This window comes from Saccopteryx leptura, chromosome 3, assembly GCF_036850995.1.
Source record: "Saccopteryx leptura isolate mSacLep1 chromosome 3, mSacLep1_pri_phased_curated, whole genome shotgun sequence".
Classification (NCBI taxonomy): Eukaryota; Metazoa; Chordata; class Mammalia; order Chiroptera; family Emballonuridae; genus Saccopteryx; species Saccopteryx leptura.
The window spans coordinates 314,516,379-314,660,557 of NC_089505.1; the positions used below are offsets into that span (position 1 = coordinate 314,516,379).

At 39.0% G+C, this 144,179-nt stretch overlaps 1 protein-coding gene, 1 long non-coding RNA gene and 1 other non-coding gene across 4 annotated transcripts; 1 reads left to right on the forward strand and 2 right to left on the reverse strand.

Annotated features, from left to right (window-relative positions):
* Positions 1–4,327: 4,327 nt before the first annotated feature.
* Positions 4,328–5,886, reverse strand: LOC136401187 (uncharacterized). Its single transcript, XR_010750484.1, has 2 exons — positions 5,759–5,886; positions 4,328–4,731 (listed from the first exon to the last, which is right to left on the reverse strand). It is a non-coding gene; the product is annotated as an uncharacterized lncRNA (long non-coding RNA).
* Positions 5,887–5,971: 85 nt separating this feature from the next.
* Positions 5,972–119,868, forward strand: CA8 (carbonic anhydrase 8). Of its 2 annotated transcripts, XM_066379000.1 has the most exons (9): positions 5,973–6,385; positions 7,544–7,735; positions 21,208–21,332; positions 61,844–61,939; positions 70,760–70,822; positions 73,168–73,216; positions 74,642–74,754; positions 94,832–95,000; positions 117,387–119,868. In XM_066379000.1, the coding sequence occupies exons 1-8, from the start codon at positions 6,286–6,288 to the stop codon at positions 94,964–94,966; spliced, it is 873 nt and encodes a 290-aa protein (XP_066235097.1). In that variant the 5' UTR covers positions 5,973–6,285; the 3' UTR covers positions 94,967–95,000; positions 117,387–119,868. The 2 variants fall into 2 exon arrangements, with proteins under 2 accessions (XP_066235098.1, XP_066235097.1); XM_066379001.1 differs by lacking the exon at positions 117,387–119,868 and having other exon boundaries at positions 5,972–6,385; positions 94,832–95,654.
* On the reverse strand, positions 107,103–107,178 carry TRNAI-GAU (transfer RNA isoleucine (anticodon GAU)). The gene has a single exon. It is a non-coding gene; the product is annotated as a tRNA-Ile (tRNA).
* Positions 119,869–144,179: the final 24,311 nt, after the last annotated feature.

Consider the following 144,179-nt stretch of genomic DNA (forward strand, 5'->3'; position numbering starts at 1 on the left):
GTGATGCAGACGGAACACATTTACTGAGTCCAGTAACTTTGAAGGGAGAAGTTTGGTGGTTCAGAGCACAAGTGTGAGGGAGAAGGCAGACTTCATGTCACTCTGTGGCCAAGGGTAAGTCTGAACCTCTGGGTTCTCATCTGAAGATAGGATAATATCAATATTATTGAGGCTGTTATGAGATTTAAAGGAAACAATCTATTGGAAGTGCTCGATTACTATCTGGTACATAGTAAAAGTATGTGATAGTCATTTATGTTTTATAATAACACATTCCAAACTTCAGTGGCTTTAACAGTGAATTAAGAGTTCTCATGATTCTGTGGGTCAAGAATTCAAGCAGGACTCAGATGGGCAATTTTCTGCTCCACATACTGTCAGCTGAAATCACTTGTCTGCCTTCAGCTGGTAACTAAGCTGGGCTGTAAGGCCGCAGGGGGTCTTTCATGTGTCATCATGGAGATAGCTTGGCTTCCTCACAAGATGGTGGGATCAGGGCAGTAGGGTTTCTTACAGGATGACTGGTTTCCAAGAACTAAAGAGAAATGGGTCAGCCTCTTAAAAATAAAGCCCCAAACCGGCACAGGGTCACTATCATAGTCTATTAGACAAAGCAAGTCACAAAATCAGCCTTGATTAGTGGAGGAGAAATAGCTGCCCCCTTCATATGCCTACAGGAGGGCAGGAATTATGGCAGCCATCTTTGAAGAAATTCACAGTGCTCAAATTAATATTTTCCTGTTTATTGGCTTGTATCTTGCATAACAGGCATTCCTGCATCTCCTACAGCCAACAGCATGCTGTAGGTCAGTGGTTTTTAACCTTTTTACGCCTGGGGACTGGTGAAAATAGAAGAATTATTTTGGGGATTGCTAGGCAGAAATCATCCTTAGCATAAGCAAATTTGACTAAGATCATTGGGTCTATAGTCTTCATATAACATCAAGGTGGTTAACTCTTTGGCCCACTGGCACAAAATTTCTGGCAGTCTGGTACTGGTTCACAGACTGGTGGTTGAAAACATTCCTGTAGGTAGAGTGAGGAACCCCAGTTGCTGCGGGAACTGAAGTATATGTGTGGCCAAGGGGTCATTCTAATTTGATCACTGCATCATCTCTTAATGTCAAAAAGGGCTCAATATATTTTTGGAATTGTTCCGTCAACTGTATGTGCTCATCTAAGCATATATTTAATTTACTTTGTAATTTTTTTCATGTCATGAGATTCTTTTGACTTTTAAAAAATCTCTAAAACTAACATAGACATACTATTTAAATGTATCATTTTGCACTTTTATTTACACCATAGGAAACCTACTCACACCATAAAAAAGCAAATAATCTTGATCAAAAAGTGAACCCACAATGGTTTCTATATTTGAGTTCTTGCTGTTTGCTCTTCCTTTTCACTGCCATGCGTTCCCTCCCTTCCACCTACCTTCTGTGGGCAAAAGGGCACTTACTTATCTCGCAGGACCCAGCTTCCTTGGCGAAGCCCCTACTTACACACCTGCCACCCAGTAAAGTTTATTACTCCCCTTTTTATAGCCCCACTGCATTTCAAAAGCCTCAACCTTAGTAAGCAGAACTTTTATTGCACTTGTATTTATAAAGGCTAATCAGATGACTGTTTTATTGGGGGCATAGGGAAATGAATTTGTAAGTGAGGATTCCTCCAGTGAATCCTCCAGAGAGGAATAAGATCAATGCTTTGTTCTTGGGGAGCTATTTATTGGATAAGGTGGTTATAAAATACATAGTTAAAACACAATCTTAATTTCAGGGCTAGAGATCTGTAGAGGGTATTATAGAAGCACTTTGAGTAGGGATTTAATTTGGCAAATGCTAGGAAGGCTCCCTTGAGAAGGTAGATTTCAGTCATCAATATAGTGATCTCAAAGATCTCAACTTCGCCTGCTGTCATTTTGGTGCTGAAGTATTAGTTGCAAGGCTCCAGGCATAATTGGCGTGATTTCAGGGAAGTGAAGAGAGCTATGGCCCATGTTTACTTAGAGGAGATGGGGATTTTCTATGGGTAACAACTTTCTCACTGAGTGGTGAAGTTGTGAGGATCCTAGTTGAAGCCAGGGCCTCTAAGAAAATTTCAAGGTGTTAATAAGGGTATATTATGCTGCTGTAACAAATGACCTCCAAATCTTAGTGGCTTATGAAACAACGGTTTATTTCTGACATTACATGTTGACTTCTGGTTGTCTGTGCTCTGATCTATGGGTCTTCTTCATTCCAGAATCCAGACTGAAGGACTGGACTAGGTAATTTGGGGGCAGGGGAACAATGATGATGGTGGAATCACATAACTGCTAAAGCTTCCTTTAGGTAGTGGTGCTTGCACTTCGGCCCATATTTAATTTGTCAAAGCAGGGAGGTATAATCTCACAGCGAGGGGCTGTGACTGACAAAAACAACACAATTTGAGACAGCTACACTGAACCATAAGACTAAAAGCTGCTGATTCTGAAGACAAAAAAACCAAGAAAAGGTCAAACAAAAGTAGGCTTAAATGCACAATGTTAAGGAGGCAAAATATAGGAACAATCAGCTTGAGAAATAAATGTGAAAGGATCAGAGCTTCTTGCTTTTAAACAAAAGATTGAAATCTTTAGAAATCAAAATGTGTATAATGAGGAAAATTTTTATGTCTTTACTGACAAAACAAAAATCAGACTAACATACTAAGTAATCAGAGAAGTGTCTTACTTCAGACATGAGCCCACTGAAGCCCACATTTTTTTTTTTTGAGTAATCTGGATTGGTTTTGGAAGGTCACAGAAGGGACTTAGAGAAGAGAATTGGTTTTCAGCAAACATTGCCATTATTCGCACCACTGCTCATGCCTAGGAATGCTATTCACTCACTCACTGCCCCAAGCCCCCAAATTTATTTATCCTTTTTAGTTAGCCTCAAATGATATTCTTCCAAGAAACCTTCCTAGATTGTTTCCATGTATATGAGTTGTATCTTCCATATATGTAATAGTACTTGCATCTCCAGTTGACATATTGACTTTGTTGTTGTTAATTATTTACTTTTCCCCCAAGAGAACTGAGCAATGCTTGAGGGCAGAAAAAGAGTTTGATTAATCTTGGGACATCCCAGAGTGTCTACTGCAGAGCAGTACATATGAAGGAACACAATTCATTGTTATTGAAGTTCAGAGATCTACAATCTGGTTAGAAGTCAATTGTCATGCATGTGTTAGCTCTACCCTTGAGGTGTTCCCAGATCATTAGGTGCACACAAAAAGGTAATAATTATTTACGACTATCCTAGGGCCCAAACTCACCAACACAATAAGAAAGGTTGGTAAGATGGCATATGGTGAGAAGAGATTGGAAAGAGAGGGTTGTGTAGGTATGGGGTGCTGGATGCAATCTTACCTCTTTGTTCCTTTGACATCTAGATAGGCTTGTCCCTTTTAGGTATTTCTATTTATATTCTCTTAGCATCGAATAGTAATTAGCCATATAGGTCTTAGTTTTAATAAATTGTGCTACTGATGTTGCTTGACCTCAGTTATGCAAACACTAAAAGTCAATAATATAAAGTTAATTTAAGGAATCAATTATGGTATGAGGTTGAAATGCACTAAAATTATATAGAGGGATATGTGGAGTACTTACGTTCAAATATAGAGCATGAATATTTTTAGATGCTTTGATATTAGATTTAGGTGTGCTTGTTCTATTTTGTAAATCAAAGAATTGCCCTATATCTTTGATCTCTGTGTTTAGGTTTTATGGTGACAGATACCTTATAATAACTAGAAATAGAAATTCCATCTTTAGTGATAATATAGTACAGGCACTTGAGAAGAGAAGGTCTTAAGGTGCTATTAATTAGCAGAAATTTGAAGCACACAGTCTCAAAGCAATTAAGGCTGTTAATAGAATATTTGGATGAATGGTAGAATGGCTCATATGTTGCTGGACGGGGTACCCTAGGCTTGAGAGGAGTTACATTATACACATGACATTGAAAAATTCAGAGAGAAAAATGTGGATAAACATGTTTGTCTAGTTAACTGCATTTATGAATGGTGATTCATTGCTGGCTACATGCAAAATTATTGTTAACTGCAAAATTCAGTATTAACAATTCAGTCTTTCAGCCTATCTGCTATAAATACGGCACACCATTTACTCATGGAAAATAGAGTTTTTTGCCATGGTGATTTTGCTGTCCTTTGATTTGGTAAACATCTCTATAATTCATGTGATGTTTTAAATGCAGTTGGTGGTCACACGATGGCTACAATGTATCATCTATGTACATTTGGGGGCAGAGAGAAATGACCATTGGTGATGGGCTCAGGGTGGCAAAAAGATTTTATTATGGAACCTTCCACTGGGCTGGCATGTGTCCTCTCCCTTCCTTTAGCTGTAGCATTTGATTAATACAGGGACATATTTTTAAAAGCAAGTTTATAAAACTTTCTAGATTCTGGAAAAGTTTTCATGAAAGGAGAAAAATGAAATGTTCCTTTTAGAAGAATTTCCGAGGGAAGTGGTTGATGTTTGGGGTAGCTTTTCTTATATATATTTAACAGCTGCAGCTTTAGGACAGATGTCTACTTCTGTCCAGCTCTGGCTCACTGAGGTGCAGAAGAGAGCAACTCATCACTGAAGAACTCTCAGAAGGCGGTGAGTGAAGAACGAATTCAGTTTCTCTCAGATTGTGGCTCAGTCCTCTCAATGGTGGACTTTCTGGTGTCCTGTTAAGGAGAAAAAGAAGTTATAGTAGTTGAATTAAGTGAAACCCACAGATTGTCCTCAGAGCTTAAGTTGACCAGTAGTTTCACTGATTTTGCTAAACATGCTAGAAAATGGCAGATTGATTGGATTTCCCCTCCTTTCAGTCCCAATCCATTTTACGGAGAAATTTCTAGTACCCCGTGAAGTTTTTGTTTGTTTGTTTGTTTGTTTTTCTTTTTAAGAAAGGGGGAGGCTGAGCAGGCAGTGAACCACAGAACCCTCATACCCCCCCCACCACTGAGCATCTCTGTCCTTGTATGAGGAATTAAGCTTTTATAAAGACTGCGTGATTTAGAAATTCTCTATTCAAAATGGTAATGAACATTTTAGTGAATGCACAAAGCATATGAAAACAAATTTTACTGAAGGTCCAAATCTGAGTTTCTTATACACAGATATCTTCTAAAAATATGGTATTAACCCGGTCAGGGATTATTGGCTAAAACTTTTAAAACGCGCTGGAACTGGGGCTAAAGTCCTTAACACTGGATTGGGAGGCACGTTTAAGAGGTAACAAAGCCACCCCCTGGATCAGGAAACTTCTCATTTGTTATGCAATGTGTGCATTTCATTATTTACACGATTTCATTAGGTGATCAGGAGCTGTGTACACAGTAGCACCCTAGGGTCTGAAACTAAAAACAAATGCACTTTATTGCAATTCACTATTCTTGATTTGAAATATATTTTTTTCTTAAATGGTTTTAGGAACAAGTTTCTTGGAAGTTTTCCATACACGTTTCCACTGTGTTGCAAGAGCGAATTAAAAAGTGAATACTCAATAATAAAGATTCGGAGTGGGTCAACGATCTTCAGTTTGTTACGCAGTCTTTCAGCCCTCTCTTTTCTCCTATGCTAGGCAGTCCATCCCTCTCCTCCTCGACCCCCTTTCTTTCTTTCTGGTATTTCTTGGATGAAGATAAATTCAAGGTGAAAGGCCCTGGCCGCTGCCCACAGGGGTCCCAAGGACAGACCCAGATGACTCACGGGGCTCTGACCGCAGGCGGACGCAGCAGGGGCAGCGACCGCGGGCCGAAGAGCGGACCACTGGTTTCCGCTGTTCCTGCGCGGTAGCCCCAGGGCCTTTTCTGCGGTCCTCCCCCGGGTGCCCCGGCCACCCAGCCAAGGGGGCGGTTCCTCACATGCCAGACACGCCCCCGCCGGGTTTATAATTCGCCAACTCTGGCTCCACGAGCTGCTGTTTCTCCCGCGCTCCGCCGGGACTCAGCCAGCTCTCCCCGCGCCGGACGCCCGAGAATTCTGGGCTCCACGCTCACCCGCTAGCACGCGCGCTCACCTTACACGCACACACACACGCACCCACACTACTTTCACCACGCGCGCTCACATTAATTCACGTGCGCTCACATTCGCGCTCACACGCTCGCGTGCCACCACTCCCACGTGCTCGCACTCGCGCACTTCCACGCGCTCACACTCCCACCTCTGCCCTCTTGCCCTGCAGGGGCGCAGGCATCGCCAGCCAGAGAGCCGAGAGGACCCACGACCTCCCCATGGCTGACTTGAGCTTCATCGAAGATTCCGTCGCCTTCCCGGAGAAGGAGGATGATGAGGAGGAAGAAGAGGAGGGTGTGGAGTGGGGCTACGAAGAAGGTAACCCGCCGCATGTTGAGGTGGCCCTTGTCTTGGGACGGCGCCTCGGGGGCTGAGCGTCTCCTGTGTCCGGCCCGGTGCGAGTCTCTGCGCGCTGCTGCCCTTATGCGCTCCGGACACCTCCGCCGTGCGGCTTTCCCACGTGGGTCTCTGTCACTTCCCCATTCCTCTGCCCGGTTCGGGGCAGAAAGGCGCAGCAGAGGGAGCCGGCGGGCGTGCCACCTGCGTTCGCGTTGGGGAGCCTGACCGCCCTGTCCCGCAGCTGTTGGCACCTGCCTCCAGCCGGAGGGCAAGCTTTAAAGCTGTGGCTGTGACATTTCTTGTCTGCGGAGCAGCTAAGGGGAGCAGCGTTACCTTTTACTCAACACCTTGAGAGCACAGTGTTAATGAAACTGTTAGTTTCTTGCTTGCTATAAGGACCCTGGTGGGAGAGAAGTATTTCTGTCTCTACTCTTTTCCTGAAGGACACCTAACAAAGCTCAGCTCTCTCCAGACATGTCCTAAATGTCAGGCTGGATCAGTGGGCTTAGTGAAAAGGGAGTCAACTTTTTTAAAAGTTTAGATTCCTAAATTTCTCTCTCAAGATGTAGGACTTTTAATAGAGCCAACCACTGGTGTTCATGTTGCCTACATCTGTTGAAAAAACAAAAGTAGAATTTATCATTTTAATTATAAAAATATGGAAAGAGTATATATGTATGGTATGTGTACATGTGCATATGAACACTACAAAAAGCTACTTGCGTTTCTGATAAGAGGTGCTTATTCACTAGCATCAGGTTTGGGGTTCTTACTAAACATGCTGAGAGTCACGGTATTTCCCAAGTACTGCACATAACTGAACTGATGAGCAGAGGAAATTTTTGTGGTACTGTTTCTTTCTAATCACTTAAAGGTGACCTAGATTTCTTAGTCATAAGTTATTACATCTATGTGGAAAAATACAAACAGAATGTTCTGTTAGCTCAGGAACATGTATGTGATATTTGATAGTACTAGTTTATTAAAAATATGAATGAAAAATTTATACACATTTACCATATCTTATAGAAATGGTAGTCATAACCCTTTTAAGATTATAAACAGTGTTTAAGCACATTAAATTTTACCGTAACTCTTTTTTTAACTTGTTATAAATGCGCTTTCTTTTTTTCTTAGGTGTTGAATGGGGCTTGGTGTTTCCTGATGCTAATGGGGAATACCAGTCTCCCATTAACCTGAATTCAAGAGAAGCTAGATATGACCCTACACTGCTGGATGTCCGCCTTTCACCAAATTATGTGGTCTGCCGAGACTGTGAAGTCACCAATGATGGACATACCATTCAGGTTATCCTGAAGTCAAAATCAGGTACTTTAGGAAATGCTTTCTTTGCATGCTCTTGTAAACTCAAAGTCATCTTGGAGCTACTGAATTCTCATTTAGCTTGTATGACCTTAAAGGTAGAATTAACATAGCTCCATTGTCAGGTACCTTTATGTAATATAAAATGCATCTTTGGGAAATATTTTTTGAAACATTTTTGAAAGGATAATAGGATGAAATAATGAATATGTCAGTTTGGTTGATCTATGTTGTATGATGTTATTCTAATAATCTTAGTTGGTCACCTTGTGGAATTTGTGGGAAGCTATACACAGGTGTATCAATTTGCATTTTGTCCTAAATTGCTGATTAGCTTAAATCATTTAGATACTTATAATTCTTAACTGCATTGTAAAACTAAAGATTAGAATTTATTGAAATTATCTGCCATTCAAGATAGATGGTCAAGTTCATTTTTTCTAATATATTAATGACAAGAAGAATTTTAAATAATAGCAATCAAAAATATCCTCTAAACTCAGCAAAGGATTGAAATAGCAAACAAAGTTCTTGCTTTTATTAATTAACTAATTATTTATTTAAACTCCCCTTCTCCCCATCTGAACCTATGTAAGATGGATCTGAAATGTTTTGTGGAAAAGGTGTTGGGTAATTACCAAGGAAATTAATTTTCAGCTTAAATGTAGGGGAGTGGAAAGCAGAATTCTAAAAATTAACATTAATATTATGCTATTCATAGTGAATAGTAACTATTATTTCCCTTTTAGAAAGAATGTAAAGTGAGAATATGTTGAAATAATAGGAAGTCCTTAATAGAGACCAGCTGTACTCAAATTAATTCTGGATCAATAAGTTTAATATTTTAAAACATAAAATCTTTGGGTTAATTATTAGGTTGGGCAGGTATTGATTGCTAACTATAGATTTTAATTGATGTGAATTTTTCTGAGCTTTAATTTAGAATCCATAGGATAGTCATAGGTTCACATAGTCTTTCCTGCTGTTCTAAGGTCAAAGTATGGGCATCACCCAAAACAGATTCCAGGTTGTGTACATAGAGAGACAGCTTCAGTAAATTCAAATTTAAGTCAGAGTGTTTGGGGGTAGTTATCTATGATGGGACATATATTATTTAAAAAATATATAGTAAAGCCTGATCAGGTGGTGGCGCAGTGGATAGAGCATCGATCTGAGATGCTGAGGACCCAGTTTTGAAACCCGGAGGTTGCCAACTTGAGTGAGGGATCATAGATAGAAACCCATGGCTGCTGGCTTGAGCCCAAGAGCCCAAGGTCACCGGCTTGAGCAAAGGCTCACTGGCTCAGCTGGAGCCCCCCCAATCAGGGCACTTATGAGAAAGCAATCAATGAACTGTTATAGTGAAACCAGTGAGACTATACAGACCTTCTCCACACTGAAGTTCAAATTTAAAGGAGTCTTTTATTCAAAGCTGGCTACAACAAGGAGACTTAAGTCATTCAAATCATGCGCCCCCTCCCCTTTTAAAGACAAAATTACACACTAATTGGGGAATGGGGAGGAGGGGAAGCCTAGCAGTAGAACAAAGCAGTGAAACAAGCTCTTTTACAATGTTTATCTATAAGATTAATTCAGGGAGAAACATTCTGGGAACATCTGTAACCTTGGGGAACTATCCCAAGGCTACAATCTGGAGAACTAGCCTCAAGGCCAGGGGTAGAGAGTCTTTTAGAAAAAGTAAGTTCTGCTGAAAGTCTCTTTCTTTTAGAGCAATTAAACTCGGCTGCTTCATTTCAGAACAACTAAAGTGACACAACAAGTTGATGCATCTCATCCCTCTCCTTTCCTGTCTGTTTCTCTCTCTCTCTCTCTCTCTCTCTCTCTCTCTCTCTCTCTCTCTCTCTCTCTCTATATATATATATATATATATATATATATATATATATATATATATAATGAAATTACTGAATACTGGCTTCTGGCCTATAAAAACATTTTAATGTAATACATGTATATTGGTATTTGACATGCTTTTGTACTTCTGGGTAAAAAATATTTCTATATCTACTATATAACAAAAATGCATTTCACACCAGACACTATTGTGAGTCAGTGTTGGTTGTATACAAATGGACATGATGGTTCTTGAGGATTCATTGCTTAGTAGAAACACAATTCTTTAAAATACCAATGTTAATATGATAACGGTGCTTTACGGAAGCAGGGAGGAATGACTTGGTACCAATACGATCAATTAAGACAGCGTGTGTCCTTCCTGCTCTAAGATCAAATGTACTTGATCTAATTGAAGTTAACATTTTCTTCTGGTAACTTCTCAAACATTTTCTTTGGCCTACTGCCTCACCTCAAAAAGGAGATTATCAAGCACTGTCTTGGCCACAGGTATGTTTTTTTTCCTCATGCAGCTTTCTTTGCTGATTGATTCTTCTCCATCCTCCACCCCTGGTCACCGAGGAAGGGCTGTCTGTCTGTCTGTCTGTCTGGGCCTATTGTGGATACACATATTGCAGACCTTTATTCCTCTCTCCTCGGGGAGAAGTTGCTCCTTCAGATGCCCCATCTCCTGTCTACCAGTGTAATAATTTCTTCTTCATTGTTTCTCCAAACTTAAAAGAAACTAACAAAAAGCTCCATGTCTGGAGCAGTTTATTTGTTCTAGGATATTTAGGCTTCTCAAAGGAATAGTCTGCAAGCCCTGAACACCCCGGCATTCATTTACTTACTTCGTTTTATCTTTACCGAAATAGAATACAGAGATACTTTAAATGATTGACTAGTTCTGTCTTTCTTTTTGCCTCTGGGTCATACCCTGCTCCTCCCACCTAAAACTTTTTGTCCTGGTGACAATCACTTTCACCTCTTAGCTGTTTCTCCTGCTGTCACTGCCATACTTCTTAATAACTGGATGATACCGTCATGCTTTGATATTTAAGACACCTATGAACTTCCTATTCTGGAAGGTGGGGCTAGTTCTCTTATTACGCTGTCGCATTTTGGTTTTGCTCATATTCTTGAATTATATTTTTGGTTTAAATGAATACTCAGTGTTTTTATTATTATGATTGCATAACTATTATTTCTGGCTGAGATTATATTGAATAATATTTTATTGAATAATATGTTTTATTCCTAGAGTTAATGTATTTTTATTTAGTTTTTGAAGTATCTTTCATGATTTCATTTTCAAGCTCTCTGACAGATGGCCGATCTCCCGGGACCTATCGAGTTCTCCTTCCCGCCCTCTCTTCTGTTCAGTCCTGCCCCAGTCTCCCCCACTTGCTCTCTGGGCCTGCTGTGCGGCCATCTCCTGTGGCTGACTGGGTCTCAACCCAGCAAGTCTCTTTGCTTGTCTCCCGTGCTCAACTCTGTCTTTCCTGGATGCCGTGACATCCTCTTGTGGGGTGGTTCCCTCATTTTAGGGAGCTGTGAGGTGTATTCCTTTCTATCATTCATCTTCTAGTAAGCTCTTGAGAGGAAGGGCATGTGAGGGTACACATTGGGAAACCTTGTGTGTTTGCATGTGTCTCACCTGAGTGGAGTTTGCCTGGGTAAAGCAGCCCAGGCTGGAAGTATTTGCCCTCAGATATTTGATCTCACTACGTTACCATCTGCCCTTCAGTGCTGCAGTCATAAGATCTAGTGCCATCCTGCCTGTGAACCCTTTTATGTGTCCTTTTTCCTCTCTAGAAGCTTTTATAATTTCCTCTTATTGCTGTTGCATTGAAATTTTACAACCATATGCTTTGGTGTGGTTCTTTTTTCACTCTGTGCGCTGGGTACTAGGCGGGCCATTTTGATCAGGATTTTTCAGGAATTTTCTTATATTATTTCTATGCTTTTATTTCCTCTCTATAACTCTTATTTTTTTTTGTCTTTTTCTTTTATTTTCTCTAGCCTTCCTCAACTTACATCTTTCAGATTTTCTATTGACTTTTTCACTTCTGGTAGTTATTTTTAATTTTTTAAAAGTTGGGCTTATTCCAGGGATTGTATTAACTTTTAAGATCCAGCATCTAGCATTTATTTCATAAACGCAGTATCTGTCTTCTTTTCTGTATTGATCTTTTCTTTTCCCTCCATTTGTCTGTTTATTCTGGGTTCCTTCTTCTATTTGTTTTGCTCTCTTTCCCATTGGAGGTTTCCCTCAAGTGTCTAGTGGTCTGTGGCTCATTGTTCTTATGTAGAAATGGGTCTACAAAGTGGCTTAGCAGCTCTGTGCACTTGGGCAGGAATATAGTTGCTGGACGTCATTGTAACGTAATCAGAGGTGGATTAAGGTTGGTTGAGGCCCCAGGCACAGAAGAAAATATTGGGCCTCTTAAATAAAGAGAGAGACAGGGAAAATAAAAATACATGTTAACCATATTTTTAAATAAATAAAAAATATTTTGTACTATTTTTTTTTTTTTTGTATTTTTCTGAAGTTGGAAACGGGGAGGCAGTCAGACAGACTCCCGCATGCGCCCGACCGGGATCCACCCGGCACGCCCACCAGGGGGTGATGCTCTGCCCATCTGGGGCATTGCTCTGTTGCCACCAGAGCCATTCTAGTGCCTGAGGCAGAGGCCACAGAGCCATCCTTAGCACCCGGGCTAACTTTGCTCCAGTGGAACCTTGGCTGCAGGAGGGGAAGAGAGAGACAGAAAGGAAGAAGAGGGGGAGGGGTGGAGAAGCAGATGGGCGCTTCTCCTGTGTGCCCTGGCCGGGAATCGAACCCGGGACTCCTGCACGCCAGGCCAACACTCTACCACTGAGCCAACCAGCCAGGGCCATTATTTTGTACTATTAATGTTAAAATTGCATATATGAAACCAAACTTGGTGTCATTGGAAAAAAGTCTAAAGTTGGTGTTTTTTTTGCAGGGCCCTTCAGAAGTAGGGGCCCAGAGTGTGCACCCAGTGCGCCCACCATTAAATCTGCCTCTGAGCGTAATTCACCATGTTGTTGGAAGAGGCTGGTTACTGAGCACAGGACAGAGAGTAAGCAGGGTGGTCCATTTGTTACAGTTGGTGAGCCTGCTTTGACACTTCATCATCAGTGCACCTTAGGGCTTGCTTTGACGTTGTCCATTCTATGGGTTTGAACAGATCAGTGACATGTTTCCATCACTGTGGTGTCGTACAGTATAGTCTCACTGCCCTAAAGTCCTCTGTGCTCGGCCTGTTCCTCTCTCCCTCTCTCCAACTGCTGGCAACCACAGGTCTCTTCACTGTCTCCATAGTTTTGCCTTTTCCAGAATGTCATACAATTGGAATCATATAGTACGCAGCCTTTTCAGTTTGGCTTCTTTTGCTTAGTAATACACAACTATGTTGGGTGCTTTCCTTTATTTTTAAATAGTTTTATTCATTTATTTAAAAAAAATTTTAATTGAATTTATTGGCGTGACATTGGTTAATAAAATTATACAGGTTTCAAGTGTCCAGTTCTATAATACATTATCTGTATACTGTATTGTGTGTTCACCATCTCAAGTCAAGATTCCTTCCATCACCAGCTGTCCCCCTTCTACCTTCCTTAACCTTCCCCCACCCCTCTTTCCCTCCTGAAATCCTTATTTGCAGTGGAATTTTTAGGAATTCTCTCCTCAGGCTGGTCTCTGTTTTACATTACCTCCTGATGATTCTTCTCAATTTTGACTGCCTTTTCTCTGTCAGTTTCTTTATTCTCCATTTTCTTCAATAATGGGGTTTCTCAAAGTCTCCTCCTTGACCCTATTCTCTTGTCCAACATGCATTCTATGAGCAGTGCACTCATACAGACTACGTGCTACATGATTCAGTCCCTCTTTTCTTGTCCAACATGCATTCTATGAGCAGTGCACTCATACAGACTACATGCTACATGATTCAGTGTTCTGTTTTTCAGTAAGATAGCACATGAGTTTAGGAAAGGGGCTGAAGTCATAGATTCCCTGAGTGAATGGCCCCTGGCAGGCAGGCACCAGTCTAGCCTCCTGTCTCAGTTCTGGCAAATGGCTGGGCATTCTCAGCATTCTCAGCTCAGGAAAGGACACTTACTCTTCACTGAAGAGGCCCGTTTTGCTTTTTGAGTAACTTCAAAGATCGAAATTTCTGCTATTGTCCTCATTGTTTCTATTTTGGAATTCTGGACAAATATAATTGTATTTTCACATGACATCCTTTAAAATGTTGACTCCCTTCATCATATTATAACATTTCTGTTTCCTTTTCAGATTTATTAGTTCCTTCAATTGTTCCACATAGTCTTTTATTCATTAATTCTTATTTATTGATCATTTACTACAAGAATTACAAACATATCTCTGAGATCCAGGCAGGTACCATAAATGAAAGCAGCCAGGAGAGCAAAACTTGTAAATAGCTATTGACCCTCTGCTTCCTGTGTAGTGTTAGGAGGCAGTTGAGACTGGTGGGGACTGTGGGAAACCAACAAACTGCAGAGAGCATGTCTGGTTCACCAGATGTTTAATGTGTCCGGAAAAGCTGGAGATGAGGGCCTGTGAACCTAACACAGTCACTGGGTTCATCTGGTTTGTAAGGTGCAGTTGGCAATCTTCGGTTTACCTTATGCAAGATGTTCCATGCTTTGGTAAAAATAAATATAAATCACACCCAATTTCTGCCCTCAAGAAGGTTACAGTGGTAGGTTGTGAAAACTAGGTGTAGAGGGAAGATTATTTTGCCTGAAATTTTGAGGGAAGGGTCTGGGGAGGAAGTAACATTTGCAGTAATCCTTGAAGGGGGAATAGTATTTGGATCTGGGAGATTGGGATGTGTGGTAAGAGAAAGCAGTATGCAAAAAAGATGTGGATACAGGAAGGTCTAGAGATCATCCAGGGAAAGGCACATCCTTAAGTACATCTGGGAAAAAAGTTTCCTTCATGACAAATGAGGTTAATAGAATGTGAGAGGTGTGTTGGAGCACATTCATGAAGGACCTTGAACTTAGTCTACCGAGTATAACCGTTTTTGTTTTGTGTAGGATAAAGTCATAATCAGCATGTTGCTTTAGGAAAATTAACCTGGCGGCACTGAAAATAAGATGGAATCTGGGAGGAATTGGGAATCAGTTTGCAGGTTACTGCTGAGATTCATTTCCCAAGACTGCAGCTACTGTGTTGGCAATGTCAGCGGGAAGGAAGGGAAGACCTGAGAGAGATTTTGGAGATGTCATCTATGAACTTCAGTGATTGGTTGGTTATGTGGACTGGGGTCGGGGGAGGGTAGGGTGGAGCCCCTGTGACTGGACCACATTTTGGATCCTGTCACTGATCTTCTCCTTCAGCTCTGAGGACATTTCAGAGTGGCAGAGTGCCTCTTACGGTCGGGGTGAGCCAAAGTTCACACTGCAGGTGGGACCTGACCAGACTGCTGGTCCTGTTATCTCCCTGACTGCAGAATTTTATTAAAGCTTCTACATACACTATGTCTCTATGGGACACAGGAATCACTGCACTGCAGGAATCTTAACATTTTAGTATACACAGATAGATTAAGATGGAACATACTTATTGGGATATAAAAAGTAGCTTACGTGTAAAAGTATAACTATTGTACATTTCTTGCCTGAGTGGTTATAGATACTTAAGTTATAAAAAAGTATGAGACTGCCCAAACTTGTGCAATAGAATGTCATTTCATCTGACGACATGCAGTGTGTTAAGGGTAATGACATTTTTAAAGGGCCATTGGTATGGGAGAAATTGCTAATCAAGGTAGGTCACTTGTGCCCTTCACTGTCACTTATTATAGAAACCTTAATTAGAGAATTTTACTTCTGGGCCTTTTAAAATTATCCATATTAATTTTAAGCTAGATTATTATTTTTATTATTAATTATACTTTTTAAAAATAGCAACTATTTATAGTGCTTCTTAATAACTTTGTGTTTTAAAGATGAGGTGTCAAAAATATCTTAAAACTATTTTCACTTAAGAAGAGACTGTGTTGTTTATACAACATGTCAGGGTTCAATTTCTTTATGATGATATTTATGGTTAGCCTGCTAACTTTGGGGGATTGGAATGATCTGAACAGTTGTGTTAACCTGCTTCATTTTGCTCATGAAGAGCCAGAGTAACAGACCTCCTCTCACTATTGTTGATGTTACCTCTTCCTTTAAGAGCTGATGATATGGCCCTGGCCGATTGGCTCAGTGGTAGAGCGTCGGCCTGGCGTAAGGAGTCCCAGGTTCGATTCCCGGCCAGGGCACACAGGAGAGGCGCCCATCTGCTTCTCCACCTACCCCCCTCTCCTTCTTCTCTGTCTCTCTCTTCCCCTCCTGCAGCTGAGGCTCTATTGGAGGAAAAGATGGCCCGGGCACTGGGGATGGCTCCTTGGCCTCTGCCCCAGGCGCTAGAGTGGCTCTGGTCGTGACAGAGCGATGCCCCGGATGGGCAGAGCATCACCCTCTGGTGGGCGTGCCAGGTGGATCCCGGTCGGGCGGGTGTGGGAGTCTGTCTGACTGCCTCCCCGTTTTCAGCTTCAGGAAAAAAAAAAAAAAAAAAGAGCTGATGATATTTCTTCTTTAATATGATATGAAGCTGTAAGTTAAAATACAATAAACATATTGATTTTTGCTCTTAAGACTTTAAATGTTAAACAAATTAATTAGTACTATTTTTGGGAATGTCTTCTGAAAACATTTGGGATTCCTTAAAAGTTAAACTGAGGCTATGAAATCTTTAGACCTACTGAGAATGAACTGTTTGGGCCTTTGGATCTTTCAGGGGACACGTCAGGGACCATGAATGTTGGCGTCCCTCCTTGCTGGACACGTGGCTATGGCAGGCTCTGTCTCCTGGCCGCACCATCTTTGCCTGGCTCCATCAGCAGCTTTCTAACTAGTTAGGCTTGTCCTACGCTGGTTCCCCACCCATGCAGACATGGAGTGATATTTTAAAATGTAAAAATATTAGTCTCCTGCTTAAAATTCATTGATGATTTCCTCCATGCTAAACTCCAGCCCCTGAGCATGGGCTGCAGGTCCCCTCCTGATGTTCACATCCTGAGTCCTGACTTGGGCCATTGGTAACCTCTAACTTTATTCTCTGGGAACACATTCAAGCTGTCTCATATCTTTGAGCCTTCCTCAGCCTCTTCTCTCTGCTGGAATGCACGTTCTCACTTCTCTTAGCCTCTTCTTCCAGGCTTTGTTCAGCTATCATCTCCCGTGGAAAGTTCCCTGACTTTCTGGTGCCGCTTGGTTTTGGCTTGGCCCTTGCTGGGTATCCTCCTGGTGCCTTGTGCACTTTCCCTTACTCTTCTGATGCAATGTATTAAACTATTAAGTCCAGTTCCTTAAGCATTGAAAATGTCTTGCCAGCACCATGACAATGTTATTCTTTTTATTAACTTACTGCTCAGGGCATGGAGTCCATTTTAAAATGTGTGTGTTGAACTTAACTGAAATAAGGAAAACAGATATTCCTTAATTAACATCATCCTTTGACCTATCTGGCAAAGGATATAGAAACTTAGATAAATTTAGGTAAATGTATATGTATCATGTCTTTATGGGGTTCTCAAATTTTGGAGGAGCTCTTTGTATATCTCATAAGCATATGGTCATGACTATTGAAGAGAATTAAAGAAAATGGATATAGTAGAATGATATCGGTGTATTTTATATTTTCTCACAAGTTTGTTATCCTAAGGAAGTACAGCATGTCATCACTATGGGTTTCATTGTAAAGAAATTTATTGAGCTTAATGACATCACAAGTAATAAACCTGCTATATGGTGACAAAATATCACTCAGCAAAATTTGGTAATCAAAAATATAGGAGAAGTGTATATCCTTTGGTATGACTGGTTTCCTTATTTAAAGAAAAGCTATAAAAAGGCAGAAATATTCCTGACCTGTGGTGGTGCAGTAGATAAAGTGTCGACCTGGAACGCTGAGGTCGCTGGTTTGAAATTCTGGGCTTGCTCTGTCATGACACATGGGAGTTGAAGCTTCCTGCTCCTCCCCCCTCTCCTCTCTGTCTCTGTCTCTCTCTCCTCACTCTCTAAAATGAATAAATAAAAGAAAAAAAAAGCCTTAAGAAGATTTTTCTTAGTGAGTAAAACAGAGCTACTATTTATTTTTAGTCTTTCTTTAGTCATTCTTAGAGAATGAACAGGTGATACCTACCTGGCACTTTATAAAATTCTGAATTCAGTATTTTGTCATTTTTTATGGCTTTGTATAGTCACATGATTTTCATGTGATTTAACTTTGGATTGTTCATCTGCAGCAAAAGTGAAAGGTCCCCAGCGCCTGATTCCTGGCTGGAAGCTGCTTCTTTGTCACCTCTCCCTGGTGGCCAGGCCTGGGCAAAATACTTCCCTTCTTTGTGCTCATTGTCATCCAGTAGAATGTAAGATCCACGAGACCATGGGATTTTGTCTGAATCAGTGTCCCTTAAACACTTAATACCATGTCTGGTGCAATGTAGGTGATCAGTGGACCCCTGTGGCCCTTGAACTTCTCTTTGTCGAAATCTGTGGAATTTAAATTTCCAGGGTGTTTAAAATATAAATTCTCTCCCCTACTTTTAAGCTAAAGGCTTCATTCTTGTTAAAGATATATTAGGCATTGATCAGGAGGGATGTATGCGCATATATATATATACATACACACAAAATATGTATTGTATTTTTTGCTCCATAAGACTTACTTCCCTCCCCCCCCCCCAAAGTGGATGGGAAAATGCCCATGAGCCTTATGGAGTGAAAAATACGGTATTTTAATTAAATATTTTAACACACCATTTGGTTCAGAATACTTTTTTTCTTATTCTCTTCCTTAAAACCCTAGGTGTGTCTTACGGTCAGGTGCGTCTTATGGAGCGAAAAATACAGTATATACATATATTTAATCTCCTGTAATCACTGTCAACATCAGTTATAAAATTCATTTTTACAAGAAGGTACCAGCAGCTGCTCTGTAGCAACTTCACAGACATGTGTGTTGTGTGTGTGTGTATGCATGTATGCACATGCGTGCGTGCTGAGTGCATGGAATAAAGAGGTTTTGGGGAAAATTTTTTAATTCTCTTTCCCATTTCACATTAACTTTATTTCACAGTGCCACTCTTTATTTTTGCTTAGCAATGTGGAGCTAAGCCTTTCTCAAGACAGTTGTTGACTTTCTTTTAAAAGTCGAGTGTTACAGGCCCAGCCCTGCAAAGCCGCTTGCCCACGGGGAGGGCCGTGTTCTCCAGTGCGGACGGTGAGGCTGGGGATGGCGACAGAATTCCAGGCCTTGCCCTCTTTCTGTTTTGGGTGGTGGGGTACGCTCTGGGTAGACTCCGGGCCTCTTTCCTGGCTTTTCTTTAGACCAAGTTTGGGCAGCCATGGGAAAAGAGGAGTGAGTTTTAAGATTATTCAGAAACCGGCACTCTGGTTGAAATGTTCTGTTCATACTGTTTTTCGTCCACAGCTTGGAAGGTTATTGAAGGTACTCAGTGAGCCCGCATTGCAGTTCTGGACATCTGTGACCCTCTGTGATCTGTGTGTTCACTCTTCTTTTTTTGATTGTCTTGAGAAATAGGACTGCAGTTTAGGAGTCTGGAGAACTTGTTTTTCAGTTCATGCTTGCAGTTACTGTAATTTGGTTTTCCCTATTCGTGTCTCATCCTGGGATGTGGGTCAGAAGATTTGAGTTCCGGGCTCCTGGAGTTTGCTAGCTGGGTGACTGGGGCAGGGCACACCTAGTCCCTTTCAGCCATAATTTTCTGTCCTGCCCACGGGGATGATAACGCTGGCCCCTCAGACTTGTGAGACCTAAGTAAGATCAGGTATGAGGAAGAGCACTAAAACTGGGCAAGAGACTATCCTAAAGATATGCATTTCACCCGCTCCCACACTTGGATGTGAGGTTTATGCACTCAGGACATTAAAATTGCTGTTTGCTGCTGCAGCTCTTTTTTTTCTTTTAGCTAGTAGAAAGTTTAGAAGCAAATTTGTCAGACACTTTTAACAAGGTCTTTGTGACATTCATTTATGTGATAGCCTCATTCTTTCATCCGTCTTCTGCCTCTGTCTTTATTTGACCTTTGCTCTTCTTTCAAATTTATGCTTTCTGGCTGTATTATATGTACCTTGATATATAAGCAGCTTTAAATGATCTTTGGCACAAGAAGAACCAGCCAAATAAGTAAATATTGTTTCACCAATTTGCTTTATTCTCCTTTGGGTTTTAGAGTAAGGATGACAACTAAGCTGTCCCTGAGGAGAGCAGTTTAGACACTCACTTTGTCCAGAGTACACTCCAAGTGTCAACACTAATCTGAGACAGACCACTTCTGGGGGAACGGGGTGAATTTCATCAGCTCCTTGATTGAGAGATGACCTATAATTCTTAGCTAATACCATTTAGGAATGAACAGTTTTTACAAGAAAAGTGCAAACAACCTTTATTTGTATTGAAATTGGCCATTTGTAATACACTTTATTTCAAGTGTTTCCATAGGTTAATCAGGGAGTGTTTAACTAAAGAAAGTATTTTATCACTTCAAGACAGGTTTGTGTACAAATTTATTTTTCATTATCTTTTAGAGTGCCCTTATTTAAGACAAAGTCCTAGGTTATATCCAGAAATGAGAAATAGAGACAGGGCCTTAATGAACTAATGTTCATATTTTAAGTATTGTTAATATTTTATCACAGTATTGTTTGGTATGCATTATATGTTGACATTGAATGGTCAATTGTTTTTTAAGTGTAATTTCATTGTTGAAAATAAGATTGGCTTAATAAGAATTCTTTTCATAGATAATTTTATTAGCTTAAACCTATTCTCTAAATTGAAAATCTCCTGCTACAAATGGATGATCTGTAAACAAGGTTTAATTTATTGATATTTATAACAAATTTTTGGTCAGTCTGAGATTCAAGCCATTTATTTATCACATGATCAGTGCTAAATTTATATCTTAGGGAGTATAGCTACTGCATTTGCTTTCTTTGTCTAAAGTTAGCAAAGTTAAAATGAAATCATATACGTATCATTACCAAGTATTTCAGAGTTTTTGAACCGCAGTATCTGAATCGCCATTGTAAGAATTTCAGCCAGACCCATATAATGTAAGTTCATCTCACAATTGTGAAGTATTTCTTATTTTGGCTATGTGAATTTAATCTATAGCAGTGATTTTCAATGGTTGTACTGCAAGAAATTTTAAAACATTGCAATACCTGACTAATTTTGTTAGGGGCATTGCCATCTTTTTCCTTAGATTGTCAAGTAAAAAAAAAAAAAAAGACAATAGTTAACACAACAACAGCCATCAGGTGTGAATGAATCAAAATTATGCCTATTTTTTTGTCATATCAAGAAAAAATATAATACATTTTTTGGTGTGCCACAAGAATTTAGTAATTAATGTACATGTGCCATGAGATAAAATGGTTGAAAACAGCTCATCTGTAGAGCTCGTGAGAGATTTGTGGCAGAACATGTCCCCAATGTTATTATTACTGTGATGTTTGAGATGTAATTAAATAGAGCTTGTTTCTTTTTCCAGTTCTGTCAGGAGGTCCATTGCCTCAAGGGCATGAATTTGAACTGTACGAAGTTAGGTTTCATTGGGGAAGAGAAAACCAGCGCGGTTCTGAGCACACAGTTAACTTCAAAGCTTTTCCCATGGAGGTAAGAATAACATGTCATCTTGTAAAACTCTTATTGTTCATGGAAAGTATTCAGTGATTTCCTGCAAATGGTTTAGTTTTAAAAGTAGACACATAGCTTTTGAATTTTTACCAATTTACATTAAAATTAAAAAGTGTGCAATAAAATGTAAACTTGGGGTAGCAGCTGAAGCTCGCAGGCACTTTATTGGGCTTGAAAAATACACTTGGGCTATTGGCCATAACAGTCCTTTATTAAGTAGAGCTATTAAGTTTTATTCTATTATGATTACCTTTGTAAAAGCTTTGCTGCCTCTGCAAATTTAGTAGATCACTTTTGTAGAGGCTCTGAATCAATGATAAGCTGAAAACAAATAACTTTTGGAGAAGCCTCCGCAATAATTAAAAGTCTAGTTTAGCGCTGATTAAAATTGGTAGGGCGGTTCTAGTCACCCCAAGCAATTAGAAAGATTTTTTTGTTTGTTTGAAGATTTCCTTTTCTCATTATCTTTTTAGTCAATCCCTGCTCTTTTTTCAACATCTAGTTGAAGTATTAGTTTTTCTTTGGGACTTGACTTTCTTCCCTAAGCAGAATTAATTTTTCCCTGTTCTCTGCTCCCAGTGTACTTGGTAGATTGCTACTGTGGCACTGACCTCATGGATTGTAACCCTTAGTGTCTCCAGTGCCCAACTTACTGACTGTGGCCTCTGTATGGACTGAATATTTATGTCCCTCGCAAATTTATATGTTGAAACTTACTCCACCCCAACGTTATGCTATTAGGAGGTAGGGCCTTTGGGAGGTGATTAGGGTTAAATGAGGACATGATGGTGGAGCCTTCATGAATGGAATTAGTGCCTTTGTAAGAGTCCCAAGAGCTTGCTTCTCTACTCTCTGAGTTGTAGGGACAGGATGAGAGGACAGCCATATCTACAAGCCAGAAAGTGGGTCCTCACCAGACACCAGATCTGCCGGCACATTGATCTTGGACTTCCCAGCCTTCATAACTGAGAAAGAAAAGTCTGTTCGTTACACAGCCTGAGTGAAGACAGCTCCTGCAGAAAAATCTCCTCGCATCCTTTGGTCTAGAGCTAGGAACACCAGAGACAGTCTACACTTGTGAAATGGAGGAGGTGTCTCTGTTGGTTCTGGCCTTGTTTCTATTTCTTTCATAAAGACCTGCAGTTCTGTCCAAGATGTAGCCCTTTAGTGGTGGGTAACAGTGTGTTTTGGGGGTGCTGGAATGCCAGGCTTCCTTCTCTGTTGTTCTTAACTGAACATATACTTGAGTTGGTACAGCACTGCTCATGGTCAGACACGTCCAGTTCTGCCTCAGTGACTAGAAATCACTACTGTATAATTTATATAGAAGAATATGCACCTCAAAGAATTAAGTTAGAGGAAGTATTTCTCAACATTACTTTAGTTATAATTTTAAAAACCTCCCTTTAGAAACTCAAGATATTCCTTTCATTAAAAAAGACTCAAATCCGAAAGAGAGATATTCAATGTTTTGAGGATGGAAGGGAAGAAACAATTGTAGTATGTTGAAGAGAATATGTGATATTTATACACTTGTGATAGTGAGGACAATAACAGCTTCTTGAAGGCCCTGATGGAGAAGATTGGATCTTCAAGTGTCACCTTTTTATGGGCTTTTTGTCTCAAAGCCTACAGACATCTTCTCACTTCTTTCATGGTCTTGAAACAGTTCTGCCCTGTCTCTGTGTTACCTTTGGCTACTGCTGTGTCCTCACACCAAAATGCACCAAAGAAGAAAGAGGACACAGCATTCTAAAACAATGAAACCCACTGGGTAGTTCTGGGAGAAGTGCTGGGTAGAAAAAGCCCTGGACTCCAGGGCCCAGCCTCACCCTTTTCTTTGACTGAAAAACCATTTCATCATTTAGTCTCCACATGTCCCCAAAGACATACTCTAATAATGAAAACTTGAGGGAGAGAGGAGAATGATTGGGTAGGCACCAACTTCTGCATGGGAATTCAGTGGCTTTGCTGGTGACACACTCTGTTTATGGTCTTGGGAAAGTTTAATTAGATGAGGTGAGTCAGTAGTGTGTCCTCTTTGCTCGGCAGTTAGAGTTTCCGGACCAAGTGTTCAGACTGGTTCTGCTTCTTGGTGGTGGTGTAGCTGCTTCAATCCATTAACCACAGGTAATGGTTTGTTTGGAGTGAAAATTAAGTTCTGGTAGTGAGGCTTTATTTCTGCAGAAATATTTATATTTAGCATCATGGAATTACTGACTGTAATTTTTCCAAGATAGGTTATGAATAATATTTATATTCTTTGTTATCCCAGATTATTCCTGATCCAATCTAAGAGAAAATACTGGTCTCAGTCATCTGATGTTTGTTTAGCGCTAGATCCGATTGAGTGTGTAAATGCCGTGGTGTGCAGAGTTGGAAGGGGATAGCTCTAAGCCAGGTGGGATTTTTGTTTGTTTTGTTTTGTTTTAATGGAGGCTGTGAGTACTGAGCTGGGGTTTAAGGAGGAGAGGGCTCACAGATGTGCTGAAGGAGAGGAGAGAGGGACTCCATAGAATAGTCCAAGAGGGAATGAGATGGCTAATGTGGTGAGGGGTAGATAACTTGCCACTTGTGTCCTGGTCCTGAACTGCCATCAGGGGCTACATTGAACACAAAGGTGTAGCCAACAGAACAGCTGTGTGTGGGGACCAAGGACCCTTTTAGGTACATGATTAAAAAGAATTTCTAGGACATTTTACATATTTCATTTACATTTTAGGACTAACTTTAATCCTAAATGACATATCAACATATATTTCCTTTTTGTTGATTTTACTTAAACTTAAATGGATTGTTTATTAAACACTGTAAACATATACTATGTCTGTTATATGTAACAGAGGAATGGCTTTTAACAGAAATTCACCAACCTCCCTTTTTGGTTTTTAAAAATGATAAATACAGATTTAAAAACAATCCTGATATATTTGGATACTACCAGAATCCAGCACCCACATCGCTTCAAAAAGTAACACAGTTTGTGACTTTAAACAATTTAAACTCAAGCTCTGAAAGCAAGATGGATAAAGCATGCTCTTTTTGTTTTTTCTCCTTAAGATTTTTAGTTTTTAGAAACATATATTTCTCACCATTCTTTCGTCTTGTAAACCTGACTCTACTATCAGTACTCCTGGTTTATGCTTAATGGTGGTGTCTTAACGAGAAAAAAAAAATTGTGCTGCATTTTTCTTCCTGTTATCTGAAAACAAAATTTTACTTAATGTTGTGGATATTTTGCATTGTCTTAAATACCAGGACAGCCACATGAGTAGAAAAAAGGTTGTTGATTTAAGACAAGTTTGAGATCCTATCAAATTAATTTCTTTATGTTTGTCCTGGTGCTGTGGAAGCTTCATATTTTCTTTGACGTCATTATATGTCTTTGCTCCTGAAGTCCACCTGTCCATCCTGTATGAGTAGGAACTTAACTCTTCTGCTAACACTGGTGTGCTCTGTGCAGCTACTGTACCACTAGAATTAGTCCATTTATATTGACTTTTGTTACCAATCTAACTGAAGGAAGAACTTCTGGGTAGTTAGACTCACATTCAACTTCCAGGTTATATATGTTGTTTCCATCATTTGTCTTTGGAGACTCTCATGTTCTCTGCTACTTCAAGGTAGCGTATCTCTGTGGTCTGTGTAACTCTTGCTAAATTACGATTAATCTTTGTACATGAACAGTGACTCTCATATTTCTGTGGGAGAGTACTTCCCAGGCATTTAAATATTATGCTGGATCAATAAATTTTTTTATTTTTATTTTTCAATTACAGTTGACATTCAATATTATTTTGTATTAGTTCCAGGTGTACATATAGTGGTTAGACATTTATATAACTTACAAAGTGATCCCACTCTCTATAAGTCTTGTACCCGCCTGGCACCATACATAGTTATTACACTATTATTGACGATATTCCCTATGCTGTACTTTGCATCCCTTTGACTGTTTTGTAAATACCAATCTGTAGTTTTGTATCTCTTCACCTTTTTTACCCAGGCTCAGATCAGTGAAAAAAAAATTATAAGATTGGGAGATCAACAGCATGGCCAAGTGTTATTTTTCTAAATAAAAACATTACTCTCCGCTCTCCCCTTCACTCTATAAAGAGAGGATCGTTAATTTAATACTAAATGTAGGAAGGTTGTAGTCTGAGAATAATAAACATGGACCTATGAATTTGAATTACCTTTAGCTTTTAAAAAATACTCTGCATTATTTCTGTTTGTCTCATTTCACTACAGATGAATGATAGTTTTGTCAGGATGGGCACTGATCCCACAGAACAGCAGGAGATCATGTATGGTGGGTCTGACTTTCTTGCCCTTTGGACCTAATAAAAGTTTTATTATTTTAGAGTACGTTACCAAGAAAGAGGTACAGCATATTGTAGGTCAAACGCTTATCTTAATTTATATTGTATTGAAAGAACAGCTATTGCTTTGTGTTCTCTGAAAGCGCTGTGATAATTGAGCCAGCCACATACCAGCTGTTTATGGAAAGTTGAGTGCAGCAGGAAATAGAAAGGAAAAAGTGAGTTTCATTTTGGAGAGCAGGATTCTTGAATTGTGAATTGTCCAGGTCTGGGTTGCAAAATAGGCCAACAAACGTTATAAAGAATACGTCTCATAATATAGTGCCAGTCCTGAATATTACAGCCCTGTCTCTGTGTTCCCAGTCTACAGATATCTTATATTTCTCCTTTTCTTTTCAGGCAAATATAGTGTCTACCATTTAAGTGTTATTTTAGTGAAAATAACCTGGCATTTTGGATTGCTGCCTCCCAAGTCATTTGTGCATTCACATTTATTTTACTGCTCAGAGAAGAAATCAGGGAGTTTGCTTGTTTAATAGTGAAGTGATGGTCCTTTCAAGCTGTTCCACTTCCATGGATATCTCAAACAGAGCTTCATGTTTGTGAATCTCCTCCAAAGTACAGACTTACATTGACTTTGCCAGTAAATGTACGAGGATGATTTTAGTGAGATGAAACATGGGATGATTAGACATCTAAGTTATATAATTAAAATTTTTATTTTTTTTTAAAAAAACCTTAGGATCACCTGGTCTGGTAAGATAGGAGACACCTGTGGCTACAAATGGTAATTAGTCACAAGGCAGCTTAGAGGAAACCATAATGTTTGGTCTTTTCTGTAACGGCTTAGATGGAAGTAGACAGCACAACAGTCTTCATCCCTGTGAGAAGCTTTATGTCTGCAGCACCCCCATTCAGGGGCCAGTGTACTTAGCCTTGCATAGGACCATTGCAGTGAGGCTGTGCATCATGCCTTGGCTTTCTAGGTTGTGGAGACAAAAGCAGAGTGGTTCTGTGAAGGTACAGAAGTCTGGTATTGAGAAGGTGGAACCCTTGCAGCCCCCCAAGAACTGGGATGGGTTTAATGGATCACCTAGTCTCACCCACTTTGCTGAGTGCTCATCTGAGGTCAGAGAGGAAGGTGACTGAGTCGCACACCTAAGAAAATGGGGGGGGGGCATGTCAACTCTGTGAACTGACTTCTGCTCCAAGGAGTGCTTTCTCTCACCTTCCAAAGCTGATTTTTACTAGGAAGATCCCCTCTAACTTGAACTTTTATTGGCAACGATTGTGAATACTTTGGGTTGAGGTTGCCATGAAGAGGAGTTAAGACTGATACTGAAGAAAAACAATTTGAAATTTGAATGTTCATCGACTCTGGGGAGTTTTATTATTTTGACCAGAAAAAAGGAACATCTTGTCTCTAAATATAATGACGATTATGATTATTATTACTTGCTATTTTGGAATCTTCCACAGAGCTAGCAGACTGAATTTCATGGATAAACAGATGCAGGAATTAGAGCCTGGTGCTGTGGTTCATCAGTGGTCATAATTGCGAAACTCCTTCTCACATCTCAGTAAAAAAAATAAAAACAAATTTTATGTTTCCGGAGTTGTGATGAACACTTGTATTTTTACTCCATAAAAATCACAGTTCCTGCTTTGATTTAGCATGTTAATTTTCTTCATTTATTAAAATGCATCTAGTGCAGAAACCTCACAGTTTACTGAATGGAAAATAAATTATAATGTTGAGCAAACAGAAATGTTCTTTTAGCTGTACCACGTGATGTGGCAGTCTGCCGCTCACACTTAGGAAAAGAAGTGTATACGGTCAACTTGACCTTTGAGTCATCACTTTGCACCTACCTTTGATTTCATATCTGCATTTCTTTTAGATTATTCTTTGTCATTGTTTGAAGTTGTGTAAAAGGTTTCTTAGCAAAGTAAATTTGATAGAAGCATTTATATTGTAGCTGAATTTATGTTGTAAGACAAATTTGTAGAAAATGACAAATTAGTTCCTATAAATGAATATGCTGTATAATTAATTTATAGGTAGTTATGGTTGCTGCAAGTAAAAAATATTACATTGGGTTCTAACAGATCTAAGTTTTACAGTAAAATACATCTCAATGTGCCTTCAGATAAAAAAAATGCTCTTATTTAAATATATGGTCTGAAACCAAGTAGCCAACTTTAAAATAACTAATTTCCATTAATTTATCCATTGTGTATTCATTCACCCATCCATCCTTCCATCCATCCATCCGTCCGTGCATCCATGTGTCTGTTCATCCATCTGCCCATCCATCTATCTGATCAACAGGTATTTCTTGGTAACCTACTGTTCAGGGCCTGGGCTAAGTGATAGGGACACAGCAGCAAGTACAATAGACAGCTCCTGGGTGTTCATTACATTGGAGGAGTTCAAATGCAGTGCATATAATTTGTCTACTCCCACTTTCTCTTAACCCAATGAGTGCTTAGAAGATATAATTGAGTGTATCTGCTGTTATTTAAAAGGCCTCATCCCCTCTCCTCTCACAGTGTAGTATGCAAAGTCCAGCCATTAGAAACTAGTTAGAGGAAGATTTTTTTTGAAGACACTTATTAGAAAGCAAATAAGTTATTTGAGATGTAAACTATTGTCAGCCAAACAAATATTTATCAACTAGTGTGTGAAAGGCTCTGTGCTAGGTATAACCTTGTTGTAAATAGTTGTAGGCTAGATTAACTACCATAACTTTACAAAATTTGAATTGATGAGACACATGGTAGAAAAGGTCTGATGGTGGTGGGGAAAGTTAAGAGTTGTCTCAGTTCTGGAAACCTGCAAGAGAACATGGCACCAGAGCTGCTGCCCTGATTACCAGTGCAGTCATGCGGGAGGGACTCAGAATGATGGCCTTGGTAAGAATTTAGGCTTGGAAGTCAGAAAAACCAGGATTTAAATCTAACTCTGCAACCTTGGGCAAGCCAGTAAACCTCTTCCAGCCTTGATGTTCCTACCTATGTAAAGGACTGGAAGCTAGGTCAGAAGTTGACAAAGAGTAAACCCTTCAGTGTGTATTTTACATTATTAGGAAGAGATGGGGGAAAGCAAAGGAGTGATTGTAGTAGTGATGACAAAAGTCCAGTGAAATATTCTGAGGGGGAAACCACAAGCTTTTTTATTATTGCAAATTAAAAATGCAGAGACTAGGATGGAGAAGAAAGTTTGAAGTGTTTATTTTTTCCTAGAGAGAGAGAGACAGACAAACAGACAGACAGGGAGGGAGATGAAAAGCATCAACTCATAGTTGCAGCACCTTAGCTGTTCATGGATTACTTTCTCATATGTTCCTTGACCAGGTGCACTCCAGCTGAGCCAGTGACCCCTTGCTCAAGCCAGCGACCATGGGGTCATGTCTATGATTCCATGCTTAAGCTGGTGTTCCCACACTCAAGCTGGTGAGCCTGTGCTCAAGCCAGATGATCCCACACTCAAGCAGGTTATATCGGGATTTCGAACCTGGGTTCTCAGTGTCCCAGGCTGACGCTCAATCCACTGCACCACTGCCTGGTCAAGCTGAAGTCTTTTTTTATTCTTTGAAATCCCTACTCTCTACTTTAGTTGGGTATAATTTTCTATAAGTCTAGTCAGTATGACGTTTTCTGGTCATTTTCTCTGATGCATCTTTTTATGATTCTTATGTGGGCATGTGCAGTAGAATTTATATTATCAGCTTATTCTGTAGCAAAAAATCAAGTAAATATTTTCTGTGTAAGATAGTTGGGTAACTGAATGATAAAACTTCTGATTGAATGGTAAGATATTAAAAAATTTTTAACTCCAAAAGACCTTAATTAGTATAAAAACTATATTTATTTATTTATTTTGGTGGGTGTCTGTGAATGGTAGCTTAAAATGGCACAGTGATGTCAGTAAGATAATTATGCTCTGGTTACTGCTTTGCTGTGCTTGCATACATTTTTCCTTTTATTTTCTTAGGGGTACACACAACAAAAACTCTGTGGAATCTTAGAACATCATACCACGAATCCTAGGGAAACCGGACTTTCCCATGTCCAAGTTCCCTAGGAGGTAGCCTGTGCTGGTGATGTAAATGACCAGTCAGGGAGAGCTACACTTTGAGTCTGGTCCACTGTGATGTTTGCTATCGGACTTCTGTGTAGCTGTTTAACCTCAATTCCTTCACTGGAACAAAAAGATAATACAACCGTACCTACCCGTAGGAGACTTAGGGAGAGGCTGTAAAAATTAATGATGTATTGGAGGCACCATACATCGAATATCTCATTGAGTGGCAGGAAATATTGTTATTGAACATAATCTGATATTCACTTAAAGTGCTTCCTAAAAGCAGTTTAAAGGTATAATTAACTGTATTGGATGTAAATGTTGTAATTTAGGACAAGATAGCTATTTTTTTTAGAAGCTGTGAAATTAGTAGGCAAAAATAAATGCAGATTTTAATATGTTGAATATACACATTAAGTACAGAAAGAAAGCATTTCTGCTTATAACACCTGACAAATGAAAGATGGGCCTTTTTTCATCACTTAATGCTTTCACTCGGGGACCCTAAGGCAAGTACATTCTCTGAACCCAGCTTAATAAATAACTTAGATCTCTGAATGAGAGAGTTTATTCAGTGGAACCAGTTTATTTGGTTTCAGAGTTAATGTGTTTTCCTGAATATTCCTTGGTGATTTCTATAAATTGTTAAGTTCTCTGCGGAGCTCCCGTAAAGAGACCCCGTCTTCTTAGAGTTCTGAACAAATTAGGGAATAAGGCATTATTAGGGTCATCAGATGAATAACAAAATACCACCTCTACTGCATTATGAATAGAACTACGTTGGAGACATAGCTTAATATGAGAGGATAGAAGGGGTCTGCCCACTAGGTCATAGGAAGGGTTTATTAGTCTGCTTTGTAAATGTAGCTCAGATTTCAAGAGGAAAAAATAAATAGGGTGAGTGAGTTGAAGGAGTGGAGTGGAAGGTCAGCCTTGTTTAGGAAAAATCTCTCTTTATAGGGACGAAGAATAGGGAAGAGGCATTTCCTGCTGGTTAGTAAGACCAACTTTTCCAAATTCTCCCACTTTAAAATTCTATGACACTAGACACTAGCAAGAGTCCAGCCACATCTGGGAATCAGTGAAGGAAGTCCCATGTCCTTTGATTGCAGGTTTGTTCATTTTAACCAGGGGTCCCCAAATTATGGCCCACGGGCCATTTATCCGGCCCCCGCCACACTTCCGGAAGGGGCACCTCTTTCATTGGTGGTCAGTGAGAGGAGCACATTGACCATCTCATTAGCCAAAAGCAGGCCCATAGTTTCCATTGAAATACTGGTCAGTTTGTTGATTTAAATTTACTGTTCTTTATTTTAAATATTGTATTTGTTCCCGTTTTGTTTTTTTATTTTAAAATAAGATATGTGCAGTGTGCATAGGGATTTGTTCATAGTATTTTTATAGTCTGGCCCTCCAATGGTCTGAGGGACAATGAACTGGCCCCCTGTGTAAAAAGTTTGGGGACCCCTGATTTTAAGTATCTGGGACCATGCCTCTTTTTGCTTTTTCCATGTTACCTAGCATAGCCATACAGTTCCCTACATTCTAAAACATGTTTGGGGGTAGAGTGAGCAAGGATTTTGAAGTATGGGTAAAATTTAATTATTTTTTCTTCATAATTTACTTGGTTGGGTTCATGGCCAATTTACCATCACAGCTTGGACCAATCATTGTTTAAACCGAGACACAACTAAGGGTGATTAATGGATGTTTCATTTTTTAAAAATTGTGACCCGAATTCAGGGCTTAAGTCATCAATCTTATTTCAAATTTGTGTTGTATGGTACTGGAAATATTTTGCAATAATATTTAAAAACAAATGTTACTTATCCACCTTGTTATGGAGAACAAATATTACAGATTTTTATCAGCAGGCATTGTTTCTAATGAACTTATCAGCCCTGACATGCTTTAACTCTGTTCTTAATCTTGCTGGTTTCTGGCTGATCTAGAGCTTGGCTATATTAAAGGGCTTGACTGTGTTCATCAGCAGCTTGGGTCATAGTGGAAGAAAGTCCACGCCACCAGGAATTGGGCTTCCTTTTCCTCAGTTGAGCTCCAGTGGGCTCCTGCTTCCAATATAGCTCCTTCTCCTCTACATGCCATTTTCCCCAGAAACAAGTAAACATAAAGATACTATTGAGCTGTTTCCAGCTCTTCGCTATTGTGAACAATGCTGCCATAAACATGAGAGTGCATTTCTCCTTTTGGAACAGTTCTACGGTATTCTTAGGATATATTCCTAAAAGTGGGATAGCTGGGTCAAAAAGCAGTTCGATTTTTAATTTTTTGAGGAATCTCCATACTGTTTTCCACAGTGGCTGCACCAGTCTGCATTCCCACCAGCAGTGTAGGAGGGTTCCCTTTTCTCCACATCCTCGCCAGCACTTATTCTGTGTTGTTTTGTTGATGAGTGCCATTCTGACTGGTATGCGGTGATATCTCATTGTGGTTTTAATTTGCATTTTTCAAATGATTAGTGATGTTGAGCATTTTTTCATATGCCTATTGGCCATCTGTATGTCCTCTTTGGAGAAGTATCTATTCATTTCTTTTGCCCAAGTGTCCGTCAGAGGACGAGTGGATTAAAAAGCTTTGGTACATATATACTATGGAATACTACTCAGCCATAAGAAATGATGACATCGAATCATTTACAATAACATGGATGGACCTTGATAACATTATGCTGAGTGAAATAAGTAAATCAGAAAAAAACTAAGAACTATATGAATCCATACATAGGTGGGACATAAAAATGAGACTCAGAGACATGGACAAGAATGTGATGGTAACAGGGGGGTAGGAGGGGAAGAAGGAGAGAGAGGGGGTGGGGGGAGGGGAGGGGCACAAAGAAAACCAGATAGAAAGTGACGGAATACAATTTGACTTTGGGTGAGGGGTATGCAACACAATCAAATGTCAAAATAATCTGGAGATGTTTTCTCTGAACATATGTACCCTGATTTATCAATGTCACTGCATTAAAATTAATAAATTTAAAATTTTTTTAAAAAAGATACTATTAAATTTTGAGTCTGTTAAGAAGGCAAGATGGCAAAGTGGTCCAGTTAACAAACATTTGTTACATGTCTGTGTTTAAAGGCAAACTCTAAGAGAAATATAAAATATAGAAAATAAATCATATAAACCTAGTATTTGTTTTTAATGGTTCTTTTGTCCAGCAGAGATGGAATTAAGATAGAAACATGGGAAAAGATAGCAGCTGAATGGTGAAATGTCCATGTTAAACAATTTAAAATACACTTAGGAAGCAGCTGCTGTGTATTTGCTGCTATGGTTGGTGCAGATATATGGCAATAAATGAGAAATACTGAAGGTGAGGAAGTTGACATTCCCAACAGGGTGACAGATGTATTTAAAAGAGCTATTTTATGTGAAAAAAGCTGTAGGGGGTGAAATATAATAGGAAACATACATCATGGAATTTCTGCCAGGCTCAGAGAAAGTCGTGAAAGGAATGAATGTTAGAGCTGGGCCATAACGATTGAGTAGGAGTTTGCTGGAGAAAAATGACACGGGTAGAAAAAGGAGAGAAGGATGTGAGAGATGGAGTGGAGGGCATGTGGATAGGGCTTAATGAGTGATTAGAAAAGGCCAGTGGGATGCTGGGAAATGGAACTTGGGTAATTGGAATAGTGACGGGACAGTAATAGTAAAAAGGAGTCAGAAACTGGCACAGAGAAGCTGAGGAGGTTGAGTTAATAAATGATATCATTTTAACAAAAATCACTTTATCCTGTTAAGGTCAATATTGTTTTTAAACCCAGAATATTCTCAAATTAGATTAAGAACAACAGTAATCCGTGTCACAGTTCCTTGAAAAGTTGTAAATTGTCCTTAGCATAGGTAGGATAAAGAGATAAAAATGTGTGAAGCTACACCAATCCCGTTATTTGAGTTGTAATTGGACCTAATCCTTCTCCACACAGCAGGAAAATGAATTAAAACACAGATTACTAGATTTGAGTTTTTATTTATTGTTAATTGGTGTTGATTTGTGTTCCTAAGGGGACATTTTTCCATTGGAATTTTCATTCCCTTTTTAAAACCTAATGGTCTTCATTTATTGCTCTTCACAGGATAATGTGTATTTCTGCCTGGGTTACCAAGGAAATGCCCAGCAGAACCTCTCCTTTTGGGTGTTTTTTGAGGGGCTTTTTCTTGATACCTTTGCTACAGCTTGTTATTGTCAGTTGCTGTTCCCTGAGTCTCTCTCTCTCTCTCATATCCTTCTTACGGCCTGCGTTATTATTTAATATAGATGTCCACATTCAGTCAGTGCTTCTGATGGCTCCCATACATTTCTGTGTTTTAAAAATAAAGAAAGTGGCAGTAATAAAAAAAAATATTGACTGTGAAAGGAATAAATGAAGATGCATCAAATGACATAGATATTTACATTTACATATGTGTAAATTTTAATAGAACTTTGTTTTGAATTTGTTGTGAAACCATATTTTTGCAAGTAACAGAATTTTATTTTAGATTATTAGAATTTGTGTATTGGCATACTGCACTAGGTGAGCTAATAGAATCTGGAGAACTACTTTCTGCTTCTTGATTCTAGTTAATTTTAGTGCTCTACATAGGAAGAATTATCCTTGGTTGAGGAAGAGAAGAGAGAGAGAGAGAGAAGCATCAACTCATTGTTCCACTTCATTGTGCCATTGATTGTTTCCCAGGTGTGCCCTGACTGGGGCTCGAACCAGTGACCTTGGGGGTTGAACCGGTGTTCTCAGGGGTCCAGCCAGTACTCTTGGGATGAATTAGTGACCCAGAGATCGGGGACCCCAGGATTGAACTAGCAACATCATTGCTCTGGGATGACGATCTATCCACTGCGCCACTGACCAGGGTGAAATTTTTATGTAATTAAATGGAAAGAAAAATTCTAGGAAATTTTACATTTGAAAGTTTGGTTTGATTTCTAGTAGAATTTAAGTTACTGGCATATAATGGGCTTTTAGTAAACATAAACAAGCGGGTAAAAAAAATAGATGGGAAAGTTTTAGGCATAATATCAGGTGATGAGGATGTAAATAGGACAGAAATGTCCTTCCTCCACCTAGGGGACTTAGCCTTTGCTATCTCCTCTCTCTGGAATATTCTTCCTTCAGATAGCCACATGGCTTGTTCCTTCAGCACCTTTGGGTCTTTATTCAAATGTCACATATTCAGTGAAATTAAATTAAATTTTCTTTAACCTGCTTGCAGTCCATGTGCCCCTTCTCCAATTTGTTTTTCTCCATAGCATTTTGTAGTAATTTAATAATATATAAATATGTAGGTATTTATATTTACATACTATATATATTTATAAATACATGAATATAGCTATCTTATGGTAATCTCGCTAGAATTTTATGGTAAGCTAGTGGAACTGTAAATTAAGTAGCTAGGGATAAATTTAGAATGGCAAGTTGGGGACAAATCACAGAAGCTCTTGAATGTCAGTTTCCACAAGAAAGATCTTCTTTGGTTAGATGTACTATGTATATGTGGTATTTTACAAAGAGCAGTGAGATCATTGTTCTGCATTTCACGGTTTTGAATTTTTAACTCATTCACCAAGTAGCCATTGACATTTCCTATGTATGTTTAGGTACTGGCAACACACCAGTGACAAAGTAAACAAAAATTATTTCCCTTGTAAAACTTTCCCTCTACTGAAATGTCATCAACTTCATTGATCAGAAGAGTGATGCCTTTTAGGAAGTCATTTACAAAGCAGGCAGGATGTTCAATGGTGTCAACTGGGATGGTAGTCTTGACAAGGAAAAGAAGGGAGTGTTAGAAATGGTGGGGAGGGAACATTCAGAGCTTACTGAGGGCTTTGATAATTTGGAGATCAGGGGAAGAGAGGAAGGTGATACCTCTAAGATTTGACCCTCAGAAACTGGAAGAATGGTGGAGCTCTTAAGGAATGCCAGGAAGGCAGATTATTTTGGTGAAAAATTGTGGTGTATACTTTGATATGTTTTGGATTTGATAGTTGCCATTCATCTAATTGGAGATGCCCAAGAAATGGATGGAAATGCAGGTCTGTTACTCAGAAGTGATAACCCAGACCAGGATTTATTGCAGCAGCTAATATTTACTAATGTACCATTTAAATCTAGTTCTAGATAAATGAGTTAATGAGAGTACACGGTATATTTTCTTTATTCAGTATCATGGGATATCAGTTGCAATTTTTCCTATCACCACTGCTATCAGTCACAGGAATATATAATGTTCCTGAGTAAGTCTAATCATGTGGTACTTTACCAAGGGGAAACTGTATTCCTGAGCATAGGTAATGGCTATTGATAATTTACACACTAGGATTGTAGCTCTAATAGTAGCATATGTTGTCTTTATCTACATCAAATAATTAATTCATTCTTGAAACTTACTACGCAACTCACTCAATAATAAACCATTAATATATATAATCTACTGTTTATTATCAAGAAATATCAATTTAAAAAATTTATTTATTGTGTTTACATAGATTCTAGTGTCTCCCTGAATGCATCCCCCCTCCCCCATATTCCCTTCAACCTCTCCCTAGCCCCTCTCCCAACAGCTCCCTCCCCTCTTCCCTTCAGGTTTAATTCCGTTCCTCAGTTCACATTGTTCATTGGATTCCTCAAATGAGTGAGGTTATATGATATTTTCCTTTCTCTGCCTGGCTTATTTCACTTAACATAGTAGTTTCCAGGTCCATCCATGTTGTTGCAAAAGTTAATATTTCCTTCTTTTTCATGGCCCCATAGTATTCCATTGTATATATATAAACCACTGCTTTTTAATCCACTCGTCCACTGACGGACACTTGGGCTGTTTCCAGATCTTTGCTATTGTGAACAATGCTGCCATAAACATGGGGGTGCATTTCTTTTAATGAATCAGTGATATGGTGTTCTTGGGATATATTCCTAAAAGTGGGATGGCTGGGTCAAAAGGCAGTTCCATTTTTAATTTTTTGAGGAATCTCCATACTGTTTTCCACAGTGGCTGCACCAGTCTGCATTCCTATCAGCAGTGCAGGAGGGTTCCCTTTTCTCCACATCCTTGCCAGCAGTTACTCTGTGTTGTTTTGTTAATGAGTACCATTCTGACTGGTGTGAGGTGGTATCTCATTGTGGTTTTAATTTGCATTTCTCTAATGATTAGTGATGTTGAACATTTTTTCATCTGTCTATTGGCCATCTGTATGTCTTCTTTGGAAAAGTGTCTATTCATTTCTTTTGCCCATTTTTGATTGGATTGTTTGTTTTTCTGGTGTTGAGTTTTACAAGTTCTTTATAAATTTTCATTATTAACCCCTTTTCAGATGTATTGTTGATTATGTTCTCCCATTGTGTGGTTTGTCTTTTTACTCTGTTCATCTTGTCTTTAGCTGTGCAAAAGCTTTTTAGTTTGATATAGTCCCATTTGTTTATCAATGTAAGCATAAGAGATTTAGGATTAGATTTATAGTCCTAAAATTGCCTTAGCTGATGATACCTTCTATGCTAATTGATTTACCTTCTTCATGTCTTTACTTTTTAGGATATAATTAAATTACCGTATAATATAAAAAATGCCACATAGACTATTTTGGCAAAAAGTTTTATATCAAAGCAAAAAGGCTCAATCTAATTTGTCTACTCTTAGATATAACTTTATTTTTAAGAAATGCTATGTTTTGTCTATCAGAGCCAAAATCTGGATTGTAATAAAATTTTTATTTTATCAGGTTATTTATGCTATACATACATCTAAATTATTTTTTAATTTGTCATTTTTTTATTCTTAAATTATAGTTGACATACACTATTATATTAGTCTTAGGTGTACACCCCAGTGATTAGATATTCTATAACCTACTAAGTGATCATCTTGATAATCTTGCACCTATCTGACACTATACATAGCTATTAGAATATTATTGACTGTATTCCTTATGCTGTACTTTACATCCCCATGACTATTCTATAACAACCAATTTGTACTTCTTAATCCTTTTACCTTTTTTACCCATCTCCCCAACCCTTCCTATCTGGCAACTGTCAAAATGTTCTCTGAATCTACAAGTCTGTTCTACTTGTTCATTTATTTTGTTTTTAGATTCAACTTTTGATAGATATGTATTTATTGCCATTTTAATGTTCATATTTTAAAATCTATTTTCCTCCTCCCCTTTCACCCCTCCTCCTTCTTCTTCTCCTCCTGCTCCTCTTTTTTCTTCTTATGAGAGGAGGGGAGATAGTGAGACAGACTCCCACATGTGCCCCAACTGGATCCACCTGGCAACCCTTGCCTAGGGCAGATGCTCAGACCAGCTGAGCTATCTTCAGCACCCAGGGCCACTTGAACCAATCGAGTCACTGACTCCAAGAAGGGAAGAGGGAGAGAAGGGGGAGAGGGAGGGGAGAGAAGCAGATGGTTGCTTCTCCTGTGTGCCCTGACCAGGAATCAAACCTGGGACATCCATACACCTGGCCAATGCTGTATGCACTGAGCCAACCAGTCAGGGTTAAAGAAGACCCTTCAATATTTCATATAATACTGGTTTCACGGGGATGACTCTTTATCAGTCCTTTGATTCTAAATGACAGCTTTTCTGGGTAATCTTGGTTTTAGGTCCTTGTTTGTCATCACTTTGAATATTTCTTGCCAATTCCTTCTGGCCTGCAAAGTTTCTGTACATCTGAAATATTTGATGTAAATAATTAATGCACTGCTTTTGCTTAGCATCCTACATATCTTTTATAGGAGTGCTTTGGTTTTGGGCAAGTAATGGAAGATGCAACTAAAATAATAAGGAAGTTTTGCTTTCACATTACAAGAAGTCCCAAATGGCAGTTCCAGGGTTGATTAAGTCAGCTTCTCAGCCATATATCCAAAGGCTGGTTTTTTGTTTTTTTGTGGTTTGTTTTTCTATAAGCCATTTCAACATTTTGGCTTTTTATTTTAATTTTTATTATTTTATTATTTTTTTTTGTTTTTTTCTGAAATGAGAAGTGGGGAGGCAGAGAGACAGACTCCTGCATGCACCCAGCCTGGATCCAACCGGGAAGCCCACTAGGGGTTGATGCTCTGCCCGTCTGGTGTGTTACTCTGTTGCAACCAGAGACATTCTAGCACCTGAGGCATAGGCCATGGAGCCATCCTCAGCACCTGGGCCAACTTTGCTCCAGTGGAGCCTTGGCTGCAGGAAGGGAAGAGAGAGATAGAGAGAAAGGAGAGGAGGAAGGGTGAAGAAGCAGATGGGTGCTTCTCCCGTGTGCCCTGGCCAGGAATCGAACCTGGGACTTCCACATGCCAGGCATCATGATGCTCTACCACTGAGCCTAACATCCATGGCTTGGCTTTTTCTTTTGGATTTTTTTCGCTCAGAGTTATAAGATGACTGTATCACCTATAAGCATCAAATTCTCACAAATTTAATGGTTAAAGGTTGTAAGAGGAGAAACTTTATTATCTTTTATTAAAATAGATTTATTGAGATAATTTACATACCATAAAATTCACTTATTTAAAGTATATAAATCAATGGCTTTAGTAGATTTAAGGCATTTTGTAACCATCACTATATTTTAATTTTAGAACACTTTGTTACCCCAAAACAGAAGTCACACCCTACATCCTATCCCCCCAGCTTTAGACAACCACTCATCTGCTTTCTGTCTCTATGGATTTTTCTATTCTAGACATTTAATATAAAAGGAATCATGCAATATGTGGTGTGTTCTGATAGCCTTCCCTTAGTTTGTATAAAGTTTTTAATCTGTATCAGTACTTCATTACTCTTCATTGCTGGAGAGTGTTCCGTGTTGTGGATATGCCACATTTTGTTTATCCATTCATCAGTTAGTGGTTATTTGGTTTGTTTTTACTTTTTGGCAATTATGAATAATGTGACTATGAACAACTTTTATTTCTCTTGGTTATATCCCTAGATGTGGAAATGCTGAGTAATTTGGTAATCCTTTGTTTAAACATTTTAGGAATTGTTCATTTTTTCCCCTAAGTGGCTGCACCATTTTATAATCCCATCAGCAGTTTCAGTTTTTCCACATTCTGGACAATTCTTGTTATTGCCTGCCTTTTTGATTATAGCCATTCTAGTAGGTATGAAGTGGTGTCTCATTGTGGTTGTGACTTGCATTTCTCTAGTGAGTAATCATACTAAGCATCTTTTTATATGCTTATTGGCCATTCATATGTCTTTCTAGTCAATCCTTTGCTCATTTAAAAAACTGGATTATTTGTCTTATTAAGTGGTATGAGCTCTTTATTATAGACACAAGTACTTTGTCAGATATATGATTTGTAAATATTTTCTTTTATTCTGTCAGTTGTCTTTTTACTTTCTTGATGATGTTACTTGACATCCAAAAGATTTTGATTTGAGTGAAGTCTTATCAAAAAAAATTTTTTTTTTTTACTGGTTGTGCTTTTGCTGCCATTACCATCTCTGTTTTTTTTTTAAGTAAAATTTTTACATAAATAACATAATACAGAAAAGTGCTCAAATCACAAGTGTATAATTCATTGCATTTTTATAATGTGAAAATACCTATGAGGCCAGAATTCATTTTAATAAACAAACTATAACCGATATCCCACAAGCTTTTCTTCATGCCTCCTCCAAGGTTAACTGTTATCTTGACCTCTAATACCATAGACAAGTGTTGCCTGTTTTGGGATTTTTATATGCATTGAATCATACAGTATGTGCTATTTTGTGTCCAGCTATTTTTTATTCAGCGTTATGTTTACGAACTCGTGTACATTATGGCGTATACTTTTCATTGACTCATTTTCATCTGTAGTATTTCATTTCATTATGTGGATTTTCTACAGTATATATATTTTCTGTCATTAGGCATTTGGCTCACATTTAGATCTGGTCTGTAAGCATAGAGCTCCTGTGAATATTCTAGCCTTTGGGCGAATATACAGTATACTTAGAAGTGTAGCTTGAGTTACAGGATAGACAGTTCAATTCTAGTGGATACTGCTAAGTAGTAATCAAAGTGGCTGCACTAATTCATGCTGTTATCAGTTTCTGAATATTTTTAGAGAACTAGGGAACATTTTTCCAGAAGTCTTCCTCACTCCTACCCTCCAGAATTACCCTCATGTATTATTGGGTAGAATTTCTGTACATGTAGATTTCTGAAACAGTCATTTCAAAAGAAATGACAAGGATATAACTGTCTTAGCTTAATCAGTATTCATCCTGTTGGGCTGAGGAGGGGGTCTAGCTTTCTTATAAGCTCTTGGCCTTTGAAGATTGGATAAAGATGTGATACATATATACAATGGAATACTACTCAGCCGTAAGAAATGATGACATACAGCCATTTATGACAACATGGATGGATCTTGAGAACATTATACTAAGTGAAATAAATAAATTAAAAACCCCCAACAACTATATGATTTTACGCATAGGTGGGATATAAAACTAATACTCAGGGAGTGGTTACTAGAGGGAGTGGCCTGGGGAATGGGAGTAAAGAGAAACAAATCTATCGTGATGGAAAGTGATTTGACTGGGTGATGGGCACACAACGTAATCAACAGTTCAAATGTAGAGATGTTCACCTGAAACCTATGTACTCTTATTGGTCACTCCATTAAATTTAATTTCTAAATAAAATATTCAACTGGGGTTCTGTTTTCATGAAAGAAAGGGGAGGGGAATGTGTGGTGAGTGGAAGTTAACTGTGTCTGCTGAAAAAAGGAACAGCTGATTAAATCAATTAGGTACCTATCTGAAAAAGTGACTTTTGCTCCACTAGATATCTCTTCTGTAATTAGTTTGAAAATCTACCAACCCTTTCAATTTCAGGATAGCTTAATATAGAATGTGCTCAGTAAATATTTTCTAATAGTGATTATGTTACCTCATTTATAATGCATTTTTGTAACATTATTTTTTCATTGGGTCTGCCTTTAGAGACTAAATGCCCACCTTTTTACAGTGTAGTTAGTCTTCACTGTTAACCTTGTTACAATGCCTATTGAAAATGTGCTGTGAAGTGTTCATTTATACCGTAGTTACCATTTTCCCACAGAAATATATTTTTATTAAATTTTCATTCCTGTTACAGGTTTAACTGCAAATTAATTAAAATATCTAATAATGTATTATATAAAAGCAAAGACAAAATAGTTATACATCTCTGCAATATTAGACAAGCAAAATTGTCTTCTGAGTTATGTTATTTTAGAGCAAGGAAGGCTCTTGCTTTTCTAAGGGGCCCATCCCAGTGAGTACATATACACATACAAATACAGTTTTGTTTATTGATATATTTCATTTGTCTAAAAACAAATAGGCTACTATAATAAAACTTTTAGAAAACAGTAATTTTCTTTCTATTACTTGAAATTACTTACATTTTTGAAGAATGGTTTGGATGGCTAAAATAATAAAGGTATGAGTAGTGCAGTAAATGTACTTAGACAGTCGTGACTGTGAGAACCAGATGAAAGAGAAGGACTGTAACGCAGAGACTCGGAGCTGGAGAGGCAGACGCCGCGGTGGGCGAGATTGGGTGTAAAAGAAGTCCTTATATCTTAATTGGTGTTTCCATATCTGCCTTCTGAACATTTAAAGCACTTTAATCATTGGTGATTGTACATTTTGGATTATGTACAAAACGTAATCATCTAGTTTAAGAAATGTCTTTCCCCTTATGTCATTATGAGCTGTACAGAATTGAAGTGCATTGTCATGCCCTCGTAGGTTAAGTTTCCTATCTGAATTGTACTTTTTCTGGTTCACACCCATTGATGCCTTTCCTGTTTCTAGTTGACCTTTTTTAACCCAAGCCGTATTGGTACAAGTTACACCTTAATCAACAAAAGTGATCCTTTACCTTGTCACAGCATAAAAAAACAACAACTTGGACTCTGTTTTAGGTCCATCGTAGGTTAAAATCCAGTTTTCTAAAATGTCCTTTCAAATAATTTGGGTCATATTTGATTCCCTTTAGCACTGCTCCTATGTTAATAGGAAAGTCTGAAACAAATCTCAGGGAAGCATGGTCCTTTTTAATTAGCACTAGAAATGATGTGGTTTGTGGTAAGTTTGTTAAAGAATCGTTCTTTGTACAACTCTCTTGAGCAACAAGTGAGTTGAATTAGTTTGCTATCATTTTCACATACATTACAAAACTTATAAATAAGGAAGTACTTTGTGGGAAAAACATAGGTGCGGATATTTACAGAGCTTTCTGTTTGTAAGATTAGGACAGCTTTCCTATGTAGTCATTTAATTGTAGATGGTGGAAAATTCCTCCATTCCATGGGAAATATTTTTGGTGAAATTTGGTTACATATATATGTTTCTATCTATACATTTATTTATTTAGCCTTCAAAGTTCACTCTTACAATATTTTGAAGGTAAAATACTTATATTGTTGAAAAGTATTCTGTGTCTTGCATTATCTCATGGCCGGGGGGTTAATGCAAGATTTATTTCAGTGCAATCCTCAGGGACTTGTGGGAATGGAGTTAACACTTATGAAGACTGTCTACATGCCAGGCACATGCTATATCTTATTTAATCACTAAAATAGCCTTTAGAGGTAGATGTTTTGTCTATTTCCTCAGCTGAATAATCAAATCAAGAGGTGTTAAATAAGTTGCCTATGTTGGCATGGGTAATGGCTGAGATTTGGACCAGCCTCCCTCTTCCCTCTGTGTGCCTGCTCATATTTCTGATGAAATCTTTCTGATTTTTACTCTAGATAATTGTAAAAAAAACAAAAACAAAGTAAAAGCCTGTGAGTATTCTGTGCTATCAGTGAGGATTAATTAAAATGATTTTCTTTAACATTTTCAGGTAAGTGCATTTTATTATAAATTGTAACATTATGAATATTAGAATTGAATTTTTAAAATTTTGTTCCTGAAAATTAGGTTGTTAAGCAATGTATTTGGTGTATAAAGTTGGGAATATGAAAACTGACAGTAGTGCTTCACAGAGAAATGAAATAATGATGAATTTTAAATTCTTATTACCAAAAAGAGCTTATCACTATAATTATTACCACCAACTTACCTGATACTGTTAATACATAATAAACCCAATCTGTCACACTTTTAAATATTATAGAAATACTTTTATTTTTTAATGCTTTGCTTACTGAGGAGTTTGGACTAGACCCTATTGACAGTAAGAAACCTCGACAGGTGACAGGATCAAATTTGCACTGTTATAACTGTTCGATGGAGAATAAATTTGAAAAGCTAATTTTGGAGGCATGGTGATGAGTTAAGAGACCTGGACTGTAATTCTAGTAATAGATTATTGTATCTAAACTAAAGAATTGCTCATGGGAATAAGCCAAGCAGGTGATTTGGGAGATTTTAAGGAAGTGGAAAAAGGCATGACATAGGCCTTGGTTTTTTGTATGGGGAGAGGCTGAAGGAAGAGATTTCTGACTTGAGTCTATTAACAGAGCTAGGAGCAAAGAAGGACACAGGTCTCATGGCTGGCAGAGAGCTTCAATTATAAAAAGTTAACTTTAAAATATTCAGTAAGCAGTTAGTAAAGACTAACTGACTCTAGACTCAGGACAATGATTTTGATTAAAGATGTTGATTTTGGAATTATAATTATCTAGATGACAATTGAAGATGTGGGAGTAGATAAGATCACCCCAAAAGAATATGAATATGCTGACGGAGAAGAGGTGGGGGGATGGAGCCCTGACAGCCACTGTATGGGAGCTGTCGGAGGTAGGGGGGGGGGCCGGGAGAGGAGCCCGAGGTGAAACGGTGAGTGAGGAGGACAGGCCTGGGGAGTGCGCTGCCAGGGGACCCATGGAAGCGGGGGTTCCAGAACAGGCAGGGGTCCCAGGTGCTGCAGAGCTGCCAAGAAAGCCAAGAGGTGTGATTTAGCAGAAGAGGGTTCCTGGTGAACTTGGAGAGAGAGGTTTCACCGAAGTGATGGGGATGAGAGATGGATTTAAGTGGACTGTGAAGCAAAGGGCAGGGAAGAACTGGTAATGGGGCATGCAGCTAAGTTTTAGGACAAGTCAGCTGCCAAGAGAAAGTACTGGGAGGGTATGTGAGGTCAAGGCAGTGATTTCTTTTTTTTTTTGGAATAACAAACGGCTTTATTGAGTACAGAGCGCATATCCCGCCCGGCAAGGTTCCCTGGCCCCGAGGAAAGAAAGATGGAGGAGAGAAGGAGGTCAGGGAAGTTGCAAAGATTAAACCGCGTGGGAGATATTTAAAGGGTCCCTCTAGGGAAGTGGAGCTACTATGACGTGGTAAAATTTCACTGGCTGGCAGACGATCGCTTCTTTCCAAATGGTTCCTGGGAAGCTTCCTTTGGCGGGCTTGATTGTGAGCGGTTCCAGCCAAAGTGGGCGGGTCTGAGTTACCCAAATGACCATCCCTCTATCCACCAACCTTACATTCTGACCTTTTGTGTTAAATAGAAAAAGGGGCACCGTTTATTCACCTGGCTACTTCCTGCTGAATAGGGGCGTTGTGGGGAGGGGGAGATCGGAAGGTGGTGGTTTTGAGGGGTGTCAGGAGGAACATCTGTGTGGTCTTGAGTTGAGAAACTTCGTGGATGCGGTCCTGTAAGGATTTTAAAAAAGAGGAGTAATAGGGGAATTTGCAGGGTCCAGCCTTTTGGTGAGCTGGAGATGGATGGAGTCCAGTGGTTCTGACTGCCAGTGGTCCTAAAGGAGGCAAGCTTGAGGCAAAACTGCATGTCAGGAGTGGTGTAAAAAGGGGAAAGCAAGAGGGTCCCATCCATTCCCATAACCGAGACCTGTGAGGGGACTAGAGGTCCAGAGTATGAAGGCAAAAACAGAGAAGACAGCCCCCACGTCCACAAGAAATGAGATGGACTTACCCACTTGCTGCAGAACCCTGGGTTCTCCGAGTCCAGGCTGTGTCCTAGGAGTTTGAGTGATGTACCCACCTGGCTGGATTGGCCTTCCATTTGGGCGGCTTGTCCTCCACGTAGAGGTGCTGAGGAAAAAACCTGTTGCCCAAAGGGGCAATCACTCTGCCAGTGACCGGGCTGCTTGCAGTCAGGGCAGGGCTCAGTGGGCAGCCACGGGCAGGGGCCCTGCCGGGACCAGTGGTCCTGCTTGCCACACTTAAAGCAAGGTGCTGGTGGCTCTGCGGGTCACAGGGTTGCCACAAGAGTTGGGGTTTGGAGCATTACTTTCTGCTGCATGGGGGCCTGGCGAACAGCCTTGGCCTGCTTCTACTAATTAGGACCGTTAAAAACTTTAAATGCCGTGTTCACAGGTTCCGGATAGGGGTTTGGGGGTTTGGGAATAAGAGGAGGAGGGCTCATGCGGCGTCTGGCATCCAGATCTTGCAGGAAAAACGCTGGAGCCAAAGAAAGGACAGGGCAGGAATTTCCTGAAAGAAAATTGGGGTTGGATGTCCTGAAAACCGGTGTAAGAGCCAATGCCAGGCTGAGAAAGGCCTGACGGAAGTGGGACTAGAGAACACAGTGAAGGGAGGGGCCCCTGGCCAGCAGAGGAGGAGAAAGAGAAGGTAGTAGATGGCGAATAAGAAACAGGTTTTTGAGAAGGGAGGGGAGGGAGAGTTTGGAGTCCGCGGAGAAGGAAAGATTAGGAATAGAGGTTTTAGGTGAGGTTTCTCTGGCCAGAAAAATGCCTGCGTGGTGGAACAGGCAGCACAGAGATTAAGGACAGGTGCGCAAATAATTAGAAGCCGTGTATGTAAGAGATCTCCAATCAGTTCCCAGCTTTTTTGGCGATAGTTAAATTGGTGAGGGTGTTAACACCGCAAGTCCCTTCAGGAGGCTAATTGAGTGGGTTCTGTGGCCTGGCCACAGCGGAGAAGAAGAACAGTTTCTTCTTTCTTAGGGAGGGAGATTCCTGTGCCCTCACAGCCGCACTCAGTTCTCGGAGTGGTCAGACTTGAGCATTAGCGTCCTAAAAACTCAAGATCCAGCCACGGATGAAAGTGGATGTGCTTGGGGAGGTCTCCACAAGCACACGCTCACTCGGACGGAAAAGACTTCCCTGACGTAGCTACGGTTTCAGACAGGGAGTCTCGGAGGAAAGAACTGAGAGGAATGCTGGAGGCAGGGGACTTACCGCACCATGCGCCGAAGTGGGTGTAAGTTCGGAGATCCTGGTTCTTTCTCGGAGGGGAGGAGAAAGGAGCGGTCCTTGCAGACTTCTAACTCCTTCCGGGTTTTCGGCACTAAAATGTAAGGTATTTTTCCCCACCGAGAAGGAAGGAAGAGGGCCGGAGCTGCAAAGTGTGGAATAATAAACGGCTTTATTGAGTACAGAGCGCATATCCAGCCCGGCAAGGTTCCCTGGCCCCGAGGAAAGAAAGATGGAGGAGAGATGGAGGTCAGGGAAGTTGCTGTGATTTCTTTTTTAAAGCTGAGAAAAATTTGCCCAGATTGATAAAATGATGAGGAGCTAATAGAGAGGGAGACTTCAGGTCAAAGGCTCAGGAGAGTACAGAATGGACGGACCAAAGACCCTCAAGTGGTCAGGAGAAGAATGGAGTGGAGCAGAGGCAGAGGTTGACTCCTGGACCAGAAGGTTGACAACTTGACCTTAGGTCTGGAAGAGGGAGGAAAGCGCCACAGGATGTCCTGGTCCTGGCAAGAAGCAGAGGTAGTTCGGATGGTTTCAGGGTCTCTTTCAGGCAGGAGATCTTGGTGTTAGAATATTAATGATGTACCTTTAGAATATTAATGAGGTTGCAAACTTGTGGCCTTTGGGTTGGCTTTAGGGAAGGGTTCAGCTAGCATTCTATTTTTTAAATTTTGGAATTTAAACAGCTTCAGGCAGGGCGCCGATTTTCCGGTTTTCCCAGCTCTCCTCTCCCTGCCTCGTAACCTTCTTCCCCTCATTTATCAGCCTAGTTCCTAGATGCACTGGAATTTGTGACTCTGATGGAAGTGGTCTGGCTTTCTAGAGTGGAAAGCATTGTTAGTTATCTTTAAACCTTAGGAAAATAATTAGTTGAGTTCAGACAGCGTAACAAGAACAGAACCAAATGGAATGGAGATGAGCATTTTATTTTCATTAATTTTTAAAAACTTAAACTGACAAACAATATTATATTAGTTTCAGGTGTACCACATAGTGATTCAACATTTATATACCTTATAAAATGATCACAGTAAGTCTCATAACCACTTATTATCATATATAGTTATGATATTTTTGACTATATTTCCTAACATCCCCATGATTTATTTTTACAACTGGAAGTTTGTATTTCTTAATTCCCTTCCTGTTCTCTGTCTGTCTCTCTGTTTCATTTTGTTTTTTCATTTGTTTTTTCGGTTCCACATACAAGTGAAATCATATGGTGTTGTCTTTCTCTGCCCAACTTACCTCACGTAAGACCTTGGACTTTAAATACCATACAGCCATGCCCATCTTCCCATTGCATCTGTCTCCTCCTCTTCCTCCCCACTCTAATTGGCTTTAGTCAGCATTTACTTTATATTTACCAGGAGCTTTTCCTTGGAATAGCCTTACACAGGTACAGATGGTGTGATCTCTCGTTTCCAGCTGAGACTCTGGGAGCTCAGGTAGTTTCCCCAGAGGTTGTAGTGAGTGTTGGCTCACACCAGGTGTGTAGCTCGACACCGTGTGCTGTGGGTGTTGGGCACAGCCTGACTGGATTACTAGTCATTTCTTGGGTTGCACACTCTCCATTTCTTTCTCCTTGTTTTTTTTTGTCTCTGTAAGAACAATGTGTGTCATTCCTCCATGTATTGGGTGAACATTCACACTGTGAATTCTTCCCTAATCAGTGTTCTACCTTCCCTTTTTGGAGAAGAGAACTGGCACAGAGCTGGTAGAGCTACACCACTTGGTCTCAGTGCAACATAAGGCAGGCTACTTCACCTCTGTGTCTCCGTTTTCTTCTTGTTAAGATGGGGTGTTGGTGGCAGTCATTGCAGCAACCATTATAAACGTGATAGGATTGAGTGAAGTAATGTTTGCAAAGAGCTGCCTGGTGGAGAATGTAATATCAGAGCTCAGTAAATAGATACAAATACCCAAACATCTTCTATCATTTATATTGCACACTAACCCTTTTTCACTCATCTTTTCTTGTGTTGAACTATCAATTTTATATTTTTGTTTATTTACTCCCTGGATTCTTTTATAAAAAGATTTGAGCTCTTTGTATTTACAGTGTTGAAAGCAGTGAACACTATAAACTTTGATATTATCTGGACTCAATAAATGTTTTGATGGATGCTGACATTATTTCAGAACTCATTTGTCAGCTATAGTTCTTATTTGGGGGCAGAGAGGGAAGAGAAACAGGCATGACTCACTGATTCACTGTACAGAGTGAACAGATGCAATCTATATGTGACTTACATTCTGTAACATCAAGATACTTTGACAATCTCTCTATTTTATGGAACAACAAATGAAATATAGAGAATTCCAGTCACAGAAATTTAGTTGCACTCATAACCCACAATTCAGGGATTTGTGTTTGTTTGTGTCTTAAAGAAAGAGAGGGTATTTTTTGAAAATCCTGAAACCAATGTCTAAGAATCAGTTTTAACTGCTTCCGATCTTACATTAAACAAAATACTTCAAAATGATGCATTTTTTCTTTTATTCATATGACTACTCCAACAACCCTTTTCCAACCTTTCAAAGTGAATTTCTTTTATAAAGGAAACTTCACTTTTTGTGAGAATAGCCGTAACAGTATTACGATACTCTATTCCTAACAGGAAAATAATTTCAAAGTAAACAAGGAAATTAGCATTCAGAGAGATAATCATTTTGCTTTGAAAAACAACCTTTTTGTAAATTACATAGAATCCTTAGAATGAGAATTCTGAGTCCTAAGAACACTATATTACTATTCAGCCAAAAAAAAGGAAGAAAATCTTGCCATTTTCTGCAACATGGGTGGACCCTGAGGGCACTGTGCTAGATGAAATGAATTAGACAAAGACAAGTACTGTATGATCTCACTTATAAGTGGAACCTAAAACACAAACAAACTAAAAAACAGGAATTCATAGATGCAGAGAACAGATTGGTGGTCGCCAGAAGTGGGGGTCTGGGTGGGGTGGGTGGGATAAAATAGGTGAAGATGGTCAAAAGTGCAGACTTTCATTTATAAGATAAATAATCCCTGCCTGACCAGTGGTGGAACTGTGGATAAAGCATTGACCTGGGATGCTGAAGTCCCCAGTTTGAAATCTCAAGGTTGCTGGCTTGAGCCCAAAGGTCTGCTTGCTTGGCTTGAGCCCCAATCAAGGCACATATGAGAAGCAGTCGGTGAACAAATAAAGTGAAGCAACTACGAGTTGATGTTTCTCACTCTATATCTTCTTGCTCCTCTCTCTCTTCATTCTTCTCTTAAAAAAAAAAGATAAATAATTCCTGGGATGTAATGTACAGCATTGTATGGTCAGTAGACACAGCCACCATTACAGCCGCCTGGTCCATGCAGGTTCACATTTGATTTGGACAGACGGTAATGAAACAACGGAGCCAAGAACTGGTGGGCCATTACCTTTAATCCTAGCTTGCACCCGGTGGGCAAGAAATACACACAGTGGGAAAAAACTTCACTTTCCATTCAGGGCTTCCAAAGCTACCGACTCATCCGAGTTTCCTAGAATCAAAGGTTTCTACCTCACCAGCCTCATTCACCTCTGTTCCCCATCTCCTTCTCTCTGCACAAACTCTGCACAAACTGGCTTCTCCTTCAGCACTCTGCCATTTTGACTGCCTCTCCTATGTAGTGCTAATTTCAGGAACCAAGAGTGAGCCCCGGGTCTGTCCCCATTTTATAGTATAGAAATCCAAACTTTTAAGCCAATGTACAAATAAGGAAGTCTCTGATACAAAGTCCACTTATCTGAGGCATAAATGGGATTCCTCATAAGAGTGCACCACCCCACATCATGCAACAGTCAAGGGTGTGAGGAAAAGCTTAGTGTTGAGAAGATTTTAGAATTAAAAGGGTGGGAAAGGCTTAGTCTTAAAACCAAGCCTTAGGCTATAAGAACCCTGCCTGCTTACAGCCTGTCTCCCACACCCAATGCAAACTATAACGAGCAAACATATACATCATATTTGCAAACTTATTTGACCCACAAGCATGGTGACTGTAAGTAACAACACTGTATTGTATATTTGAAAGTTGCTGGCCCTGGCCGGTGGCTCAGTGGATAGAATGTCGGCCTGGTGTATGATGTCCCAGGTTCAATTCCTGGTCAGGGCACACAGGAAAAATGACCATCTGCTTCTCTCTTCCTCCCTCTTCCCCTTTTCTCCCTCTTCCCCTCCTGCAGCCAGTGGCTTGATTGGTTTTAGCATGGCCCCAGGCATTGAGGATAGCTCTGTTGGTCAGAGCACATCAGCCTAAGGTGCTAAAAATAGGTCGATACTTGAGCATCAGCCCTACTGGAGTTGCCAGGAATCTGTTTGTCTCACTATCTCCTCTCCTCACTTAAAAAAAGAAAAAAGAATAAAGAAAATTGCTAATAGAGTAGATCTTAAGAGTTACAGTTCTCATCACAAGAAAAAATACTGTACCTAATTGTAGTGATGGGTGTTTAAACTTATTGTGCTGATAGTTTAGTAATGTATACATATAGCAGATCATTATGCTGTACACACTAAAACTAATACAATGTCATTTGTCAATTATATTTCAATAAAGAAAGGTAATAGGGAAAAAAGAACACTATAAATACCTTTTGATATTAATATACAAATGGGTGAAGGTGCTCTGAGATGCTTCAGCACCTCCTCCTATGTCTCTTTTACCCATGTAAAAAGATGCATAATTAAATTTAGGCAAACAGAACAAGGAAGCGACAGAGATAGAATTTCAAATAATTTATTTTCCATTCCATGCTGTACAGCGCTTTGTCACTATTATATCTGTCTACAACTTGAATGTCCTTCTCTGAATAATAGCTGCATAATATATTGACAATGACACTTTAAAGTGCAGGAGCACCTGAAAGTAATATACACTAAATCTCAATTTATCTGCAGAGGAATGGCTGCTTCACAGAAGTAATTAAGTGCGGTCTGGAGAGAGGCGCTTACCCTGCTGCTTTTCAGTTATTTAGTGCTCCCCTTTTGTTACTCAAACATTTCACCAGTTTCCTTTTCTTTTCAAAAACATTTCAGTGCTTAATACCTTCTTTCTTTCAACTCCTAGGGTCACGGGCATAGTGGAGACATTGACTTTTCTTTCCTTTTTCTTATTTGATAGCTCTTGCTGGGGGCTCTGAGAATGGATATTTTATTTTAGGCATGACAGAACATGGGTGAGGTGAGGTGCTTGGCTTCTAAAACTCAAAATCTAGCTGGATTTTAAAAAACGATCAGGCAAAGTCAGGACACAGAGACTAGTCTGTGCTCTCCATGACGCCTTTTCCTCTTGCGAATCTTGACTGTGGAGTGAGTGGCCCAGCTCAGAGGGAAGATCTCGCTGACTGTGGTTTGGCAGAAAAATGTTTTTCAGGATCAATTACATCTGTGTTCCTAAGTGCATTGAGTACTTCTGACATAAACATTTATAGCAGCTGGTGATTTTTTTCAGGTTTTACTTTAAAGGATTAAAGAATACTAAAAGTGAAAGGTGAATTTTGCTCCGACACAGGCATACTGATTCTCCCCATTAAAAAGAGATCACTTAGCACTCACTGCAGCTGCCTTGTGATGTCTGTTGTCTGATCCTGCCCACCTTGCCCCTCATTTTATCCCCAGGTCTTTACATTCTGCTGTGTTCCTTTTGTTGTATTGCAACTGTTTTCTCAATAATCTTAAAAAATAGATCCAAAATCTCTTTTTGTCTTCATCTTCTTTTGTTTCTTTGTAGCTATTTTAGCCTTGACACCCGGGACCACCATTTCCTCTAGAAAGTCGGTTCTCTCTTGTACAGCAGGACTTGGGAATCTTCTGAGTTTCCTTCTGCATATTTGATATTCTTCTCCTCATGTCACTATCCCCCAAAGCTGAAGCCCTTGCCCTTCTGACAGACCCTTTGTGACTTGGTCCATGGCCGTGTTAATCCAGATTCGGAGGGACCCGAAATATGGAAGACAGGAACAAGGTCCATCGTTTACACATCAAAGCTTTATTGTCTAGCTTGGCCAAAGGACGGGAACTCCGACAGAAATCTGACGGAGAGTGCGCCGGCCCTTTGTTCTACTTAGTTTTTATAGTTTTGTAAGTGGGAAGTACAGAAGCAAAAATTGCAATTAGAAGCCCCTTACCACTATTGTTTATAGTCATATGTCCTTTAACATGATAGGACCATGTTCAATTTGCAAACCATACATCATTTTGGAGAAAACAAAATTTACAAGCCAACACAATGGTAGAAAGATGTCTCTTTACATATTAAAGGCATTCCTATATTATCTAGTGTTTATCTGCTATCTCTCTGTCCAGAGTCACACACGCATTTACATAGGAGAGGTAGTTTCCGTGGGGACAAATGCCCACAAATGACTCATTGCTATAAGAAAAGGTTTATTTTGGCTTTTCTCTTCCTGCACCTGGCTAGCCATTTACACCTTTCCCCACAGGTGTGGTGGAATGTCTGGGAATCCATGTTTTCCTCCCCTTGCATTTACAATACAATGCCAAGGGCCATCCTGGTTATGCCAGTCACACAGTACAGAGACTATTCTCACAATTTCTCTGCACACCTTAACCCAAATTAATAAAATGTTCTCCAAGCCTCCTAAAATATTAATATTAATTCTGTAGCCTTTGGTACTTTACAACACCTGCGGGTGAAATGGCTCAGTGGCTCCTCATTCGACCTGACTCTGTGAGGCTGTCTGTAGTTATCTGGGTGTTGGGCAAATGAATTTGTAAAATTTGTATTTTTTTGAGTTTGCTCACTTTTATTGTTACAAAATGGCGCTGGGCAGCATCAGGTATATGTGGTCTTTGAAATTGCAGATTACCTTCCTGCTTGGGAAGGGCCATTGTTTTGTTAATGTTTGCTGGAAGAGAGGTTTTCATGCCAGAAAGTTTTAAAAAGAGAGAGCGGAGGGAGAAGGAGTAAAGAGGCCACGTTTGCACAGAGGAGCAGAAGAAGCAGAGAGTTTTGCAGAGTGCTGAGAAAGAAGCCACGTTTGCCGAGTGAGAGAGAATAGAATGCAGAGTGCAGAAGGAGAAGCCGTGTTGTCAGGGAAGGAGAAGGTGTGCAGATGGGGAACCAGAGGTGAGGGGCTTTGGGAGCTCTGCTGAGACTGCTGAGGCCTTTGTTTGATTCCAGGAGAAACCGGAGAAGATTCTCCTGTTTGTGGAACCAGAGAATGTGTCAGTGGCTTTGTGAACCCTGAATGCCCTGTGTGTTTGCTCATCAGCTGGTGCGAGACTTTAATAAAGGAATGGCCCACCAATTTTTGACTACACTGTTCCTTTACTGTCTGCTCAAATTCAGTGGGAACCTGCATGTGCATGACCATGGCGGCCGTGACTACTGGCCATGCGCTGTGAACTCCTGCACTCTGTGCCGCCAGCCCCTCCTCCTCAGGGCAGTCTGGTTCTGCAGCTCTCACTTCTGGGAGACCAGTCTGACTGTCCTGATGTCACTTTCAGCTCATCTAAAACTGAGCTCATCTTACTCTTGGTAAGTGGTGTAGGGCAGAAACCTTGGTTAACCCTTTTCCTGTGTATCAGTTGGTTCAAGTCTCTATCTCCAATCTACCTCTCAGTGCCTGTCGAGGCCTAGGAGGAGAGATGGAATTTGGAGAAGTGGGGAACAGCATTTTAAGAGAGTGGAATGTAAGTGGAATGAGAGTGTTGTGTGGGGTCAGGAGATGCACTTGATTTGAGTATTTTAGGGATAGTTAAAATGAGGTTAGAGAAATTTAAGCCTGATATGGGTAAAATAAGAAAACTAGACATTTTTGAGCAGAGAAAATGTGGTGAGAACTGTTTTAAAGAGAGATTAGTTGGTCACCTATAAAGTGAGGATAAGAGTATCCCAACCTTCTAGGATCCTTATGAGGTTTAAGTTAATATTTGTAAAATGCTTGGAATTGTACCTGGCATATAGTAAGAACAATGTAATTGTTTGTTAAAGAAATGCACTTGTTTGAATTTAAAAGAAAAAAAAAAAAGAAAGTGATTAGTTAGTTGGGCTTTGTAATGTAAACAATTAGGGGCCAGGAAAGGCCTTTGTGAATTGGAGATGAAGGGTGAATTTCAGTATCTCAAGCCAGGGAGGTTGGGGGCTCCATCAAGAAACTGAGAGGGTGTCATTTTTATTTTTTCGAAGAAAATTGATGTCAGTTCTAGAAATGCTCAGCTTCAGGTGACATGAAGCCATTCGAAAAGAAATGTCCATTAAGCATTTGAAGATGGGAGAGTTCACAGAACTTGTGTAAGTGCACGGGGCTGGGGAAAGACATTTGTGAGTCATAATTGCCTTTGCAGTTTTTGCTGCTTTTCACATTTCTCATGATTCATTCTTTTGTTCTTTAATGCTGCCATGTTATTTATGTTAATAATAAACCTCATTTATCTTGAAGATAGCTTTCTGTTAGGCTGCCATGAAATCTTCAAACTTATTTTTCTCAGTGACAAATAAATGATTATAAGGCTACGGCTTGTCACAGTTTCATAACTTTGGACAAATTTATTGCTGTGAGTTAAGTACATTAAGATGAATATTTCACAGGTACTAATGGCATAGCAGGATAATCGATTGCAGGCAGTTTGAATTTGTGAGCCCCATGGCAAAAGCTCGGTCAGAGATTTTCTCTAAAGCCATAAAACGATGTTTACTGTTGTTAGCCCACGGTCAGATTTTTTTCATAGGAAGGAATGATGCTAGTAGAGTAATAACGTGTCTTGGCTTTGTTATTTCTTTGTAATACATACATTGTTAGCACACCTGTGGCCGCAGACATTGAGGCCTCTGGGGTTAGGGAGTGTTGGGAATGGAGGTAGGGAGAACAGAAGAAGTGAGGACTTTGTTTTAATTGTTGTAGAAAACCACTTTCTGGCTCTGGCCAGTTGGCTCAGTGGTAGAGTATCGGCCTGGCGTGTGGATGTCCCTGGTTTGATTCCTGGTCAGGGCACACAGGAGAAGTGACTATCTGTTTCTCCACCCTTCTCACTCTTCTCTCTCTTTCTCTCTCTTCCCCTCCCACAGCCATGGCTTGGTCGGAGCAAGTTGTCCCAGGGCACTGAGGATGGCTCCATGGCCTCACCTCAGGCACTAAAACAGCTCGGTTGCTGAGCAACAGAGCGGCAGCCTCAGATGGGGGCTTTCCAGGTGGATCCTGGTCAGGGCGCATGTGGGAGTCTGTCTGTCTGCCTCTCCGCCTCTCACTTAAGAAAAAAAGAAAAGAAAACCACTTTTCTTTACTTTGGTATACCTGAGTTGGGAGAAAGCCAAACCTTTTGTCTTTTGGGAGAAAATCAGTGTAGGTAGAATGGAGAATGACCTATTGTTTCAGCTTAGGAAGAATTCTTGTTCCCCTTTTTTTTTTAAAACTACTGTTGTTAACTATAGTTGGAGTTTGGGTTCAAATGGCAAGAAGCAGCCCCTGTGCCACCTGCTGTACTGTGTGTTTACAAGGCTCTAGAGGCCTTGGAGAGGCTGAGTCCTGCGTGGCATCATCTTTAGTCCAATAAACACTGAGGGAGTGAAGTGACCCAGGAGAATGGGACTGACCGAGTCTAGGCGGCAGATGTAGTAATAATACAGTTTAACTCTTATACTCTTTAGAAATGGTAAGGGACATTTATATACTTGTCTTCACTACAAATTAGTAAGCTGCTCTCCATTCTCAAAATTCATCATCCCGCTCCTGTGCCTTTGTTGGTTACATATAACTAATGCTAATGACAGCAAAATGTGATAAGAATATAGAGAGTGTACTGTGGGAGGTCAGAGAAAGCTGTGAAGAAACCAAGCTTTTAAGATGTAGCACTCTTTATGTTAGACTGATGCTCAAAGAAGTTAATGCCTGTGAAGTTCACAGAGCTGAAGAGTTGTGGAACTGAAACAAGACTCTAAGGCTTGTGATTTCTAGCTCCAGGGTCTTTTATGTGAGCAGCTGCCTCTAAGAATTGATCTGTAGAATTGCAGAAGTGTGCTGTGTTTCTACCTCTGCATTCTGTACTCTGCTGCGGACCAGATATACCCCAGAGCCTGTTCACTGTGAGGCTTTGAAGTTCATCTTCTAACGCCCCTGCCCTGATACTACTAGCTGTCTGTGTAGACCTCTCCTAAGCCTCCCTTAGACTCAGTGGACCACTTCTTCATTTTCTAAACCATATTCTTAGTATCATATGCCTTTCCATTCAAAACCATTTGTTTATAAAAGAAATTTGAAGCACATCCTAATATGTCCATAGTTATTAATGGATTACATTCATGTACTAATGTGTATTTTCTATCTTTCTATCTATCTGTCTATCTATCTATCTATCTATCTATTGACAAATTAAGGTTTATTTTAAGGAACTGGCTCATATGGTTGTCAAAACTGGCATGTCTAAAATCTTCAGGGCAGGCTAAAGACTGGAAACTCAGATGTAATTTATATGCCATTATTTGGAGGTAGAATTGCTTCTCCTTTAGGGGACCTCAGTCTTTGCTTGTAAGACCTTCAACTAATTGAATGAGGCCCACCCACATTATGGAGGGTAATCTGTTTTACTCAAAGTCTTCTGATTTGAAGGTTGTCATATCTAAAAAAAATGCCTTTAGAGCAACATTGAGACTGGAGTTTGACCAAACAGCCAATTACCATAGCCTTGCCGTGTTGGCTCATAATAGTAACCATCCCACACCGCTGTCATCATTTTTCAGCTGGAACTTCAGTGGTAGCACCCCGGCCTATCCCTTAGCTTCTCATGTCTGACACTTGCAATTTACCTTCATACTGTCAAAAGGACTTTTTAAGGGAAGATACTGATATGGGGGAGTTTGCTGTGTCTAAGCAGCATAAGTAATAATAATATTCACTGCAATATTGCTTTAGTGATTTTCAAAACACAGTTATGATGAAATTTAAAGCTCTGTGCAATCTGAGTCCCTCTAGCTTTCCAGCCTCATCTTTCCTGTCATTGCCAGACTTATGTGCCCTTTAGTTACCACCAGGTACTCTTAGTTCTTCTCCTGCACTGATACTTTTCCTGTGTCTGGATGGCTTTGCTTTAGGGAACAGAGCAACACTATTATAAGGCAGAATTCAAGAAGCTAGGGTTAAAGAAGGAACTGTGGGAGAACAGAAATGGATTTGAATACCGCATTGCCCCATGTATAAGACGCACCTTAATTTTGGGGCCTGAAATTTGTTTTTTGTTTTTTTTTATAAATAAATTTTTATTTTAATGGGGTGACATCAATAAATCAGGGTACATATATTTACATATATTCAAAGAAAACATGTCCAGGTTATCTTGTCATTCAATTCTGTTGCATACCCATCACCCAAAGTCAGATTGTCCTCTGTCACCTTCTATCTAGTTTTCTTTGTGCCCCTCCCCCACCCCTCCCCCCTCTCCCTCCTTCCCTCCCTCCACCCCCCGTAACCACCACACTCTTGTCCATGTCTCTTAGTCTTGTTTTTATTTCCCACCAATGTATGGAATCCTGCAGTTCTTGTTTTTTTCTGATTTACTTATTTCACTCTGTATAATGTTATCAAGATCCCACCATTAGGCCCTGGCCAGTTGGCTCAGTGGTAGAACGTCGGCCTGGCGTGCAGAAGTCCCGGGTTTGATTCCCGGCCAGGGCACACAGGAGAGGCGCCCATCTGCTTCTCCACCCCTCCCCCTCTCTTTCCTCTCTGTCTCTCTCTTCCCCTCCCGCAGCCGAGGCTCCATTGGAGCAAAGATGGCCCGGGCGCTGGGGATGGCTCTGTGGCCTCTGCCTCAGGCGCTAGAATGGCTCTGGTCGCAACATAGTGACGCCCAGGATGGGCAGAGAATCGCCCCCTGGTGGGCAGAGCATCGCCCCTGGTGGGCGTGCCGGGTGGATCCCGGTCAGGCGCATGCGGGAGTCTGTCTGACTGTCTCTCTCCGTTTCCAGCTTCAGAAAAATACAAAAAAAAAAAAAAAAAAGAAGATCCCACCATTTTGTTGTAGGTGATCCGATGTCATCATTTCTTATGGCTGAATAGTATACCATGGTGTATATGTGCCACATCTTCTTTATCTAGTCTTCTATTTTTTTTTTTTTACAGTGATTAAAGCCTTTAAGCAAAGTCTTGGCCAATACAGCAAGAATCCATAAAAGAGTAGTGTCCTTAACAGGGGCCTGAAATTTGGAGAAAAAGATGTATCACATAAAGTTATTGAACTCAAGTTTTATTCATCATAAAATTATATAACTCATTACTGTCAAAACTCCCATCCATTAGCTTGTCCTCATCTGTGTCTGATGATGAATCAGTGTCTTCATATATTGCCTCGTCCTCAGTTCCGTCTATGGCAGCGGTTCTCAATCTGTGGGTCGCGACCCCGGTGGAGGTCGACGACCAAAACACAGGGGTCGCCTAAAGCCATCGGAAATACATATTTTATTTAAAAATGTATTGTATAATATATATGTATTTTCACAGGTTGAGAACCGCTGGCCTATGGCATTTGAAGTGCCTCACTTCTACAACCACTGTATAAGATGCAACCAGTTTTTAGACTCCAATTTTTCAAAAAAGGGTGCATGTTATACATGGGGAAATAAGGTAATTCAAGCTTTTGAGCATAGTAAAAACTTCATTAAGGTGTGGAAAGGGTGGGCTAGATGGTGTTATGGACTAATTTGTGTCTCTCCCCATTTGTATGTTGAAATCTTAACTCTTAGTACATCAGAATGTGACCATATTTGGAGATAGGATCCTAGCCGAGGTAATTAGGCTAAAATAAGATTGTTAGAGCAGGCCCTAATCCAGGATGGTTGGTGTCCGTATAAGAAGAGGAATTTTTGTACAGACCCGCCCAGGGAAAGATGATATGAGGACACAGGGAGAAGGCAGCCCTCTACAAGCCTTCTACAAGGAAAGAGGCCTCAGAAGAAAACAAACCTGCTGACACCTTGATCTTGGACTCTGGCCTCCAGGACTGTGAAAAAATATGTATTTGTTGTTTGTACTACCCAAACTATGGTACTCTGTCATGGTAGCCCTAGCAGACGAATACAGGTGGAATGAAGAAGGGGTCGGAGAACACGGAGTGAGCTAAAGCTGACGGGAAATAAACTGTGGAGTGCTTTTGTGGGTCGTGCATCTGAGTGACCACTACATAAAATTAAATACATACTAGGTTACAACTGATTTCCAGAATGTGCTGGAAATTTGCTTGGTACTTGAATTAACCATCTGTACTATCAGTGTGACTGGTAACTGTTGATGCTGACCTTGATCACCCGGCTCAGGGACTATTTGTCAGATTTATCCAGTGTCAAGTCAGTCACTCTTTTGCATGACGCCTTTGACAATGAAGTCACCATGTGCAGCACACATTAAAAGAGTCTGTACCTTTAATGTGTTAAACACAAAAAAATGTGAAGCGTATTTTGAAGAGCCAGTGTGAATGATGATGTTCTAAATGTGTGAAGGCTGGCAAAAAGAAAAAACAAATCATGCTTTTTTGGTTTGCTTTGTATCAGAAAAATTATTCCATAATGTGACTATGAGGAGTAAGAAAAATGTTGATTTGAACTTTGTAATTTGTCAAATAAAGTTAGATTTCAACCTGAGGCCTTCTTTTTTGATTTTGTTAAAGTACCTAGTTCCTATCTGCACCTCTGTGCACTTACCTATGCCACTGGGACCCTATGCTATTGTAGCCGGAAAAGCAAAAGACTAAAATCGGTCGATCTTCCATTATTAACTGAAAGGTTATAAAACATTGTTTTCTTAAAGGCAGTGCTTTGCCAGTTACATTTATTGGGCAGTCACAGTCCATGTGGATTTTCATAGCCTGAGCCTGACCTATGCTGGTTTTGGGTATAGTGTTTTCCTAGGCTGCTATTTTTTATATTATGAACAGAAGACTCATTACCTCCCTCTAGTGGTCAGTTTTGTAATATCAGATTCTTGGACAAATTCAGCAGGAAAAAAAAAAATCAAATTTGTGGCAATCTTTGTGATAATATTCCATAATATTTTAATATGGATGCAAAAATGATATGGTGATTGAATTTTAGCTATGTCATTTTGGATTAGAACTAATTTTGAAATGAGGCAGTATTAAAAGGTGGTAAGTAATTATAACTTGATTAGAGGCTACAGTGACAAAGATAGTATTCTAGGGAGAGGCTTCGCTATCTACTGTTATACTAAGAACCTCAGTGGCCATTTAATTTTAGCCAAGCAGGGAATTGAATTTGGCTTCTTGCAAGTGTTTTATCAGGGCTGGAGGAAACAAGTGCATATTCTAGATAAACTGGAAAGCTACAAAGCTTTATGAGACCAGGAAGGAGGGAGTTCTCTGGAGCGTTGCTTGTCATTCCTTCACAGACAAAACTTTCTTTATCTCCAGTCCAGGGAAATGGCCTTCTTTTAGAGCTTCATATCAGCATGCATTATTTTGCCATGGCTTTAAGAATATGTAGATTAAAAAAAAATTCTATCTCTGAATAGTCTTAGAGTGTTGAAATAACTTACCAAATTTGAGACTGGCTTTATCTTATTCTTGATGGAAATACTACTGGTACTAATTGTTTGAACAAGTTTTAGTGTTTGTGCCCTGACCCACAGTTTTGTTCCACTGAATCCAGAATGTGTGACATTTAAAGAAAGGCAAGTAAATATTGTGAAATCTGCCAGTCTCCTTAGATGTGGTCCTGATTAGGACTAAAGCAGAACTCAACAGGCAGCAATCCACTAGGCATTGCTTCCATTCGGAAATAAGAAGAAAGAAATTCCTACAGAGAACTTGGATGAAGGCAGTAGTCTATTTGTGATGCTCTTGTTGCATATGATTCCATATATATATATATATGGAAACTACATATATAGTTAAGGAAAGTCGCCGTGTCTTTGTTTTCTAAATGGAAATACATTAGTAATGAGGTGATCTGTCTGTTATTGCTCACCCAGCTGCATCTGATCCACTGGAACTCCACCCTGTTTGGCAGTATCGATGAGGCCGTGGGGAAGCCGCATGGCATCGCCATCATTGCTTTGTTTGTTCAGGTAAACAGTCTTCTATGATTGCTGTATTGTTCAAATACTTGTTTCCAATTCATTTTGCAGAATATATATATGTGTCTACGGCCATACCACCCTGAATGCGCCCGATCTCGTCTGATCTCGGAAGCTAAGCAGGGTCGGGCCTGGTTAGTACTTGGATGGGAGAATATATATATATATATATATATATATATATATATATATAAATATATATATATGTATATATATTTTTGTATATGTGAAAACAATATATTTTTATTTTTTATTGATACATAGTTGACATAGTGAGACTTGTTTTGTGACCTAACATGTGCTCAATTTGGGAGAATATTTTATGTACACTTGAAAACAATGTGTATCCTGCTGTTTGGGCATGAATGTTCTATATACCAGTAACTATATTAATTTTTTCTGGTCCATTGTGTTATTTAAGCCCACTGTTTTCTTGTTGATTTTATATTTGGATGATCTATCCATTGATATAATTGGGGTGTTAAAGTTCCCTACTATTACTGTAGTACTGTCAATTTCTTCTTTTATGTTTGTTAATATTTGCTTTATGTAGTTAGGTGTTTCTATGTTGGGTGAGTAGGTATTTACAAGTGTTATATCCTCTTGTTGGATTGGTCCTTTTTTCATTATTTAATGCACTTTGTTTCCTGATACCATTTCTGTTTTAAATTTTATTTTGTGTAAGTATTGCTTCCGTTTTGTTTCCATTTGCATGAAGAACGTTTTTCCATCTCTTCACTTTCAGTCTGTGTGAAGTCTTTAGATTAGAAGTAAGTCTCGTAAGTAACATATATGTGGGTCTTTTTAAAAGATCCACTTAGCTACTCTGTGTTTTGTTTGTTTGTTTGGACATTTAGTCTATTTACATTAAAAATTGATAGGTATGTACTTATTGCCATTTTGAACTTCTCTGTTCCTTCTTCCTGTACTCTCTTTCCTTGTGATTTGATGACTTTCTTTATGTCATGTTTGGGTTCCTTCCTCTTTATTTTTCTGTGTGTCTATTATAGATTTTTCAGTTTTTGGTTACCAAGAGGTTTATATTTAACCACCTGTGTATGTAGCAGTATATTATTAAGTTGATGGTCGCTTAAATTTGATTGCATTCTAAAAGTATCTGTGTCGTTATATTTTTTCATCTTTATATTTTGTGTATCTTTTAATTACTTACTGTAGAATTAGATAATTTTACTACTTTTGTGTTTTAACCTCCATACTAATTTTTTAAGTGATTGATTTACTACCTTTACCATATATTTGCCGTGTGTTTGTGTGTGTGTGTGTGCGCGCGCACGCACATATATTTATATATATATTTCTAGTTATGTCTTTTTCTTTTTCACTTAGAGAAGTCTTTTTAACATTTCTTATAAGGCTGGTTTAGGGTTGACGAATTCCTTTAGCTTTTGCCGTCCGAGAAACTCTTTATCTCTCCTTTAATTCCGAATGATACTCTTGCCAGGTAGAGTATTCTTAGAAGTTTTTTAGAACTTTGAATATATCATGTCACTCCCTTTGGCCTAAAAAGTTTTTTTTTTTTTTTTTTTTTTTACAGAGACAGAGAGTCAGAGAGAGGGATAGATGGGGACAGACAGACAGAAACGGAGAGAGATGAGAAGCATAAATCATTAGTTTTTCGTTATAACACCTTTGTTGTTCATTGATTGCTTGCTTTCTCATATGCGCCTTGACCGTGGGCCTTCAGCAGACTGAGTAACCCCTTTCTCAAGCCGGCAACCTTGGGTCCAAGCTGGTGAGCTTTTTTTTTTTTGGCTCAAGCCAGATGAGCCTGCGCTCAAGCTGGCGACCTCGGGGTCTCGAACCTGGGTCCTCCGCATCCTAGTCTGACGCTCTATCCACTGCGCCACTGCCTGGTTAGGCATGACCTGAAAAGTTTTTGCTGAAAAAGTAGGTTATAGTCTTATGGGATTGTCTTGTACATAACTAGTTGCTCTTCTCTTGCTGCTTTTAAGAATCTCTCTTTAGAACAGGACAGCAAATCTTGGGGGGAAGGGGGGAAGGCATTGGGCGGCGGGGCATGGGGGGGCTGAGGGAAATAAGGGGGTGGGGAGAGATATATTCGGTGGATCACTTGAATCTATGTAAACACAAATTAAAATCATAAATTAAAAAAAAGAATCTTTATTTTTAGTATTTGACATATTAATTATAATATGTTTTTATGTGGACCTCTTTGGATTCATCTTGTTTGATTCTCTACGTTTCTTGGACCTAGATGTCTGTTTCCATCCCCATATTAAAGATGTTTTCAGCTATTTTTTTCTTCAAGTAAGTTTTCTGCCTCTTTCGTTGGGGTCCCTATAAGGTTATGTTAGTATGTATGCTTGGTGCCATTCCAGAGTACTCTTAAACTATGCTCATTTTTAAAAATTTCTTTTTTTCTGTTTGCTGTTTAGCTTAGATGATTTCTACTACTATGTCTCTCAGATCTCTAAGTCCATTCTTCTGTATCATCTAATCTGCTGTTGATTTCCTCTAGTGTAGTTTTCATTTCACTTATTGTAGTCTTCAGCTCTGATTGGTACTTTCTTAATTTTCTGTTTCTTTGTTGAAGTCCTCACTGTATTTGTTCTTCCAAGTTCAGTGAGCCTCTTTATGATTATTACTTTAAATTCTTTATCAACTAGATCACTTAAATTCATTTTTTAAGTTATTTTTCTGTTTTGTTTTGCTATTTCATTGGTAATATATTTCTTTGTCTCCTCATTATGCCTAATTTTCTGTTTTTGTTTCTATGTATTAGGTAGCTCAGCTATGTTGCCTAGGCTTAAAGATGTGATCTTATGTAGATGTCTTGTGGGGTTTGGCAATACAGTCTCCCCTCTGGGCACCAAATCCAGGTACTCCAGGGGCGTTCCTGTGTAGGCTTCATACGCTTGCTTATTGTAGTGGGGCTGCAACTGCTGTGGGCACACTGGTAGATGAGGATATGTGGCTGAGGCATAGGCATAGGCAGGACTCTTAGAGCAGTGTGCCCACTGGCACTAGCAGGCTAACAAGAAGATTCTAAAATGCCACCCCCCAGTGCTGGGGTCAGCACCGGAGAAGGTCACAAAAATGACTTCCAGCAATGTCTCAGTCCCCAGAGAAAGTCCCAGCTGCCTCCTGCCCCTCCAGCATGCACGTCAAGATTAGCAAGTTGAACTCCTTAACCTGCAGCCTATGTACTTTTTTTATCTGTTGTTTTTGCACTAATTTCTGAGTGAAGTGAGTCTAATGTGAGCCCTTTAAGGGTGGGATTTTCTTTCCCCACAGTTCTTTAGTTTTTCTGGATGTATTCATCATTGATTTTGAAAGCCAGGATTCTGTGCCTGATGTGGAGCTTAAATCCCGGGCTTCTCAGTGAAAAGTTCTGTGCCTTTGAGATTTCTCCCGACTGTAGAACACCTCTGCTGGGGTGTGGTTTTTCCCTGAGTAGGACTGTATCCTGCCTCTCCTATCCTTCTCGGTGCTGTCCCTAGTTGCAGAGGCTCTGTTCATTCAGTGTCCAGGTCCCCCTCAGAGGGGTTATTTCCTATGCAGTTGTAGATTTGTGTTTGTAGGAGGAGGTGAGCTTAGGATTTTTCTATATTGCTATCTTGACATGGAATCCAGAATATTTTTTTGGTCTCTCTCAATTTTATGACATATTGGTGACATTAAACACATATGCAGAAAACACTGACAATTTAAAAGTAAAACATTTGGTCTTTGTGGGTCATGAGAAAGCAGCCATGTTTATTGGTAGAAACTGGTTCATTTACTTATTAGAAGTTTTCTTCATAGTACCGTTCAGTGACTTTGGAGAAATGATTTTAAAAAATGTCTTCTGAAAGCAGAACTCATTTTATTAATGAAAAAGAATTTGAAAATGATTTTGGACTCTAGCTTAGTGCCAGATCTAAGAAAAATCAATAATGCAATCATGTAGTAGATTTCTTTTGTTCTTCATTATTAATAATTTTCACTCCAAGATGATTTGAAGTTCCTCATAGAAAACACTGATAAAATAAGACTGGCAAAGATCTTGGTAGATACAATCATTATAAAGTTTAGATTTGACCTCTGTGGCATTTTGTGAAATGTACAAAAGCTGCCTACATACTTACAAGGTAAAATTTTAATCTAATTCCTAAGATGAATCTTTAAAATTGTCTTACTATATACTTTATGTGACAAAAGATTTAGAGGTGAAAGAAACCCTTGAAATTTTAGACTTCTTCTTTCCCTATCAAACTGAAGAGAAATGAAGGGCCAGAGGGGTTAAGTCATTGTTTGTAGTCACACAGCAGTTTAATGACAGTAGTCAGGACTAGAAACTATTCTTCTACTCTGTGTGGTTCCATAAATGGAAGGTAATGTCTCATTCTTCTAAAAAAATAATAAAAAAATATTAATACCAATAACCAACTAGTCATGTATAAAAGGGAAAGAACTATTAGGGCATTGAATGGAGAGCCAAGACTTCAGAAGGAAGGATTTCCTTAAAATTCATGAGTACTTTCAGAAACAAGTTGAGTATTGGAGGCAAGGGGAAGCTCAAGAGCATGCACACTTGTGATGTTCCTTAAGTTTGCTATGAGGAAAAGTTCAGGTGATCTATGTGAACATGCCTTTCAGGAGAAAGTAAAGCTACACAAACCGTGAGAGCAAAACACTGATCAGGATTGTCAGCTGAGGCAGAGAAGAGAGACTGAAGTCCATCTGGGGGTCTTACATCAGGCGAGAAAAAGGGAGGGGAGAGACAGAGAGGCATTGAGTACAGACATCCCTTTCAAGAAGCTCTACTCAAGAAAAGAGAGAGCGACAAAAGGGGTAATAATGTAGGGATGTACAGTGAAGACCTGTTTGTTTCATTTTGAGATCTGAGATGTGCCTGTGTTTTTATTTTGAGCAAAAGAGCTAGTGCAGATGTAGGGTTTAAAAATACCAGCAAGAAAGAGGATAATGGACGTAGGAACATGGAAGGGGCAGAAGAGCATGGGATGGAGAGCATATATACTGCTCATAAAAAGTATGGGATATTTCAAAATGAATATGAAGCAATAAAAATAGGAAGCATTTGATTTTTTTTTTTTACTAAACAAGAATATCAGAAAAGGAAATGACAAGTCAAAGAAAATTGTTGATTATGCAAATGAGTTGCAAAACCAACTCTTATTTTATTGGTGAAAATGCACTATACAAAAGGCTGAAAGTACTGGAGTATCTGCACTTTCCTTGATCCCCTAATTTTTGGAAGCAGTGTATATATGGACTAACCTTGGACAGGAGGAGATCCATCCTTTCTTCAAAAGAGAGGGCCAAGAAGAAAGGGTGAATAGAAATGGATGAATTTGAAGGAACAAGGCAGGAAATTAGGGGAGTTCATGCCCGATGACCTTTATTATCTCAGAGAATACAAAGCAAAATTATTTATAGAGCAAAGGAAATGTGACTTTGGGATTGAGTTTTGAAATAGCCTGGAAGAATGATAATAGACTTGACAGTTGGTGTGGGAGACCGACTTGAGATTGCATATTGCAGTTGTACAAGACAATGCATTGTGTGTCTTGTTCTCTCTCTAGGTAGGGGAGTAGAGAATTCTAACAAATTGTTCCATTGATTCATTGCAGAACAGATAATTGAGGAGGAGAAAAGGATTAGAGAATCAAGTGTTTGCAGAGATGTCGTTCAGTGTAGGCAGGAAGGGAAAGAGACAGAGCTAGGAGTCTCCTGAGAGTCTTGACTCCTTCTGTTCCAATAATAGGAAGAGAGAGAAAAGAGGGGGAGAGGTGGACAGGTGAGTTTTCAGAATGAAAATGAATCCAGGCTGTGTGCTCAGGATTGGTTTGCAGAGGTAGATAGGGCTGACTGGTAGAAAAGGTAGACATGACAGGGAGGAGCTGGGTCACTAACATGGATGTTTAAGTCCTCCGGAGTGATGGCAGGGGTGATGACTGCAAGGGAATGACCAGTGGGGTCAGTAAATGACAAATGGAACATGGTAGCATCAGTGGTGGGTGGTCCACTTAGAGCAGTGGTCCCCAACCTTTTTTGGGCCATGGACCGGTTTAATGTCAGGAAATATTTTCACGGACTGGCCTTTAGGGTGGGACGGATAAATGTATCACGTGACCGAGACAGCGTCAAGAGTGAGTCTTAGACGGATGTAACAGAGGGAATCTGGTCATTTTTTTAAAAAATAAAACATCGTTTAGACTTAAATATAAATAAAATGGAAATAATGCAAATTATTTATTCTTTCTCTGCGGACCGGTACCAAATGGCCCACGGACCGGTACTGGTCTGCAGGCCTGGTGTTGGGGACCACTGACTTAGAGGACAGCCTTATGCACGTGGGCCTGAGTACCAGCCTGAAGATAACAGCAGGACACTGACCACAGCTTTCAGTGTCATATGAGGGAAGTTACACGTGTCTACTCAACAGGCCTGGGAGAGCCATGACCTTGGGTAGACCCGAGGGGGTTCACATAGACCAGGAGGTGGTAAGAGAGCTTGTCAAAGATGCACAGTCATCCTGTTCCAGAGGGCATGGTGGAAGAATACAGGGCCAGACAAGGCTGAGGTTCTAGGAGAGGAAACCGCCTAGAACTTTGCATTTTGTGGGTGATGAAAAATGGCAAAGGTGAGAGGTAGGAAGGTAATTGGTGTCATGGATCCTGGTGGATTCACGGCACCGGGTGTGTTGTCACCTGGACGGCTGAAGGATTTTAGGGGTTGGTGCGTGCAGAATATCATTGATACTTGCTTTTTGGTGGTTGCAATCTCAGCAGACAAATATTTTGCAGAGAAGGAAAAAAAAAGAGATGGCATAATAGGTCAAATTTGTGGCTAGGTATAAAGATTTGCCATAACATCAAGACTCTTTATAGATAGAAGGAGCCGGTAATAGTTATTAAGTGCTACTATATATAAAAATTTATTTGGTACTGATTGGCATTGTGAGTAAGAATAATATAGGTGATATTAATTGAATTACAATGCATCATGCCCTGTTCCAAGGTCTTTGTTTGGTTTAGTCTCTTTTCAACCCTCTCACTTTTATCTTCTGTACTGTATAGATGAGGTATAAAAGTTAAGTAAACTTGCTTAAGGCTAAAAGTGAGTCAGAACCAGATTCCAGGCATCCAATGCAAGTGACTCTGCTCCTGAGCCACTTCTGTATGTGGCTTTATAACATTCAGATGTGGACTCTTCATAGTTATAAGGTGACAGAGATGCAGGAAATGAAAACAGACCTGCAACACTAAGTGGAGACATCCACATAAGAAAGGTCCTTCTCCCCCTGAGGATCTGCTGGAGGCTTATTTCTGCCTCAGGCCCAGGCTTTCACTCACACACACATTTGCCTTAGCTTCTCCTTTCTTTCTTTTCTTTTTCTTTTTTTTTTTAATTTAGAGAATCTATTTTCTGTTTTTAGAGCCTATCTCAGGAAAATAAAGTCTTGATTATTTTGAACTGATTGGCGTATCTTAGATTATGTAAATTTCTTCTCTTTTCTTTCCTCTTTGCTGCCCTTTCACCCAGCACTTTCAGTTGGGTCACATGGAGGGAAACAGAATGTAAACATGTTGATAGCTATTCTAGCTCATGAAAGGTCATCCTCTAAAAATGTATGTGGGAGAGAAAAAGCAAACGATCTAATTATCTGAGGTTGTAAACTGCTTCTCCTGTTACTGTGCCCCATTAAAACTTGGTTGAAAGTTGCAATCAGATTGCACTTATAACTTTTTTTTTTTTTGTATTTTTCTGAAGCTGGAAACGGGGAGAGACAGACAGCCTCCCGCATGCGCCCGACCGGGATCCACCCGGCACGCCCACCAGGGGGCGACGCTCTGCCCACCAGGGGGCGATGCTCTGCCCCTCCGGGGCGTAGCTCTGTTAGCGACTAGAGCCACTCCAGCGCCTGGGGCAGAGGCCAAGGAGCCATCCCCAGCGCCTGGGCCATCTTTGCTCCAATGGAGCCTCGCTGTGGGAGGGGAAGAGAGAGACAGAGAGGAAGGAGAGGGAGAGGGGTGGAGAAGCAGATGGGCGCTTCTCCTGTGTGCTCTGGCCGGGAATCGAACCTGGGACCTCTGCACGCCAGGCCGACGCTCTACCACTGAGCCAACCGGCCAGGGCCGCACTTATAACTTTTAAAGGTAAAAATTAAGAGTACTTAATGTAAGATTTTTTTAAAGTCTCAAATTCTTTGGAGCATTTTATACATGAAAAAGTTTTAATAATATATGATATTTTAAAATAGAGAGTCATTAACAGGCTATCATTATTTGAGAATAAAAAGGTGATTATAGAAATTATATCCAGTTTTAATCAAGTAATGTCCTGCTATTGGTGACTTTAGCATATAAAATCACATACCCGCTTTACTCAGTTAATACAAGTTTTTCAACATTGATAAAATCTTTATAATGATCTAGAAGTGCCAGACATAAAAATGAAAAGGTTTGAGCATGTGATGCACAATTTTGATTCAGAAATATCCTTGAAACTTTTATATTGCTTTGTTACATGATTTTATATTTTTGTAAACCAGTGAGTGATGCCTTATACGTAAGCATGATGAATTTAGAATGGATTCTTGGAAATGTCTGAGAACATGTCTAATGTTTGATTAGGGTAGCTTCTGTTCCAACTTTAATTACCTTCAGCAAATGTTGACCTGGTTGTTAATGAAAAGGTCATTTAATTATTCCCCAAGAAGGAAATTCAGGTAGACTTGATCCTCGCTTCCGTAATTAGTTATTTTGAGTAAAAGCTAAATATTGAATACTTTTGTGATTACGGTTTATGCTTTCTATGTTTCAGATAGGAAAAGAACACATAGGCCTAAAGGCTGTGACTGAAATCCTCCAGGATATTCAGTACAAGGTAAGTCATTCTTTTAAAGAAAATTAAAATCCTGGTTGTGTAAGAGGTCCCCAATCCATCCTCAGGCTCGATGATTCACTAAATAGACTCAGAGAAAAGCTGTGGTTTATTATAGCAGAAGGACACAGATGGAAGCCCGGTGCAAGAAAAGGCTCCTGGCACACAGTCCAGGAGAAACCAGGCATAGCTTTCAGGTGTCCCCTCCCAGTGGAGTGGCGGGGGGTGTACCTGTTTCTCCCTGCAATGATGTGTCATGCACAAGTGAGGTGTTACCAGCTAGGGAGGCTTACTTGAGCCTTGGCGTCTAGGAATTTTATCAGGGGTCGGTCATGCAGGCAGCCCACCCTGACCCTCAGCCACATTAGGCCTTCACCATAAATCACATTGTTAGGATCAACTTATCTAGTTAAACTGGTGCAGTATGGGCCCAGGCCTCCGACATACAGAACACTCTGTAGGAGAGAATGTTCCAGGGGCTTGGAGATGATCACTCAGGAGCCAGCTAAGGAGCAGCTTTTTTTGTTTGTTTGTTTTATTTTTCAATTACAGTTGACATACAATATTATATTAAGAAGGGCCAGTCTTGAAGATAGGCCATTTTTTGAAATGTGAAGATTTGAGCAACCTAGGCTTGCTGAGTTAACCCTTTCCACCCCCTAGTTATACAAAAGTTGTGTAAATGAAACATAAAAATTGTGGCAGCCATTCTTCACAATATTTATGTTAAAAAAAATGACAAGTACACATGAGCCATAAGAGAATAGATCCCAGGGAAGGTGGTATAGATTGATTTTACCTGAAGTGTTCATTCTAATGTTGCTGGGAAGCCAAGTTCTGTTGTAAACAGTGCCCTTTTCGCTTACATTAAGGCAGTAGAATCAGAGCAGCCTTGTAGTGGAGTAGTTTATTCCTGTGTAGCTCTGGAGATGCAGCACACAGATCCAAAGACCCCAGGCTGATGGCTTCTGATTAGCTCTACACTAGCATAAGCACAGGGCATCTTGAACAGGGCAAAACCCAAGGATCAAGGATCTCCTGAGTAGGCTCAGAATGAATCCAGGTGTCAACACAAAGTGCAAAGTAGTCAAAGAAGCTGGTAAAAAGGGTATGAGGACCTATTTTGACTGACATTTGTCCTATAAAAATGACTGGTGAAATTTTCCTTTATTTCTTCAGCTAATACGACATGTCATTATGGGATTCAGGAGGGTGGTGGTAGGCAAGTAAGCAGGATCTTTAATGCGTCAAATAGTCTCCAAAAGTAAGGAAGAGATGTAGAGGTTATACATCAACTTTTCCTGTTATGTCTGCATTCACAAAATAATCTTATATAAGGGATATCCAACTGTCATGACAGTCTGTCTGCCTCAAAGGCCTGAGCAATTTATGTAGCACTATTTAAAATAGTGGTTATTAATATGAATTATTGAATAAGAGCACAAGTATTTTCCTTGAAAATTAAATCTAGCTTTGATAACAGTTGATTGAAATGGAACGTTTTCATTTCAGTCAGCTCTCCCTCCCTGGAGGAGAAGGGCATGTAGAGTAGATCCTAGAGCTGAATTACCAAATCCGAATTGGAAAATCAAGAATTGGGAAGGCAGGTTGTAATGCCAAGATCAGAGTACCAAGAGCAAAGTCAAGTAAGAATAATTATCAGAGCCAGGGTTCAGGCATTTTACTCTGAGGCCCAGTCTCTGGTTTGGATGTGCTAAGACAGGGGTCGGGAACCTATGGCTCGCGAGCCAGATGTGGCTCTTTGGATGGCTGCATCTGGCTCGTAGACAAATCTTTAATAAAGTAAATAATAACGTTAAAAATATAAAACATTATCATGTATTACAATCCATTCATCTCATACTGCTCATGTTCATGGTTGCGGGTGGCTGGAGCCAATCACAGCTGTCCTGTGGGACAACACCAAATTTTTACTGAATAATGCTTAATGTACATGGGTCGTTGTGTGACTCTCATGGAATTACATTTTAAAATATGTGGCGTTCATGGCTCTCTCAACCAAAAAGGTTCCCAATCCCTGTGCTAAGAGCAGGAAAAGTAGCTGACAACGTATAGACAGACACTAGATAGACAGTTATGAATTTCACACCAAGAATTGCAGGGAAAACTGAACTGTGGTAGAAAAGAAAATAGCCATAGACTCAAACAGAAGCATCTTGTTGGAACCAACCCCCGTTGCTCTAATGAGAAGATAGAATGAGACAGAAATAAATCTATGGGGTCCAATGATGTCATTCAGAAGACTACAACTTGGATTTTTAGTGCTAATAACTTTATTATTGTAAAATTAAGAAATTCTATGTTAACATGGGATTATCTTTTTTTAGGGGAAGTCTAAAATAATACCCTGCTTTAATCCTAACACTTTATTACCAGGTAAGAGTACATCTCATTCATAAGATTAATTTTAACTGTGGAAATGAGTACATTGCTTTCCTCAGAATATATAACTATATATTATTAGTTAATAAAGTTTTCTTAGAATATATATGTGTGTGTGTATGTATATATATAATATATTCTTTGTGTGTGTATATATATATATATATATATATATATATATATATATATTCTTTGTAGTAGGTACTCCTTTCAAGCTCTGAACATGGGAGTAAACCTATTGAAATAATAAATACTTTACCACTAGTTCCATTAATTAATGAAGGTTTTCCTTTTTTGTAAAAATGGCTACTTATATTTAAGTATCAGTATAAGAGCATATCCTTGGCATACTTTAAAAATTATTTGTTTTTATTAATTTCTAGAGTAAAATAAACTATAAATCTGTTTTTATAAGGTAACTTCTTTGTAGTGATATTTAGGTGTGAATTTAATTATGTCTGTCCAAATGGGTAAGAATTGTGTATAAAATATGTACTCAGAATATAATTTGAGTTAAAGATTGTTTCATACAAAATTTTGGTCTTCAAAAATCTTTGCCTATATGTATTGTGTGAAATTTGTTAGTGTTTCAAACAAAACTAAATAGATTGATACATCATGTCTTCTACATTCTACATTTAATTGCTTTATAACAAACTGAACATTTACCCATCAGTTAGTCGTGAATTTCTCTAATGCAGAGCTAAAATATTTCATAAGAATAATTTCTTTTATCTTATTATAATATGCTTTTAAAATTTTGCTATTGGAGAAGCAATATAGATAGGGATAGGCAGGACAGAACGGTTAGAAACACTCACTTTGAAACCAGACTGCTTTGGTTTGAATCCTGGCTCTGTCAGCTAGTAACCCAGTGACCCTGGGCAAATTCTATAACCTTCTGTGATTCAGTTTCCCCATCTGTAAAATGGGGCTAAAGTAGGACCTATTTCATTGGTTTGTTGTAAAGGTTAAGTGAATTAAAGTAGAAGAGTGCCTAACATGTAGTAAGCATTCAATAAATATTAAGTATAATTAGGTAAATTCTCCAATAAAGTAAAAACAAACAAACAAGAAGACTGAATATGCTCTGCTAAAGTGACTAAACTTGATATATATGTACATATCGAGTTTATATAGATGAGATTGTTTATTAAGTTTATATAGCTGTATTTGGACATGCATGATAAAGCATTGATTGAAATTCCTATAAATAACTGAAGACTCATTGTGTTTTCTATCAGTTAATTTCCTTATGATGATTAGTTTAAGAATACATGTGAGGCTCTAGTTTAAAAATGACATCAGTCTAAGAAATGTTACTTGGAAAGTTTGTAATTTTGAAAATTATTGTTGGAGTCTTCAAATTTATGATTAATTAACCTGCCTTTTCTGTGACACGTCCACGTGGTTGCATAGATCCTCTGCTGCGTGATTATTGGGTGTATGAAGGCTCTCTTACTATTCCACCTTGCAGTGAAGGTGTGACCTGGATATTATTCCGATACCCTTTAACTATATCCCAGATGCAGGTGAGTATGGCACCTTAAATCTTTCATTTAAATTCTGAGTTAGAGGTTAAATTTCTGTCTCTGTAGAAGGGAAATGTCTGTTTTATGTTTAACTCTCTTTAGATCAGTCACATCTTTGCAGATGAAAGTTAAATGTCTTGAACTTGTGAAAGCAATATAAAGGTCAAGGATGAACAAAACCCAGCTATCATTTATGATCTATATTTTAAAAGTAAGTTTTTATGGAGTAAATAGAAGTCACTGAAATAGTCAAACTATTGAAGCCGTCAAACCTTTATGGTGTGTTTTCCCAAGCATGTAAAGGAAAAAGGTCTTGGAAGTAAAGTGAGAATGCTGGTTATTTTTGTAAGTCATTCATGGGCTTTGAAATAGTTCTTCCTAGGCCCGCACAGGAAAAATCTGTATGAAGAAGGGCGAGGGAATTAGAAAGAATACCCTGGAAAGTTCTGATTGTTCTGTAGCCCCACTTATGTCACCTAACTCCGACCTTGGGCTCTGCATAGGTGCTCTAAATGCTAATGCACAGGGAAGTTACCTGCTGGAACATGGGCGGCATAACTATAATGTATTTAAACAGAGATTTTGATATTATAAAAGAGCTACTTTACTTGTCTCCTATCCTCCAGGAACTTATGGGACTCCTGTTTTGGAAGGCTATATATTTTTTCTTCATGCTAAATCTCAAAAGGCTTGAGAAATACTTTACATAAACCAAGTTTTCTTTTAACATTTGATAACCTTTTATTATATTGCTTATCATTTTATAACTTCATATTTACTAACTGTTCAGTAAAGTTATATTTCATGTGTCCTTAAATTTTTAAAACCCTTTTTTCAACCTTTAACAATTTCTTCTAATTTTTCTTTTTCTAAAGGTTAATTTTAAAAGTTTCTCATCTAGCTTCTCTGTTCTTTCATTATTTTATAAATTTAGATCACACCACCTTTGGGCCTTCATATTTTTCTGTTTGTTCTTAGAAGAAACTATTTTTGAGTGCCAACGAGGCACAGAGGATACAGATATTAAAACACAGTCTTTATTTCAAAACATTCACCTGCGATTTGGGGAAGGAGATAATTACAGTCATAGACAATTATGGTTGTTGTGAAAAGAAAGGTGCTCTGCAAATATGTGGAAAAGAAGACTGGCCCAGACTGGGAGGTCCAGGGTATATTCCTGGGAAGTATTAGGGGTGAGTCTGGTAAAAGAGAGGGGAGAAATTAGAAAATTGAGTCTAACGTTAAAAATAGAGATTTGTACTAATGATATAGATTGGCATTTAACAGCAAAGATGGTAGCTGTGTCACAGATAAACCTCAAAATTTTAGTGATTTTTCACAGTGAAAATTTATTTTTTTACTCACATAAAATCTAACAAATGCATTTTTGATTAACAGTAAAGGCTTTTTTTTTCTGTATGGTTTATTCAGGGTCCAGGTTGAAAGACATCCTGCCTTGTGTGTGTGTGTGTGTGTGTGTGTGTGTGTGTGTGTGTGTGTGTGTGTTTTTCCAAAGCCAGAAACGGGGAGGCAGTCAGACAGACTCCCGCATGCGCCCGACCGGGATCCACCCAGCACGCCCACTGGGGAGGATGCTCTGCCCATCCCGGGCGTCGCTCTGTTGCAACCAGAGCCATTCTAGTGCCTGAGGCAGAGGCCACAGAGCCATCCTCAGCGCCCGGGCAAACTTTGCTCCAATGGAGCCTTGGCTGCGGGGGGGGGGGGGGAAGAGAGAGACAGAGAGAAAGGAGAGGGGGAGGGGTGGAGAAGCAGATGGGCACTTCTCCTGTGTGCCCTGGCCGGGAATCGAACCCAGGACTCCTGCACGCCAGGCCGACGCTCTACTGCTGAGCCAACCAGCCAGGGCCACATCCTGCCATTTTTTAAAGCCTCTCCTTCAAGGTTGTCTGAGCTGTGGGCATGTAGCCAGCAGGAAGGGGAAGAGCTTGAAGGAGCATAAGGGAAATTTTTTAAAAGCCCGTGCTAGAAGTGGTGAGCACCACTTATGCTTACTTTCTGTGGGCTAGAACCCAGTCACATGGCCACACCTGACTGCAGGGGAGGTTGGGAAGTACATTTAGCTTCATGACCAAGGAGAAGAAGTGGATTCAATGATCAGATCAGCTCAAGTGAAGGAGGAGACAAGCTTGCCCAGATGAGTGTACAGCTCAGTGCAGGTAGAGGAGATGGCGCCACTCAGAGAACTAAGGCAGGGGTCCCCAAACTACGGCCCACGGGCTACATGCAGCCCCCTGGGGCCATTTATCCGCCCCCCGCTGCACTTCCAGAAGGGGCACCTCTTTCATTGGTGGTCAGTGAGAGGAGCACATTGACCATCTCATTAGCCAAAAGCAGACCAATAGTTCCCATTGAAATACTGGTCAATTTGTTGATTTAAATTTACTTGTTCTTTATTTTAAATATTGTATTTGTTCCTGTTTTGTTTTTTTACTTTAAAATAAGATATGTGCAGTGTGCATAGGGATTTGTTCATAGTTTTTTTTTTTATAGTCCAGCCCTCCAACGGTCTGAGGGACAGTGAACTGACCCCCTGTGTAAAATGTTTGGGGACCGCTGAACTAAGGAATAGCTCAAGGGCCTTGAGAATAGCCAAGAGCAGGGGTTCCCAAACTACAGCCGGTGGGCCACATGCGGCCCCCCGAGGCCATTAACCGGCCCCCGCCGCACTTCTGGAAGGGGCACCTCTTTCATTAGTGGTCAGTGAGAGGAGCATAGTTCCCATTGAAATACTGGTCAGTTTGTTGATTTAAATTTACTTGTTCTTTATTTTAAATATTGTATTTGTTCCCTTTTTTTTTTTTTACTTTAAAATAAGATATGTGCAGTGTATGTAGGGATTTGTTCATAGTTTTTTTTATAGTCCGGCCCTCCAATGGTCTGAGGGACAGTGAACTGGCCCCCTGTGTAAAAAGTTTGGGGACCCCTGGCCAAGAGGGTGTGATGTCCTGGGAGCCAGCACTGGAGAGAATGTTTCCATTGTAGCCAAGGGAGATTAATAGTAACAAATGCTGCAGGATGTATCAGTAGGGTGGCTGCTGCTCACCTAAGCAGCATATAACTACACCTTATGAAAATGTGTCCAGATGCCACTGCTGGGTTCACACCCTTCACTCTTGTTTTCCTTGGCCTTGTGTGTTCACTGCTTGATCTTGGAGGCAGTACTTCTCTGTTGCTGATCTTCGGCTCCCCTCTCCATTACCATTCCTCCACCATTCCTCCACCATTCCGTGCATCATGCTGCTTCTGGTTGCTCCAGATGAACACCCTCATTCATCCAACAAGTTGTTCTTGAGGCTCCTACATGGGGGAAGCATCTATTTCTTATCAAAATTACTTTATCATTGCAAGCAAAGTGTGTCACATAGGACTATAATCGCCATTTAGGTCGTTGTTAACCAAATTGAGAAGTTTCCGCAGAACGTTGAGCTGAAAGTACAAGGGTTACAAGGGTGAATACTGACCATAGACCATCTTCCAAGATGTTCTATGGGAAAAGCAAGGAGAGTCAGTCTGGGAGATGAGAAGCTTTGTAGGCATAATGCCAGGAGCCATAGAATGGGACGATCATTCTCATGATATAGTGACTGTTACTATTCCCAGTTTTTAGGTGAGGAGACTGCTGTTTATGAAGATTTGGGAGCCTTTGTCTGGGTCACACAGATAGTAAGGGTAGATTTTGGGATCCAGCTTAGTTCTCTGTGATATTAATGCTGAGTATATAACCACTGCCCCCTTTCAACTCTTGCTCCTATTAACATTATAGTTCTTTTAAGATCTTTTCGTAAGAGACCTTGTCTGTAAAATCTCAATATTATTAGAGAAGCTTTTACCTTTTTATGTTTGGTATCTCAGTTAGTGGAGTTGGGTTTATTTCCGTAGTTAGAAACACAAAACACAACCTTCAGAGGCTGTGGCCCAACATACAGATTTAGGGATTGTCAGCATAAAAGAAGAAACTGAATGACACAAACAGATAAGATGCCCAAGAATAGAGTGCAGACAGAGAAGAGTAGAGAAAATGGAGAAGATACCCTCCTGGGATATTTTCCCAAGGGAACCTTTGTCTTATAAGAAACTTCTAAACTGGTAGGGTCCCTGACTTAGTACTTTCCATTTGCCATTGGGTTACTCTAGGTCCCTTCTCTCACTGACATATAATTCCAAAGCAGGGAAGACGTTCTGGGATTAGCAGGTGTGCATGTGAAAACCTTGCCTGCTGTTGGCTGCCCCATCCTGGTCATATTTTAAGAGATTGCAACCTGAGCTGTCAGAGCTGGGGTAATACGGTTGCTGTTCTGTGAATGACATGTATTAAGAGATCAAACATCCCTCTGCACTTCTGCACTTACTTTTCCTACAGTTTGATTCTAGGATAATGATACACATTTCCTTATTGTTGCTGCAGGTAGCACAGGTCTTACATGGCTAAGTTTCAAAGCACTGAGGCTTAATACACAGTATGTTTGTGATTCTGCAGATGCATTTACTAGCCTTTCAGTCTCACTGACCCTATTAATACCAGCAATTTACTGATGTAATAAGGTAATATGTGCCATGGTCCTACCTTCCTTTTCCTTGTCATAGGCTGATGTTAACATGTGGAATTGCTCCTTTGAAACTACCTGAATAATTTATTCATTAATTCACGCATTGATTCGATTGGTAATTATTTGACATTTATATAGGCCAGGCAGGCACTGTAGTAAGTACCCTATCCTCCAGGAAGTTATCATCTAGAACAGAGGTTGTCAACCTTTTTTTTAATTTAATTTAATTTTTTATTAATTTTAATGCAGTCACATTGATAAATCAGGGTACATATGTTCAGAGAAAACATCTCCAGATTATTTTGACATTTGATTATGCTGCATACCCCTCACCCAAAGTCAATTTGTCTTCTGTCACCTTCTATCTGGTTTTCTTTGTGCCCCTCCCCTCCCCCTACTCCCTCTCTCTCCTTCCTCACCCCCTCCTCACTCCCTACCCCCACCCCCATTACCATTACATTCTTGTCCACGTCTCTGAGTCTCATTTTTATGTCCCATCTATGTATGGATTCATATAGTTCTTAGTTTTTTCTGATTTACTTATTTCACTCAGCATAATGTTATCAAGGTCCATCCATGTTATTGTAAATGATCCAATGTCATCAATTTCTTATGGCTGAGTAGTATTCCATAGTATATATGTACCAAAGCTTTTTAATCCACTCATCAATTGATGGACACTTGGGCTGTTTCCAGATCTTCGCTATTGTGAACAATGCTGCCATAAACATGAGGGTGCATTTCTTCTTTTGGAACAGTTCTATGGTGTTCTTAGGATATATTCCTAAAAGGGATAGCTGGGTCAAAAGGCAGTTCGATTTTTAATTTTTAGAGGAATCTCCATACTGTTTTCCACAGTGGCTGCACCAGTCTGCATTCCCACCAGCAGTGCAGGAGGATTCCCTTTTCTCCACATCCTCGCCAGCACTTATTCTATGTTGTTTTGTTGATGAGCGCCATTCTGACTGGTGTGAGGTGATATCTCATTGTGGATTTAATTTGCATTTCTCTAATGATTAGTGATGTTGAGCATTTTTTCATATGCCTATTGGCCATCTGTATGTCCTCTTTGGAGAAGTGTCTATTCATTTCTTTCGCCTATTTTTTTGATTGGACTGTTTGTCTTCCTGGTGTTGAGATTTACAAGTTCTTTATAAATTTTGGTTATTAACCCCTTATCAGACGTATTGTCGAATATGTTCTCCCATTGTGTAGTTTGTCTTTTTATTCTGTTCTTATTGTTTTTAGCTGTGCAAAAGCTTTTTAGTTTAATATAGTCCCATTTGTTTATCCTGTCTTTTATTTCACTTGACCGTGGAGATAAATCAGCAAATATATTGCTGCGAGAGACGTCGGGAGCTTACTGCCTATGTTTTCTTCTAAAATGCTTATGGTTTCACGGCTTACATTTAAGTATTTTATCCATTTTGAGATTATTTTTGTGAATGGTGTCAGTTGGTGGTCTAGTTTCATTTTTTTGCAGGTAACCGTCCAATTTTTCCAGCACCATTTATTAAAGAGGCTGTCTTTACTCCATTGTATGCCCTTACCTCCTTTGTCAAATATCAGTTGTCCATAAAGGTGTGAGTTTAGTTCTGGGTTCTCTGTTCCGTTCCATTGATCTATATGCCTGTTCTTATGCCAGTACCAGGCTGTTTTGAGTACAATGGCCCTGTAGTATAACTTGATATCAGGAAGTGTGATACTTCCCACTTTATTCTTCTTTTTTAAGATTGCTGAGGTTATTCGTGTTATTTTTTGGTTTCATATAAATTTTTGGAATATGTGATCTATATCTTTAAAGTATGTCATTGGTATTTTAATTGGTATTGCAGTGAATTTATAAATTGCTTTGGGTAATATAGACATTTTAATGATGTTTATTCTTCTTAACCATGAGCACGATATATGCTTCCACTTGTTTGTATCTTCCTTGATTTCTTTTATCAATGTTTTATAATTTTTCCGAGTACAAGTCTTTAGTCTCCTTGGTTAAATTTACTCCTAGGTACTTTATTTTTTTGGTTGTAATAGTGAAGGGGATTGTTTCCTTAATTTCTCTTTCTGACAGTTCATTGTTAGTGTATAAAAATGCCTCTGATTTCTGAGTATTAATTTTATAACCTGCCACTTTGCTAAATTCATTTATCAGGTCCAGTAGTTTTTTGACTGAGACTTTAGGGTTTTCTATATACAATATCATATCATCTGCAAATAATGATAGTTTTACTTCTTCTTTTCCATCTTGAATGCCTTTTATTTCTTCTTTTTGTCTAATTGCTGTGGCTAGGACTTCCAGAACTATGTTGAATAAGAGTGGTGAAAGGGCACACCCCTGCCTTATTCCTGATCTTAAGGGGATTGCTTTTAATTTTTGCCCATTGAGTATGATGTTGGCTGTGGGTTTCTCATAGATGGCTTTTATCATGTTGTGGTATGTTCCCTGTATTCCCACTTTGCTGAGAGTTTTGATCATGAATGGGTGCTGGGTTTTATCAAATGCTTTTTCTGCATCTATTGAAATTATCATGGGGTTTTTCTCCTTCCTTTTGTTTATGTGATGAATCACATTGATTGATTTATGAATATTGTACCAACCTTGCCTCCCCAGAATAAATCCCACTTGATCATGGTGTATGATTTTTTCCATATATTGTTGGATCTGGTTTGCTAATATTTTGTTAAGGATTTTAGCATCTATATTCATCAGGGATATTTGCCTATAATTTTCTTTCTTTGTGTTGTCTTTGCCTGGTTTTGGAATCAGAATTATGCTCGCCTCATAGAAGAAGTATGGAAGTCTTCCTTCCTCTTGAATTTTTTGAAATAGCTTGAGAAGGATAAAAGTTAGTTCTACTTTGAATATTTGGTAGAATTCACTGTGAAGCCATCAAGCCCTGGACTCTTCTTTGTTGGGAGTTTTTTGATAACTGTTTTGATCTCATTTGGTGTAATCGGTCTGTTTAGGTTTTCTGATTCTTCCAGATTGATTTTTGGAAGATTGTAAGTTTCAAGGAATTTGTCCATTTCATCTAGGTTGTCTAGTTTTTTGGCATACATTTCTTCATAGTATTTTCTTACAATATTTTGTATTTCTGTTATGTCAGTTGTTATTTCTCCACTCTGATTTCTAATTTTATTTATTTGAATCCTCTCTTTTTTTTTTTTTTTTGGTTAGTCTAGTTAAAGGTTCATCGATCTTGTTTACCTTTTCAAAGAACCAGCTCCTAGTTTCATTGATCCTCTGTATTGTTTCTTTAGCCTCTATGCCATTTATTTCTGCTCTGATCTTTATTATTTCCTTCCTTCTACTACATTTGGGCTTTACTTGCTGTTCTTTTTCTTGTTCTTTTAGATGCAGGGTTAAGTTGTTTATTTGAGCTTTGTCTAGCTTCTTAAAGTGTGCCTGTAGTGCTATGAACTTCCCTCTCAGTACTGCTTTTGCTGTGTCCTATAAATTTTGAGTTGTTGTATGCTCATTATCATTTGTTTCTAGGAATATTTTTTATTTCTTCTTTAATCTCATTCTTAATCTATTCATTATTTAACAACCTGCTATTTAGTTTCCATGTGTTTGAGAATTTTTGAGTTTTCTGTTGTGGTTGATTTCTAGTTTCATGCCATTGTGATCAGAGAAAATGCTTAATATGATTTCAATCTTCTTAAATTTGTTGAGACCACTTTTGTGCCCTAACATGTGGTCTATCCTAGAGAATGTGTCATGAGCACTCGAAAAGAATGTATATTCTGCTGCTTTAGAGTGAAAGGTTCTGAACATATCTATTAAATCGAGTTGATCTAGTGTGTCCTTTAAGTCTGTTGTTTCTTTGTTAATTTTCTTTCTTTTTTTTTTTTTTTTTTTGGTGGGCCATCATCTTTAATCCTAGCTTGCACCCTGCAGGCAAGTAAAAACATACACTGGACTCCAAAACGCACTCTTTCAGTGCTCACAAAGCTACTGGACTTATCCGAGTTTTCTGGAATCAAAGGTTTCTAGCTCACCAGACTTATTGACCTCTGTTCCCCATCTCCTTCCTTCTTCCTGCACAAACTCTGCACAAACTGGTTTCTCACTCAACACTCTTGGCTGCTTCTCCTGGTCTCCTCTACGTGGCCTTTCTCTGCTCTCCTCTCTGCTCTCTCTTCTAATGATAATCTCAGGAACCAAGAGGTTAATTTTCTTTCTTGAGGATCTATCTAGTGATGTTAGTGGGGTATTGAAATCCCCTACTATTATAGTATTGCTGTTGATCTCGCTCTATATATCCATCAGTCTAATATATGTAGGTGTTCCTATATTAGGTGCATAGATATTTATAATAGTTATATCTTACTGTTGGATTGCTACCTTTATCATTATGTAGTGGCCTTCTTTATCTTTTACAATATCTTTTGTTTTAAAGTCCATTTTGTCTGATATAAGTATTGCTACCCCAGCTTTTTTTCCATTTCCATTTGTATGAAATGTTTTTTTCCATCCTTTGACCTTTAGTCTATGTGCATCTTTTGTTTTAAGGTGTGTCTCTTGTAGACAATATATGTACGGGTCCTGTTTTCTTATCCATGCAGGTACTCTATGTCTTTTGATTGGATAATTTAATCCATTTACATTTAAGGTTATTATTGATATGTAGTTGTTTATTGCCATTTTATTCTTTAAAGCTGTATTCCTCTTTTGCTATATTCTTTTCCCACTTTGATCTGTTTACACCTGGCCCCTTAACATTTCCTGCAACATTGGTTTGGTTGTAATGAATTCCTTGAGGTTTTTTTTGTCTGAGAAGCTTTTTATTTCTCCTTCAATTTTAAATGATAGCCTTGCTGGATAAAGTAGTCTTGGTTGTAGGTTCTTCTTCTGCATTGCTTTCAATATTTCTTGCCATTCCCTTCTGGCCTCAAGTGTTTCTGTTGAGAAGTCAGATGTCATCCTTATGGGGGCTCCTTTGTAGGTGATAGTCTTTTTTTTCTCTAGCAGCTTTTAATATTTTCTCTTTATCACTTAGCTTTGGTATTTTAATTATGATGTGTCTTGGTGTAGGTTTCTTTGGGTTTCTCTTTAATGGAGTTCTCTGTGCTTCTTGAACTTGTGATAGTTTCTCCTGCATTAACTTAGGGAAGTTTTCAGCTATGATATTATTGAACAAAGTCTTTATCCCTTGTTCTTTCTCTTCTTCTTCAGGAACCCCGATGAGGCAGATGTTATTTCTCTTCATGTTGTCTTAGAGCTCTCTAAGAGTTTCCTCTGACTTTTTGAGTCTCTTTTTTTTTTCTTCTCTGCTTTCATGCCTTCATTCAACTTGTCCTCCAACTCACTGATTTGATCCTCAGCTCCATTCATCCTGTTTTTAATTCCTTCCATTGTGGTCTTCATTTCTGATATTGTATTTGTCATCTCCGACTGATTCTTTTTTAATATTTCAATATCCTTTTTTATACTTGCTATTTCTTTATTTAGGTGTTCATAATGACCATCCATTGTTGTTCTAAGATCCCTAAACATTTTTACAATCATTATTTTGAACTCCGCATCTGGAAGTTTGGTTATTTCCATATCACTCAGTTTATTTCCTGGATGTTTCTCTTGTGGTTTCATTTGGATTGCACTTCTCTGTCTTCTCATTTTATCTATTTGGGTGTTTTGTTTGTAGAGCTGGTTGAGTCTAGGCTTGGTGTTGTCTGCCTCCAGTTTTCAATTGTGTTATTTTTAGGTCTTCTTGGGTTGGCATCAGCTATTATTTGTAATCCACTTTTGGATTTGGGCCGCTTTGAAGTCTTGGTTTGTTTGTTTTCTTAGGTGATTGTCTTGTTTACTGATCTCAGCAGGGGGTTTATTTGAAACTGTCCAGGAATGTGGTGGGTATAACCTGAGACTCTGAAGGCCTCTTTTGCCAGTTACTCTCTCTGGGGGCAGGGTGTTTTCTCAGCTCAGTAGGGGGAGGTGTATCTCAGATCTCCATGGAGACCTAAGTTACTACTCCTCCTCCCCACTTCTTGTTTTCAGCTGTGTCTTGTTGCACTGATTGGAGCTGGAGAGATGTCTGGAGATCTGTGACCCAAAAGCACTTTAGTCTTTTGTTTTGTGGAAGGATCAGCCCCTACCCCAGCTATGGCCGCCTCCAGCACTGGATGAGTCAGCTTCTCAGGTTGTCCCCTGCATTCCTCTGTCCCTCACCATCTGTCTCTCTCTCTCCCCTTTCTTTTTGGAAGACAAGCTGGTCCTTTCAACATACTTCGTTCCCTGGTCGCCAGGCAAGTGGCTGTGAGCAGTATTTGCTGTTCTTTTCCTTGGAGTGAGAGCCCAGCCTCACCCCCCCACTTCTGTTCCTATAAGCAGGGCAGATTCAGGCATACCCTACCAGGTTTGTTTTGGCTTCTTCTTTGCTCCTTGGTTTTTGAGAGCTGTTTTTGTAGTCCAGAGTTGGTTTTTCACGCTTAATGTTCCTAAATTAGTTTTTGGTAGTCAACCTTTTTATACCTACCACTCACTTTTGTATCTCTGTTAGTAGTAAAAATTTCTAACTGCCCACTGGTTCCACAGTAATGGTGATTTATAAAGTGGGGAAGTAACTTTACTTTATAAAATTTATAAAGCAGAGTTACAACAAGTTAAAGCGTATAATAATAATTACTTACCAAGTACTTTATGTTGAATTTTCGCTAAGTTTGGCAGAATAAACCTTTATAAAACAACATACTATAGTTAAATCTATCTTTTTATTTATACTTTGGTTGCTCTGCTACTGCCCACCATGAAAGCTGGAATGTCCACTAGTGGGCGGTAGGGAGCAGGTTGACTTCCACTGATCTAGAGTGAAAGACAAGTAGTTTCACATTTAAAAAACATTTTATTTTACATGCACAGTGTTTCGGATGACATGAACATAACCTTATGATTATAGAAGAAAGGCACCTGGATGAAATTTAGTCATCTGGTAGACCATTCTAAACCAGGAGAAAGGGTGTGGCATGGGCATTAGTGGTTGTTACTAACAAGGGGAGAAGCATCTGCAGAGACATGGAGACAAGAGAAAGCACAGTGCTTTTGGGGATGAACACTGTTGGTGTGTGTTAGGCAGATAAAATATATTATGCTCACTTTGTTAAAGATGGCGCTGCCCACATGGAAGCCCGTCGCCCAGGTGATATTAATGTGTGTTGGGGGCGGCTGTGGGCAGGCAAGATGCTTGTAGCCTGGGCCTTGGTTTTAGGACTAAGCCTTTCCCAACATTTTTGATGTGGGGTGGTACAATCCCATCATGCCCCAGATAAGTGAATTTGTATTAGAGACCTCCCTATTTTGTATATTGGATTAAAGGTTTTGATTTCTACCCTATAAAATGAGTGCAGAATGGGAGCTTGTTCTCTCGGTTCCTGAGATTAGCGTTAGAGGAGAGAGCAGAGAGCAGAGAGCAGAGAGAGGCCATGTGGAGGAGGCCAGGAGAGGTAGCCAAGATGGTGGAGTGCTGAGAGAGAAGCCAGTTTGTGGCGAGTTTGTATAGAGAGAAGGAGATGGGGAACAAAGGAGAATGAGGCTAGTGAGCTATAAACCTTTGATTCTAGGAAACTCGGATAAGTCAGTAGCTTTATGAGCACTGAATGAGTGGGTTTTGGAGCCCAGTGTGTGTTTTTACTTGCCCGCCAGGTGTAAGCTAGGATTAAAGATAATGGCCCATCAGCTTTTGGCTCCATCGTTTCATTACCTTCTGTCTGAATCCCATGCGAACCTGCATGTGAATGGCCACGATGGTGGCTTCTGGCCTTACAGTGTGAAAGGCCAGGGGCATGAGATGGGATTGGAGAAGGGAACATAGACACAACCTTAAAGAATGAGGACATGAATCTGAGAGAAGATAGTGGCAGTGAGATCAAAGGAAGGCAATAACTTTATAAATAATAAAGAAGTAGAGTTTGGTGACTGATAGCCTAAGACGAATTTCAAGGGGTAAGGATGCACTCATTTAGCCTCTGGATCTTGGCTTTGGTGACTGATGAGTATAGGATGTTTCATTTCACCATAATAGAGAACAAATATAAAACAAACAATAGATGAGCAGGCTTTATGGAGTTTGCCATAATTGCGGAAGAGGAGAGAAAAGAAGCAATGCAGAGAACTGGAGACTGGCAGCTCATAAGGGACTTGCCTTGGAGGAGTTGCCCCCAGGGAATTGTTTGAGAATTTAAAAAAGTCAGGAGGTTGATGTGATGTCTGGAAGCCGAGGGACTGTGAAGTTCATACAAGAGGGAGTAGAGAGATGAGGAGTATCAGATTGAGTACACATTAAGTTAAGGACTGAAAAGTTGAATTGGATTTAGCTACAGGGAGAGGTCTCAGACTGGGAGATGAAGTTGAATAAGCTCAGGGTCTACAGTCACATTTGTTTAACATTACAGACTTTTAGGGGTCATTTTCTTAAAAATGATCAAACCTTTTAATGAAAAATAAAATTTTTCTCTATAACACAAATTTCTATATTTTTCAAGTAAGTTAGGATTAACCTTGCTGAGCCACAAAGAAGAAAAATTTCAGTTTCACTTAGAATTTCATGAAGCGTTCCCTTGCTAGTACAGTATTAAGAATGTGAATGTTGAGCTGGATTGTGAATGTTACCTGATGTGCTGGAAACATGAGATACAATGTTTACTACACATTGACCAGTATGTTTTGCTAAACTCCATAAACAAGTCATTGTGCCTTTGCTTTCACTGGCTTCAAAGAAACCTTGTTTTGTATTGTACCTCTAAGTAAGGCCAGTGACAAAGTCTAACTCTAACATACTATGTCATGCTCTTGATAATTGGTTGTATCTTCCTACAGGAGAGCCTAAACCAAAGGAATGTGTATTGGAAGAAATACTCTCAATTGATCTAAAAAATAGATGACTTTCTAATTAGTTGTAGCCTTTCAAAAGAGAAGATTTAGATGCAATTAGCACAAAACTCCCTATAACATCTGTTCAGGGGCAGCAATGTTGAAATGTACATATACACACACACACAATCAGATACATGCATGTATATCAAAATGCAGTTTAGAATGATTTAGAAAAAAATTATAATGTTTGAAAATTTTATTTATTTATTTTTAGAGGGAGGAGAGAGAGAAAGAAAGAGGGGGAGAAGCAGGAAGCATCAACTCATAGTAGTTGCTTCCTGTATGTGCCTTGACCAGGCAAGCCCGGGGTTTCAAACTGGCAACCTCAGCATTCCAGGACCACACTTTATCCGTTGTGTCACCACAGATCAGGCTAAAAATTATAATCTTAAAAGAATATAAATCAGTCTGTCCTTGATTTGGATGTTTCACTGCTGCTTCTCATATAATTTCAGAGAAAACAGAGCAAAAATAGGAAAGGTCTAGACAGGACAGTAAAAATAAGAATCTAAACCAAGAAGAATTGAAGTCTCATATTATTGCGTTTAAAGAAGAGTAGAGGCTCTGGCTGGGTAGCTCATTTGGTTAAAGTGTTGTTCCTGATTTGCCAAGGTTGTGAGTTTGATCTCTGGTCAGAGCACATACAGGAATCAACCAATGAATGCATAAATAAGTAGAACAACAGATCGATGCTTCGCTTTCTCTCTCTCTCTCTCTCCCCCCTCCTCTCTCTAAATTCAATAAATAGATACAATTAAAAAAAAGCAGAAAAGAGAGAATGAGAATTGATATATAAAAGAAAAGGAATAGAGAATGGCAGGTGGAGTTTCTACATAGCTGATGATATTGAGAAACGTAAAACTTCGTATTGAAAAAAAAGGTTTCATCTTGTATCATAGGCTTAAAATATGTGATTAAGCTGCTGAATATTATTATGGAAACAATTGTTATCTTGAATACATGATCTGCCACAGGATAATAATGTCCATACTAGCAAGATTTAAAAAAAACTCTGAGTCATAATATTTTCCTATAAAGTGCACAACAGCTTGATTCAAGGAGGAGTTTTCTGCTGAAGTGTACAATTGACAATTAAACTTATCATGGAACATTTACATCTTCCTGAGTACTAAGAATTCCAGAATATGGAACTGGAAGCATCTGTGTAGTTGAATTTTTCATATTATGCTTGCTGAGCATACCATATGCTAAGGGAAACACACACAATTGGATGGATTTAAATGAGTGTAATTTTGTTTTGTTTTTTATGATCAATAACCATTAAATTATTTTAAGATAAACAATGTTCTAAGCATTAGGAAGCCAAAGTTAAAAAAAACAAACATATTATCAGCTGTACTGTTATGTTTGAAAATGAGATTCCTGAACATAACAGTTTCATCAGATCTGACAACAGAAATTGTAAGACATTCTGACTTCACAGAGCCATTAAAGTGTGAACAATATTCAGAATTGATAAAATGTGGTGTTTTGATATAATGGCTTTTGTACAAACATGTGCTCATACCCATAAACACACATGCGAAGACACGGATTGATCATTAAGTTTTACTCTCCTTGTCCTGCTTATTTCTCCCTATTTAATGCATTTTCTCCTAACTAATCTATTTATATTTCATAACTTAACTACTTTCTCAAATTAGATGTGTCTGTGTTATTTCTTGTTCCTTTCAGCATCAGGTAACACCAATGAAACAAAAGAACATAGACTACATTAATTGTTTTTCACTGTGTGGATATATGTCTATTGGAACTTAGAAAACCATTTTCAGTTTTGTTTCTTTTCAGTCCTACCTCCTCTTCTTCCATCCCCCTTCCCTATTTCTGTGGGATGATCAGTGGGAGTCCTCATAGCTCCAACACCCTAAGTTAAGGCACAGTGTGTACTTGGCCTGTGGGGCCTGGGTGCACATCTGGTCCTGGACAACTGAGGAGGTCTGATTATGTCCTGGGCTCCACAGCAGGCTTTCTTGTCTGTGTTTCGCATGGGATCTGAGGAGCTGTTAAGCCTAACACCTGGTTGTTGCAGGGCCACAGCATGGTCATGTTTGAAAATAATTTAAGTGCATTGGAACAATTGCTATAATTTTTTTCTATATCCATGATTTTCAAACAATCCCTTGGAGGGCTTGTTAAAGCACAGATTGCTGGGCCTCATCCCAGAGTTGCTGATTCAGTAGGTATGGGGCAGGGACTTACTCCAGGAAGCACACTTTGAGAACTATTGTTTATTTATTTATTTATTTTATTCTTTTATCTACTGGCATTTTATCTCCAGGTGTAATATCGACCAGCACTCTAACACCAGGATGCGGTTTCTGAAGGGTGGTCCTAGATCAGCCCTGTCCGGTGAGAACATGCTGTGAGCCAACGATGTAAGATTAAAATTTGTAGTAGCCACAGTAAATTAATTCAAGCAGACTGTTTTAACACAATATATCCAAAGTTTCATTTTAACATGTAATCAGTATAAAACATCACTGATAGGAGTTTTTACACCCTTTTCTCGCACTGACCTTCAGAGTGTATCCGCTCTTCGGCAGAGCTCAGCTCGGATGAGCCGCGTTTCAGACGCTCGGTGGCCACACCGGGCTGGTGGCTGCTCTGTTGGACAGTGCAATTCTAGGATTTACTCTCTTTGGAGACCTGCTCTCTCCTTTTTTAAAATGTGCTATGTTTAGGCGCTTGTAGGAAATTTTGTGTGTGTGTGTGTGTGTGTGTGTGTGTGTGTGTGTGTATTTCCTCGGTGTCTTTCATGATAGAGAGCATGTCCCCTGTGGTCATATACTCTGTAATCTATTATTTTTGAGTGAGTTTAGCATGTGTGGCTCATCTAACTATCCTAAAGTGATGATGGGATGACAGTGGCAGAGACCAGGCTGGCGACTGGAACGCGAGGAAAAGTTTACAGCGATGTCCTGGGGGAAGGATGTTGTCTTCTCTAAGCTCTTCCTTAAAAGGAAAAACGAACGCTTAAGGAGTAAGTGATAGGATGAAGGTTAGTTTATGGATGAGATGTCAATAAGAAAAGGGAAGGCTTTCTTTGAGAAAGAAAATTAAACAAATGAGGTAGAAGAACATGAAACAAAATCACGCAGTACATGAGAGGTGGATAGCTCTATAAAATCTCAATATAGACACAGATATGTAGACTGTTTAAGTCCAGTTTGCTTTTTACTCTTTTATTTCATTGCTACTAGAAGGAATTATATGACTCCAATTCATGTATCATCATCTGATAAAAGAAAATAAGATGAGAACACTAACTTTTCTGTTATTTTTTTTCTTTTAACCCGATGTCACATAAGTTGTAAGTCACAACAAGTGAATTAGAGGGTGTGCATAGGATCTTGGGAACTCCTAAAAATAATCAATGCCAAACCTTAAACCCTAGACATTCGCCCTTTAAATGCACTCATAAAGAAAGCACCTTTAAAGCCAAACCTGTGAGTCGGTGAAGGTTGGACCAATTGGAGTACAACCCACGTTCACAGAACAGTGGCTGTTAGCTATGCTGCTTTCAGAAGATGAGGGTTTGTCTCTGAAGTGTTGGATCTCTGCTGGATTGCTCTCTTTTAAATTGATTAAAAACAAATACCATGTTTAAGAAGAGTAACATTAAAAATGGAAGAACTCATACGTATTGATATGTATGATAATGATGGTCTCTGTACTGCCTGACATTTGAATTTTGTTGGAGACTTTTATCCTGAGATATTATTCTGTTCATTTCTCACTCTCTCTCATTTCAGTATGGGATAGCACAGTGTGCATTTGTAACTGTTTGAAGTGACTAAAGGGTTTGAGGGGTGGTTACTTCAGAAAAATTGTCATTTTAGAAAGATGTGTTTTTCCCTCGATCTCTGGATGTTTGAAGTCTTCAAAGTGTTGCTGTGATCAGAGGAAAACATTTCTTGTGAAATAGTGCTCTCCAAGAACTCAGTGATTTGAGGCTGGCTCGTGTTGGTTCAGAGCGTCTCATCTAGAAGCTGTTTGCACCGAAGATGCTGCAAGCTGAGGCCCGGAGCTTGAATGGTTTACCTTCATTTCAGAATACGTAAATATACAATCAACCTAGCTTTTAAGTCAGCTTCGAAATTAGTAAAGAATGGAGTGTTTCTTAAAATATGTTGAAGCAGCCTGACCTGCGGTGGCGCAGTGGGTAAAAGCATTGACCTGGAACACTGAGGTCGCCGGTTCGAAACCCCGGGCTTCCCTAGTCAAGGTACATATGGGAGTTGATGCTTTCTGCTCCTTCCTCTCTCTCTCTCTCTCTCTCTCTCTGCCTCCTCTCTGTAAAATGAATAAATAAAAAATCTAAAAATAAATAAAAAAATAAAAATATGTTGAAGCAGTCAAGTTTACGAATACTGTTATTTCCTCTCCATTGTACACATGTGAAAACTGAGGCTAAAAGAGGTGAAGTCACATGGTCGTTTGCGTCTAAAGAGGCAGAGCCAGGACGAGAACTGGCCTTTTGATGCTGAGCCCTTTCCTTACCTTCACATTCTTTTTGATAAAACGTAGGCTCCTTTGACTGACCAGGTTCCTTTCCACTCCACGTTTAGGGAAGACTTAGTAAAAACATATTCTGCAGATAAGTACAGGGGATTCTTATTTAGGCTTGTCTCTAGAAACTTCTCAGATGTAGCATGCTGTAAGTACTACTATAGTCCCATTCTTTTTTTTCTTTTTCTTTACAGGGACAGAGAGAGTGAGTCAGAGAGAGGGATAGATAGGGACAGACAGGAACGGAGAGAGATGAGAAGCATCAATCATCAGTTTTTTGTTGCGAAACCTTAGTTGTTCATTGATTGCTTTCTCATATGTGCCTTGACCGCGGGCCTTCAGCAGACCGAGTAACCCCTTGCTTGAGCCAGCGACCTTGGGTCTAAGCTGGTGAGCATTTTTTATTTTGCTCAAGCCAGATGAGCCCGCGCTCAAGCTGGCGACCTTGGGGTCTCGAACCTGGGTCCTTGGCATCCCAGTCCGATGCTCTATCCACTGCACCACCTCCTGGTCAGTCATATAGTCCCATTCTAAAATCTGGAGAAGGTCTAGTGACAGACCATTGTGTAGATTAAACAGCTAACTGTTTATCTGACTGGCAGTTCTATATACATACATACATACATACATATTATTTTTTTTAAAAAAACAGGACAATTGTAGTTGCCTCAGACTTAGGAAATTAAACAGTATTGGAGACATAGAAAAATAAAACATTAAAAGTCAGATTTCTAACTTGGGTTCTAATCTAACAAGCCTTTAATTTTTTTCCCATCCCTACTTTATAACATGTATATAGGTGGATTAAATTAAAATCTTGTAAGATTCAACTCTTTTGATGTCAGGGAACCTCTACTTGAGAAAAATATACATGTAAAATTTTGCATATCATACAGGGGTTTTATGGGCCCCTTAAAAGGAGTTTTTAGATTTTTATTAGAACCTCTAAATTAGTTGATCCTTTGCATTTTCTTTGGCTTTATGAATGGGAGAATTCCATGGTTGTGCTGTATGAAGAAACTTTGTAGGTTTAACCCTCTGATACACAGATGGTGAGCTTTTGGTGGATTGATGCTGATCATGTTATGTCTGCTCAACATCCGGGGTTTATGCAGGACATAGGTTCTCTTGATTAGACTAGGATTTCTGAAGAGGTGACTGTGGAGCTGGAAAAAAGCGGGTGCACTCGGGATTGTCAGACGTGGTTCTTTGGGAAACATTTTTTACCTTTTTAATTTCAGTTTCCCCTTTAGTGTAAGGAATGAAGAATATCTGTGTCATGTGACTACATGGCATTTAAATGAAATAACAGACAATGAGCATTGTAAGTAAATCAACCAATGATGGGAATGAGCCTGGTGGTGTTCTTCACACGTTTGTTGTTGCCTAAATACTTCTAGAGGGTCCTGTTTGGCAGGTTACATTTCTTAAGGGGTACAGACCTGCGGGTCAGAGAAATAGTACGACTGAAAGAAAAGGTCCCCAGGGACTGTGGGAACAACGTCTTCTCAGGTAATAGGAAACCATGGGACCTGGAGAGGCCATCTGAGAAAGGGAGATGAACTTGAAATTGATATTGCTAAGGGAGGAAGTTGGGCTTAAACTTTTGGAAAAATCAAAGGCATTCTTTAGACCTGTGTTCTCCAAAGGGTTGGAAGAACAGCAAAGAGAGTCTTTTGAAGAAGGAGATCTCCATCTAATAAATCTAACATTTAATCAATGTTAACATACAGTAACATCAGAACTCATTAATTAAAGATCTATTTGGGAAGCCTATAAGAACACATTCACTCTTTCATTCTTTCTTATTATTCTCTAGGCAGGCATGAAAGAGTTTTTGAGAGGTGCATATCATTTTTGCTTTAATAAATCCAGCTGGTTTTCATGACTGTTGACCTTGATATCTCTACTTCATTGCTCCTGCAAGGATCGTGTCTAATGTCTTCAGTCTGGAAGAATTGCCTGTTTTCCTCTTTTTTGAGGTTTAGTTTTAATTTTCTCCTTTTTAATTATGGTAATTTACACATATTTTAAGTCATTTATGAAACACCAATCTTGTTAATGTCTTGTAAATGATTTGTCTATTGTTTTCTGCTTTTATTTTCAGATTGAAGAATTTCGAAGGCTGAGGACACATGTGAAGGGGGCGGAACTTGTGGAAGGCTGTGATGGGATTTTGGGAGACAATTTTAGACCCACTCAGCCACTCAGTGACAGAGTCATCAGAGCTGCATTTCAGTAGCCAAAGAGAACAGGAGCAAGCCCCCTTCATCCGGGTATGTGCAGACTGAGCAAGGAAGTGGGCACATAGTCATGTCACCTAGCAGACCAAAGTTGCTCTCCTGGTGGTCCCGATAATTCAGCAGCATGAATTTTATTTTGATACAATTTATGACACTTTCTCAAGCCCCTTTAATTTACAAGTGAGATGGTTTTAAATAAATTTCATACAGTGTTCAAAACCATCTGCAGCCCTGACATTTCCCACCAGAGCAGCCTTTCATTCCACACTTGGCTTTAGTATTGGCTGTCAGAAGGGAAGGCACCCTGAGACAGAGGAACAGGGCTTGCAAACACCCCGTTAGTGCTCTGCTGTGTGAAACCCCTGAAACTTCAGCAGTCACCTCTGATGTCTGCGGAACATAAAGGAAAGGACGAGAGAGGTTTATGAACCTCAAAGCTGACCCTTGTTGTCTAATACAGGTTTGATTTTTGTTGTTTTCTTCGGTTAGGAGGGGGCAGGTCTGTTATGAATGAAAATACTTGTCTTATGGAAGTGATATTATTTGATAACAAGAAGCACTGATTAATAACTGAATGTGGTTATTTTGTTGGTTAAAGCAATTATACATTTTGATATATTGAATTCAATAAATGTATTCCTTATCCCTAAGAAGCTAACATAAATAAAATATCACAAACATGGAAAAGATAGAGTCTATAAAAATGCTTATACACTGATTGTCTCTTTACCTTGTAAATTACCTGAGTGCATACATAGGTCAGTACACCTGGCTGACAAACCACTGCTTCCTACAGCAGTTTCTTGGGTAAGCAGGACAGAGCTTTGACTGTTTAATAGATGATTGGGAGTATTTAGTTATTTACTATGGGAGTGGTACACTGGATTTGGCGAGTCACATATGAATAAAAATCTCTGGCATCCAGCAGCTCACAGTCTCATGAGCTTGATAGTGAGACACAGGAATTTAAAAAGGTGATTGTTTTGTCTATGTGTTTCCCAATCCATTTTTTTTTGCCTGTCATGACTGTACTGTATGTACCCAGCCAAACTATCTTTTTTCTTCTGAAGTTGTGCTTTGCTCATATAGGCCTTCCTGCCCTGCCTTTTGCCTTGAACTCTTAGCTATCTTACAGACACAACTCAAATTTTGCTCTTAGCATGAATTCTCTGCTTCTCCTTCAATTTGTACCTCTCATTTTTATGTTCTTTCTTCCATTTAGCTATTTATGTATTTATTCTTTTTTGGTTAGATTTCAAACTTCGTAAGGGTTGAAACGTGTATTTTACTTTGAGTCCATTATGATATAATACATAACACTTCGCATCTTGAGTGTCTGTGCAAATTAGAAGTTCCTGAGATATATGTATGTTCTACATTTCTGCCATTTATTCATTCTCAATTTCTAGGTTAGACAGTACAGTTCCTCTTATCCTGATTTTGTAGATGATGAGAGCCAGGCAGTGTTCTTTTTGGTAAGAATGAGAAGAAACTTTTAGTGATGCACATATATAGTAGTAAAAATTGAGCAAAAAAAATTTTTTTTATTTGATTAAAAGTCATTATTGAGCACCTACTGTGTGAGTGGTTCTGGTATACATATATGAGAAGAACAGACACGATCTCTGCTCTCATAAAACAGAGTTTGAGGCGGGGAACCTGACAATGGAAAAACAAAGACTTCAAAAATATGCAGCTTCATATTGTAATAAACTCCATGAATGAGAAGGAGAAAGAAATGTAGCGATGGAGATTTCGAATAGAGAGAATACCCTTTGAAGAGCTTCCAGGGGCTCCTCCTTGTGGAGTAGGTAAGAATTTAATTCGTTGAGGCACCTGAAGGAAGGCACTTTGAGTCTGGGAATAGAAATCAAAGCAGAAAGTTAGGCAGGGCCCTTTCTCAGGCTTTTACTCGGGGGAGTGGCCTGATCCCTTGTGTTTTCAGTAGATCATATGATTGGGGAATGAACACATTGGAGTATAATGGGCCAAGACAGGAATAAAGGAATACTTCAGAGGTCAGCTGGGTAGCCAAGGTGAAAGATTACAGGTTTGTGTAGGCTTGGGTACTAGACTAGGCACGTTGGAGGTGGAGAGACGTTAATGTACGTGAAACAGACTTTGAAAGTGATAGTGATAAATTGGATGAGGTGGAGGATGGTGGAAGTATCAAAGATAACTTAGGGACCTTTGGAAACTGTGGACAGCAGGAAAGCTGGAGGAGGCCCCATTTAGGACGGAAAGAAAGCTAAAGAGTCGAATGAGGATGGTAAAGGCTCGGAAGCTGAGGGGCTGGGCCACAGCGAGGTGGGGAACCCGTGTCCACTGCCGCTGCCACTCGGGCCTGTTCACGTGGTTCATGCGGGTGTCGTCTTTGCCATGATGATCCCAGCATCCAGGGGAGCCACCAGGACTTCTCCTTCGGGCCCTGGAAGCCGACAGCAGCCAAGACCCACGTCATGAACTCGGCAGATGTGGAGAAGTTAGTTGATGAAATGCACATGTAACTCCCTGCCCTCCCCCCGAAATGATGTTTGGAGACAACGTTTTAAGAATCCAGCATGGTTCTGGCTTTGGGATTGAGTTCAGTGCTACAGCTGCTTCAAGGTGTATCAACAACTACCAACAAATGCTTAGATTAGGCTGTGCGAAGGGTGCCAGGAAACAGGACGGGGGGTGAACACTCCGGGGAAGTAATTAAACTGGAGGATTGAATCTATACAACAGATTAGAAGGGAACATTACTTGGAGAATCACTCTAGTTAAAATTGTACCTACAACCGATCATATAAATACAGAGAAATTGAAAGCCACAGAACAAGTTTTTGCTCAGCAAGAGAAACATAACAAAATAAACAGACAGCCAACTAAAAGGGAAATGATATTTTCAAACAGCAGCTCAGATAAGGGCCTAATATCCAAAATATACAAAGAACTCATAAAACTCAACAACAAACAAACAAACAATCCAATAAAAAAATGGGAAGAGGACATGAACAGACACTTCTCCCAGGAAGAAATACAAATGGCCAACAGATATATAAAAAGATGCTCATCTTCTTTAGTTATTAGAGAAATGCAAATCAAAACTGCAATGAGATACCACCTCACACCTGTTAGATTAGCTATTATTAACAAGACAAGTAATAGCAAATGTTGGAGAGGCTGTGGAGAAAAAGGAACCCTCATACACTGTTGGTAGGAATGTAAAGTAGTACAATCATTATGGAAGAAAGTATGGTGGTTCCTCAAAAAACTGAAAATAGAACTACCTTATGACCCAGCAATCCCTCTACTGGGTATATACCCCCAAAACTCAGAAACATTGATACGTAAAGACATATGCAGCCCCACGTTCATTGCAGCATTGTTCACAGTGGCCAGGACATGGAAACAACCAAAAAGCCCATCGATAGATGGCTGGATAAAAAAGATATGGCACATATACACTATGGAATACTACTCAGCCATAAGAAATGATGACATTGGATCATTTACAGCAAAATGGTGGGATCTTGATAACATTATACGAAGTGAAATAAGTAAATCAGAAAAAACCAGGAACTGCATTATTCCATACGTAGGTGGGACATAAAAGTGAAACTAAGAGACATTGATAAGAGTGTGGTGGTTACGGGGGGAGGAGGGAGAGGGAAAAAAAAAATGGCAGAGAACAGATCTTTTTGAAGAAGTTCTGTTTGAGATGAACTTCATGATTATGGAGTTTCAAGACTAAGTGTGAAAGGTCAAGTACTGTCTTTCAGCTTTCTCCTGCCATTGCAGTCTTTTCTTGAGAATTGAGGGAGTACTTGTCAGAATGAATGACATGAGACTTTACCAGAGACCGATAAGACCTATATGTTAAGAGAATATACGTCACAAGAGAGCAAAATTGCTAATTTAATACACATTTCACCTTTCTCTTCATGGGATCTAATGAAATATCACAGTATTCACCGATCGAAGAGGCAGTTGTGAGAAGATAATATTTATATTTTCACAAAGAAGTGACCATAACCTCGCAGACTCATAAGAAAATGCACCTGTGGAACAGAACGGGATGTACCATATACTCATCTCTTTGGGCAAGTGACCTAACCTCTCTGTGCTTTGGTTAACTCAGCTGGAAAGACTCATGAGGATTTTATTAACATTTATTTTTGATTTTTATTTTTTTTAGAGAGGGGAAGGAGAGAGCAGGAGAGAGACAGGGACATTTGTTCTTGTATATGCCCTGACTGGGGATCAAACTGGCAGCCTCTGAGCTTCAGAACGGTGCTCTAACCAACTCAGCTGTCTGGCCAGGGCTTTATTAACATTTGATGTTAATGTTTATGGGGATGGAGGGTGAACACTCCAAGGAAGTTATTAAACCGTATAGTTGGAGCATTTTGCGTAGTGACCTTACTTGAGTATGAAGGGAGGAGGCAGAGACACCCTGTGATGGCGGTTCTTGATAAACCGGGCTGGGGGCGGGGAGCAGAGGCTACAGCAACATAGAGGGCATGAGATTTACATTAACGTATAACCGAAGTATAACACTGTGTAAGTTTAAGGTGTACATAGTGTTGGTTTGATACACTTATATACTGCAATATAATTACCACTGCATTGACTAGTGTCTATTATGTTGCATAGATATCAATTCTTTTTTTTGGGGTGAGAATGAGACTACTACTTTTTTAAACACAAGAAATACTGGAACTTTTCTGTATACTTGGGGAATGAGCCAGAAGATGATGGGACTGAAGATGCTGTTTTCCAGAGGGGCTACTCCTAGCTGTGAAGTCTCTGAAAAGTTGGAAGGGGATGAAATCCTAGGCAAATTTGTAGACTGACTTTTGTTAAGAGAATATATACTTTATGTGCTGTAATAGGCAGGAGGAAGAGGTGGTGGTGGGTAGACTCAGTGATTCTATGACTTGCTTTTATTATTTAAGGAAGAATGGGGTAGCAGCCAGGAAGGCGAAATGGGAGTTTGGGACACAGTGAAGGGTGGAAGGGTGAGTAGACAGGGAAGACCCAGTAAGTGGGCAGGAAGTGAGGTGTGATGAGGTTTGTTGAACATGAATTTACAGGTTTAATATGCTGTCTGTGCATGTCAGTAACTATTAGTGACCCTTTTTAATGAGCTAAGATTGTTCTGAATTTTTGATTCATATGGTCCTAGACCGGAGTTGCCTCTCTCTGAATATCTAAATAACATCACTATTTTAGGTTTCTCTCTCTCTCTCTCTCTCACACACACACACACACACACACATGCACACACACACACACACTGAAAGAGTTTAATGTTAATGAAATGTATATTTCAGATACTTCACATTCACTGTATGATAGGAAGATAATGGGTAATTTTCAAAATCTTAAATCAGTTATAATTTAAGTATTTTAAAAAGGAGGATAAATTTGTGTCCCTTTTTTAGAGGCTGAGATTACTTAAAGGAGGCCTTTTTTCCAGAAATTCCTAAGAATGGTACAGGAATTCTTTCAAAGGTGACTCCAATTCTGACTTCATCTTTTTATGAATACATTTTTGATCCTTTTATCTTGAAATATGTTATACAAATCTAGTTACAATTCTACAAAAAATTATATTGGGAAATCAGACTTATGAATGTGTGCTTTTTATTTGATATTTAATAATGTCTTAAGGCTGGTAATTCAAATTTTTATTAAAGTGAAATGATTTTACAGTCAGTCTTTGAATTTAATGCATGAATGTTTCATTTAAGCTGTTGGAACCGAAAAGGAAAAAAAAAACCCCTTTTTTCCTGGTAGTTATCTAAAAAATGTTTAAAATAATTTAGATTTATTTTAGCTATGTTTTACTAAAATAACTTTAGTTTTTGGATGTAAAATGGCATTTATTTTGCATGACATGTCTAGACATCTGGAAGGCTTTGATAACCAAGACTTATTATTCCCATGAATAATCTGTGACTTTTTGTATTACCATTTAAGAAGTATAAATTTTGAGTTCAGACTTGTACAGAGAATTAGCATATAACTCACCCAGGTGCAGTGCTAGTTCAGGTTTCTGGGAGCCAGTTGACTTGAAACGATCCTTTGCCTATTGAATTTTCTATATGACGTAGGAGAACCAAGTCTTAATTACAACGAACAAAAAATAAGACCAAGCATTAGGTCCTGTTTATTTGTTGTTCTTGGTGTCATACAATTGGTGCTGCTCTATCAATGACATTATTATTTGCCTGTTTGTTTGATTAAGTATTAACCTATTTTAAAAAGGCTATTCTGACTATCTAGACTTACCTATTTCCCCTGTGACTCAGGTATTGTTAAACTGCGCTTATAATTACTGTAACTACAATTAATTATAATTATTTGCTTTCTGTAAAAAGCAATGCCACAGAGATCTTTAAATAGTTTCCTTTTTTCCCTGTTAAAAGGGAAAAATCTATGTCCTTCCAAACTCCCAAAATGTAGAAGAAAAAAAGAAAGGTTATTAAGCAACCATTTCTGAATGATTCCTTTGTCAAACTTGCCCTCATTTTTCTTTCTGGGTCTTTGAAGTCACCCTTGATGGTATTGAACTCTTCCCCATGTATACTTTTGCAATTAATAGTGTTGTCTTCTAAGCTTTAATGAAACTATAGCTAGGATCAATTCCATATCAGTTTTCTTTTTTAGCCTAAAAGAGTAGTAGGTTAGGGAAAGATAAGGCATTATAAGAAAGGAGGGGCTATGTGGGGAAAGGGAGATTATCAACTCAGAATGACCAAGTGGGTAAAAGCTATCATCTTTCCCAGATGCATGGAAAGCTCAAAGCCATATTTTCAGTCACTAGAACCTGAATTCTCCGCAGTCTATTAAGTTAACGTGATGCACAGCATTAGGGCGAGGAATGAAAGATAGATGGGCATAGCTGTTTTCTATGTACTGTAGCATATAGAATTTCTTAAAAATGGAAAGAATTTCCTAAAGGGTTTCCAAATTATTTTATAAAAAGGCCTCAATACCAAGGGTGCTCAACCTACCTATGGTGTTTTGATTATGTAATATAAAATAGTTATTAACCCAAGAATGAAAAATAGCAGAACTGTATAGGCGTTCTTCAAGATTACTAAACAAAAAGAATACAAAACAATTTTATGATCTTAAACCTGAAGGATATATTTTTTATAAAAAAGTCACTGAGGCCAAGTCATCTCTCCTAAACATGTTCTATCATGCCTTTCACCTCATGGATGCCTATTTTTGATAATTTCCTCAAATTAAATTTTTAGCTTTATTTTTCCACTTTGAGACTTATTAAGAAAAGCTTATAGAGAGGAATTCATGCCAATTTCTTTCTCTTTTACCTGCTGCCTGTTCTCTTGTAAAAAAGTTCGTAGAGATTTAGGAAAACAGAGGCCTCATAGAACTAGGGAACCATAAGGTCTCAGCACTCACTCTTAGAGGCCTCACAGCTCAGCCTGAGGGCGAGTCACCTACGCCTACAGCTTCTGCAAGATTACTCAACAAGAAGAACACTTCCTTTTCCCATATTTGTCCTTTTTGCTTTTTTATGTTTTAGAAATGTTAATCATTTATTGTGCATACAGCTTCTGTTACCACTAAATACAGATGACTCACCCATTTATATTCCTAGACCATGTCTATTACATTCTAGAGTGGAATGCCTGTCAATATGACTTTTCTTTGGGGTGTGTCAAAGGCATCTCAAACTCAACATTTACAAGATAGAATTTATGATGTTTCTTCACAGACTGGCTTTCTTCAAGTTTTCTTAGAAACTGATGTCATACTTGACACCCTTCTTTTTTTATTTTTTTATTTTTCTGAAGTTGGAAACGGGGAGGCAGTCAGATAGACTCCCACATGCGCCCGACCAGGATCCACCCAGCATGCCCACCAGGGGGTGATGTTCCACCCATCTGGGGCGTCGCTCTGTTGAGACCAGAGCCATTCTAGTGCCTGAGGCAGAGGCCACAGAGCCATCCTCAGCGCCCGGGCCATCTTTGCTCCAATGGAGCCTTGGCTGCGGGAGGGGAAGAGAGAGACAGAGAGGAAGGAGAGGGGGAGGGGTGGAGAAGCAGATGGGTGCTTCTGTGTGCCCTGGCCGGGAATCGAACCTGGGACTCCCGCTCACCAGGCCGATGCTCTACCACTGAGCCAACCGGCCAGGGCCTTGACACCCTTCTTGCTCACCTCACCTCACCTCCCATTTCCATTTATCATTCAGTTCTGCAGATTTTTCTTCTGATAGTTTCAAATTTATATATCTCTATTTCCATCATCACAACCCATAAAGTTAGCATTATCCCTCACCTAGACTGTTGCAAGAGCATCCTCCATCTCTTCTACATAGGACTGCCAAGAAAGATTTATAAAAATAGCAGACATGGATGACATAGAACAGTGGTCCCAATCCCCGGGCCGCAGACGGGTATCGGTACTGGTCTGTGGGCCATTTGGTACTGGTCCACAGAGAAAAAATAAATAACTTACATTATTTCCGTTTTATTTATATTTAAGTCTGAATGATGTTTTATTTTTAAAAAATGACCAGATTCCCTCTGTTACATCTAAGACTCACTCTTGACACTTGTCTCATAAGTTCAACAATTATATTTAAAAATACCACAGTTTTTACACTGGTCGCATAATTTTATTTTGTGCATTTATCCGTTCCACCCTACAGGCCAGTCCGTGAAAATATTTTCTGACATTAAACCGGTCCGTGGCCCAAAAAAGGTTGGGGACCATTGACATAGAGCACTCAAACATGTGTGTCAACTCTGAGGGATTGGTACAAAGGTGTTGAGTAGGATTCCAAATCTATACCTAAGCACAGTGTAAAATGGTGACATACTAATTGGCACTATTTGCCATGAGGGACTGGTAGTGGTATTGTGGCTTCTTATTGCCATCCATATAAAATGTAGTATCATTGGCATCTGATTTCAATGCTTCAGCTATTAGTACTGTCATTTGAAATGGGCTGTGGAAAATTCATCTGCATTTGATCAACCAATATGTAGCTTGGTGTTAGCAATTACAAGGAAATACAGAAACATGATGCAATGATGAAGTTCTCTAATTTACTTTCTTTTTGATATTTTCATTTAAATATGTAATAGTGATGGTCCTGATGATGATAGCATAGCAGATAGCTTACATATAGCACGACCTAGGAAGCCTGAAATCTCAGCATAGAAACGAAATGGCACAGGGGTGAGAAAAGGATGATGGCATAGTCATGTGCACGAACTCACTATTTGGGATGGAAGCCATCTGCTGAGGAAGGGAACGGGTGAGTTAGAGAGGAAGCCATGGGAGAGGAAAGACAGATACTGACATCACTTTCACAAAGGTGAGAAAAAAAATGTATTTTTCATATATACTTTTAAAAAGCCATACAAAATTCTTGCTTATTTAACTCTCGAGGTGTCGTACTAGTAATATATTTTTATGTCAGTACAAATGGGTTTGCCTTATTCTTTTGGCTACTTCTGTTTTAATTTAACAAATATTCTAGTTAAAACTTTTAACGAAACAATAATGTATATCATGCCCAATATCTTGGACAAAAGCTGACATATTTATTAGATAATGTGGAGGTCTCCCTAGTGAAGAAATTTGCACTAGGTAACATTCTCAAATAAATGAAATGTTACACATCCGTTTTCCTTTGCAGTGCTTCTCTAAACCTTTTCGGAATTTCTGAATTCCTGTAATTTCAGTAGTTAGAAACTCATAAAGGCTTTGTCCGTAGAAAATATTTTCAGGGTCATCTTAGAAGCATGGAGTCCAGTTGGATCTGAAAAAGTTATTTAATCTAATCTTTTGCCTGAAAAGGTCTTCAATCCTGGTTGCTCCCTTTCTGCAGAAACAAACCAGCAAAGAAACCCTTGTTGTCTGAGAATACCCACTGCAAAGCTTATTACTCCTGCCTAATGAAAAAGGAAAAGGAAAATCCTTCATGAAATACCGTCTGTAAAGTATTAACTAAATTGGAATGCCATTTTGATAGTAATATTTTTATGACTTGCCATAAATAAATATTTTTGATTAATGTAACTGGTTATATTCCAAGTACTCCAAGATTTATATTTTTCTTCTTTTTGCAGCACGCAAGAAATTCTATAGCTTTTATGCTGCAGATAAACTCATATTTTTCAGACATGAACATTCCTTCCCATTTTAGTATAGGGACAATTAATGGTTCTCTAATATCTTTTCTTTAAAGAATGATTATATTTAGTGGTTCCCAGCAATAAAATCACTGTAATTAGGAATAAAAGATTGTAAATAAGAATAACAATGTTATTAATCATCTAAGTTAGTCATTTATGGCACATTTCTGTACCTGAAATATTTCCATAGGAAATAATGTTAAAATCTACATTTACTTATAATTAGACATAATACAAACCTTCTCTCATTATAATAGTTGCCCAAATCCCAATTGAACTTAATTTCTTTGAATTTGATTTCTGGACTAAAAGCATTAAGCTTGAACTAGTGAAAAATGTATAATATGTGCATTCAATTAAGAAGTAATTAGATACTCAATCACCCTTACAACACACCAGGGATTAGGGGAGAAGGAAGAAAAATATGATGCACTGTAGTGTATAAAATAAATTTCTTAATTAGTTCAGTGCTAATTGAGATTGAGAAAGTGTCAAAGAATCATAACATAGGTTTACTTCTGAACAACTTTAAAAGCGAATAATGGTTAATGTTTTATACTTTGATACAGAGAAATGATCAAGCTACATGATTTACCCTAGAGTTGTTTTTTGTTTTGTTTTGGGTTTTGTTTTTTTGTTATTGTTGTTGGGTTTTTTTGTGACAGAGACAGAGCGTGACAGAGAGAGGGATAGATCGGGACAGACAGAGAAGAAGGGAGAGAGATGAGAAGCATCAGTTCTTCGTTGCGGTACCTAAACTGGTCATTGATTGCTTTCTCATATGTGCCTTGACCCAGGGGCTACAGCAGAGAGCGTGACCCCTTGCTCAAGTCAGCAACCTTGGGCTCAAGCTGGTGAGCCTTGCTCAAACCAAATGAGCCTGCGCTCAAGCTGGCGACCTCAGGGTCTTGAACCTGGGTCCTCCGTGTCCAGGTTCAACACTCTATTTATTGTGCCACCGTCTGGTCAGGCTACCCTAGAGTTTTTCTTTAAAAAGTTATTTATTGATTTTAGAGAGTGGAAGGGAAAGAGAGAGAAACATCAATTTATTGTTTCACTTATTTATACATTCATTGGTTGATTCTTGTATGTGCCCACAACCTTGGCATATTGGGAAAATGTTCTAACCAACTGAGCTACCTGGCCCTAGAGTTTTGATTAAAGTTTATACATTCAGTCTAACTTATACATATTATTGAGTGATTGGAAGGTAAAAAATAAATGCATTTTTTATATTTTAGACATTCTGTTTTATTTTATTTAATTTAATGCTCACAACAATTCTGTGAGGCGTGTCTTTTTATTTTCATTTTAGAAATAAAGAAACTGAGGCTAAGAGGGGTTGAGTAACTTGCTCAAGGTCACAGCCATTAAAGTGCAAAGCAAGGATTCAAACCAAGGTAGGTTTAATTGCAAACCCTGAGCTCTTTTCATTATATATACCACATACAAAATAACAAAAGGCAGAAAACTTTGACGTCCTTTATTTCTTTGCCTCCTTATATCTTTTAGAAAAGTTCCTGGGAATGAGATTCTTGGGGAAAAAGACATGCATGTTTAGTAACATATTGATAACATACACTCTATGAAGGGCTATGCTAATTTTTGCTTACACCATTAATGGAATATTTTATAGAAAGTGCCTTTGCCATTTTTTTTTTTTTTTGGTATTTTTCTGAAGTTGGAAACGGGGAGGCAGTCAGACAGACTCCCACATGCGCCATACTGGGATCCACCCGGCATGCCCACCAGGGGGCGATGCTCTGCCCACCAGGGGGCGATGCTCTGCCCATCCGGGGTGTCGCTCTGCTGCAACCAGAGCCATTCCAGCGCCTGAGGCAGAGGCCACAGAGCCATCCTCAGCGCCCGGGCCAACCTTGCTCCAATGGAGCCTTGGCTGCAAAAGGGGAAGAGAGAGAGAGGAAGGAGAGGGGGAGGGGTGGAGAAGCAGATGGGTGCTGCTCCTGTGTGCCCTGGCCGGGAATCGAACCCGGGACTCCTGCACATCAGGCCGATGCTCTACCACTGAGCCAACCGGCCAGGGCCTCGCCATTTATTTTTATCAATCACTTGGTACACCTGTCATCTCTCTCTCTCTCATCTTTTTACTCTTTGCTTTCTTGAAATGTGTTCCTCTCCATCTACCTATTGAAATGACCAGGGCAAAAAGTCAGCTCTGATTTCTTTCTCTTTTTGTCCTTTGTTCCCATGTATCTAAATACAGTGCATGTGCATGAAAGAAAATTTAAACTATACAGAACAAAAGGAAGAGGAAGCAAAAATTTCTCACACCCTTGTCTCAGTGGTAGCTGTCATCAGTCCTGGAGTATTCTGGTGGCATGGGTGACCTGTAGCACAGTGGCGGAAGGCTCAGGTTCCATTCTGACTCTGCCACTAATTAGTTGTGTGACCTTGAAAAAGTTACTGATATCTCTAAGTCTCTTTTTCTGTCATTTAAAAGAAGGCCCTAACTGTGTCTACTGCATAGGGTGGTTGTGGAGATATGATTACACACTGTAATCAAAGTGCTTAACATGATTTTGGTCCACAGTGTAAGTGTGCAATATATGTTGCCTTCAACATTATTTTTGTTAATTTGATCTCTCCTTATGCATTTATTTCATATGGATATGTAGATCTGTAGTGTTTCTCATGGGATTATATTATGTAGGCTGTTTTTTTATTCCTTAATGATATATCTTTTTATGCCATTGAAGAGATAACATACTTTTAAATACTATACATAAGTTGCCTTTAAGTATGTAACAAAATTTATTAAACTATTCCTCTATTATAGTACATTTAGGTCATTTTCAGTGTCTTGCTATAATCAACAATACTATGGTTAATTTCTGCATTTATTTTCTTAAAATATATATCTCCTGACCTGTGGTGGTGCAGTGGATAAAACGTCAACATGGAACGCTGAGATTGCAGGTTGGAAGCCTTGAGCTTGCCTGGTCATATAGGAAGTAACTACTACAAGTTGATACTTCCTGCTTCTTCCCCCACCCCTCTTCTCTCCAAAAAATCAATAAATCAAAAAAAAATTTTTTAAAGAAAAATGCCTTCCACTTAAAAAAATATATGTACATATATACATATATATGCATATTGTTTTCCTCAAGAGTTCTATCAGTTTACGATCCTACTAACCATGTTCCTAACTACACATTTATTTCTCTTTACCTTTACCAACATTGAATATTTTAAATTATTTTTATTCTTGCCAATCTGATTAAAAATGACTTTTGCATTATATTAAGTATTTCTGTGAACACTTGTTTTTCTTGAATTTTCTGTCCCGTTCTATTAATTTGTCTATTCATTAACATTAACAACATTTGTGGCAACATTGTGTATTTCACTGTTTTATAGGACAAGATCCCTTACCAATCTTCTGGTGGCATGTTCCTGGCTATTTTTACATGTTTAATTTGTCCAGAGAACATATGAGATCATTTTATCAGAAGGATTAAAATAAAGAATGAAAGAAAGAGAATGAGAAAAGGTGGAAGAAAAAATGAAAGGAAAAAAATCTTGTTAGAATGTGTCATTTGGGTTTGATTGAGTATATAGAGTAATTTGAGAAGAATTGCTATCCTTACAGTGATTAATCTTTTTTTCAAGGAACAATGCACAGATCTATGTTTATTGAAGTTTTTTTTTTGTTCTTTACACATTGTATAGTTCTCTCTTCTTACTAAATTGACTCCATGATATGCATTTGGGCTCTGGAGCCAGCCTGGGGTGGAGCTTGCTCCCCTTGGCCTGGGCAAACTGACATTCTTCCATCCTCAGTTTCCTCCTAATGAAGTGGAGGCACTTAGGGTCAAGCCTCTTAGAGATATTCTGAGGATTAAATGAAACATGGTAAAATACACAGGGCAGTCCTTAGCAAAGGGTTAGCATTCAACAGATGGGAGCTATTTCTAATATTGTTGTTGTTATAATTACCAATTTTGATTAGTGTCATTTTCCATTACATTTTTATATTGGTTAATATTTCATTGAAAAAATAATTGTTTAAAGTTATTTTATTATTGCTTGACTTTTTTACTAATCATTTCTATGGTTTTCAATAATATTTAGCTGATTGTTTTGAATTTTATAAACAGATTATAATCACATCTGTGAGAATTTTATCTCCTTTCTAATTTTAATACTTGCTGTTTTATTGCACCATCTAGTAATTTCAGAACAATGTCAAATAAATTAACAGTGATGTCTAGTACCCCTTTCTTATTTCTGATATACTTGGATTTCTATTTCCAAATTCAGAGGCATTTTTCTCATTCTTTTCTTTAAATCTTCAAAAGCATTTGTTGCTCTTGACCTCTTTCTTTCTGACTTTATTTTTTCCCTCATGACCACATACTGTTTCCAGTGGGTATAATGAAAAAGAAGGTAGCTATATGCCCTTGCTTTTAATGAAGGACATTTATTTTTAACCTCCTGTTTTGTGTATGACAGCATTTAGGTGGCTGTGTGAAAATATAAACATAATCAGACATAAATACTCCCTGATGGAGTTTAGTCTAGTGTTGAGAGTAAATCAGGTACACAGCTAATTTAAAACAAAAGCAGCCGTGTATAGAAACCTCCCAGAGGGAGGGTTCTACTAGCGCACAGGAGAAATAGACCATATTGAAAGAGAGAGTCCTTATGTCTAGTATATAGCTATTTCTTAAAAGACTCTTTTTTGGGGGGAGATTTTACATTGAGTTATCTTAAAGAGGGATGCTCTAGTGTGTTATCAATGAACTGAGCCAGACACATTGAAACCCTGTGACCTGCAGTGGCCTTTGAGAACAAGGACATGTGTGTACCTGTGCTTTTTTAGTTTTGATACCTTTCAGGAAATTCTCCAATAATGATTTGATTTGCACTTATTCCCAAAGGTCTCCTGGTAGAAGATAATTTAAGGTTCAGAAATAGTCACATGAAAGATGGCATCTGATAATTATATTAGAATAGCTGATAATTTAGAAGACTTCTTAAAATATGGCCATACTTCAAAGTCTCATTATGGACAATGATCATTGTATAATAGAACATTTCCTTTTATAGTTTTCTAATTATTTATGAATAGATAAATGTGTATTTGGACAAAGTTCCAAAGGAGATAAAGTCAGCCTTATTACCTTTATATGTTCAAAATGTCATTTCTTTAAACCAGTTACCAATGAATTTAGTTATTTTGTGAAAACTTTAGAAAATACACAAATATATAAAAAAGTTTTATCATAGTGATAATCCATTAAACATAGGCAGTTAATTTTGTTTCCACCACAAATTGTAGTAACATAACAGGAAACATTTTTTTTTAAGTGCACTAAACTACAAGGGTGGCAAAAACAAAAGAGGAGACAACAGCAATAGTATTGTGGAAACTGGAAGCAGATGGGTGTGTGGTAATGGATTTAGCGTATGGAAGGAGCAGACCTGTTGATATGAGAGACTCCCTCAAAGTCTCAGGAACTCGCGGCAACAGTATTACTAGAAGTTGGAGTGAAAGGAGGCTCACATCATCTGTGTTGGTTAGAAGCTGTTTGAGAAGCACTTACATCTCGAAATCCTTTCCCAGTCCTCAGTGGGTACATGGAGATACCCTCTGGAGATGACGAAGAGTGTCTATTAGGGGACATAAGCACAATTGGTCAGGATCAGGATACCGCACTGAAAAGAAGGTAATCAAATACCATCCCCATACATCGTGTCTCCCTTCTCCCCCACTCGGCCTCCAATGTATTGGTGGAAAGGCCGGTACCCAGACAGGTGGCTGGAAGGATCTTTCTGGAGAATCCGACACTCAGGTATTTCTCTACTGAAATAGCCCCACCGGCTCATCCTGTGGTGAGGCCCTTGTGTGCTTGGAACCTCTGGCTTCTTGGAGTGGTTGTTCCCTTCCTTAGCTTTGAGCATTTAAAGATATTTGAAGAAAGCCTGTAACATGTAAGAGTCCAAAACAAAAGAAGAAGACAAAGTGTAAGAATAAATACTTAGGAAGAGAAAACTTCAGAAAGGTAATCATCCAGAGCCTCAGGGAGGGAAGGGAAGGGAAGAAGTTGCAACCATGGCATGGGACTGAGGTGCTATTAAGAAACTGAAAACATGAAAGCAGAAATGAATATTTTCATAGCAGAATTGGAAAGCAGAATTAAATTTCTTAGAAAGTAGAGCAAAAGCAGAAGAGAATAAAATAAAGTTGGAGAACCAATTTAGGAGCTCCGTTATACAAATAATAGTAAAAGTAGAGAGAGAACAGAGAAAATGGAGACGAGGAATTAGCAACAAAATTGTTCCAAACATTTTCTTAGAACGCATGGGGCATAATTTTACAAATTGTAAAGGACGCACTGAATTTCCAGCACAGTACATCAGAATGTACTCACACCAAGGCGCTATCACTGTGAAATTTCTGGGCACTGGGGGAAAAAGAAAAGCAGGTCAAAAAATCAAAGAACCTTGGATGTGAATATCAGACATCTCAACAGCATGCTGGAAGCTAAAAGTCAGTGAAGGATGACTCAGAATTCTGAGGGAATAGTAAAACCCACTTAAAATTTCTTACCCCCTCAAAAAATTCCTTACCCGTTCAAACTTTCAATTTGAGATGACTTCTCAGAGTCATTTTCAGGTATCAAAGTCACTGAAAATTTACTGCACAGGGAACTGCTGGAAGATGTGCTTCACTGAAATGGAGTAAGCCAAGAAAACAGATCTGAGATTCAGGAAACAGGAGATCAAACAAAAGAAAGGCAAAGGAGGTTGCCGGAGTAGAGATGAGGTGAGGTTGTGGGCAGAAAGGGTGTCAGTCCAGATGTGAGCAGATGAGAAGGTTCTGGAAGAGTTTTCTTAGGAAGGTGAGATTTTATAGACTGCATTATGTCTTTAACTTTCTGAGAGTAGAATCAGGCAATTGGTAGGTAGTTTTGTGTTGACTACCTAGGAAGCTATGGTACTCAAGCCTAGATAATTATTAATTCCAGAGAAAACAAAAAACTGTGCAGGAAAGGAGAGTTACTGATGTATTAATACACATAGCTTAGCTCTGAAAATATTTAAATCATTGCAATACTAAAAGCTGAATGTTCATCCAGCCATAGTTACTATATAGCCATACTGGGAAAATGGGTGAAGGGGAAGGTTTATGTGTATGGGGGTGTTAATGTGTGTGGGGTTGGGGCTAACAGGAGGAAAGAGGGCCACATCTTCATTCTCCATGGGAAAAGTCAACAGATAATACTAAACCAGAAATTTGAAAAGGAGCAATAAATACAATCACGCTACTTAGCTTTATGGTACTAATGGAAGAGGAAATTGGTGGCGAATGGGATGAGCGATAGTTTTCCTAACAAACCTTATAGAATCATTTAACCCTTTAAACTGTGTGCATATATCATCTTGAGGCAAATAAATACAAATAGGAGCAATTGTCATGGTCATTTTGTTACACTTTTAAAAATGTTTGTACCTACACACACAAACACAAACACTATGCATTCTCTTTTTACTTATTTATTTATTATTAGATTGAGGAGAAAAGGAGGGGGAGAAGCAGAAGCATTAAATTGCAGTAGTTACTTCCTGTGTGTAACTTGACCAGGAAAGGCCAGGGTTTTGGAAAGACACCCTCAGTATTCCAGGTCTATGCTTTATCCGCTGTGCCACTACAGGTCAGGCTACTGTGCATTTTCTTGGAGTGTTTGCCTTGAGCCAAATATTGTGCTGGACCTTGGAAACACTGTGAATGAGACCAAGTATGGTTCCATCCCATGAAAGCTCTCTCTGAAATGCTAAAAAGTAAATTTCAAACACCGGCTACAGAAAATAATAGAACATCCAGTACTGTAGTTCAATTTTCAGCTAGTGAGGTATCTATAAAATTAACTGAAATTGTCACTAGTAGTTCAGTCATATGCCTTGGAGGCACTGTTGTCAGATTATATCTTATCTGTTGTCATATTACATTCTCACACAATCCCTATGAGGTAGATATTGTTACATGAGGCTCAGAAGGGACAGGTAGCTTGCCTAGAATTTTATAGCAAGTTGATGGCTGGCAGAGTTGAGATTAGACTTGGGTCCCCCTGATTCTAAACCATACCCCAAATTGTGATCAGCTGAAACTTTTAACAAGTAATCTGGTATCTGCAGGGAACAAGATCAAGCGTCTTTCTTTGAGTGGAACTAATATCAAGATAATTTTCATACTTCCTTGCACCGGGAAGTGACATTTTCTTTGTTTGAAAACTGTAAAGTAGGAAAAGCTCAATAAACATAGGGTATTATATTTAGTTTCTTCTGAGAGCAAGATTTTAGCGGAGTGAGTGCCTAAATTCACCAGCAGAGTTCACACTCAGGTACATTAGAATTTTTCAGCATTTACGGAAGTTGGGGGTGGTGGGGGGGTGGAGGAGGACAAGGGGATGGGGGGATAAATGGTGATGGACACAGACTTGACTTGGGGTGGTGGTGAACACACAGCACAGTGTACAGGTGATATGTAGTAGAATCATTCACCTGAAACCTGCATCATTTTGTTAGTGTTGCCCCAATAAATTTAATAGAAGGAAAATAATTCAAAAATGAATCTAAATGATTTTATTTTGAAATAATTATATTTTGAAATAATGTAAAAATGAATGAGACATCAGCCAACACATGGGTCGACTGCCATGTGGATGTATGGTCAATGTTAAAATGCTTTGGGTTAGGACATGACCTTTATTATTAGAGTGAGTGCATAATTATTTACTTATATTTTGTTTAGTTGATATTTTGGACCATAATAACTTAATTTTTAGAATGTTTAGATATGGTCTTAAAATGAAATTTCATTACATTTATTTATTTGTTTTTAATTTTGAGAATACCTTTATTAAAACTGGGGACAGTGAGCCTGACCAGGCAGTGGCGCAGTGGATAGAGCATTGGATTGGGATGCAGAGAACCCAGGTTCGAGACTCCAAGGTTGCCAGCTTGAACGCGGGCTCATCTGATTTGAGCAAAGCTCACCAGCTTGGACCCAAGGTTGCTGCCTTGAGCAAGGGGTTACTCAGTCTGCTGTAGCCCCACAGTCAAGGCACATATGAGAAAGCAATCAATGAACAACTAAGGTGTCCCAATGAAAAACTGATGATTAATGCTTCTCATCTCTCTGTCTATCCCTCTCTCTGACTCTCTCTCTGTGTCTCTGTGAAAAAAAAAAAAAAAGCTGAGGACAGTGAAACAAGAAAAGGTTTAGGATTGAAAAAGCAACAGGAGAGCCTTGGCAGGCTGCTTTGGCTCATTGGAAAGTTGGAGAGAAGGAATCCTTAAAGACTGGTTCAGGGGGTTAGCCAGGGACAAGCTGCCACTGCCCACTGCTTCTCTGGTCCAAGTCTCATGGGGACCCTTAGAGTTTAGAAAATGCATACCTAAGAGGGAGGAAGAGGGGGGAGGGAACTAATGGGCATGCTCCTGGGAGGGAGAGTGCCAAATTTTATTACTTTTTATAAATGTGGAGTATTTGTTTCTAGACTAGCCTTTCTTAGTGTGTTCTGCAGGGCATTTAGACATCAAGATGTTTGTTAAATCAGGGTGTGACTTTCCACATAAATTTGGATAATGCTGTATGTAGTATTCTTTTGGGGATTTACAGTTCATGTTAGCATATTAGAGACTCTGAGATGGTTTTATATGGAATAACTATATTTTACTATATTTAACCAGCATTTCTGCAATTTTTCTGAACATGGATTCATTTTTCCAGTTTACTTCTAGAGTTATGTGGAACACATTTGAGAAAACTGGACTTCAGATTATAATTCTTTTGTGGAAAATTTATACATCATGACCTCTAGGCACCTTTTAGCTCTGCAGTGCTGTGGCTTTACAGTTTTGATTGTCAGTCAATTTCATGTCAGTCACTTTTGATTTATAATTTGTTGGAAGTGTTTAGATGCCTATGCAGATTATGACTTGCTGGAGGAGGAGACACAACCCCTACTCATGCTCAGATCTGAGCTCCTACTTGGGGAAGTGAAAACCCAGGGACCATTTTGATTGAACACATAGTTTAAATACACACACACACACACACACACACACACACACACACATACACAAAACAAAGTCACAAGGTTTATATCAATTAGATCTCAGAATGGAAATGGAGTGATCTTTGGAAAAGGCAGTCCTCTGTCCCAGGTCCTGAGCGAGCAGGAGATAGCAGGTTAGCAAGCAACTTATAAGGAGGTTGGTGTGGTGGTCACTAATTTTTTCACAGGCTCAACTCTGCGTGATCATTTTAAAAGGTGCTCTGGGAAGGCAAGGCGGGAACTGATGGTGGCAATTCTAAGCTTCGGTCTTTATCTTAAATGCCCAGATTCAGGGTGTGAGCAGGGTTGTCATACCATGAAATGCCTAAATAGCAACTCAGAGTGGCTGTTTGCTCATTGCATGGGTTATAATTATCAGGTATATACAACAACAATGTCCTGTTTTACCTTGGCAATCATATCTTTGAGATATACTCTTTAGGTTTTGGTCATGATTATTTTATTTGAAATGTAGTTTGGAAATAAATACTCCAGCATTATAAATATTTTTTAATAAATTGTTTCAGAAATGATATATAATAAATATGTACATATGCATTCATGTGTGGACATGTGTTTGTATATATGTATAGGCACATACACATACACCATACATGGACAATTTTAAAGTACAGTCTATTGTATAATTCCTTAAGGAAGGAAGTTAGCATATTTCCCCATGTATAAGTTGCACCTTTTTTGAAAAATTTGGGGTCTAAAAACTGGGTGCATCTTATACAGTGGTTGTAGATTTTTTACTTGCATTTCCCATTTTTTTTGTGCTTGTATTTGCACTCATTGTTAAAGACTGATTCATCATCAGACACAGATGAGGACAAGCTAATGGATGGGAGTTTTGACAGTGATGAAGAGTTGTATGAATTTTATGATGAATAAAACCTGAGTTCAGTAACTTTTTTTTTTTGCATTTTTCTGAAGCTGGAAACGGGGAGAGACAGTCAGACTCCCGCATGCGCCCGACCAGGATCCACCCGGCACGCCCACCAGGGGGCAACGCTCTGCTCACCAGGGAGCGATGCTCTGCCCCTCCGGGGCGTCGCTCTGTCGCAACCAGAGCCACTCTAGCGCCTGGGGCAGAGGCCAAGGAGCCATCCCCAGCGCCCGGGCCATCTTTGCTCCAATGGAGCCTCGGCTGCGGGAGGGGAAGAGAGAGACAGAGAGGAAGGAGAGGGAGAGGGGTGGAGAAGCAGATGGTTGCCTCTCCTGTGTGCCCTGGCTGGGAATTGAACCCAGGACCCCTGCACGCCAGGCCGACGCTCTACCACTGAGCCAACCGGCCTGGGCTGAGTTCAGTAACTTTATGTAATACTTTTTCTTTTCAAATTTTGGGCCCCAAAATTAAGGTATGTCTTATACATGGGAGCATCTTATACATGGAGAAATATGGATTTGATTTATCTCCAGTTTTTGTTTTTTTTCAGCAGTGAATGTCCTTACACATAAAGTTTTTGTATAATTGGTACACATTAAGTTTTTGCATGATTGGATGTTTATATATGTATGATGAGCTCCTAGAAGTGTAATTCCAGGTCAAAAGTATATGCATTATGAATTTTAATAGATATTCTATTGTTCAAAAAATTGGGCCCGTTGTCCTTTAGCTACTGTACAGGAGTGTCAGTTTCACCTCTCCCATCTCAGGCAACAGGAGGGGTTACTATTAAACTAAAAGCTGATGTCATTTTCCTAAATGGGAAATTCACGACCTTGCAAAGTACTATTATTTTATGTATTATTCTCCATTTGTTATATTTGCATTTATTTAATAGAATTGTAAAGTTATCTGGGACCAGGAAGAAGTGGTCTTTGTGCTCAAGTGGTTACTATCTGTGTTTGTTACACAAAATTAATGACAGTAGCCGAAAGCTTTATTATTAAATGTGATGTGTACATTTTTTGTTGCTCGATTTTGGTGTAAAGTATTTGCTTCTATGAAATTTTGCATTAATAGATTCTGCCATACCAATAAAATCACGGTAAACTGCAGAAAATTTTACAGAGGTGGCAAACCTGAGATATTTTGAAGTTTCTAAATTTTCTTATGAAGTTTTTAGCTTTTACTGTCTCTAGTTGGACTGTAAAAAGACTTTTCAGTCTGCTGGGGAGGAATGTCAGTAACATAATTGACTCATTCTTTTTGCATGAAGGAGGAAGACAGTGGTCCCATAGTGCCCTTGGATGAGAAACGGAAACTTTTGAGCCACAGCTTCGGTTTTACCTGAAAGCCTGCATTGTTTGTCTTCATCTAATCCAGCCTCGATGGACATCCTCAGCTGCCTGTACACATACTCTAATGAAATATTAGCAATGGCTGTACATTCAAAAGAAACCCCAGAGTCTATATCCACATCTTCCCTGGTAGTATTCCTATTTTTACACATAGTGTTTATTGCTTATATGTAGAAGAAATGAAACTAGCTTTCAGAGTTGTTATTAATATGAATATATATCATGTATTAATGTTGAGACAGGAAAAACACATTTTTGGCATTAGTAATCCTTCATTTTCTGTCTCCAACAGAAAATTTACTCCTTCGGAGAATAATGTAATTCTTGATAATAAAATAAGAGTTTTGATCAAGAAAAGCATACAGCTTCAAAATGGGGTGTAAAAGATTAGTAAGAACCGTATTTCATGTTATGTTCCAGCCTTCAGACCACAATGGATGTCAGGCTGGTTATTATGGAAAACAGTTTGGGAGTTGATGCAAAACATAATACTCACTTTATATAGAACTTTCTCAGTAAAAGGATTTATTTGAAGATATGAATCTAATCATATTTATTTGACATATCAGAAGCTTTGGTTTCTAGGACAAAAAAAAGTTGGTACCCTGAATAGCTATTTTTCCCCATGATAGAAACATAAATTTAATAGTATCTATATAATAATTTAGTGTTGCACATTCTGTAGGACTTCAAAATATTTTATTCTGTGGATTTCATGTCTTCAGTATATTGAGATGTTTCTTTCAAAGGTAACCAACAATATCTCTATTTTAAATTTAAGTGCTACCAACAAATTAAAGCATACACTTATATATAGTTAAGTGTGACAGAATGAGATAATTTATGTAAAATAGTAGAGTGCCTGGGAAAATGCAAGTGTTTAGTGCTTAAATAAATGTTTGTTGTTATGATTATTGTTGTAAAACTAGTACTTCAATAACATAGTCCCAATTTGGAGGGATTCTGTGATGCAAAATATCTAAGTTAGAAATAGGAATAATACAGGTAGAATAAGCATATATTGAGAGACTTAAATGTATTAGGTAGAGATTGTAATAATGAGAGCTTTAAATTCAAGTAAAAATCATCGCAAGCATCCCTGAGATCAGAAGTGTAGAAAGTTCACAGAGGAGCCTTGGGCGGGGAGGGAAGGAGCAGAGCTCTAGCAGTGAGGGAAAGCGGAGTCTTGTGAAGGGCTCTGGTCTGTGGGAGCCCTGGACCACACCAGGGTGGCGTCAGGCGGAGCCTCGGGAGGCAGAGCAAGCTTGGGCTCTTCTTTTCCATGGTTTCTCTCACGTGTACAGAGATGAAGAAGTGACAAAGCATAGTTACACAAACTGGCATATTTAAACATTTATCTTACAGAAAAAACTGACAAACCACGAACAGCGGGTCCTTGGTTTACGACAGTCTCGACATATGATGTTTCGAGTTTATGATGCTCACTCACATAAAAACTTAAAAAAATTGATACGTGAGTGTTTTGGCTTACACTGTTAGCGTCATACTTACGGACTACGTGGGCGAACTAGTCTGGTTGTGTGCAGCAGGAGAATATGCAGTAACGCAGCATATGAGTTGGCATCCTATAGTATGCTTACCTACACCATTTTGAACTGTTCAAAGTGCAAGTGTTTCATTTGTGATAGGCTAGGGTGTGCTTTGACTTACACCAGAATTCAAATGACATCACTGCCGTAGGAATGGAACTGTATTGTAACCCGAGGACGCCCTGTACTTGCCAAATACTGACTGCAGGTATAGCTTTACTTGTAGTCAACAGCAAAGACAAACTGAAGCCTTTCATGAAGGAGAGGCCAGATGGCAGTGCTGGTGGGCCTTTGGTTGACCCTGGTCCAGGCCCTGGAGTGAAACAGTTCCCAGGCACCGGCCTCTCTGTTCTGGGCTGTGGTTGGCGTGGAGCTGCCAGAGGCTGTTCCTGGACCTAACTTCTGATGCTTCTTGTGGTCTCCAATTATCTGTCCCTTAAGAATGCAAAATAAACAAACATAACAACAAAAACAAATTCAAATGACTTTCAGCGTGATAGGCAGTGTCCCACATTTTCCTTTTTCCTCTTCAGTATATATATAAATGTATGCGTGTGTATATTATATATACATATAATATTTATACATATGTAATTGAGGAACCAACTTTATTTGCTGTGTATTTTCTGAGTCAAAGGACTAAAATGATCCACTTGGCTCATTGTGTGGTATCTGTTGTTGAGACTGTGTAGAAGCTGAATATTCTTTAACACAGAAAACGCCCTCTTTCCGCAGTTAGGTGCCTCAGAGCCAGACCGTGAAGCTGTTTATAACGATGCTTTTGTAGGAAAGAATTTGAAAAGGCAATCTGTCAATCAGCAAAAGTGCAAAGAAATGATATCCCATCTCTGCCGTTTTGATGGTGGCCTGGGAAGAAAACTAGTAGATGTGACAACAGACCTGAAAGGGGGAAGGAGTCTCTTAAAGCAGGAACGAGTGTTAAGGGTGGAGGAGTTAACTAGGGATGAAGGACACATTTCAAAGATCTTGAAATTTAACTTGGGGTAAATTTTGTTTACCTAACAAAAGAAAAAGGTGACAAATGAAGGTGTTTTCCACATAGCTTACACATCTAAAATCACTTCTGAGTTGTGGTAATTAATGTACCTGATCATGTGTAAAGTCATATTTTTCTCAGTTTTGTCAGTTAAGATAATTTGAGCCTTCTCTTTTTTTTCTTTTTCTTTTCTTTTCTTTCTCTCTCTCTCTTTTTTTATTGTTGTTGGTATGTTTAGCTGAAGGCTAGCCAATATTGTTGCTCTTGTCAGAGAACCAATATCTGATTTTTTTTGGTTTTCTCCTCTTTGTTTCTAGCTTCAAATTCGTTAAGTTCTGCTCTAATCTTTATTATTTACCTTTTTCTACTTGCTTTGGGTTAGTTTGTCCTTTTTTTTGGAATATTTTAAGATGAAAGGTTGGGTTATTGATTTGAGATCTTTTTTTAATATAGCCATTTACAGTTATACATTTTTCTCTGAGCATTGCTTTAGCTGTTTAGTTTGGTACGTTATATTTTGTTGTCATTCATCTCAAAGTATTGTCTAAGTTGCCTTGTGATTTCTTCTTTGACCCAATGGTTATTAGGCATGTGTTGCTCAATTCCTACATATTTATGAGTTCCCAGATTTCCGTTATTGATTTATAACTTCCCTGCATTGTGGTCAGTAACATACTTGCATGATTTCAATCCTTTCCAATCCATTTAGGCTTGCTTCATGGTTTATCCTGGAGAGTGTTCCACGTGCATTAGTAGACCTTCCACTCTGTGAGTGGGGGCTGTGTGCAACACGAGCACACGAGCTCGTGGTTGTTGTCTGCAGGGATGTAGCCCCTGCAGCCTTTTTAATGGTCCTCAGTTGGGGGCTGAGGGAGAAGGAGCCCCATCCTGACTATACCCACTTGAAGTGGAGATTTAATCATGACAGTTTGTGAGAGTAGGAAGCAAGGAGTAAGTCTGTGGCTCAGATTCCAAATACTCACACTGTTCTTACTGGGGTTTAGGAGGTTTTCTTCCGTAAATGTTTCCCCACTGGCTATATGTCTGTCCTTAGGAGAACGTCCAGGCACGTTAAATTCCCTTTTCTCTCACCAGCTATGGTGCTCTGCTGGGACGGCAGACCTGCAGGCCTCACGCTGCCATCTGGGTGCAGCTCTTGTCCCTTTGGGCAGCACAGGACTCCAGATGCCGGGCTGTCCGACCCCTCTTGGAATGTTCCCGTGAATAAGCCCACTTTTCAAAAATCTGTGTCGTATATATCAACATTGTAATGAAGGGTAGACTTATGCTTTTCCTAAAATGAAAATGAGCGGACATATCTGTCATTACCTTATTCATTACTCTGCAACTTTATTTCACCATTTTATTTCTCTAATTAATTAATTTAAAACAATTCATTCAGTGCCGATGAATGCTTTTCATGTCTTAACTCTGCAAACTGAACCCCAAGTAAGCATGCGCACAAACAGTCATCCACAAAAACCTCCTTTTCCTTAGAATCGATCCACTTTTATTGAAAAACATTGATATGGTTAATATTGCCATCATTGAAAAGCAACCTATATTAATTTAGTGCAGAATATTATCTTGGGTCATAGTATAGAGTGTGATGAAAAAGAAAAGGCATTATATACTGATGAGACTCGGCCCCTAAGGATATGCGCACAGGAACATGCTTTCCTGTTTCCAACCTCGTTTCCTTTGTCTGGAGTTGTTTCCTGCTGTATTTCTGGTAGGAAACTTTTAACTGGCTTTCACTGAGATAATGAAGTGGTGAGACCCTTCAGGCACTTTTTAAAAGAAAGATAAAAACAATACAGAACGAAGGATTTTAAATTGGAAAGTTTGTGTTGTATCAGACGTAGATTACATTTTAATCAGGCACACTGGAAATTTTATATTTTGAGTTGTATAAGAATACCCATTTGGAAATGATGCTGTTGGAGTTTTCAGAAACTTTTTAATTTCTGAAACTCAAGTCAATCTACATAAACTACTGCCTTGTAATGATTTTCCTCCTCAACTGGAACACTAGTTTTAGTGAGTCAGTAGAACTTGAGAAATTTCTTTGAGCTGTTCCAAAGACCTGAATATGCTTGTTTTACTCCCTTTGGGCTTGATTCATTTCCAGAATAAGTCTACTGCACAATTCCTGTGTTAAACTTTAATTGCTTTCAAATTTTATTGGAATTCAGTCAGCCTCAGTAGGAATTTTCCTGTGAAATTATATTAGAATCTGACCCAAAGGTATTTTTTTAATGAAATGTAGATCAAAGTCTATACATTGCATAAAAAACATTCTATCTTTTCTAACACAAAGATGCTTCTTTATGGCATAAAGGAACTCTGCAGCATTATTACAACACACGACTGGAATGAAAATTGACCCCTTGCAATTTCAGTCATATTAAATAAATTTCCTTGCAAATATTTTTTTGAACAAATCTCATTTGAGTGCAATACTCTTAATACAAAAACAAAAAAAAACCCCAAACGTATAGCATCCATTTCTTTTCTCTTATTTATATTTAGAAATTATATTTATGCAAAATAGTTCCAGATATTCAATAAATATATTTGAGGCCCTATTAAAAAATTCACAGGCAAATCTAGTGAAGACTCATATGATAGGTTTGCAGAAAGGTTACAGCTTCTGCTCTTTAGCTCAGTGGTCACAATGGCCAAGCCCAACATTCATACAAAACCAGAAACGTAAAGCAGTTTGGGAGAAACAAGGACCAGGTAAGAAAAGCCTATAAATTCACATGTTTTTATTTTCTAAGTCCACAGGAAGGAAATGTGAATACAGTTCTTCCTGTGGGTAAATTGATCTTCCCAGGAGAAGGATTTACTACTCCTAGGGCACCAAGGAGGTGATTTTCTCATTTACATAAGTGTGAATAAATGTCCTAAGTGGTACTCTGTTGTGAGAGACAAGTAGCAGGTGGCTAGTTCACTCCAAAGAACAGTCCATCCCATGGAGGTTAGGGCCATTATTACTGTCAGTCAGTGGTGTGATTCAAATAATTTAACAACCGGTTCTTTGTTCTAATGACCATTTTAAGTGTAAAAACTGATATATCAAAAGGTAGTTCATTATTTCATGCATTTAATCATTTAATACTTAAATAAGAACTATAAATGGTACACAAAACTAGATTGTTATAAGAAAGAACTTTAAAATATTAATAAAAATATTAAATAATACCTGACAAAAAAAACAATAAAACTGTTATTTAAGATATTTCCATATTCCTTCTTGATTGGCATCTCCACTTGCAATTTTTTCACCTCTGGACAGAATGAACATTACTACGGGCACTTAGAACACACTGTTGTGCAGATGAACGTTAAAAAAGAGTAAAGAATGTAAATTTGTGATTTCCACATTGGGCGGCTGCCCAGGTGACCACCTTAAAGAAGACCCTGATTATAAGTGCCCATTTAACAATCGGTTCACTGAACTCAACCAAAAAATTAGGTATTGGTTCTGCCGAACTGGTGCGAACTGGCTGAATCCCCACCACTGCTGCCAGTCCTTGCACAAAAGTACATATTAAAAACATGTTATGGACATTGATTATAGCATTATTTCTCAGTGGGCTCTCGCTTCACGTCCTCTGTCCTCAGGGCCTCCCTGAGAAGACTGTAAGATCCACTGTTGCTAACTTCCACATCTCTGGCAAGAGGACACGTGTTTTCAGTACTATCTTTGAAGGCCTTTTCTTATTTCTGGATTATTTACAGTTGGTCTATATTTTTACCATCTCATGCATTTGTAGAAAATATATTTTAATGAACAAAATCACTCTGTTATAGGAATTAGTTTAATTATTTAAGCCAGAAGAAACTTTTCCCTTCTTTTTTTCTAAAGCACCTTTTATAAACAAAGCAGCTGGATGACAGAATCGCTTTCTGGCATTTCTTAATTCTGTCCTCTGATTTAGCCAAGGGAAACCTTCTTTCCTTATGTTGACCAGAAAGAAAAAGATGTCAAATATGTATTGTCAAACCTATGCATCTGTTGAAGTATTTTTATTTTTAATTCCCTTAGGATATTTCCAATGGCTTGCACAACACTTAAGAAAACAAACTTTCCCCAAGAGCATTACGTAGTTAGTTCCCAGTCTCTTCTTGTGAGGCAGGAAGAATCTGTCGTAGGAAGCTGTGGCACATCTCCTGCAGCGTAACTGTGGGGAGAGCCACAATACAGCCAAGTGGAGGTCTGTAGTGCCTCCAAGCAGAAGGTGATCTAAGGTAAGAAAATGTTCTTGTAAATGCAGAAATGAAAGAAGCCCTGAAGATCGCCCAAAAGGAGTAGAGAATTCCCGTGAAGCCAGACTTGTCGTGGAGCAATGACTAAGTGGATGCAGGTCAATGATTTAGATCAGTGGTAGTCATCCTGGTCCCTACCACCCACTAGTAGGTGTTCCAGCTTTTATGGTGGGCAGTAGTGGAGCAACCAATGTATAAATAAAAAGATAGATTTAACTATAGTAAGTTGTTTTATAAAGATTTATTCTGTCAAATTTAGCAAAAATCCGACATAAAGTACTTGAAAGTAATTATTATTATATGCTTTAACTTTGCTTTATAAATTTTATAAAGTAAAGTTACTTCCCTACTTTATAAATCACCATTACTGTAGAGCCGGTGGGCGGTTAGAAAATTTTACTACTAACAGAGATATAAAAGTGGGCGGTAGGTATAAAAAGGTTAACTATTCCTGATATAGATGCTTCAAAGTGGCGTTTGTATCATCAGTCCCAAAGTTTTGTGACTAGCTCCAGATAATACGTTCTATGCTAATACCATATCCTGGGGCCAGATGATGGGAATTATAGAGAGTCAAGGCATAGATGGAAGCCAGACTCTTTGATTTGATTCCTAACTCTGAGTACTGCCAGCAATGTGTGACCTTGGTCAACATATTTAATTAATCTCATTGGGCCTGTTTCTTTATCTTTAATCTCAATGCTTAAAAAACCTTGAAGTGTTTGTTTTCATTGTTTTAAAACTCATGGGAATATCTGAATAAGTGCTATTATTACTCCATAATTTATAGCAATATCTAAAACATTAGAGAGGCCTTTTTACCATATACTTATATTTTAATAGTTGATAAAGAATGCATTCACTCATTCAACAACTGTTTATTGAGCACTTTAAAGAGTTTCAGACACTGTGTCAGGAGATAGTGATAATAGTGATAAAGGGGCAGGCAATCCCCGCCCCCATGGAGTTGACGGGCACTATGTGGGAAGGCTGCCTGCCAACCTCAGCTTGCCAATCCATTATCTACTTTTCTTGGAGATGTTGCCATGAACATGCTTCTATGTTCTGCCCCTTGGCATCCAGGGCCAAACTGAGCTCCCAGACCTCACTTCATATCCAAGATGATTGATAGTGATGAGCCTCCCAGTCTCAGCTTTTGATTCCTCAGTCAAAACCAAGAAGTGGGTTTTATCTAACTCTAATAGCAATATTACAAAAGAGTAAACATTAACATCTCTCATGACATTGAGAAAGTTATAAAGACTGAAGAACTAGAACAGTCTTCTACTTCCATTGCCTCACCTTTTTTCTTCTCACAAACTAGACACCGAAAGTAGCTGTATTCTTTAGGAAGAAACAACTTCAAGTAGGTGCTCGAAATACTTAAAGGAAGGAAGGTGATGAAGGAATCTGTGAAGATGAGTGAAGCCATACTCTGAAATGAAGAATGGATATGTGCTAACCATATGTAATTTTGTATGCTGTTGTCTGTTGGTTCTGACAAATATTTAAAAGGTTAACCATGGCTGCTATCTTGTGCTTAGGCTACAACTTCCCTGTGTTTCAGAGTCCCTGGAGGAACCCCTCTTACACATGCAAATATAGTCAAAGAGGCACTCATTGCTTGGAGGTAGGGCACAGAGAAGAGTTTTGACTGTGAGGAAGAGGCTTTCTCCTAGGTTAGGAAAGTTCTGGGGTGGCGTTGAAGCTATTTCCATCAGGAGACAGAGTCCTAATAGGAGTGAGGGAGCCAAGAATCTTCTGTGCATTTAGAAATTCAGGAAACCCGTGGGAGTTCATTGCTTTGTAAGGGCCCCCAAAACCCAGACAACACAGTGCACCATGTGTGGAGGGGCAGGCCGATCCTATGACACCCAGTGGAAGCTAAAGACAAAGGGTCATGGCCTGGGATGGGTTCCAGCATTTTGGGGGCTGAGACTGGAATTTTGTCAGGATCTCTACCCCCTACAGCAGGGGTCCCCAGACTTTTTACACAGGGGGCCAGTTCACTGTCTCTCAGACCGTTGGAGGGCCGGACTATAAAAAAAGCTATGAACAAATCCCTATGCACACTGCACGTACCTTATTTTAAAGTAAAAAAACAAAACGGGAATAAATACAATATTCAAAATAAAGAACAAGTAAATTTAAATCAATAAACTGACCAGTATTTCAATGGGAACTATGGGCCTGCTTTTGGCTAATAAGATGGTCAATGTCCGGTTCCATATTTGTCACTGCTAGCCGTAATAAGTGATATGACACGCTCCCGGAGCTGTGATGTGTGAGTCCCACGTCACCGGAAGTAGTACTGTACGTGAGCGATGCAGCGCTTTGCAGCGCTGCCACATACAGTACTCCAGGAGCACTGCTTCCGCATCCTGTGCTCCTCTCACTGACCACCAATAAAAGAGGTGCCCCTTCCATAAGTGCGGCGGGGGCAGGATAAATGGCCTTTGGGGCCTGCATGCAGCCCGCTGGCCTTAGTTTGGGGACCCCCTGCCCTACGGCTTCGGATAACAATGCGAAACGTGAATGCCCTGAGGGTGCTGGGAGCCATAGTGCTACAGCGTCTAGACCCGCTCCCTCGGATATGCTGGGTGCTTGCACAGCTTCAGGGAGACGCCGCCACGACTGTTCTTAGACTTCCTACTAAAGCGTATGTGGAGGGACAAGTGCCTCATTAGACAAAATATGAACAGTGTGACCATTTTTGATGCCCACGCTGGTAAAGGGAGTTATTCATACCCATTCCTTACACACAACAAATCATAAATAAGGGACAGTGGGTTCGGGTACAAATCTGCAGTTCCTCCTCACTAAGGAACTGTTCCTAGTGCCGAAGCACTGTGGCAACGTGAACAAATGTGGTTCTCTCTAGATCCTTCCTTTGTGTTGCACATTGATTCTGTCCACGTCAGTTACTTTATTCTTCCTTACAATTTTAATCTAAGCACTGCTCACTCTTGGTTTTTAGCTGGTGTACTTGTCTAAGTACAGCCTGGGAGGCTTGAGCCTTTTTCAGTGGGTTCCTTCAGAAGGCTCCTTTTCTTCCCTGCAGTTCTGTCAGACTATGGCTGCCACGTTGACTTGTTAGTTAAAATGGTCACATGAGGCCACAGCTCTCTGGCTTACTCTGTCCAGTAAGCTGTATCAGTGTCCTCTATGAAACTTCCTTCTCTTCGATGATGTCAGTATTCTCCAAAGTGTAATGATAGTGTCACACTTATCACCATTCTGGGTGTAAAAAGTCACTTTCTGCTTGGAATCCGACTGAATAAACTCCCATAATACCTCACAGCACACCAGGCTTCCTATGCAGTAACATGACATTTGGCTAACATGGGGTATCATTTTTTAATCAATTCATTTACAGTTTTGTGTGAGTTAGCTAATTATTAAACTAAACATTTCTACCTTTTCTTATCTCAGATGGAAACTGAAAGGATATTTAGTTTTCAAGAGCCACTTAGATTAAAAAAAAAAAAAAAGGTTTAAAACACCATGAAGGTAAGTGGAATTGTTGCTGTCTGGAGAACTTTCTACATCCACTAAGTATCAACACTCACTGCTTTTTTGCTTCTAATGGAGAGTCAGCATTTGGACCTTATCTGTGGACTGTTCATTGCCCGCATTAATGAGGCATCTCATAGGACCAGATGGGGGAATGAAAGTGAGCTCTTCAATTGCCCATCTACATTTATAAATCAGACTGTTTCATAATGATAGCGCATCAAAGGCAAACAAATGCCATGCACGGACTATTTGCTTCATCTTGGTGTGTACACAGAGGTAGATTTTCAGTTGCCCTCAGCCACCAGGAAAACATACAACACTAATAGAACTTTCCAAAGTTTCTGCCTGAGAACTCTCTAGCAAGATAATTTGAAGCAGATAAAATACATGGTCATTCAATTCATATAAACCATAAGTTGCTGAATTTGTTGAATGTAGTTCTGAAACATTAAAATTTTAATAGCTTTGTTTTAACTGGATTTTAGACAAGGTTCTAAAAAACTAGCAATTACTGGTTTATTGAGTTGCACGGCTAGGAAATGGGCAGGGCTCTTTGCAGTAGCACATTGAGTACAGAATTAAGTGACAAAGAGACTGGAGGGTCTCTCTGGGACTCAAACTCTCACTCTTACACAATGGACAAGTTGCTTTTTGGACAGGATGTGGGTTTGTGGGAAGTGAGCCAGCGTATAAGTGTGTCAACAGTAGCTCCTTTAATTCTATCTCCCCATATTCCTTATTAATCCTATCCTGTTGAAACTACTTTATTTTGTTCTTTTACAAATTTATATCACAAAACTACAATTTACTGTATCAGTATTTTTTTTTGTATTTTTTTTTTCTGAAGCTGGAAACGGGGAGAGACAGTCAGACAGACTCCCGCATGTGCCCGACCAGGATCCACCCAGCATGCCCACCAGGGGCGACGCTCTGCCCACCAGGGGGTGATGCTCTGCCCCTCCGGGGCGTGGCTCTGCTGCGACCAGAGCCACTCTAGCGCCTGGGGCAGAGGCCAAGGAGCCATCCCCAGCGCCTGGGCCATCTTTTGCTCCAATGGAGCCTTGGCTGCGGGAGGGGAAGAGAGAGACAGAGAGGAAGGGGGGGTGGAGAAGCAAATGGGCGCTTCTCCTATGTGCCCTGGCTGGGAATCGAACCCGGGTCCCCCGCATGCCAGGCCGACGCTCTACTGCTGAGCCAACGGGCCAGGGCCTACTGTATCAGTATTGATAAGCTTTTTCAATATACATTTCACTTATTTACATGTACAATCTTTAGTCTTGACTAGTAAAATTTGTGTAGCCATATATTATTATATGTCTTTGGATTTCCACCCATCAGAAACACTTAAAATGTCTCCATATAATATTATGAAATTATTCCTGAAGCAAAGCATTTTTACAGGTGTGGATGATTGATGCATTTTTAGAGGTGTAGAGAATTCTGGGGAGCAGTACAACTAACAGGGGTCCCTATAATGGGGGGTAGTTGTTGCTGGGATGACAGTCAGGCTCACTTTGAAGCAGAAAATAGAAAAAACTCAGGTTTACATGTTTCTGAAGTCACAAAAGCCCATCATAATGATTTTACTTAATGCTTGTCCTATAGTCTGTCTTGGTCTTTAATATAATGCGGATCCTGATGGATATCTGTGTTTTAGTGAGCAGGTACCTCTGTATCCACAAGTGCAGAGGCCAGTGGACAGCAGAACGGGTGTACGGAGGAGAGCTATAGATTGCATGGGAAAGGTAGCAAAGCCAAGTGAAGTGGCTCAACCTTGCCCTTTGACTCGTTTCTCTTCTTCCTCTATTGCTGTTAATTAAACATGATTGTTAACATCTGACATTTCTCCCTTGGCAGTGAGGGGGACAAGGTGTGTCATTTATTTATTCAACAAATCCTTACTGAATTCTTGTGTGTTGATTAGTGTGCTGGTAGTAAGGAAAATTCAACATAATTCAGAGCATCTTCTAAAAGCTATATGGAGATGGCACAAATTATATGCTCAAAGAAGAAAAAGAACATCTTCAGGTGAAGAGGGAATGTTTCATGAAGAAGGGGGGCATAAGACAAAATTGGAGAGGTAGGTGAGGAGAAGAGATCCTCCAGGTATGTAGACCAACAGAATAGGCGTGATGAAGGTGAGACATGCTCTGATACAGAGTTAAATGGACCATTTTAGCTGAATCTAAATAAATACAAGAAAGTGGAGCGATGTTAAAATAGAAGGCAGGGTGAAGAAATCAAATGGAGTACTCTGAGAACTAGAATATGAAATTTGACCTTTATTTACCAGAAAGAATGGATCCAATATGCAAGTTAATTATTGAACACCTAAAGGGCAGGCTCTGGGATAGGTGCAGATATTGACGGGTACACACAGTGGGCAGGTGGAGAGAGATCAGGGCCAAGAAGCAGACAAGCTAAGATGGTGACTGCTCTACCTCCTGGCTTGAGTGCAGGTATCTAAGGCTGCCTCCTCCCCTCAACCCAAGCTCTTCTTCCCTCCATGAGTCACTCATCTAGTAAACAGATGAGTCCAGATGCAAGTTAAGCAGCTGCCCCTCATTCCTTTTTTTTGGGGGGGGAGTCATTCGCAATTTTTTTACATTACTCCTTAGGATCTAAGAAGTATAAAAGAGTAATTGCACTCTTTAGTTCAATGTCTTGCTTAAAAATTGAACTTAAAAGACATTATTGTGCTCATGGCCAATCCTCCCAGGTAGCATTGAAGGACCTGAGAGGTAAGGATTGTATTTTCAATCTCCTTGATCGGTTCCTACAGTATACTCATCCCCAGTCACCTTTGATTCCTGACAGATTTCCCAATGAGACAAAAGATTCTGAACTTACTAGTAGCCACAAACCAACCTTAGTAACAACTAATACTAATTTACTTATCTTTTTAAAAAATGTAAAATGAAACCTGTGTGTGTGTGTGTGTGTGTGTGTGTGTGTGTAAATGAATGATTTTTTTTAACTCCATCTTTTCGCAGCAATCAGTGCTGAATTCATGCTAAAAATATTTGCAATCTGGGAAACACCCAGAAGCTTCTTGGTCTTTTACTATTATCCTAATGCCACATCCTCCCTTTTGCTTTTCAACTTGCTGACAACACACTTGTTTGGGGTCAGACACTCAGGATGGGCGTGCTTTCTTGATAAAAACTAATGGACATGTGGTTGCCTTATCAGCTTTTGATCTTGTTTTATTTTCTAAAAGTATTCTTTAAGAGGATGCATGGGTCAGTTGTAACACACCCAGTGCCCTCGGCTCTTCCTCAATATCCTGTAAGTCTGTAGGCCTCCGTTTCCTCCAGGCCTATGCAGTATAAGATGGTCTGAAAGGACTTTGGAGATGGGCATCCACAAAGCAAAGCTGAGGAGCAGGGTGCTGAGTGTTCCTCTACCAGCCCATGGAGGGTGGTGGGTAGCAGCTGTTTGAATAGGGAAGCCCACAGGCTGAGAGATGTTCCATCTCTGAGCCTCAGAGCAAGCCCAGGAGTGTGGGCAAACCCACCCCAGTGCTCTGGTCCTGCCCTTGTCAGAATCTAGTCTTCCAATGCTTTCTCTTTTTATTTAATTAATTAATTAATTAATTTCTTCTTTTTCAAGTGAGAGGAGGGAAGATAGAGACAGGCTCCCACATGTGTCCTAACTGGGACCCACCCAGCAATGCCCACAAGGGGCCGATGTTTTGCCCATCTGGGGCCATGCTTACAACCCAGCTATTTTTAGTGTCTGAAGTGGAGGGTCTCAGCACCCTGGGCTAACGTGCTTGAGCCAATCAAGCTATGTTTGTGGGAGGGGAAGAGATAAAGAGAAGGAGAAGAGGGAAGGGGAGGGGTGGAGAAGCAGATAGTTGCTTCTCCTGTGTGCCCTGACTGGGAATTGAACCCAAGACATCCACATAATGGGCCGACGCTTTACCCCTGAGCCAACTGGCCAGAGCCTCTGTTTGTTTTTAAACAAAACTCTTTTGAATATTTGTATTCTTTTAAAAGATTGATTTATTCTGTCCACTTTACACACACAAGTGATTTTTCATTTAATGTGAGTTACTGCACTATTTCTCATTTTGATAGGGATTTGTCTTTAGAATTAATTTCAGTCATTTCTTCTTTTCATATCTTTAGCAACTCACAAACATTACTTGGAAAGGCTAGTTTTTATGATTTATTGGATCTTTTGAAAACCATTAATATCTCTTTCTATTCCATAATTATTTTACTTAAAATGTTATAAAGTTATATATTTTTCTTACTTAGAAGTGAACATAAAAAAATGTCACTCTGTCTATGTGGTAAATACAGGAAAAAAAAAATCAGGATTAGTTTTGTGTCCACGTGTTTCATTGGGTTTTCTTCAGCTTTTGCAAACACAGGAGCAACGCTATTATTTTTCTTTTTCTTTAAACCTACCAGAGGAAAGATAGAACCTCAAGCAGAGTTTCAATTAGCTTAATCTTTCTTTTTTAAGTGGTTTAACAAGAGTGTTGCCTGAAAGCCTTCTCCCTTAATGTTGGCGTGATGAACCATGCCTGGCACATTGCATTGCTTTGCCATGACATCTCTTTCTGCACAAGCAGTCTAAAATGGCTGTGGATGGATGAACTGTCTTAAAAGGATAGCCTACTGTGATTCGTAATCCTACTACTGCAACAGTGGGCATAAGACAAAAAGGCTTTTTCCAGCTTGTGTGAATCATCACTCAAGCATTTAAAAACATGGAGTCTGTTCGTTCAGTGCAAAGCATACCCGTTAATGTTAATGAAAGTCACACATTTACCTCAAAGCCAGACAAGATGCTTCAATCATTCCCCCAGGAGTCCTAGATTACAAAGGAGGAGTATCTGTTCTTCTTTTCCTTTTATAGTGGAGCAGAATGGAATAATGAAGCTTAGACAGAATCTGGCAACTTTCAGAATAAAGCTTTCCATTTGTTGACACCAGAAACATACCTTAGTGTCAGCGCGTAAATGCAAATGCCTCCCATCAGCTTGATGCTTTTCAGGTTTGTCTCTCTTTTTCACTTTGAAGGGAAAATAAAAATCACTGTTATTTTTAAAAGATAAAGCGGCTTTTTAAAATGCTTTACAGACACTAGCTCCTCATTTTCTCACTAATTCAAATCAAGCGTTCTTATTGATAGAATCTGAGAAAAAGAGAGGACATGAAACACAATGGATGAAAGACAGACAGAAATAGTAGCCGCGTGATGGTCCTGTTCCTCGTTTCCTAAGGGAGTGTACTCTATTGTTCCTACTGAGCTCAACTAACTCTGATGTTGGTGGGCTGAGTGCCCTGAAAATGCTTCATTTTCAAAGTATTAGCAAGATCAGTGAGCTAATCCTTACATCCAGGAGCAATAGAGAGCATTCCACAGTAGGGCTGTCTTGTTCTTCTGTTAGTTACCATTTTATGTTTTAATTTTCTAAATCAATCCACATGGTGAACCCTATTCACTTTGAGAATTTTAGGGCAGTTCAGTATTTTAATCAAAAATAGGAGGCTGCAGTGTCTAAAAAGGGCATGGATTTGGGGATTAGAACACAGACTCAGGTTTATTTGGTCGGCAAATGCTTATATGCATGGACTCAAGTGCTCGGCCTGTTAGTGTCTATGGAGTTTTGCTTTGGAATGTAGTTTTTATGAGCTTTAGTATTTTGGAGATCTATCACATTTAGTCTGTTCAGCAATTTTCTTTCAGGAATTACCGCACTTCTACCTAACAAGATTATTAATACTTTACTTAACTCAGGGTAGCCAATCTAAACTCTCAACCTTAATGGCCACAGCGACTAGTCTGGGAGGGACACATGACCGGAACTGGGCCAATCTGGAAGTTTTGTTGAAGCTTCAGGAAAGAGGAGGAAGTGAGATATTCCCCAGGGTCACTGCTATAAGGGTGGTACTTAGTTTCTAGGTATGAGCTCATCTGAGAATAAATTTCAACTCGCAGAGCTGAAAAGAGTCCATATAGAAGAGCTCTGATAATAAGTTTTGAGTCACTACATCTAAACTTAGTTGGATCCAGTTCTAGACTTTTGAATTATATGGAATCACCTTTTTTTCTTTCACCTTTTTTGTTTTGTTTCATTTTGTTTAGTTTGAGTCATGACAAGACCATTTTGGTTCTTCACTGGTAAAACTGGAATAATAATAATGCTGTTTAGTGTAAATGTTTGTTGTGATGATTGAATGACATAAGATAGGTGAAAGTGAAATACATTATCTATGTTCTGTATTATCTACAGCGTGCATCAGTGACCACAAGTGAAGGACTTGATACATCCCCACTAACCCTGGGGTGAAGAAGATGAGAGAGTGAGCCCTATGCTTTAGCTCTCATGTACATATTATAGGGAGGTAATCCATTCGTAAAATGAATCTTGGTCTCCTGCTCGCCAAGTATCATTATTATAAGTAAATTAGGTTTATAATTTCTACTAACAGGAAAGGAATAAAATCTCCCCAGCCACTAGTATCCATTAATTCAACACAATTTATGAGTTCTTCTACTTATCAGCACTGTTCCAGGTACTGGGGAGAGAGTGGCGAGGATATGGTAAATCAGCTTCTGCCCCCTCAGTGCTTACCTTCCGGTACAGAAGCAGCGCTGTACAGAAACATACTCCAAGAGGGATTTGAGTCAGCATCTGGGTCCTAAAATATGAATAAGAATTCTGGTTTCACTGCTTAGTTGTGTGTGTTCCTGGCTAGGAACACCAGGAGTTTAAGCACTGGGTTGATTCCTTTCCTCAGTCACCTACTTGTATGTTTGATACAGCTCTGCCTTCATTTTATTTTTATTAAAATTGGCAAAATGTCAGGTGGTCTCATCGCAGGAGTGAGACACCCACTGATGCAGAAGCCGTGAAACAGCTGTAAGTACCGCCCATTCAGCCGAGGCCCACCTACACTGCCGGGACTGCCGCACTCAAGATACCAGTTTTATCTACTCACCCTCACACTCCCTGGAAGTATCTCACTTGGAATAATGAAAAGTAACCCTCTACCGATATTTACATCAACAGATTTATCTTAAATTCAATCCTTCATTTTAGGGCTTGTGCTGAGTTGGGCTCTCACTGTGTTGTACTCATTCTAGCATTGTGCACAAAATGCAGTATTCAACCGGCAATGTGCTGTGTTCAGTGGAAGGAACGCAAGCGTTGGAATCAAACAGATTGATCTGAGTCCTTGCTCTGTCACAGCATTTGGCAAATAGGCTTTCTTAATCTATTTCTAAGTCCACAGAAGACTTGACTGAACTCATGCTACAAATTTCTGTAGTTTTTGTTTTCTGCTTATTGTCATCATCTTCCACCTAAAGCCACAAACTCTCTCTAAAGATAAAGGGATTAAGAAGTGCAAATTGGTAGTTACAAAATAGTCACTGGATGTAAAGTACAGCACAGGGAATACAGTAAAAAAGTATTATAATAACTATGTATGGTGCCAGGTGGGACTGAAATTATTCAGAGGATTGCTTCATAAAATATATAATTGTCTAACCACTCTGCTGTACACCTGAAACTAATGTAAAACAATGTTGAATGATATAATTGAAAAAAATTTTAAATGCAAAAGTTCTCTTTAGATTACTGTTGCCACAACTGGATGGGAAGGGGCGAGGGGTCTATGAAATTATTATGAGATCTGAAGAATCAGAGATACTTCATATATTGCCTGTAAACAAAATGAATAATGCCATATATGTATGTCTATGCCTATGTCTGCCTATATCTATCTATCTATCAATCATCTATCTATCATCTATCTATCATCTAGCTATATCTCCTGTATGCTACTATTTTGCAAGTATATAAAGATATTCTTGAATTAGTATTTATAAACCTTATTTAAAAATATTACCTAATTCAAAATAGCTTTTTGCAATTATTTATTTCTGTGGATGATAACTGTATAGATAATAAATGTGACAATGCATTAAAAAAAACTTTAGAAGGAGATCTCCAAAAAGTTATGAATATTTTTAAAAGATCCCTCCTCCCATTTATTTTGTGCAGGTTATTTTGATCCACGTCCTGTTTCATACTTCCTCCTCCCACCTTTCTTTTTTTCTCCAGCTAAGGATCACTAATTTCTTTGTTCACAAGCACCACTGGTAAACACTATAAAGGTAGCCTGGAAAAGAAAATGGCTGTTGCGTCTTCTTTTGGCATTTCTTTCAGAGCCCTGCTGATCACAATGAGAATATGATGTTTGTCATCAGGTTTTAGAGGAAAACTCTATCTATCTATAGAACCTGGTATCTCTGGCTGCTTCCAAAAAAAGTTTCAACATTCTGTGTCTACCCTTTAAAACAAGATAAACATTTATAACTGTTTTGATAGTAATAAAAAAAAAGTCTTGCTGAAGTATATAAATTGTATGAGCACTTCCATTTTAAGCTACTATTTTTTTACATGGCTTTTTTAGCCCCTCAGCTGTGGTTCTCCTTGAAGGTTCACAGTGTATAGCTCAGTGTACCATTTGTTACATAAGCATCTGGCTGTCCAACAGCTTGACCTCCACCGACTTTAGGGAACACAGCACCCTGAGATTCCTCTTTCCACAGCTTGAGAAAGAGGTCATATGGAGGTGTATTCACCCAGTTCTAGTCTACTCATGATCCCAGTGTATTCTGTTCATCACCGCTCCAAGCTACTGAAAATTACTGCTAAATTCTCAGACTTTGAGCATCATTTTACTTTACTTTTATTTTTTTATTTTTTATTTTTTAAGTGAAAGGGAGAGAGATCAAGAGACAGACTCCCACATGCACCCCAACTGGGATCCACCCAGCAACCCCTGTCTGGGGCCAATGCTCGAATCAACCAAGCTTTCCTCAGTGTACAGGGCCAATGCTCAGACCAACTGAGCCACTGGCTGTGAGAGGGGAAGAGAGAGAGAAGGGGAGAGGGTTCGGGGAGAGGAAACAGACGGTCGCTTCTCAAATGTGCACTGACTGGGGATCGAACCCGGAATGTCTGCATCTCAGGGCTATTTTACTTTTATTTTTAACAATAACTTGGTAAATTTAAAATTTACAAGAAAGGTAAAAGTAAGGTTAAGAATACCTATTTTCCCATCTCAAGAGTTAACTGTAAAAAAGACTGTCACATTTGTTTATTTTGTTTATGAAAGATGTGAAACATGACATTAAACAAAAGTCCCCTTTAACCCTGTTACCAGTTCTACCATCAACCAAATTTTCAGAGACAATCACTGTGATTAGTGTGTTTTCTCATTAATCTAAATGGATATACATATGTGACTGCATAATATTACTTCTGCATATTTTATTCATTTATTTCTTTTTATATAAGTATCCTTTTATCTTGCTCTGTTTCACCCAACATTATGTTTTTGCTTTATCTTTGTGCTGTAGAATATTCTTTCATAGGCTATATTTTGTTTATTTGTTCCCAGCTTGGTGGTCATGTGTTGGTCAAATAAGTTTGCAAATATGATATATAGGTTTGCTTGCTTGTAGTTTGCATTGGGTGTGGGGGACAGGCTGTACGCAGGCAGAGTTGTTATACCCTAAGGTTTAGTTTTAAGACTAAGCCTTTCCCACCCTAAGTGACTTTGTATCAGAGACTTCCTTGTTTGTATATTGGATTAAAGGTTTTGATTTCTACACTATAAAATGAGGCAGACTGGGAGCTTGCTCGCTCTCGGTTCCTGAGATTAGCATTGGAGAGGAGATCAGAGAGAGGCCACATGGAGGAGAGGAGAAGCAGCCAAGATGGTGGAGTGCTAAAGGAGAAACCAGTTTGTGCAGGGTTTGTGTGGAGAGAAGGAGATGGGAAACAGAGGTTAATAAGGCTGGTGAGGTAGAAACTTTGATTCTAGGAAACTCGGATAAGTCAGTGGCTTTGGGAGCCCTGAATGGAAAGGGAAGTGTTTTCCTAGTGTGTGTATTTCTTGCCTGCAAGGTGCAAGCTAGGATTAAAGTTAATGGCCCACCAGTTCTTGGCTCTGTTGTTTCATTACCATCTGTCCGAATCAAATGCGAACCTGCATGGGCCAGGCGGCTGTGATGGTGGCCGTGGCTACTGGCTTTACATCATGTCAATTGCTTTCATTCAAAGATGTCATAAATACACATCTTTACAGAACTTACGTATTTTGGAATACAGGAAAGATTTTGATACAGAGTTAAAACCTTAGGATTTCTTCTGTGGTGGAGTTACATCAATATTAAAATTTTCTCCACTTTTTCAGCATTGATAGTAATGTTGTTGTTGTTTTTTTGCCAAGTTTTCAAAATTTCTTTTATCTTTCTCTTGATTACTCTATCCTTCCACTGGTCCCTCCTCACAGATGCTCAGATACCAACATCCCAGTCTGTTAATGCTTTACTCAGTGTGGTCACTCAGAGCATGTACATCTGTATTACCTCCTGTGACACTTTCCTCAGAAATAGCAAAACTAAATCTGATGGAAAAAATAGAGCAAGATTTCTCCTTTAAAATGCCATCTATTAGGCAGATATGAATGACTCAGATTTAGTAAGGGACATGTATTATCACATTTGAAATGGACGATGCTAACCTTTAACCATTCACCATTCAAATAGGCACAGAGATTTCCTTATTACTCCCCGAATGAGGCAGCAGGCTTACCAATGTACTTCATATCCATTTCTCCATATACCAGACCTCATCACCTAATGTTTCATGATGATAACCAGGTGGTTAAGCAAATATTTGAAAGGGCTACAGGGGATAATAGAGTCAAGTAACAGAGTAAGGAGGAGGAAGAAAACCTTAGATGCTAACAGTTTTTGTCCTAGAATTGATTGGATTGAAACCTCTAAGACAAATAGATAAGTTCTGTGTTTTTACATCTGCAGAACTTCTGTATTTCACTGTTCTGTTTCTGTGTGGTTACTGAACAGGAAACAGAGGCCTGGCTAAGACCACACAGACCATCCCAGCGGCAATGATATTTGAATGCATAGCAGCTGCTCTGAGTTCAGTGCTCTCTCCATTGTATGATTATGAGGTTCATAGCTTAACAATGAAGCATTTGTGTCAGAAAATAAATATTTTACTTTTCTACTCATGTTATAAGAACAAAATGTCATTGTGATGAACTGGATCAGTCGGTGCAGAGAAGTAATGGTTTGGAAGGAGTTTGAACTTGAGATCAGAATCACAATGTCCTCTCATTAGCTTGTAACCTTGGACAAGTGCCCCTCTATCCCTATCAGTAAAGTGAGCTATTAATACACATTTATGAAATCCTTAAATTTTACCACTGTTACTCATAAGTTTCCTTTTTTTCCTAGCTTTTTTCCCTTAAACTCCCAACAAGTAGCAAATGTACTCATGGATGTTTCAGATATAAAATTAGTGCTATTTAGAAAAGCTGTGGTTGGGTGAATGAATGGAAAGCCATTTATAAGATAGTTCAAAAGAAATTCAGATGTATTCATTGAAAAGAATACATTTGCACAAATAGATTACTGCTAATATCTCTTTTACAGATGCTTTGTTGGATGGAAAAGTAATTTGTGATTATTATTATAACTCTGGAAATAAATGCCTGTTGGTGTAGGCTATTCAGATAGGTTTAAATGTAGATGTTGTGTAAAAGAAAGTGTAAAACAGCTATTGTAGGGCTTCTATTTCTGTTCATGAAGAATTAAATGCTTTGGAAATTGCCTCTCTTTCCATATAACCAAGAACACTGGACTGTGACCCCCAAAGAAGGAAAACAATGGCATGAGTCCTACCATTACCCCAGTTTTCTGCTTAAAGACAATCTCCAGGCTGTGGAACAAGGTGGGAGAACATGCATGGAGCCTGTGGTTTGTTGACATGAGACAAAGATTGTCATTTGGGGAGGTCAAAACAGCCATAATCTGTGGGAAGAGGACCAGAGATACAGGGCTGCACAGACAGAGAGCTCTGGAGATCTGCAGAGGGTTCCTTCTGAGTCTTCAGCTACATACCAATCTGTATGCATTGGCAATGAAACTTCATAACCAAGAAAAGAGCAACTAGAAAGCAATGAGCTAAACAATTTACAGAGCTCTTTAGAACTGGAGATAATTTGCATTCAAATCTGAGTAGGGTATGGGGCAGAATTCTCAGAAAGATCACTCCAATGTATCAGGGCTAAATTAACTAACCTGTTCAGGCCTCTCTGATACAGCTTCCCAGCAAACCTTGAGAGGGTCAACATCATGTACAAAAGGTACCATAACAAAACCAAATACCAATTAAAGGAAAGAAACACAGTCCAACACTCAATGACATAAAATGCACAATGACCAGTAAAGATTAAATTACTGTTTGCAAATAAATAGGGAAACATGTCCAATATCCAAGAGAAAGATCAATCAGTATAAAAGATAAAAAATGGCAGAGATAAAGGAATTAGGAGCAAAGGATTAAAATACAACATTTATAAATCTTAAATATGCTCAAGGATGTATAAGAAAATGTGAAAAAGATGAAAGAAGAAATGTTAGACACAATAAAGAACCAAATGAAACTTTGGGAGTTGAAAAATACAATATCCAGAAGAAAATAGACTGAAGAAGTTTAATATCAGATTAGACACTGCGGAAGATCAATGAACTTAAAGACAAAGCAATAGAAATCACCAAAATAAAGTGAGGGAGAAAAAAGGTGGAAAGAATCCCCACAAAATCTCTCTGACATGGGATATAATATCAAGCAGTCTAACATATGTTTAATTAGAGTCCCATAATACGAAGAAAAAGAGTTGGTGGATTAGCAAAATCTTTTAGCATACAAAAGAAATCAATAAACTTCAGCAAAGATATATTTAAAAAGGACAGTGTATCAGTCAGTGTCCAATGAGAAGAAACCACACAGTAATTTGAATGGAAAAGGAATTTAAAGGGAAAGTTGAAAGAATTATGAACTGTAATGGTGGGTTACGTAATGAGAGGTTGGTTAGTGAGAAGTAAAGATAACTCTAAAGAAAGCAGCTATAAGGCACAGTCACTGCCATTAGGGCTGAGACAGAGCACTCAAGGGCTGAGATACAGAATTCATTGGGGAGGGCAGAGAAGTCACTGTGGTACCATGCTGTGAAACTTGCAGGGAAATATACCCTTAGAATTTGCTAAAAATTTCATGCTCTAGCGTGCCTAGGAAAGCTCTTCAAGTAGAGGAGTTTCCCGAAGGCACTCTGCTACAAGCACTGGGGACGGGAGCTGGGGCTGGGAAGGCGCTGCTGGAGGTGGAGTTCTGTGGGAGGCACCCTGCAGGCTCATGCCAATGAGTACCACAACCAGGGAGGAAAGCCCTTTTCTCCTCTAGCTTCTCTCCAGCACCCTTTATAGACAAAACTTACAGCCATCTGGCAAAGGGAAAAATAGAGTTCAGATCAATTTATGCAGAGCAGACAGTGAAGTACAAATTTGGGGTTAAGAGGCAATAAATTGGTAACCTGCACTTTCCACCTGTTAACTAAGTTTGAGTTTACATACATCAAGAAAATAACCCTCTATTTGCACATAACAAGATATATCTATGTATCTGACAAGTCAAAGTTCTTATACTCCCTGTAAAAGGAAAAAAGAACCCCACACAGTCTCAATAATCATTGTATCTGTTGCTCCTCAAATTTAGCCACAGATTATTCCATTATTTAAAAACGAAATTTATATATGAAATAAAACTAGGAAGAAAGAGGAACGTGTCTAGGGTATAAAACAAACATGCACATAACAAAGAGGAAATATGCAAAGTTACTACAGTTCTCATTTTTGTAATTGGTCACAAGATTGTAGTTGTTATCTACATTCCTTCTTCAACTGCCTATCTTATATCTTCCTTACTCTCAGTCTGGATCTCAGTGGCTCTCTGGTGAGTGACCCAATTCTATCCTGCGTGGTTTAAGTCCTCAAATATTCTGCTTTTGTTGTGGTTTTAAAATAACTTTTACTATAGGGTATTAACATACCAAGAGGCATCCCCGAAAGCCACCTGGGTTCTGCACACGGTCCCTTGCCTCCCTTATACAGCAGTAATTCAATTTCCCTTTGGTCATTGGAAACAATCATTCCAGTCAGTAGAATAATCCCCTTTTTTACTTATTGGTTCAAGGTGTAAGGAGCCCCAAATGGCCAGTATAGATTTTATTGACACCATTATTGTGTCCTTGATGGAAACATTTTTCTATTGAGAAACATGGCTAAAATTCTATACCCAGTGAAATATTTTCAGAAATAAAGTCAAAATAAAGACTTTTTCCAGACCAACAAAAGCTAACCATCATTCTTACCTTTGTTTCTTGGTGTGTATAATTTACATAAAGCTATCTTTCTTCACTGGCTTCTTTCAAAATTATAGATTTATTTTTTATAGTTTCACTATGATAAGTACATGTACAATATATTTCTTTTACATTTTCCAGTTTTGTATTCATTAGGTTTCACAAATTTGTGGATTGATATCCTTTATTGTTTCTGGAAAATGTTTAGCTAAAGTTTCTTTAAATATTGCTTTTGCTTTATTCTTTCTGTTTTCTGTTTCTGGGTCTTCATTTAGGCATATGATAGGCCTTCTTCTCTTATATATGCTACATCTTTAAACTTGCGTTTAAAACGTTTTAATCTTTTTGTTTTTCTATGTTTAATTCAGTTAATTTCTTCTAACTCATCTTCTGTTGATCTGATTGCATCATCCTCAGGTGCTAAAAATAGCTTGGTTGATTCTAGCATTGGCCCAAGATAGGAGTTGCCAGGTAGATACTGGTCAGGGTGCTTGTGGGAGTTTGTCTATCTCCCCTCCTCTCACTTAAAAAATATAAAATAAAAATAAAAACCTTAAAATTTTATAGTATCTATCTATGTGAGTTGATTAATGAGCTACAAATTATGAGATTCCAATATATGGTTTAGAAATATATGTGTATATCTCCTTCAATCTAGCTATTTATAACATTAAATGTTTTAATTCTGGGAAGCTAATTTGATCTAACTGCTAACTTTGGACTTAACATTTATATTTATTTTTTTGCATAGTTGCTTAAAACTGATGTGATTAATATTCTAGTTGATTTTTTTAAATTTAAGCTCCTTGTATACTGCAAACATTAAAAAAGTATCCTAGATTTAACATTCTGAGTCACATGACTTTGAGAGTTTTAATTGGTTGATATATGTATTTATATTGCCTGAATTAAAAAAGCTGTGTTTATTTTAAAAATAAATTTCTATACATGACCTTTTTTGTTCAGACTATTTTAGAAGATCGGAGTATAACTAATAGTAACAACACTTTTGCACAGAGCAGTTACATAGATATTATACACTGTAATTTGTCCTGATTATATTGATGGAATCTTACAGAATCTGAGAGATTTTGATCATAGAATATAATCACCTGTAGACTCTGTTCAAGAGCTTTCTGACCAATCTTACTGAATGTTGTAGATTAAAAAAATAAGTTTTAAAAGTTACTTTGAAAAAATTTAAGTTTATTCATCATTGAGCCTGGAACTCATTCTTTTTAAAAAGCTGCTTATAATTGTACCTCCTTGAATTTGATATTTATTCCCACAAGAAAATAAAATAAAAAAATAAAATAAAATTGCAGCAAGTCATAAGAATTCCTTTTCCCTTTTAACTCTCACTTATTGCCAGACTATTATCTTATTCTATTTTAACTTTTTTAAAACTTTATTACATATAATCATAAGAATCTTACAGTTATCCCTCTGGTTAGGACATCATTCCTTTGAGGGAAATGAAGATTTGAATTGTACTATTGTTCCAAATACTTCTAGGATTAGAAATACAACACTACTCAAGTAGTATATATATCCCTTAACTTAAAATTATTTTCCTTTGAAACACAAGAATAACTATTATTCTATTTATAACTTGATCAAAAAGTATATTTCTGTTTTTCCACTGGGAAAATCATACCCAGGCTTTTGATATAAGAATATGTACACATGAGGGAAATAAAATTATTTTGAATCTATTATCCTTTTTTCTGCTCCATCCCTCTTTACTTCATCACATTACCTTTTCCTCATAGAGATTCTATATTGAAACAAAACAACAGAAAAATAAGATAATAGATGCAGAAATGGATTTTTCCTTCATTCACACACAAGAAACCCTTGAATTTTGGTGTGCTTTGGGGAGAAAGTAATTTAGTTTTTCTTTGATTTCAATTTTCTTATTTGTAGAATAGAAAAGCAATTTCCCACTTCAGTATTTTTTAGCTTTTTTTTTTGAAGCAGAGATGATCATAATTTTTTCAAAAATTCAAATACTGTTTTCTGTTTTGTAAAGTTTTTTCTTAAGATTATTTTAGTATAAGGACAATTTAGAGGGGGTTCTAAAAGGAGGGAATAAAAAAGAACAAA

What these genes read in the sequence shown, in the direction of transcription:
- CA8 (XM_066379001.1), top strand. Translation starts at nt 6,286, where the DNA reads ATGGCTGACTTGAGCTTCATCGAAGATTCCGTCGCCTTCCCGGAGAAG. An exon ending in GGAGTGGGGCTACGAAGAAG is followed by an intron (nt 6,386 to 7,543) that starts GTAACCCGCCGC and finishes TTTTTTTCTTAG; the next exon opens with GTGTTGAATGGGGCTTGGTG. An exon ending in TAACTATATCCCAGATGCAG is followed by an intron (nt 74,755 to 94,831) that starts GTGAGTATGGCA and finishes TTTTATTTTCAG; the next exon opens with ATTGAAGAATTTCGAAGGCT.